This window comes from Maylandia zebra, linkage group LG12 (genome assembly GCF_041146795.1).
Source record: "Maylandia zebra isolate NMK-2024a linkage group LG12, Mzebra_GT3a, whole genome shotgun sequence".
NCBI lineage: Eukaryota > Metazoa > Chordata > Actinopteri > Cichliformes > Cichlidae > Maylandia > Maylandia zebra.
This window is the reverse complement of record NC_135178.1, coordinates 26,193,496-26,337,674: the sequence shown is the minus strand read 5'-3', so window position 1 is coordinate 26,337,674 and position 144,179 is coordinate 26,193,496. Positions and strand designations below refer to the sequence as shown.

The 144,179-nt window shown below is 41.0% G+C and overlaps 1 protein-coding gene across 2 annotated transcripts; it reads left to right on the top strand.

Annotated features, from left to right (window-relative positions):
• The first annotated feature begins 26,127 nt into the window (after positions 1-26,127).
• Positions 26,128-136,813, top strand: efna5b (ephrin-A5b). 2 transcript variants are annotated; one of them, XM_004547165.3, is made up of 5 exons: positions 26,128-27,281; positions 117,167-117,459; positions 130,267-130,332; positions 130,693-130,773; positions 132,301-136,813. In XM_004547165.3, the coding sequence occupies exons 1-5, from the start codon at positions 27,157-27,159 to the stop codon at positions 132,423-132,425; spliced, it is 690 nt and encodes a 229-aa protein (XP_004547222.1). In that variant the 5' UTR covers positions 26,128-27,156; the 3' UTR covers positions 132,426-136,813. The 2 variants fall into 2 exon arrangements, with proteins under 2 accessions (XP_004547222.1, XP_004547223.1); XM_004547166.3 differs by lacking the exon at positions 130,693-130,773.
• The last annotated feature ends 7,366 nt before the right edge of the window (positions 136,814-144,179 follow it).

Genomic DNA, 144,179 nt, shown 5'->3' with positions numbered 1-144,179 from the left:
TCTTTGAAAGACAACAAATCTTTAGAATCAGCACTGGTTTGAACAAAGAACTGTGAACTAGGAAAAGAAAATCGTTGTGATTGACAAGGAGATGAAACAGTTCATTCTAGGGCGTTAAAATGATAATATTTCAACGTGACAATCTGTTTCAAAGGAGATCATCATTGAAGAGGAATGCTAACAGCTATCACTTGAAAAGAGTGTTGTAAAGTAAAATCTTACACTTCTAATGTGCTGTCATCCACCCACAGGGAAGAGAGGAAGACGAGTGGAAAAGGTAAAGAAACATTTTTGAAGCACTGTGACCATTCTGTTGTTTCTGACTGGCAAGTGTTATCCCTCAGGGTAAGTTTTAGATTGCGTGGGTGGAAGAACCACAAAGTGGGTTTTCTTTAGCTGATTTTGAGACATTTCTATTATAGATGTGTCACACTTCTTTGAAACTGTCCGAGTCTATAGGCAGATAGCAGATAGAGAGATGAACTTTGCCCTAAAATGATTGGGTAATTTTTTAATGAGGCTCGCCACACACATCCTATTTTTTGATCAAATGTTTCTAAATAAATGCAAACTGAGAATAAAAATGGTGGTCATCTATACTTCCAAGACTTTTACCTAAAAGACAAAAAAGGTGCATTTTTCCCCCTCTGTTGGATGACTTATCAGAAATTTGGGATGTTCTTATGAGGTCAAGCTCAGTGAAGTCTTTTTAGACCTTGATGACCTGACCTCAGGTTGGCATCTTCTGTTTTGTGTCTGAGAAGGCCTCAAGGACAGTCTGACTGCTTGTTTAATTTTGGAGCTTGTGCAGAGCCTACTGTGTTGTGTAATCTGGAAGGGAGATTAGATGTAGAAGTGACCATACAAGACGCACGTCACAATGCCGCTTTTCTTCTTCCCTTGATTTCCTTGAATATTTACATAAAAAGTACAACTTATCTATTTAAAAAATGACCCTGAACCTCGTGAATCATTGTTCTTCTATTTCTACAGAGCGAATCTGTCATATCATTTAATGTAAGTGTTTAAGAATGTATACATACAACATCTGGTTATAAGTTTTTTCAATTAAATTAAATTCAATTTTATTTATATAGCGCCAAATCACAACGGCAGTTGCCTCAAGGCGCTTTGTATTGTACAGTAGATCGTACAATAATGTTTGAAATAAAGTTTGAAATATACACTGTATGGACAAAAGTATTAGGCCACGCCTCTTAATCTTTGAATTCGGGTGTTTTCCATCCCACACCAACAGGTGTATATAATCAATCACTTAGCCATGCAGTCTGTCTTTCCAAACATTTGTGAATGAAAGGGTCACTTTAAAGAACTCCATACATTTATTTTCTTCCACTTACCCAGTTCTGAAGCCTATTCCAGCTGCCATAGGGTGAGACACCGGGCACACCCTTGAAAGGTCACCAGTTTATTGCAGGGCTACCACAGACAGGCAGACAACTATTTGCACTTACATTCACACCTATGGTCAGATGAGGGTGAGATGTGCAAACCAAAAGAGGCTACAATAGGCGAATATTAATTCTCAGTCAACATAGGTCCTCTAGCCACACTTTGATGACCCCTGAGACAAACAGAGGTCACTAACTAAAAGGTTATGACGGAAAGGGTATGTCAGTGTCATGAATGCTAATGAGTAAATACACTTTTCGGATCTTAAATTGGGGTCAAAGGTTGTGACTGGGGTTAAATTTAAAAGGTCAGAAGGTTGCAGTTGTTATTTTTTTTGGTTCAGCTCACAGACATTTATCTGTTCATTGAATTATGTTCTCAAGAGACTCAAAAGAGAGGATGACTTTCAGATTCTGATATAAATCAAAGGGGTGAGGAATGTAGGCTGGGTGGCAAACCACACACCAGACAACTCTGAGTCGAGCTCAGATTTCGGTCTCATTTTGCTGACAAAAATGATGCAAATATGTAGTTTTCTTTGCCACATAGCTTTGTATTAAACACAGATGGGATAGGCTTGGAAGTAATTCTGCTCATGGCAGTCAATGATATTTTTATTGACCCGAGATAACACCCTTGTCAGTGCACTTCTCTGATTAGCTAAACTCATCACTGATAGTATGGAACACTGACTAAGAGCACTAGAGGGGTCATCATAAGCAGCATAAATGAGAGGATATGTCCCTGTGTCTCAAACACTGAGGCGCTATGATGACAAAATCCACAAAAACAGGACTGAACATTATACAGATTTAAAAGCTAAATACCTATCCCTGAATTCAGTATCACAAGAAAAAGCTTGTTGTTATTTGTATCCTGTTAGCTTTTGTTTCCTTTTTTTTCCTGTCCAAGTGCACTAATGTCACCCTAAGTGCACTCTGTCAGATTTGGCTTTTTAGCACTTTAGCTTTCCTGCCAAATGAAAATAATGTAATGTTTTGACAAGAGGGGTCCTTGCAGTTAAAGAATTAGTGGGAATCCAAGGCACTTAAATAATTTAGAAGCGGTCACTGTTTTCTTTTGAATAACAAATTAAGGAGTCCAACAGTTTTACCCTGTAAAACCCATTCTTAGATTGTCACAGTTAACAACAAAACCCGTTGTGTTTACTGTGGAACAGAATAACACTATCATACATTTATAATTGCCCATTTCAGAGGCATACAAGTAATAGGAAAAACTAATCAATTTAAGTGTAAGAATTGCTTTTAATAAGTCACTGCCTGAAGTGTAGAACCCATGGGTATGCACTTCCTCCCTTGAGATACTCTACTAGGCCTTTATGACAGCCACCTTCAGTTGCTGCTGGTTTCTGGGTCTCTCTGCCTGTCTTCAGTAGCTGAAAAGCATGCTTTACTGAGTTGAGTTCAGATGACTGACTTGGCCAGTGAAGAATATCCCATTTTTTTTTGCCTTGAGAAACATTGTCTGATCATTTTTGCAGCATTTGGCTAATTCTGAGCTAAGAGTATAGCCCTGTACACTTCAGAATTCATGCTGCTACTTCTGTCACCAGTCACAGTTTGTTGATTATTGATTTGTCCACACCTAAGATTTTTACTATGTTTTGATGGGTTTCTTTTTAGTTTTTCAGTATATTGATAGTCTCCTTCACTTGCATCGACATATTTATGGATCTTATTTTGAAAGTTCTAGTGAATAAATACCAATTGCTGCTTTCATCAGCAGTCACAATAAACAACAATGACCACCGGCAGGCATACATGCCCATGAAATAACTCTGCCTCCACCATGTTTGACAGATGTTACGGTTTGTTTTATATCATTATGGTAGTTGATGGGTTTTTTTTCAGAACTTTGAGGCTTTTTAAAAAAATGTTTACTGACACAGTCTAACCTGGCATTGCCAGTGTGACCATTGGTTTACCCTCTGCTATAAACCCTCATGAAGGTACTTCTTGATTCTAGACTTTGACAATGATATGCCTCATGGAGAGCGCTCCAGCCTTGGGTAGATGTTGTGATGTTGTTATTCTTAACCATGGAGATAATTCTGTGATCATTCACCTCAGTTTTCTTCCACAGTATTTCACACCTTTTGATGTGTCTGAGCTCGCTGGTATATTTCTTCTTTTAAAGAATGTACCCGACTATTGGTTTGGCCACACCTAGGTTTTGCTTCGTCCTTTATAAGTTTATTTAGTTTTTTCAGGTTAATGACTGCCTAATCCTCTTGCAATGACATTTATTTGGACGCCATATTGAAAGTTCTAGTGAAAAAAAGGTTTAACACTTGGACTCTATACCTTTTCATCTGTTATGTGTCATGGAAGAATGAATCCTCGTCCAATCATGTTTGGGCCTCTGAAAACGGTTGAGTGTTTATAAGTATTACTGTAATAAACAGTACAATAATTTTGTTAAACCCTTGAATTAAGTCTGCACTTCAATCACATCTTGAGTGTTTGATTTCAAAGCCACTGGAGTGGTGTACAGAGGTGAAATTACAGAGATTGTGATTATTGTTAAATTCTCTTAAATTCTTCTTGTTGTATGTATGCTACATGCTAGTAATCTCACAAACTTTATTGCAAAATAATTTTCCTCAGTCATAACTTTCATGTTAGAACGTGGAGAAGTTTTCACATCTTTACAAATACATCAAATTATAATATATTTTGAATGATGCACTTATGAGCAAATTATGCTAATATTATTTTTTCCTCAGGCTTTATTCCAGAATATTTTAATGAAGGAAAGATGATAAAATAAAAAATCGTATCAGTGGAAGTCACATTTGTTTCTAAGTATGATTTTGTTCTTTGATTGGTTTCACGTGAAATAACTTGTGATTGCTCCGGTTATTGCAGTCAAATCACATGTGCCTTAAGCAGCACAGATGCAGGAACGCAGAACAAGAGCTGATAGTTCAGCATAATGAAGATGACAAGGATGTTAACAACTACAAAATCAACTAATCTTTGTACAGAAAGCGATGTAAACTGGCAATCCACGTCCAATGGCATTAGGGTGAAAGTTAAGCCTAGGGTCAGAAAACTGCAATGAATTTGCTCTTTTGGATACTTTACAGCTGCAGGAAATGAGGTAGTCAGGATTAGACTTAAAACCTATTCCTAATCAAGTTTAGCTGAATTAAGCTCTTTCCATAGGCTATTTATTTGCATGCAACTTGCATAACTTGATACACTGTTTCTCTCAGGTCACAAAGAAGTCCCTCTTGAAGTCACTGTGTGTCAGGCTTTCTGTTTTTAATGATTAGCACTTCCATCAGCGTGGCTTCCTGCCAATGTCTCTCTTTCTTTCTCTTTGTTCAAATACAGGTTTAAATCCTCTGTATGACTGACATAAGAATGTGACTGCGCTGTATACTTCGCTGGCTTGTAATAACATGCTTTTAAACCAATCCAATATCTGAATACAGCTTGGCGCAGTTAAAGGACTCCACAGCCAGGTTGCTACATCAGCTTAGTTGAATTTAAAAAATATTTATTGTCATTTAGTTCACATCTGAATACATGCGTATGATATTTACTGGAAGGCTGTGATATTTCTTCTCCCGTGGCGTAAAATCAATATCTAGCTAAATAAACCTGAGTGGTGGCTCAGCTAAGGCGTGTATTTGTTCCAGTGTCACTCAACTGGGTGTTTAAAAGGTCTGACAGAGAGTCATTCATCTAGACGTTTTAGACAGTCACCAACTTGCTGATATGAAATAGCACCTCAGTGACTGCTTATTTACTCTTATGGTGTTTTATCATTTATTTCCATAAGTGAAATCAAATTTTGGATGCTGGCCATGCAGCTATTACCCACTAGAGTAGGCCAATGCGACTATATGCACACAGGTTTGAGTGGGTATGACTGTGTAATTCAGTGTGGAACAGATAGATGTGGTATTAATGCCCATTTGGAATTTATTTAATAGTGGATAATCAGACTAGGAGCCCACATCATAAGGTCAGTCAGGTCAGTAGTATTCCGTCTGGAACAGGACACAGAGGACAAAACCAGGCCTGGCTGAATCCTTTAAAGATGTGATTAATGGCAATGGGCAGCTGCACATACACACAAATACACACCCTGTTTGCAATGCATAACTCAGTAGTAAGCCTCTTTCTGTGTTCTGTCACAAGAGATGGGGAGCAGAGAGCAGAACAGGGTGACTTTATAATCCCCACTGTATTTATACTCCACCCTACTGACTTGTGCACTTTCCACCCTTCTTTCCCTTTTTCTTTCCATTTCTTCATGATTTCTCTTCAGCCGTCTCCTATATACACATATCTGATCTTATCTGGCTTCAAAAACCTAACCCTCTTTCTTATATTGTATTTCACAATCTTTTTCTTTTTTCATTATTCCATCAGGGTACCCTTTCGACTTTCTCATCTCCTATTTTTCCATTTCATTCTTCCAGAGGCTCTCGTTCTTATTTTTTTTTATTCTGTTGCTTCCTCCTTCATTTTTTTGCCCTTTACTTCTCCTGGAGTTGTAGGGAAAGCGGGGAGCAAGAGAGCTTGCCGGTTGGTTGGTTTCTTACTAAACACAAAGCTTTTTTTTCTTTTGATCTTGTTATGTTATGCCTCCTTACTTTTTTTTTGTTTGTTTCTTTCTTTTTATTCATTCATTTTTTAAAAATCTTTTCTCATTTTGTTCAGTTGTGGCTATTCACCAGTAACTAAAAAATAAATTAATACATATATATGGGTGACAAATTATTGGAAAGATCAATTTAAAGTTTGTCAGTGAGGTTTCACCACATGACCATGGCACGGACTAAAACCTCAGTATAACAGCTACTAGATCCTCTCATAGTAGGCACTGGGCCTTTAGGTTTTTCCTTTGATTTGTCCCAGATCTGCACATCAGCATGCATTTAATACACAGCAACACACAGAAAGTGAAAGAGGGAGGCTGGAATGAAGAATCCAAGCACACGCTATCTAAGTACTGATTGACTATGCAAATATCCTGGTCCTCAACTAGAGTTGGAATACCTGTAAAAAAGAAGCAGGGAATAATAACCGACCATTCGCCTTAAAAAAAACAAAAGTACTCTGAAATGGCATTGGCCTGACACACCAGGTGCACTTTTAAATTGTCAATATTCTTTATATATCATTCATTATATGACTCTAGACACTACACTGAAAACCTTGCTATGCATCTCCAGGGTCTAAGTTGCTCTTTATATCCAACACAAGATGACCCACCTGGAAATCAAGATGGGCCGGTGTACTTTTAATGAGTACAACACAATTTGTTTTTATAGCCCACACCACTGTACTCAGTCAAGAAAAAAACAAGTTTAACTAGTTTAACTAATTCCTTCTGGTATGAGCTTAATTACTGGCTTTAAAAGGGGCTATAAAACTACTGGAAATGTTAAAGTGCTGCAGTAGCACTGTGCTGTTGTTACAACTAGTAGAATATTAGCAAAGGTATAAACTGCTGGCGTAGCCACTACAGCTAAAACTCTCAGAACTACTTTGCGGTACAGTATAGACGCCCATGCTCTCGTGACTTCTACTGTAATACTTCAGGTATGAGTGCACACTCGTGTTTTATCACCACTCTTACAGTAGCTGTGGTTCATGGGCACATCTCAGTATACTGAATGGTACTTTGCTATCATTCAAGTAAACATGCAAGTATCCTAACTTGTCATTCATCAAAAATCATCTCAAGCCCTGCTGCTGACTGTCATTATTCATCAACAATTTAATATGCTGGCATTAACTTGAAAGTGCAATATCCATCAATGGCAGAAGACACATTGCTCTTTGTTCCTTATCATTTTTTATGATCTAATTTTCTGCCTTATTGATTTCTCCTCTTGCTTCCTCCCTTACAGACACAGTGTCTTCGTCTTCCTCCAGTGCCACACAGAAGCAGAGAGAAGTCAGACAACTTGTAAACCCGGATAAGGAGGCTGAAAGCACATCTAGCACTGACATATACGGGGTCATTTTTACAAGCAGTTTATACAATCTTCGGCCTTTGACCTCTTCTTTTTATTTCGTCTGTTCACCCGCTCGCAAATTGGATGGCAACTTTTAGATGTCCAGTCTGACAAAAAGCGGTTAAGAGAGTCAATCGCAGCAGTTTGGCATGTAAGTGTATCTGCATTTGTGTGAATGTGAAGTGTTTATGACAGCACATGCTGCTGTCATAAACATGAGAGGACTCACAAATGCCCCTTGGATTCTAAAGCACCCTATTCTGTGTGTGGATTTATAAGACACTGCTCCCTCTGGCTAACATTTTCCCATTTGGGTGTGTGAGGGAGAACAGGAGTGAGACAGTGAGTGAGAAAGAGAGGGAGGGAGATTTACACGTCTGCAGAGTAACAGGGTATCAAGCACTTAAGCTTGGGCATGGCCAGTGGAAGGGGCGAGGCCTTCACTCGTTAACTTTAATAAAACACTCCCCCCAGTCAATGCCCCACGCTGTAAAACTCCTGCATCTAACACTTTCCAGCTCCAGCTCTACTGTATATCTCCACACTTTTATTCCAAACACATATATTTACACACAGACACACACACCCTAATAATTTATACTCGCTGTGTTGTTCCACCCTTCACACAGTAATTTCCAGAATTTGGTCCAAGCATGAACCCCCTGGATTTCAGCTTGTGTTTTATTGTACCACCATGACAAGTTTGATTTAGTGTTGCATGCACTTAAATATGTGAAAAAATAAACAAACCCTGCGATGTGATTGGCACAGATCAGACACTGGCTTTTGAAAATATTTGACCCGATGTACATCTGGTAGACGGAAAAAAAGGGAAGGACAGGAAATAAAAAGTGAGGAAGGAAATCAAAAAAACAAAGAAAGAGAGGGCCCCAAGGAGGAAGTCTATAATAAAATGTGGAGGTTAAGAATGAATTGAAAAATGGTAAATGGCCTGTATTTATATAGCGCTTTACTAGTCCCTAAGGACCCCAAAGCACTTTACACATCCAGTCATCCACCCATTCACACACTGGTGATGGCAAGCTACATTGTAGCCGCAGCCACCCTGGGGCACACTGACAGAGGTGAGGCTGCCGGACACTGGCGCCACTGGGCCCTCTGACCACCACCAGTAGGCAACGGGTCAAGTGTCTTGCCCAAGGACACAACGATCGAGACTGTCGGAGCCGGGGCTCGAACCGGCAACCTTCCGATTACAAGGCGAACTCCCAACTCTTGAGCCACGATCGCCCCACTAAGTGGTGAAGAAGTAAATGAACAGGTCTGAGACAGTTTTAAAGTTTACTCCTATGTATATTTAGCAAGGTCAATTCTCAAATTATTAATTTAACTGCTTCATCACATGCATTCATTTCCAGAAATAATCAGTACACCTGTACCTTTTATGTTGAAATTGATTAATTGGGATATATAAAAACCCAGTCCCTCTCCCAGCTGCTGAAGAAATCTACATGTCCACGATCCTGGAAACAGAAAAATATATATTTTTCACGGTAATCTAATCTGAATTAAAACATTAATCTTGAGTATGTCAAGGGAGATGGTGTTCCAGTAAATCTTAATCACCCTGCCTCCATAAACATGATTGATGTGGGCATCTGAAATATTCAACTAATCAACGATGAGAACACTCGTGGTGGCTCAGGACTGCACTTATCGCATCCTAACTACTAATGAGTCAACCAACTGAAAAACACAGTTAAGGGATAAAGTCTGACGTTTTAAAAAGTATCTGAATGATATATCACCTGAAATGGTTTTTAATTGAAATTTATAATTGATGATCTTTAAAAAGTGGATGTTTATTAAATGATTAATAAATACAAACATTTTCTTAGATGTGATCTTTTATCAAAATTATCTGAAGAAAGTAAAACACATTGCAATATTTTCAGCATCCCTATTTTCTTTTTTAAAATGTGAACTACCTAAGACTACTTACTTCTTAAACAGATGTTAATCATTTAATCAGATAAGAGACTGTGCTTCATGAAGTTTAATATATGGAGATACACGCGTTCACATGCAGACGTGCTGAGTGATGTGGGGGGGATAGCTGATTAATAAGTTGGGATGCGATGCAATCTCCATCTTTATTAAGATGTTGAAAGACACTGAAGACATTGAACCACACACACTGGCAGTCACACACCTGACATGGGGGAATTTGCTGTATAAATGGCCACACACAAATGTCAGCATTAGGAAAGCTGAGAGGATTTACATTTTGTGGTATTGAGGCGAATTAATAAGAAAACAGGAACAAAATGATAATTGTGCACAAACGAGCAGTTAAAAGTACTAAAAATAACTGGAAAAGTTGATATGTACAGTAGGGAGTTGTGGAGCGTGAGGGAGAAGTTGGAGGAAAGGACTGTTTTTGGCCCGAGAATAATGAACAAAATGAGTGCAGATGGAAGAGGCAGATGGTTTCATTTGTGATGGGCAGCCCAGGGCTGCCATGGTGCTTGGTGGGTAATGGATATTACTCCATGGAGCCCATGGTCCTTCCTGAGGATTGTGGCATGATGTCAGTCACATGCTGATAAAGGACTGGTTTAGCATGTGATCTTCTAATTGTCTTGGTTAGGATTCAGTGAGAGTAATTTGATCCTTCTTCTAAGTCTGAGGAGCCCAACCTGCTTCCCTGCACTGAAGAATTCACGTCTGATTGAATAACATGCTTTTTCCTGTTTGTCTTTGAAAGTACAAAGACCTACATGTCTTTAATTTATTTCACTACCTATCTAAGCTGCCTTTAAGATCGTCAGTGTACAAATGTATTTCTTGTCACTGACTAAGAGCTGAAAAAGAGCTGAAAAATGGGTCACAGTGAGTAAACCTCTCAAGGTCTAGCGTCTTTTTAATGCAATTTAAGTCTTTTTGTGGCATAACTCTGATAAGAGAGATGGGAAAACTGCAACAATAACAGGAAACACAAGGAAATAACTGTACGTCTTAGTGCTGGCCAAGACAAACAAGCACGATCAGTACTCCAAGAAACTTGGATAAATGGGCAAAATTAGAAGACAGATGTGCACAAGATAAGGTCAGGCAGATTTTTTTTTTCTTCCTCTTGAAACAGGACTGATGTTTGTGTGAGAAAATTGTCTTGGTATCTTATTCTAGAAGTATACGTGGCATTAGACTACCCAAATCCCTTAACTGAAAGCTCCGATAAATTGTCCTTGGTACAAGAGGAAACTAAACCCATTCATCACTTTTGTAAATGGCATGACAGGACAGTGAAAACAGAGCAACAAAAAATCTCAAAAGGAGGGTGATTGTGTATTCAAGGCAAGGTTAGAATTATCTTCATCCCCAAATCGCAAGATTATCAGGCCACATCTGTTGGCTATTGACTGGCTGCATATGTTCTAATCATGATGTGAAGAGTAATTACCATTATAGAGCTTTGTGAATGTGTGAAGGAAAGACAGCAAGGTTCCACATTCCACAGGGCCAGTTGAAAGAGCTAAGAGTGACAGATCTTTGGAAATGTCCCCCCAAAAATGTCTCATGATGCCCACATAATAAGAAACAGAAGGAATGGTTTTGTGTGTTTCTGTCTTGGAGTGTTTGGAAGAGAGCTATGGACTGAGTGGAGAGTTAAGGCTGCTGAGATGTGTTGTTTACATTGTGTTTAGCGTTTTGATTGTGTGTGTGTGTGTGCAGTGTGTGTGTGGGCGCAGGTATTTGTCAATTTCAAGGTATCACATTTGAAAGCAGAGCACATAAACAAGTTTTTATGCTTTATGATTTTGCACAAATCTCCTCTCCTCTTCTTGCCTCTTAGATGGACAACCCTGCAATTTGACTTAATCCATATTGACTGCTCTTCAATGACCTCACTCCATAGGGTCCAGCACTGAGGATTTACTCTGAGAAAACCAATCTAAACAACCTGATTTCACTTCTTTTCCTCAGTATGACTGTGTGTGCAAAGCTGAGAAAGACATTGAGGTAGAAACAGTAGATGTAGAAAATGTGGCGGAGCTCCCTATTTGTACCTAAGCAAAGCTTTTTGCTGTCATGTCTTTAACATGATGAATGGGACAAAGATGTAAAGCCAGAGATAAAACAAAGCCCCAGTGACTCCGTGGGAGCCCCACAGCCAAGCCATAAAATCCTTCTCTCTTTTCATAACCAGTCGTTAGCTCCATACATGCAGGCTTGTCTATACATATATTTTAACAGCAGGTTCAACGGCGGAAGGGGTGGGTGGGTTATAATTAGAACCAATCCGATATTAGGTATTGGTATCAGTCCGATACTGACGTAAATTACTGGATCGGATATCGGAGAGGAATAAAAAATGTAATCCGATCCATTAAATATCAAAAAAGCACCTCACAAAACTTGCTACATGGCATAACTCGGCTCATAACCGTAGCACGTTGGAAGAGTGTGCCTCCTGTGATAGAGCAGCTGTGTGTATTTGTAGCCTCGCTACCAAACCTGCATTTCATCTCCGAGAAAGTTATCCCAGAGAGAAGTAAAGCAAGTGTGTAAGTTTGTAAAGCGTTCCAGCGTTAAGCTTAACAACCGATATATGGAGCGACTGCCTCTTCTCTCTCCGTCTCCTGCTACTTCAATCATGAAACTGATCAATGATCAGCTGATCGGCTTTTCTGTTGCGATTCAGTCTCTCTGCTTTGTTTTTGGCCCACTTTGCACCAGAAAGAGGAACCCAGAGGCTGAACAACAGCGGCACGTTTAACCTTGATAAGCTGTTGTTAGAATTTATTAAATATTACTTTCTACACCAGGATCCTTTTCTACGCAGCAGACGGCTGGTAACTGTGCAGGGGCGGATCTAGCAAAGTTTAGCCAGGGGGGCCGATAGGGCATTAACAGGGAAAAGGGGGCACAAAGACATACTTTTCTTTCTTATTCTCATTTAAAATGTCTAGCTTTAATAAATAATTATCTGAATCTTACACCCAAAGTTTTAATCTGATGTAAAACGTATAGAAGTCCATTAATGTATAACTAACTATAACTATAAGTAACTATTAAGTCTAACATACCCTAGTAAGCTATAGTACTTTTTTCCTTTGGGAAGGTACCATCTGTGCAGTCTGCAATTCTGTTGAAGAAAGATGTTGAATCTATTTAATTATTCTTGAAAAATAATTTATTTCTGTGCATTTTTTTCACACTGCATCAAATTAAAGTTGATTACGTCAATTAAGCATCATGAGATGGGGGTGGTTCCCTATTTTTTTTGCTGGGAGTTGGCGACCCTATTAGTTAGGTTGCTTAATATTTCTGTTAAGTACTCTTTAAAATACCAGAATAGGGAGGATGGAGTAGGTTTAAGTTTATTAGATTGATCAGATTGATTCTTCTTCCTGCTCCTTTTCACACATGGTTGCAGTGCTTTACTGATAGAAAGTGTGGTTGGTTTGTCTGAAAGAGCTAACTGTGGAAACTGTTGTACCAAGTGTGAAATAAATAAATAAATGAAAAAAAAATGAAATTAAATCAGTATTGCTGAACTATGAAATATTTTTGGGTGCAGTGTATTTTTTACATACAGGTATAACAGAATAGCTTTAGTGTTGTTGTTTATTTAAACTTGAGTATGAACTTATACAAAATGCAGCAAGATATAAAAAAAAAACAGTTTTATTGATTAAAAAACACACTATATCGGATTCATATCGGTATCGGCAGATATCCAAATTTATAATCTAGTTATAATGTCAGCTGCATACAGACAAACGACACACACAGACACACACAGACAATCACACACACACACAGAGAAAGAGAGACTTGTAAAGATAAAGTGTTACCTTGCTCACATACTATTTGTTTCTCACCCACAGACTGATTCTCCTCAGTATATATGTTGTCCGTGAGCACGTGGTGCACACACTTGCCCATTTCTGCATCAGTGTAATTTGGGATATGTACATATAAAGAAACACATCTGTGTGTGTGTGCGTGTGCTGTTTACATTTGAGTGTGCGTTCGTAGCATTTCTTGTGTATAAGTTGTACCACCAGCTGGGTCAATTTCTGTCTCTTTGCTTAATTAATGGTTTGCCTCTGGCACCACTGTGCAGAGAGCTCCGCTCTGTCTGCTCCAGCAGCCTTCTGCACAATCTGTACTGTGTACACACAAACAATATATCCCTGTGATGTGTACACATACCCCAACAGGTGCATAGGCACCATGTAGAATGACTTGAAGAACAGCAGCAGTGAATCTCTCACGTTGCTTTCCACTGTGAAAGTAAAAGAAGAAAAGAAAAAAGAAAAACATTTGACTGCAACATAAATTTATGGATTTTTTCTATGTGGGAAAGTACAGAATTGAGAAAACGTGTGATTTTTTTTCCTGTTTCATTCAAGCCTAGGTAAGAAATAGATGCCATTGTGAAAACTTTGTAAAAATTCAGAATTTAATGGCATTTTAAGGTCTTAGATCATATCCTTCCTTGTGACTGTTTTTCACAGACCCTCCCTCTTTATCTAACCTTTTGTCCTTATTTGTTGGCCTGCCAGAACAATGACCTCTCTACCCTCGTCAATCTGTCCTCTGGTATTCTCCCATAGCCCTGTGATGCGGATGCAGCCCTTGTCGGACTATTCATGCATTCTACCCTTGTAAGAAGCAGGCATCTGATTCACCACGACTGCAGAAAGCACCGGGGATCCCATTCAGGGTGGTTTGCTTTTTCCCATGCAGTGTTATTAAGATGCATATGTTTAATTTATGATCGGAAACTTTCAAAGGGGATCCGCTGTCTCAGAGTTGAGCTTTGTCCATATCTTCCATATATATTGCCTCATTCTCTGTCTCGCTCCATTTTCTTATCCCCTTTATCTTGCAAGTGTTGTCATGCCATAGCAGACTCTTGAAGAGAGGATACCCACATGCATGGCAGCACACACACAACACACACACATTCTTGTGTAACAAGTACTTGTGAGTGAAGTGAAGTGAACAGCCACACAAGGACTGCAGGACTCTCAGAGCACAGGGAGGAGAATCCACAGCTGATTCTAGTTAATACCAGAAAAACAACATTTGACGTGGCATGTCTGATGTGCCATTGTTTTACAGGCACAGAGAGCCAGTCTGAAATATATCCATTGTCAAATCTGTAATGGAACAGCCATAACTCTCTCTCAGGTTTGTCAGCCTGCAATCTGTCTGCACGGGTCTGGCCCGGGAAACAATAAGAGAAGAGCCAACAAAGTATAAAGCGAGAGATAACTGACTGTAATAGATAGAGGCAATATTGTAGCATAGGATTAGTGCTCAGCAATAATGAAAATGTATGTGTTTTAATAAAAGAAAATATCTCAGATAGGACAGAGGTCAAAGTTCTTTGTCTGCAGAACAAACCTTCCAAATTAAAAATTAAAAAAAAAATAAATAAATCAGATTCTGTGGCTTAAAGACTGTAACGTCAAATGGGTGTGAACTGAGCCTTGAGCACCTGTGACTATCCAAACTTGGGTAAAGGTTCACTCACAGGATAGCAGAACATCTTCATAATCTGCTTCACAGTAAAAAGCTCCTGTAAGAACAATGCTGGAAAACTCTAGCATGGCTGTCAAACGACCAGTAAATTGTAAAAAAAAAAAAAAAGAGGAGGATATCTGAAATCCACGCTGTCATAAAATAAATTCAGAACCATAAAGAATGAAGTTGTTCTGGACACGTGCAGAGAAACTGGTGTGAGACACAGGTTCAGTTAGAGGGTGGAGACCAACTCAGAGTCACCCTGGTTGGTCCTGCACAAAAATTACAGGTCTTTCGATTTGTGGTAAATTTGGTTTGGCATGAGATTTAACCAAAGTGCTGCCATGTTGTTTCGACATAAAAACAACTGGCCCAAGTTGTAGGAGAGACTGTGGTGAACCAAACAAATGTGGACTGGTAAATAGTGGCTGATGAGAGAAGAAAAGTGACTTGCTTCCTTTGCTTTTAATTCTTAGAGACAATAATAATATAAATTTATAGGGAAAACAAAGACAGACACTTTTTTTAGCCAACCAAATTACAAACTTTGTCCTTTCTGTGTTTTTTGGGCAAGGACACTTTCTTTATTTCAAAAATATCACGGCAGCAGTCTGAATGATTAAAGGGTTTGTGTTGTGCGTAAGCAGAGTAGAATGCATGTGGGTGAACGATGACCCCATTACAGCATCATATATGTTGTTTTAAATTACCAATTACCACACAGCGTGTACTTCTGCCACAAATGTTAAAAAGTCACTGTGTGACTTGCATAATTAATCGTCTTGTTTCCTGCGGTAGGCAGTTCATCTCTTTCTCCTGAAGCTCCGTTCTTTGGATCTGCCACTCTGCCCGCCCTCCCCTCTTCCTCACGGGGCCTCGAGGCCTGCAGTGGTGTGCAAATCCATTGGAGAGCTGTCACTGTTGCCTGTGTTCCTGCCTCACCAGTGGCAGGTGGTCCCATGTCCCGCCTGGGGCAAAGAAGTGAGAAAGGGAGGAAGAAGGAAAGACAGATGTTGAAAGAAAGGAGCGAAAGAGGCCAGTGAGCTATTGCTATAGCTATGAAAGTGTACTTTCTTAATGGGTGGCAGCTAGTGCGCAAGACACGCTTGCGCTCATTTATCTTTGAAAATGTTTCATCCATCTCCTTTCAACACAGCTTTTCCTTGAGACTTTTGACTGACTGACATAAAGGTGAGGGATCTGTTTTGTTTCACTGCTGCTTATACATAACACATGCCACAGAGATGGGCCATGGGCTCATTTACTCATCATACGTGAATGGTACTTTTTCACCTTGAGGCAAACATGATGGGATACAAAACCTCTTCTATTTCATCCTGCATAAACTTGTAAACTACATGAAAAACCTGTGAGGTGACATTTATCATCTGGATTGCTCTGTTTCCTGGTCTTTAAAATTATTACTATCATTTTCTTTCCGGATCATGAGAGGAAGGAGCAATATATGTAATTTAATGAGCCTTTGTCTCAGCCGGAGACATTACCTTGTCATCCAGATTCTTTGATGGAAACGTTAAATATCCTGTGCCCCCTGACCTCAGAAAAATGTCGCTGATGGACACCAGATGTGTCTTCAAGGAAGACCGCTCACCTTCATATGCATGCAGTATTTTGGAGTGCAATCTGTGGCTTGTAATAAAGTGCACATTTCTCCAAATGTACCCTGTTTTTCTTTAACCCTCCTCCGTGTTACTGTTACATTTTCATTGGTCGTGTTATGTACACAGCCCATACAGAGCAGCACGATCCCACAACAACAACAAGCTTGTTATCAGTCACACCAAAGTGCTCTCTTACCAGTCCACCCATGGAGATGGTGGTGTTTAATGAGCCAAGGGAGAAAGGTAAAGATTCAAAACAGAGAAAAGCAGAGTTGCATTATCATCCCTGTTCCCCCAGGGGTGGATAATTAGCAGGCACCACTACTATTGATAACTGTCTCCGGAGTTGCCAGCTGCAGCAACACTTGAATCATTGCTTTGAACTATTGTTAAAGGAATCAGAAAAGATAAAAGGGAAACAAACTTTTGGTAATAGCTATATTAAATCAAAGGGAGCATTTCTATTTTGTTTTAAAAACTTTAATTTCCTGAATCATACGAGCAGAAGCCCGCGTAAACGCTCTATATTTGAACGCTTCTCTGTTTGCATTTGCGGAAAAGTCTAAAACCCTGTGATTATAGCATAACGGTCTGAATTTTAATCATAGTTGAATCAAACTTTCATTCGTGCTAGTGTTTAACCGAACAACAAATTAATTCAAAGCACATCATAACAGACTGTTTATGATGCAAATGATTTGGTTGGAAAGTTGCTGATTGGCACAGTGGCCCCTCAGGCAACAACATCCATTTCGGGGGCGGGTGAAAGACCTCTCTTTATCTGATGGCTCTCTCTCGCTCCCTTTCTCTATGCTAAAGCATCTCAATGGAAGCCAGACCGGCTTGGCCTCTCTGTCAGCAAATGCCACTGCTAATTATGACAGAGTCCTTCTTCCCCAGCAAGTGAGCACTGGTGTTAGATCTGTTTTACTGAGCCCTACATATGAATTGGGATGCAAAAACTCCTATCCTCCTAGGGGGTGATGTATAAGGGTAGTTGCTCCAATATCCTGAGCTGCAGGGATATGTAGTGCTGACATGTTGGTATTAGTCAAATATGGTGTTTCTGTGTTCTGCTGACTGGCTGACCAGCAGGTCTGGAAGTCTGGTTGGTGGAGGAGTGACGATGATACTTATCACACAGGGATAATATTGTTTCATGTTCCATGCTGCACCTTTGAGAATGATTCTTATAAAAACCCATCAAAGGCCGTGCAAAATTTAACGGCTTGCTTTTCCAAATCAGAATATATTTTGTAGCACAAATGACAGACCCGACCACATGTTTGTGATTTAGGTGAAGTGGCCCTTAAATCTACATTTTGAACAATGCGTCAGCTTTCCTGGGTGCTCTCCTAACTTCAGCTTGCTGCCATGAAGCCCGAGGACAACAAATACATATGCTCCTCTGGTACTAATCATTCTAATTAAAGTGTCACATTGTGGTAATGTAAGGCCTATGCTGTGATTAAATCAGAATGGCAGTGACACTATTTTTTTCATGCTTAAAAAGTGCTGATCCTCTTTAAGCACAGCCGCGGCTTGGACTGCACGTAGAATTTCTGGAAGTCACTGTGATTGTGTAACTTTTGGGAGTGACCTCACATTTCCCTGCAGGGACTTTGAATGATTACATCATATTTAATGAAGAACTGAAAAGAAAATTGATGACATCACAACCCAGGTGTGATGAGTATCCCTCCTGAAACAGAAAGCCATAAGTCAAAGTGAGAGGCCAGAATTATACGCGGGTATGTTTTTATATGTAAAGAATTTAGGCTGACTGGAGTCATGTTTTCTCATCATTTCTGCATCTGCATTATTTCAAACAGTGTTAACAGCCAATATGGTTCTTCTTTCTTATCAGGTGTAATTACACAAAACATTTTTTGTCATCAAATTAAGAACAACACACACACACACTGGGTTTTTCCACCCCATAATTTCCAGAGGCTGAATTTTCTTGTTTCTGTGTCTGTGATTATGCATGTGATAATGTGTTTAGGTGTGCACAAGCATTCAAACATGAATCTGTTGGGCATGTCGTAATGGGTGCGTATGTGTGTCTGGCAGGTAATCCGATGCTGGTTTACCCCGAGCGCCTATGTATCCTTTATTCCTTCAATTATTCCCTCGATTAAAAAAGCAAAAGAAAAACAGGAGAAGGAAATGGTCTGTCTCAGTGACTGAGTGATGTCTGCGAGAATTAATGTGCTGTCAGGGGGATATGAAGCATTCTCACATTCCCACAGATAGCAAGGAAAATGCCACAATGGGGCCAAGAGTCCCTAATAAATACACATAAAATGACAATATTTCATTGAGGTTTAATGCTTGTAATAGCAATTATGGAAAGAAAATGCACTGTAAATGAAAATGGATTGCCTGTAGATGGGAATATTTTTGCATATGCAAAGTGCATAACAAGTGCCTAGTCATAAATACCACGGGGCAAATCTTGTCAATAGCTTGTCAGCGATACTGTTCGTAGCAATTGTATTTCTCATTATCAGGTATTCCTGTTGGGAGAAAATGATCTTAATTTGATCAGTGTCATAAGTCCTCTTGGATCTCAGCTTATCCTTTTATGTGTGGAATTACAAATGGCCCGATTATAAAACTTTCCACAATGGCAGGGAGAATTAGCAGGCTAAGCATACACTAATGCTATTGTACCCTCATCAATGATGTATAGCTGAGCTCGTAAGCGGTGGCCTTCTCCGCAGAGCAACACCCGCCAGAGAACGAGGCAGAAGGACAGACAGAAGCAGAGAAAGTACAGTTTGAAAAGCAGAATCAACTGGTATTAATAAGAGATTAATGTTCTTTGGCTTGAACTGACACGCTGCACTATTATTCTGCTCCTTTGCTTTGAACAAGTCTGGCTATTAGCTTTGTCCTGGGCCTATGAATCTATATTTCCTTTCAACAGAAGAGTCATAAAGGGACAGTGGAACATCAATTTCTTCCTGGGACTTCAAAGAGAGATGCGAGGCCCCATGGAGGCGAATGACTGCTGCGTTGCACACTGTAGCCAGGGATATCAAAGACTTTTTTACATTCATTGCTGTAATGAAGGAGCACAGAGAGTACAAAAGAGGACTCAATAGTTGCCCACCCTCTCTCCTCCCAGCTTTTTGGTCATGATTGTATGTAAGTATTACTCAGAGTTGAGGATAGCCTCTCCAAATTGAGACCCTTATTGCAGAAGCCAGCTGAAGCACCATTCACATTAGGGTAGGGACAATGTGCTCATAATATCTATATCAGCGGTGTCCTGTCTTAATTCACTTTTATTACATCCATTCATAATGCTCTCATAATGATGAGATGGATCCCAGCCAAGGGATTTTCACAGTGTCACCTTTATTATCACATACTGTGATTCATCATTTGTTACTCTACAGGTCCCTGTAATGAGGATAAGTTAGACTTTTCCGAATTAAATCTAAGGATAAGATGCCACCATGCTATGTATTCTTTATTATTAACTCTGGATCTCCCCTTTGGATGAAACAGTCTTAAGTATAACACATGGAAAGATTTTGGTTTAAAACAAGAAAAAAAAAAAGGAATACTATCAATTCTTATCTTTATGTTTCGCACACAGAATAGCTCACACTAGTCGACATGCTTTGAATGTATGCTGCACACGTGCACACATTTGTCAGCACATGCCATCAACAACACACTGCATTAAGAAACATAAAGAAACAAACTGCTCTGTTGTAGGCCAAATAAATATTTAAACCTGGGGATCACAGGGGACTGTTTGTGGTTTCCTTCTGTGCATGTGAGCGAGCCTTCGTTCATTTTTTTTGCAGGGAGAATGGGAGGAAAAAGAAAATGGATAGCGTTACTGTAAAGCCGCTGAAAAACTGGGAGTAGGTCAGACATAAAACAGCCGTTTTCACACTAGCGTCAGCTGATAATGTCCAGCTGAAGAGCGAAGAATGCTCTTATTAATTCTTTATCAGATGACGGTATGTCCCAAACCCCTCGAGAAACAAACCTTTCTGGACATTCTCATTCATCTAAGAAAGTGCTTTCTTGGGAATATTTACTTAAGATAAGAAACGGGACTCACAGCGAAAAACTCTCTCTGTGACATATACTTTTTGGTTATGTTTATTGGTAATGTGAGCACTTTGACAGATCTGAAGGCAAAGACATTTACTCTGAGTGGTTAGAGAAGTTGTTGAGTGGATTATCATTTCAGCTTCACCCTCTTGAAGAATTTTTAGTATGGAGATTTATACCTTTTAATAGAGTTAGTTTTACTGATTAGCATATGTTAGTTTTATATAGAGAAACATCTGGCCTGGCTACATCCAAACACATCTGCCTATCTTCAGATCTAGAAACCACATGGCCTGCAATCCCTCCCCACCAAAGAAACAAAACAATTTTTTGAGTGATTAAACAAACAGGATATAGTGTATGTGCCTACTGGTGAACTTTTCCTTACCTATAAACATAACCAGGCTCTTTGTTTCCTTTGTTTTCAATCTTTCTGCCAAGCTAAGCTTACTGGCACAGTAGCCTCATATCTACTGACTGAACTCAACATCTAACTCTTGGCAAGCAAGCGAACAGGCGAATTTCCCACAATTGTTTTCTTTTGTGAAACTTTAAACCCAAATTTCAATCCTCTCCCCTGCATTGCTTCAACATTAAATATAACTTTTTACAGATCATTTCTACATAATACACATCCACTTTAAAGCAATTACTCAGGACTCAGACCTGGCAAATTGGAGAGCTGGTTGCTTTTTGAATCCACGGTGGAGCCTTAAAACAAAGAGGGGCTGTGCTTTTACTGTTCTCGTCCTGGAACGCCCTTGATCAGCTCAGTCAATCCCTCATTTAAAAAAAGAAAAGAAAAGAAAGAAACTAAATGTTTAAACGCTGCCTGAATAAAATGGCTTTCTAAAAAAAATGCTTTTAATATTTTAGTGTTTTACTTTGTTATTAATCACATTTTATATTATGCATATTTTATGCATTTGTGTTGCATTTTGGGTAAATTCTCCGGTTTAAACGGATGCTGTAAAACAAAAGCAATATTATTATTAATATTGTTATCATGTGGACATAATTCTGCCTTGGTTTCTTTTACCCATGACCATGATCTTTCCCAAGACGTCCCATGGAAATGTGGATCAGTAACAATAACATAAATGTCTTAACAGTGGCATGGATCTATTTTCTTGTGAGATGTAATTTCTTGTCAAGTTCCCCCCAAGCCCATTGCAACACTTTCTGTCCTTGTTTGAAAAGGTGTCTTCCTAAGTATAACCCCCTCCCCCTGACATGCACACACTGTAAGTATCTATACACTCAAAACCTTTTCTTTATTCATCTCTGTTTCTTTTTCTTTGCACCAGCACAAACACAGACAAGCCATCTCTAACGCAGACTCCTGCTCTCCCTCTATGAATAGGGGGACCTTGGCTGTCTCTATTGAAAAGCTCATTCCTCATTGAAAACGAAGCCCTTGTCCTTACATTGCTCTGCCTACCGCACTGATTGAGTACTAATGGCAACATCAGTCCCCATCTGGTGTCCATCATTTGGATTCAGGGCAGGGCTCGTCCCAGCAGATACATCCGATTAGTCCATCTCATCGATTTGTGCTGGCTCGTCATGACTTAGTCAACCCAAGGTGTCTCTTCTATGACATGCTGTCTCCTTGCGATTCAGTTTGCCAACACTCTAAGTGCATTGAGTGTGACAATAAAATCTTTAATCTAATATGCATCCTAAGGAGGGAGGTGGTGGAGAATTAAGAGAGAGTGAGGCAGCGGTACAGAGGAGGGAGGTAATGCACTCGATAAGATATAATGTATCGTGTTACTGAAATGCAGGATACAGCCCTACAGATGGATAGATTTGCGATTTCAGGTGTAACACATGACATTAAACGGTTTGTCAAATATTCTTCCTTGTTATCAAATCGTGAACATACATTGCAACAGAGTGCGTATTTTTCTTTTTAAGCTCTTTGTGGAAGATATCTCGAGAAGGTGAACTGAGATTATTATCTGCTGAAATAGACTTTTTTTTTTTTCATCTATGCTCCAAAGAGGTCCAAATCCTATTTTCTCCCAGCATGTAACCCAACCCAATCTGTGTTTGCAGTTTGACGCACATGATAGCATGAATGGGGTTATAGGGCAAAAACACATGCATGGTGCTCCCAGTAATGCTAACTGACAAGGATCCCATTGCCTGGGCTTGTGAGAAAGTATCATATTTATGGATGTGTGAGCTGTATATCAATGAGATATGAAACAGCACTGTTTGAATAGATCATTACACAGATCTCCAGTACAGTGCTTGATCTACTGTATTCCAATGCTGCTCGCTATCTCTGTAAACACGCATAACATTATGGAAATGACAGACTGTAACACATAGTGATGTAGTGTAAAAGTGTGGGAATATGTTGCAAAAATTTGATTATGGGGACGTGAACACATTTAGTTTATTATTACTCCTCTTATTTTTGTGTATTGGATGAAAAGCCAACATTATAACAGAATGGTGCCACTTTGACTGTGCCTCTTTGGTGGTTTAGGTTTATATCTCTTTTGATGATAGTGCATAAATAATTAATGAAATCTACATCTAATGGAGGATGCAATAAATCCTATTCAGAAAAAGAGAGTTGATTGTGCTGACAGTTTTAACTAATGCTTTGCTAGGCTTTGTTTCTTTTTTAAAATGTATTTATTTTAAGAACCCATGCACAGAATCCTCTTTGATTTTCATGTCTATAATTGCTTGTTGGCATGGCTGACCTTCCATGTTGACACCAACGAGCCGCGTTCTCACCTCTTCCTCCCAACTTCTGCTTCTCTATAATTGTCCTGATAATAAATGAACAGTTGCATTGAAATAGGTATGATTCACCCACCCAGTCAGTCAGTCAGCCTTCCCATCTCACCCTGCAGTGACCCTGCCTGCGTGAGTGTTCAGATTACTGTATGTGAGAGGAGGAAAATCTCTGGCTTAAAGCCAGACACTTGTCATTTTGTAAGAACGACTACATATATTTATATATATACATATATATATGAAGGTATATATATATGAAGGTTTTATCATTCAATTTCATATATATATATATATATACATATATATGAAATTGAATGATAAAACCTTCAAGTAAGAAAGGGAGAATTACATGACACTGCAGTAAAATTAGAAAGTACTCTGCTCTGTAAAAATACACAATTCATAGGGGGCGTTGGAGGATAATAAGAGCGTACAATGAGATGTTAGCAGCAAGTAAAAAAAATATGAGCATGCAAACTTTCATTCATTTAAAAAGAACACACGCATCACCTGGTCACTGGTTGTTTATGATGGTATTGTTTTCCTCCGCACTAATCAATCAAATAGGAAAATAAACCCCGCTTTTTGAAAATAGAGTTCAAGCCATCTTTGCACCGCTCGGCGGGAACATGTGGATGGAGGTGAGGGAGAAAATGGGCCTGCGTGAGAAGTAATCAACGCAGCCCACTATGATGGTGGCAGCAGGTTAAGAAGGGGATGGGGAGAGATAGCTCTGTTCCTATGCCAGAGAAAATGAAAGCAGCTGGGGGTATACGCTGTGTGCGCTAGTCAGTCAAACATGCTTGTTATCAACTTTTTCCCCCCTTTTTTTTGGATGCTAGTGTGTATGTGTGCATGTGTGCGTGAGAGAGATGAGACACAGCAGGAGAGGAATGCAGTCATGGTTGTAAAGTGGGTGTGAAAACAGCCATGTTAAGTGACCTCCGGGTTGACCTACCCACCCCTCCTTCCCTAGTAGCTGATAATGTCCTCCCTTTGTGTGTGTGCGTGTTACAAAGAAAAAAAGGCTTGAAAAAAAAGTGTGTATGTCATAACATTTTTCCAGGATTGTCTGGTGCTGATGTCTGTATGTGGTTGCAGAGTGAGTGTCCTGCCAGTGTGCATGTGCGCGCTGATAGATGTAAGTGAGTGGTCCTTAGTTTACACTAGTCCAAGAGAACAGGTCAAGAGAATTATCTTAAAATATTAGCTGCCCTCTTACCCTTTCCTCCCTTCTCTTGTCTTTCCACTCTTTTTTCCTCCCCTCCTGTTTTCTGAAAGGGACACAGCACCTGTTGCACTCACATAAAGTAGACATTTTTGGAATTTAGAGTGAAATGTCTTGATTTTCTTGACTTTATAACAGAGATATTGATGCACCAGGCAACCAGGCAAGGTTTTATCTGAATTTACTATTTTTTTATCAATAGGTTTATATTAGCTATTTGCTGACAGTGATATTAGAGATGTGGAAAATGTAAAAATGAAAACAACAGAAAACGTAGCTATAAACTTTACTTACCTCTTTGTAATGATCACATTTATTGTTCATGCCTATTATAATAAATGTTATTTTCTAGATTTACATTTTAAATCCCACTTATTTAAACTTCAATGTGCTTGTTGTTTTCACTGGAACTACTTTTTCCACTTCCTCCACCTGCTCTCTCCCTTTAAAAATCATATCTGCTTTGTTTAATATCTCACTTATTTTTACATTTACACAAGATGGGCAAAGATTTTAGTCCTTAAAGTTTATAGTATGTCTTCAATATTATTACTGTTATTTAAAAATCATTCCGAATGGCCCCATCGGTGAAATTTCACCCCATAACTCTTGCCTCTATAGGCTGTTCATATTACACATTATTTTCGCTGCGGATGTCCCATCTGAGTTTAGGCCTACAGCTTATTTTCTAAAGTTTCATAAATCCTCCTTGTGAGCATTTGTCTGATTAACTCGACGACAGACGCGCTTCCCCTGGCGCACTCGAGCTTGAATTTGTCCTTGGCTGAGTCGGCGACTCGCCACTGCGGGGCGTCTGGGCGCTGGAGCAGCTCCTCGAACCGCTCCAGCAACAGGCTGCCCCGCTACATCTGCACGGGCAATGCGTGGTCATCATCTCTCAACACTGCGCTATCACACAGAAGGGCTGAGAAGTGTCGCTGCCCTCCTCCTCTAACTGTAGATTTGACCTTTGTGGAGGTAAAGTAGTTAAAATTAAATACAATATAAAAAATTATATTAAATATATTTTTTTAAATTAGATTGATGAAAAAAATAATGGGCAATGAAAGTACAAAGAAAATAACATGTTAATATTAATTATCTTTTTCCTTATAAAATCTAATATATTTATGTATAAAAGTATTGTTATGTCAACATCTTGGCCATTACCTCGTTACAGGCTTCCTCTTGTTAATAGAAAAAAACGCAACTTAAATTGAAATGAGAGTGTAACTGGAGCCCATGGTCTTCTTTGGTCCGCTGCGTCCGTTTGCATGTAATTAAATTGCGCCGAGCGCACTTATCAAGCGGAGCTGACAACGTGGTGTGGACAGAGTATCTAAAAGCGGTCACTGTCCCAGCTGTGCGCACCTCTTTCCATGTCCCCTTCCAGCTCTACCTTTCGGTAATTGAATTAGCTCGGTTTTAGGTGGGGGAGGGGCTTGGCTTTGTTCGAGAGACGCCCATTCAAATAATTTCAAACCAATGGGACTATCCCCCGCTCCGTCGTAACCAAACCCACTCTCTCACTCGGCGTCTCAAGCTGCCTGCTTGTGCCCTCACCTTCCTGCGTGTCCCGGCGTTTGAAACCCAAACATAAGAAAAAGAGGAAGACTTCATAGCGCGCTCATGGGAGAACGCAGTATTTTTTTCATGCCTGCACGTCGCACGATGGCTTATATATGAGGAGGACAGTTTGGGATGCGACCATAAACAAGCGCCTCCACGGACAGAAGCGCATGAGAAAACATAACTCTGTCCTCCCCGACACCGAGAAGGACTCCTCCCCGCATCGGTCGTGTCACACCCGGTAAATCGCCGGGAAAGGATAACATTATTTTTTTTCACGCTGGAAACGAAAGACCGTGTCCAGCTTTCCCCATTCATTTCTCAGTGACTGGCTGACTGTATGGCTTTAAAAAGTTGCCTGGAAAACATGGACATCTGACGTGCGCCTTACAGCGTCATTGGACACATTGATTCCCCCCTCTCTCTTTTTTTCTCCATCATATCTTGGGCTGGCTAATCCCCTGCGCTTTCGGTTTGGAGTAAAGAATAAGTGTTCAGCAGCTGTCATTTGCCCTGATACAGGCTACATCCAGTAGCTCCCTGCAGGAACACGATCACACCACAGAAGACACTGCCTGTTGTGCTGCGTATTGGTGCCTACATTTGCTGATCACTGTTTGTGCAGTAGATGGAGAGATATTTTGTCACCTTGATACGGATTTGTTAGAGTTGACAACCTTCACCAAATAAAGCTCATGATTCATCTGAACTTTCTCTCTGCGTCAGCGAGAAACGCGTTGCTTTTGTAACTTCACATTTCCTTCGACCCGAAGAAGTGTCATCCGAACTGTCATTAATGGTTTTTCCTTCGTTTTCTATGTTGTGCGCATTTGTATTTGTTTAGTATTCACAAACTGCGCCAGAAACACGCGGACACGTGTGAATGAGACTCATCACCTGTCCCGGTTGAAACGCCCGTGCAACTTGACTGACTAACCTACGCTGAAGAGGAATACGTGCCGAAGTTTGCTGTAGTGATGCTGCAATTGGAAATGGTTGTCTTCGTCTGCTTGGTGCTGTTGATGTGTGTATTTAGCCAGGAGCCAAGCTCCAAAGTGGTGGCCGACCGCTACGCTGTCTTCTGGAACCGAACCAACACCAAGTAAGTGGCTTCTCACCGGGCAGGTTTAACTACGGAGGGACGGCGAGGTTCCTTCTCTTATGTACGAACGACGGCTTTTCAGGTTTGCCGGACCACATCAGTATTTATTCTCCGCAGTGAGGGCATAATGCCAGCATCTGTAGGTAAATGCTACAACCAAGGACAGGAAAAACCCTCTGTCTTATTTTCAGCGCGAGGCTGCTCATAAAAAGCGTACCTGCCGAGAAACTATAGATTAAAACCGTGCGTAACAAGGCCCGGACATAACCTGTAAAGCCTAATGTTCCTTCGCTTTACCCGCTGTCAGTATCGTCCTGATAAGGAAAGTAACCATTTACCCTCTTACAGACAGAGGGACTGTGCCATACAATCAGGATCATTATCTTATGTTCTTTCTCTCCTCGGTGGACTCAAGCTGTGCTTGACACGACCCCACCGGAGCCATTAACACCTGTATCTTATTAGTCTCAGCACAAATCCAAAAAGCCCATTTACCTACAAAATATGGTAATTAATTTCCTCGCTTTTAGATTACATGTGTTTGCTTCATTCGGAAAACTCCAGTTATAGGAGTAACGCCACGAACAGGCCAAATGTCTCAGACCTGTGAACTACGGAGGAGGGCTTCTCTATGTCGCTTGTGCGTTTTGCGTTCAGGGCATTTATGGCTTCGTCACAATATAGAAACTTAAGATACTGATCGTAGGCACAGATAGCCTATATGTCAGTCAGGATTAAAGAATCAATTTTTCATATTTCAGGACAGTTACCATAATGTAATCTAGACGCATTCGGCGATATCAACACAACTAAAAATACCTAAAGGAGTGCTTCATAAGTACAGAGTAACCACAGCAAAAAAAGAAAATGACAGAAAATGTCAAACTCGCATTTGAATAATAAAAACACGCAGTAGATTAAATCCGAAGTGACGTTATCGCCAGTTTTGAGAGTTTTAATTGGTCAAGTTTTATTTTTTTCTTCTTTAAGTTGCTCCTTGTTAAATTTGTTCTCGGATCACCTTTAAGGGTTGCTGGAAAATTAAGCAAAATGTTATCAATGTTTCTTTAGTTCATACGTTTAACAGTCAATGTGAAATATAGTTTGTAAAATTACATTTGTGCAGCATTGAACTGTAGCATGTGTGGACTTATTACAGTGAAGCAGTAAATGAAGCATGTCGAAATTAAGCAGCGTTTTTCAAGCTTTTAAAGAAACTAATAACAGATGTTTTGCAAAAATTAAATACAAGAATACTAATTAACTGTGTCATCTGTGAAAGGTTTAATTTGCCTTAGTAAAGAGATGGCTGGTTAGTGTGAAAACCAATAATTTGTCTTCTTAAAATAATGTTCTCCTTTGTTATTCTGAAAGAGACAACGTTTTTCTTGAAATTTATTTATTTATTTGTTACTTTTTCCATAGATGTGAAGATAAATTGTTACTTTAGAGTTTAGAGGACATCTATCTTGTCAAAAAATGGAACAGTTAATGTAACTGTGAAAAGAGGCGCTTTTCACTTTTTATTTTAGGAAAATAAAGATACTTATGTGTTTAACATAATTAGATTCACCAAAACTCAGTTTGTAAGTGAGAACATAGGTCATTCAAACTCGGCAACTTCAGCAAAGCAAAATGAAAGTTTGTGAGAAGTGCTGCAGTCCTTGAGACTGAAACTTCAACAACGTTGAGTTAACCTCAGTGCACATTGTGGACATTCGTTGAGACAGCATTTCCCACTAAAAGTCCCTTATGGAGTTAAACTGTACAGCCTTGTCTCAGGCTTATTAAGTCTAAATGCTGCTGGTTGAGTTTACAGAGAGATTTCACTGAGCTGCCAATGGCACTTAGTATTTGTTGAATAAAATGCTTAACACAAAGCCATTAATAGCATATGCTGAATTTGTTGCACAACTATTTACGTTCAGTTTGAAATTTGGGAAAACATGATTTATTGCTTGAAACAATTAGTGGTCAGGCTTACAGACGGAGGGCTGACTGTAAGCTTTCTCCTGAAGTCGGGGCCAGTCTAGCGGGGTGTGTAGATTCTCGGCCTGATATACCGTAGACCGTGACTGCTGTGGTCTTAGTCCCTATTCCAGCTTACCCTGGCTGTTTATTTATGGAGCGCTTTCTTCAGTAGAGGCAAACACAATTTTAAGTTAAAGTTTGAGTTAAAGATTTCTGCTGTTGATAGACACACTTTCATTAGTCTGCACATTTTTTTTTCCCCAACAAAACAGTTTTGACTTGACTTGCCGCTCTGTTAACTTGATATCTTCCAGATGTGCTGACAAGTTTCAGTAAAGAAAGAAACAACAAAAAACAAAGTACGGTTTAAAGAAAAATGGAAATATAAGTACATCTACGTTTGATCTTTGATCTGACATAGGAACGCGGAAAAAAGAAACGGTGAGAGTGTAAAATACGGTTGTAGTGATCCGTGTTGCACTTTTACTGTCTTTGAGTCCGCTGTAAAATCACAGAAACGGATAGTTTCTTGCATCTCATCTGTTTCTGAGGCTCTTTGTTGCCCGAGGAAAGAAAACAGGTTTTCATGCTAACACCAGTCACTCTGTTCTACTTACCCCAAATAGAGTTTGTTTGACTCTCACCCCTGCAGGTCTGAGGCAGGAAGCCAGAAAGGTAATGTTAAAAAGCAGTGAAGAAAAGGAGAGAGGCAGAGATGGCAAACGTGTGTTATTGATGACTCTGTTAATAAATATTGAGTCCCTTTCCTCATGCATTACTGTAGAAAGCTGGTGTGGCATGGTAGTGGAACTTGTGTGCGTCTGCCTTTTGTTCTGAGGCTTCCAGTCACACTGAAAGAATTTACAGCGTCCCTGATCACAAACAGACTCATTCGCACGTTACTTTCCAATTGATTTACTGCTATCATCATGTAATTCATCAGAAATGTTATTAGAAGAGTTAATTCCATGTTTTTTCCCCCTATGTTTGAATCAGCTCATATTCTTAGTTGCTGGTATCTGACCACAATCATTCAGGGCTTGTTTTACTACCTAGAGAAAAAGCCATTTGTCGACACTCCTTTTTTGCTCCGCGTGAAACTGCAGCTTCCTCGAACTTGAAAATTGCCCAAGAGATATGATCCATCACACTAACGCTGCTCTTTGAGTTGGGTTTTGTCATAAAACCTCTTTTGCTTTTAATTCATTTAACCAAATTGGATGTTTCACTTCAGTGTGCGCAATGTGCTGTGCTCTGCTTGCTTACTTAATCACCTGAAATGCACAGAAGTAATTCTTCTAGAGAAAGCTTCTGTATGGAAATGCCAGGTGAAACAGCTTGACTCGTAAACTTTGCTACATCTGTTTCTGTCCAACATCAATCAGCCTGAAACTGTCCGCAGGAACGTAAACATGAATTTGTCTGATTTCAAGTGTCATGCCGTGCTAAATGATTTGAGAAAGTCTGAAGTCGATGTAAACGGAAAAAGTGAAAGGGCTCAAAGTTTAAACAGTGAGCTATGCTTTAGTTTCACTCGCTGATATACAAAGCACACTGCGGTAGACCTGCTTACAGACCGTCAGTAACGTAGAACCGGGAGCCTCAGATTGGAAGTTTTTGTGTTTGGAATAAAACGTTCTGCTTTTTTTCCCCGTGAAGTTTGCATTTTCTTCAAAAGTTTTCTCATTCGAAATTATAACTGAATTACACATTATTGTGAAATGCTATTTGTGCTCGCCGTGCCACAGTAATTTCTGCCGGGTGTTTGTGTTGTTCCTGATCTGGGTGCAGGCTGAGGGGGGTTTCCTTGCCGTTTTGTTGGCTTGGTTCCATCGTTGTCTCTCACGGCCGCAGCATGAGACCAAAAACTTGCTAACTGCATTGTTTTTCTGAATAGCACCTTTATCTTTTAATCTCCCTCTCTCTCTGTGAGACATCTAAACTTTCTCTTTTAGTTTTCTCTTTGATAGTTACTCAAAAGAATTTAATTTGGAATATTAGCATTTTTGAGGATGTTTGGAGAAATCCTGGATGAAACCCTACAGTTTTATCTGAAAGACTTCCATTAGTTTGAAATAACACTTCTCTCTGTGGAATCTGTCCCTCTGCTATCTCACTAACTGTCTTTGCTTGCGAGCATTTATTCCAATAAGGGACAGACAGTGACTCTAATGATGTCTCAGCTGTAATAGCGAAGAAATGGCTTTCTCTTCCATGCTCCCCCTTCGTCCTTTCTTCTTCCCCATATCCCTCCTTGCCTTGATCCCGTGCTGCCTCTCTGCTCTCCGTCTCTTTCTCTCTCTCCTTCCTTCCCTTTCTCCCTCTCTCTTTTTGTCTCTTCTTGCCAGGCGCAGAAAATGAATGAATACAATTAGATATTTTCAGAGTCCCTCCACGGTTGATGGTGGAGAAAGACGCGCAGAGGTCAGGCACACTCTGAGAGGAGCTCAGGGAGAGGTCACACACATACGGAGAGGAATAACGAAGCAGAAAGTTGGCTTGCAACAGACAAAGTAGTAACTGCAACTCTCCTTGAAGTGGAAGGTGTTATTAACATAAACAGTTTGATGCGGTTGTGGTCATGCAAATTGCTCAAGGTGATTTGTATTTTGCTGCATAATTTGTAGCTCAACCAATGAAATTTTCTAACAAGCTGCTTTAGACCTGTATATAGTAGTGTTGCTCCTAGTATTAGTCTGCTTTTGTTGCTGTCTTGATTGGCTCATCTTTGTTTGTGTGTGTGTGTGTGTGCCAAATGAGCCATAAGGTCATAAAGGGCTTGTTTCCGCTTCTTCATATTCCTGGATACTGCAATAATCACATGTTTCTGCCTCTTACTTCTCATTACCTGTCATAGACTAGTGGGTCATGAATATATGTATTATCAATCTGTGCTTGCATGTAGGTGCATTGATTTATACTAAGGCACAAATGCATAAAGTTGGAAAATCATAGTCTCTACATGCATTTGCCTTTAACAAATGGGAAAATTTTATATTACGTTATCATTCGTATGATTACAAATTCTGAATACCTGTAATTTTTAAAGTCAAGTGATATTGCCCTGTTTTAGTTGCTCCTAACCTCCTCATCGTTTTCATCCTGACTCACTCTGTGTTCTACTCTTTCCTCTCCCTCTGTCCCCCTGTCTGCAGGCTGATTAGTTCTTGTTAATGACCCCTTGCTCTGTCATTTTTTTTATGCTTGTGGCATTGGCAAGCACAGCCACCGGCAGAGCTGCAGGGACTGCGAGCGGAGGGGACACAAAGAGATCGAGGCAGAGAATAAAGACCAAAAAAGAAAAATATAGGACTTGATAGAAAACCAGCAAATTGTAATGATAGTGCTGGGCAGTATAATACTTTTATTCAGTTTAAATGTAGTATTTTTGTCACCAGACATGTAAATGCACTTTCCATTTAAATTAGATTTTTTTTCCTATTAACTAGAAAATGAGCCCAGCAGGCAGCAGTCAATGCTTAGTCAATGTGCTTGGCAGAGCAGCTGTTCTTCAGTGAGCAGTGGAAGAGGGGTAGGGCTCTTGGCCGTGACCCTTGTGAAGGAACTATGCAGCGGACAGAAGCAGCCCTGTCGTCGGGGGCGACTGGTCAGACTGTAGACTTGCATATGCTAATCCTGGTGAAAGCACCTTATGACGAAAGTACGGAAGTGTATTTTTATATAACTAAATATACTTTTATATGTTAATATTTTCATCTTTGTCTATAGATATATATATCAGAAAACTCGTGTTTTTTCATTAGTAGATATATATTAATGAGTAGCGATATCATACTGGTAAACTGTAAAATTACCACTTTTAAACGTTATTTACTCCAAAAAGGCAGGATTGCTTTAAAAATAAAACATAATTTCTGAAGCGCATAATTCCCTTGCCCGGACAACCACACATTAATGTCCAGGTAATTGTTTTCACACTAGTCACACCAAGGTCAGATGGTGTGCTGAAACACTGCTATCAGCTGAGTGATCTACTTTTCAGCCCTCATTCAATTGTTGGCATTCAACCCATGGGGGAAACAGTCTGTATAGTTGTACTTGGAAACAATAAAGTATTTACCAGCTTATGCAACTTCCACGTGTGCAAATCTTGGTGCAAGACTTATATTCTGTTATGAAAATGTAAAGACAAAAAACCTTTACCCTTTTTTTTTCTTTGTTGCCTTTGTACTAGATGCATTTGTTTTTTATTTGCAGACTGATTTATTTGTTTGTTTGTTTTTCTGCGCCACTATCGCAGGCCTCTCTGGCTAAAATTAACCAAAAAAAAAAAAAAAATCTAAGTTGTATATTTTTTTTCCTACCAACTCTAATTTTTTTCCTCTTAAAGTGAATTCATATCATCTGAATCCAAAGTGTACTCTTACTGTGAACACGGCAGGTTAATTTATGGTTTAAAAGGTTAAATAAACATAGAACAAAGAAGAAAATATGTATAATGCATTTTAGGAGATCAAAAAGAGTGGTCAACGGGAATAAATGATCACTTTAGTTCTAATGAGGGTTCAAACACCAATCCAGAAAGCTCGCGCGTTTGTTACGATTCTCATTCGCGGCTGAAAATGGCGCTTAACCATATCCATCTTCACGTCCTCTGCGCTCTTCCATAAGATGGAGGCCTACAAGCAGCTGTTATAACGCTCGGTTGGTCTATCCCCCCCTGACCAGAAAGGGGCGCTACTGAGAGAGGTGTGATACCTTCTGTGCCCTCTGATCTCAGTTGAAAGGAGTAGTGTTGAAAGAGATATATATATCTATATTGGTATAGACCAGCACTTTTTTTTCTGTGTTTGACCTTCTTAGACTCATTTACTGTAAACTTCATATTATTTTTACAGGAACTACACGGATACGTGTGTAAGGCCAAAACAGCTGATGGGTTTCTTTAAGAAAATAAATAAATAAATGTTTTCACTTATTTTGTCACCCGTCACTATTTGAACTGGAAAATGTAATGGGAGCGATTGAGACTGTTCGGGTTTTTTGCCAGGCACATTTTCCACAGATAATTCCTTTCATGGTAGACTGGCTTCGGACTGTACGCTGCCGTTTTCCTTATTTAACTTGGGGTGCTGCGGGGGAGTGACTGGATGTTTTTCTAGCTGGGCAGCAGTGTGGAGAATAGATCCCAGAAGAGAACACATCTCAAGCTTGTGAATAAAGACCTAATTGACAGGTTGTAGCCAGTTGTAAATGACTCATGAGGTAATTCATCTTCACAGACAGACTGAGAAACACACAGTTGGGTTGTAAAGTTGTGTGGTCTTCTTTCTCTTTGGTATTGACGCAATCTTATTGATATATTTGCAGACTTTTACAGCCCCGCCGCAAAAAGAAAAATTAGAAAATATAAAACACTGATTTTAGATTAGGACGGCGTTAACTCCTTCACCACCTGTGATTATTTTAAAATGGCTGACACAGCCTGTTCTGCTTTCAACGAGTTCCTTCTTGTTTACATTAACATGGCCATGAAAAAGTGGACTAAATATAGGTCAAAGCACAGAAATGTAAGCAAACAAAAACAAAGTCACACAGTGCTGTTTTTCACTTCGTTAACTCTGTGGTTCTAACAAGACATGACAATAATAAGCTAGCTGCATTAGCTTGTTTGAACTGACAGTAGAGAAAAATACTAGCAGCCAGTGCCCCCCCCCCCAGCGCTGCACTGCTAGACTGAAAGGCAGCCATTGTTCTGCTCTCTCTGTCCACTCCACATAGCCAGGGCTGAAAGTAGCGCATGCCTTTTAATCGGAGGGGGAAAAAAAGAGAGGCCAAAGGAGAGGAGTGAGGGAGAATCACATGAATGGCAAGGAGAAAGGGAGCGCGAGCAGCTGAAGTAGTAGTATGCTTTTGGACAGAAAAAGGGAGGAGAGGAAGAGCATAATGCAAGTGCCAGACACTGCTGGGGCTGCTATGTCGTAGTAGTAGCCAGGGGTGTCACAGTGTTTGGAAAAGAAAAGATGGCATTCTCTCTTATTTCCAACTGCCCTTTCCCCATCTTCTCTTATGTTCTTCCCTCAACACCATCCGGCTCATCGACCCCCCCAGTTTCCACCCCCCTCAGTTCCTTGTCTGGCTTTGCCACATTTTAAAGATGCATGCAGCTCGCCGGCTGTCTCTGTGTCCCGGGTGGCGGCTGTGGTTGGTTGGTGGTAGTTCTCCTGGGGCTAAACTCTGGGTCTTCACCCTGAGGAGATGTTGTCTTTACGGTTTGAGTTTAGTGACACTGGGGCTTTCTTCCACAGAGAAGGGATTAATCCTGCTCAGGTTTAGACCCCTGCTTTTGTTTCCTCTGACACTAAAGACTCCCACACACAGGGTTGTGTTTACTCGGGAGTTGGTGCTGTGCTACTAAGTTGCATCTTATTCTTAACTACTGTGACACATTGCACGCTGTGCCCTTGAAAGTGCATTTTCCACTGCAAAGCATGTATCACAGTCAGAATGCCAGGGTGTGTGCTATGTAGCAGCTTAATGGAAGGTTTCGTTCCAAAATGGTAGATATCTGCTGTGGCGACAAATTGGTACAATAAGAGCGAGTCGTTTTTGTCCTTAGACGTAAATGTACTTTAGAAGCAAAGACTGTGATGAATAGTGTGGATAATTACGCATGATTGTAATTCAAATAGTAGATATCTAAATGTGAAAGAAATCTCTTCATATTTGTCTCTAGCTGCGCCACCTTGGAGTTTAATAACTCTAAAAACAAATGAAAATGATCTTTTAGAGATATCATTCTGCATTTCTCAAACTTCTTGTCAAGATGAAGTGCAGTTTATCTTTTTTAAATCACTACCTTCTACTACTACTACTACTACTACTACTACTACTACTCACATTAAAAGCGTTTTTTTCCCAGTCCAGGCTTTTTATGAGGCAACAGATGCCGATGTTTGATCCAAACTTTAAGGAGAATCTAGAATCAAGCAGTTAATAAATCATACTTTAAAAATGTGTAACACTGAACCAAGTCTAGCATCCTCCGCTTTGATGGCTTTGATGCTCAGACGAGTGTGCGTTTTGTGCGTTTTGTGTCTTTTGGCGGTATCTTTCTGTTTACTCGCATGCCAGTGGCTAGTTACTTGTGCGCATGCTCGAGTTTCTGTTAGCATGCGTGGTTATCCTGAGACGACCTCTGCTTCGAAGCCTGCTTTAATGAAGCAGCAGAAACGCATACCTACTACTACGGCAGAGCGCAGCACTATTCTTGACCCAATTCTCTGAGCCTGCTCCTCTGAGAGCTGCTTGATAGTTTTCCCATTTTGTGAAGTTGCATTGTGTTGTGCATGTGCGCGCTGCTTTTTGTTTGTGTGATGGTTGGTATTTCGGTATGAAACTGTACTGAGTGTGTTTTTTTTTTTTTTTTTTTTTTTTCCCCTGAAGAGAAAGTGATCGATCCCCTGAATGTGTGATGAAACCCATCTTCTCCCTCTTCCTCTCATCTCTGCCCAGCGTTGACTGGTCTGGCTTATTCTGAACATTATCCCACAAAACCAAATATGACACCCCAAAGAACATAGACCGACGCGCACGCATGCACGTTTACCACTCCGATTTAGGCGGGTAGTTCATTATTTCTTTAGCGAGGTTCAAGTTGCAGGAGATGTGGTATTTAGTCTGCTTGTTTATTTTCTTCCTTTAAATCAGCAAGCAGTGAGGCTCAGAGTGCAGCAGCCTTTGAACCGCGGCCTATCCCATGACTGCAGCCCTGAGTATTAACCCAGAGCCACTGAGAGGCTTAAAAAGCCATCAGCTCATTGTCCGGAGACACAAAAACCCCCTTCCTCTAAAATCCCCCCACCCCATCCATCTCTTCTCTTTTCCTCCTTCCCTCCATTCTTAGGAATGCCTTGAGCTGGCCTCTGCTGGCATTCATATTAATCAGTTTTAAGGGTCTAATGAGATAAGTGAGACTTAAGGGGAGTCCCCAAAGTGGCCTAAGCCCTCCAGATAAACAGAGGTGATGAGCGCTGCCTATGGCTACATCCTCAGGAGTGTGTGTGTTTTCTTCAGGATAGTCATGCATACAAAAGTTTTTAATGTCCTTAATCTCACTGTTGAGCTTTGAGAATCAAAACAATACCAAACTGGATCAGTCATCACTTGCCTCGTAATTGTAGAGGTGATAATGGACATGGGTTTTGATGCTTTGTTGGCTGGGTTCCAGAATTTTTTTTAAGGTAACTTCTTCCTACGGGCATTTTTTTTGCCCTTAACACATAGCTGCTTTTGTCTTTCTTACCTTGCCTCGTATCTCTGAAATATAGGACAGTTGGTTTACTCCCGCTCTTTTGCTCTTTGTGCCATATTGTCCCCTCTTTCCTGTCTCTGGGATTACCAGATCTTTAACTGTACTGCACTGGGGTCTTGGGATCCCGCTGAGGTGACCCAGCATGCCCACTGTTAGCATTAGGCTCCATGTTGTGGCTGCAGCACTTGAGTGACAGTTGCGTCCACACTCCACCTCCCCCTGGTTTTTGGGGATTTTTTTTTTTTTTTTTTTAAAAAAAATCTTTTTTTCTTTTTTTAATCCGTAACCTAGCCCCTCCCACCTCTATGTCTATTGTTCGTATGTGTGTGTTTGTGTGTGTGTGTTGTTGTGACACTAGCCAGAAACATGGACGTTTATATATACAAGACCCGTCAGAATCGAGTTTTGATTTTAAAAAATGAATTCTTTAGAAAACTGTGATTACAGCTACTTGGTAAGAACAACCTTCTTAGGCAAATTAGATTATCTGTAATAATCTGCTTCAACTCCACGTGTAGAGTTCTGTTAGAGTGCTGTTAAACTTAAATATTTGATTTATGATTTTATTTATTAAATTATTTCCTTTACAGTTCAGTTCATTTTTATTTCAAACATGTGCCTTCACAATCATTACAAAAATTCATTCCACTTACATACAGACACTTATTAGTCCCTACCCCCTCAAATTTGACCTTTCATTGATTTAATTTTCTTTTAGCCTTAAATTAAACAAACAACATATGAAGAAAACGGTCTTCTTTCTTTTGCACATTTGGGTTCTTGTGTAACAGATGGCCTGGTTGAACTATACAGTAGAACTACTGGGAGGCGCGACAAGCCATCAGAGTTCAGTTTCACCTGCTGCTCTGCTCCTCAGGGCCGTAGGACCCCACGACCGGAGACATTCCAGCCAGGATTAGTGCGTTCATGGCAAACGGAAGCACAAATAGGAGGGAGTGAAGTGGCTGTTCACTCTGCTTTTCTTTTCTTTTTTTTTTTTTTTTTAAGAAGCAGAGGAGCATTTGGCCCGCCTGTTGCTTTTAAAATGCTTCTAAAATTTTATAGCATCACTGCTTTGTGTCTTTTTGTTTGTTTAAAAAAAAAAAAATCTAAATATCATTTTTGCTTCCGTTCAATACAGTTTAAACGGTTACATTTTGCACATATTTAATACAGAAAACATTCTTATTTATAAAATATTTACAACAAAAAAATTTACTGTTTGATCAAGAGAAGTAGCAGCTGCTGCTATGAAATTAAATAATTAAAATAAATAATTGTGTTAATTCCAGTATTTTTTTTTTTAAATTTCTTTAAAAATTGAAAATATATCTTATTTACATTGAATAATTGCTCCTTTATATATACGTGTGTGTTTTGGGGGTTTTTTTTGTTGCAAAGTTGCCGTCTGTTTAGGATTCCTTTCATGGAAATGCCTGAAATTTTGCAGATGTCTCAGTGGTGATATTTTTTTATGAGGTACAGAGTTGTGGTAGACCATTAGTCCGCGGGAAATGAGATGCCTCATATTTCTCCTCTATTGGATTAGAGTGCGTGCTTGGCTTTGGGTGGAGTGATGAAATATTCATTACTGTTTGTGATCTCTAAGAAGAGTAGTACTTCTAAACCTTAGCACGCGATTTCATGAAAACTCTAGTACAGGTAGCATGTTTTAAGCCTGAAGGCAATGAAAGGTTGTCTGCTTAACTAATTTCACTGACCTTTCACAAACTTTCACAATGGCTACCATGACCAGAAACCTTTGTTTGCCTGTTTTTTGTTTTTGTTTTGTTTCTTTTAAAATAAAGGCTCATCTCTATATCCATATGTTTTAATAATCCTTTGTTTGTATAAGTGCATATCATGATAACTCTGCCCCTGGATTCTGGCTTTCTCGTCAACAGGGTGACAGGTGTCATTTGCAAGGCCCGTGAAGGTATCTGGCTTGTCAATCTGTGAGCGGCATTGGGTTTGCAGCAGCTTTAATAATGCAGTACAGTCACACTTTCCATGTCCTTTCTCCGGGATGTAAAGAGCTGTACTTACATTAGGCTCAGGTCAGATTGTGTCTACAGTCGTACATTAGCGGCAAAGCTTTCCTGCCTGTATCACTGTTAAGAGGAACATGGCACGAAGATGGCTGAATTATTCACACTCATAATCGGCCTTTATGTCCCGCTGCCAAGCCTGACCCCACTGTTATTCTAGTGCATAATTGATAGTGCTCAGAAGTGGAAAAGTTAGAAAAGCAGAAGTAATGTGAAGCGAAAGTGTAGTCAGGCAGCACAAGATGGGGAAAAGGGGGATAGAGGGATGGAGGTGGGCCCCTGTAGGAGTTTTTACACTGAGCTTGTGTTAGCCTTTACGGGGCTTAGGCCCAGCTAGCATGAGGATCGCGTGTGTAGGCGAGCCAGACTAGTCTTTTGAGGCGGGGGCCAGGATGAGGAGGATGAAAGGAGGTGGGAGGGAGAAAAGATGGGGATCCTGAGTAACAAGGCCTGACGCTGAGCCGCCCCAAAATGTGGTCATTCTGCGTTAATCTAGTACTTCAGTGTGGGCAAATATATTTTATTAAACTGAATTTAATTACCAAAAAAATTATGTATTTTATTTATTTTTTTCTCCTAAATTATTTTTAAAAAAAGAGTATCCACAATAGTTTTATTATGTGTCAAGTTTCTAATCATGGGTTTGGATTTGTTTGGCCCTAATCCACCTTTTTTTTGTTTTTTTGTTTTTTTGCAATAGCTGCTTGCTCAGACAGGTAAGACAGGCATTGACATCACATTACAACCATGTGATACTATGATCAATAAACAGCAACCCCAGGAGAAGAGCAATGGCTGGCTCAATTCCAACAGTTAAGAGAGGCCATCTATTGAGAAATCGATTTAGTCAACCTCTTGAAAATGTTTAAAGACAATACTCAATAGTTAAAAACACTATTCCATATATTATTTCAATTAGCTGCAATCATCATTTTCAGTTCCCAAAATAAACTTTTGCCTGCTTTTTATTTTTATTTTTTAAAAATTAGCAATAATCAGTAATATATATTTTCCACCTCATTACACAATTGTTCTTTGTTAATCTGCTTAAATAAATTGAACTTTTTTCCATGGAAGTTTGTATGTTTCAGGTGTTAATACAGCCTCAGGTGTAGTCTGTTTAACACCTCTGTGACCCTTAACAAAGCCTGACTAACTGCTGTCTAGCTCTAACTTTTGTGTTCCATAACAAAGCCCTTTAGCTTTTAATAACAGCACAACCCTGCCAGTGTCAAGAGAAACCTGAGATAAGGTCCACATCAGAGAGTTGGTGGGAACTGTTTAATCCGCTTCTCGAAACCAAACCAATGCACAACAGGCAGGGATCATGTTTGGCAAAGTGGCCCGCTTTGATGGAGGGATCGTATGGTGTGAGTAGGAAGAGCGGGGAATAATGGAGGAAAAGAAAGACGGATAAATGCCGGTAGTCTTTTACGGAGCTGTGAAAGAAAACATCTGGAGAATAATACAGGGAGTTGTACAGGGCGTGTGCTAATGCTTACTCACACAGACATTCACACGTAATGTCATAGCAGTATTACATGTTGTAGGTTCATTCAAGTTCTTGCCTCCGATCACAGTTTTCACGTGTGCAAATAAATTGCCCAGATCGTAGTGAGTGTAATTTTCACCCCCTCAAAATAAAGAGACTTCCAGTATTCTCTTATCTCTTATTTTCCAGGACTGATAACGCTGTAGTCGTGCCACACATCTCGTTAAAAATTTAAATGAAAGCATTACGTCAAAACCCTGTTTTTGGTCAGCATCAGTTTTGCAGTATGTTAGGTAGCATCTTTCACCGGAGTCGGTACAATGTGGCCATAAAGCCGTCGAGTGGAAACATTAACAGCGATATGTCTCAGAAACTAATAAAACCAATTTATGAGTGCACTTAAGGCCCATACACCTACTGGAGCCATTCTATAAAGATGCAGACAGAGATTGTACCAAACTCTCCCCAATTACCCACATTTAAAAGTAATAAATGTGGATCGATAAGTGATAGAGGGAGGTTAATCTCTGACTTACCCAGTTATTTCCAATTTAGACACTCCTTTTCAAACTAAAATTGCAGCATTTACAAGCTTACCATTGATTTGTTTTATTGTTTTCTTCCTACAGGCTAAATGCATTGAGCTGTTTTCGCTGTAGTCTTCCAGAATTAATGTTCTTGTCTTTTGTAGTCTTTAAAAAAGTGTTTAAAAAGAGAATTGCCGATTTCTTATTATAAACGAAAATTGCAGGGAACAAAATACTTTTTGGTGTAATGATTCCTTTTATGTGCTAATGACTCGTTTATAAATTTCCCATAAGAGGAAAGAATTTTAATTAAAGGAAACTTAAGCAATCTGCATCACTGTATTTGGTAAACAACGCTGCTGCCCAAAGGCGCCGAAACGATAGTTGCAGCCCTCTGTGGTCATTCATCAATAACATATGTGAAGAGGTCAGTGTGCCCAGTTGAGCTCATATGCTTACTTATGGGCTCAGTGTGCCAGTATGGGAGTGCTATTAGCACAGGCAGGTATGGATTAGACCCCTTTCTGTCTCACTGTGATGTTCACTGAGGGAATCCTCCTCCTGCAGTAGACGGGACTCTCTCAGTTCTCTGTTCAGACTCGGCTTACAAAGCTCTACACTTTCACTTTTAATTTGAATTGACAATTTATGCCTCCAACCTGATGAGACTGCATCCCGTAAATCATTTCTCTGTGACCTTTTACACATTCTGTCCTAAATGAGCCCCGCCCCCCCAAATCCCCCATCGGCACTAGTGTGTACTGCTATTAATATGATATAATAGCTTATTATGGTGTCGCTAATTAGATTGTACAGCAGTTAGATGTGTTATCATTCTGCTGTGCCATTCGTTGCTCCAAAACTGATCTGCTTTTACATAGTTACATGTAAATGTGCAAGTATTCTATATATTTTAAGTGTGAACGGAAACTATGCAGAAGTTCCTGCATGTGATTTCTTTATATTGTACATCATGATGAACCCTGAGAGCTGCTGATGTACTGTCAAGACAAACGCCTCATCAGAAAATGCAACCGTCAGTGCCTGTAGATGGCATTTAGTTTAAATTCACACATGGCTGATGGAGGATGAACTGCAGTCTGTTTGATACGTGTTAATTAGGAGTAGACTTTTGTCTGTAGCCAATTAATTAAATGCCACGGCAAAACTCAGATTAGCCATGCATTTATCTGCTTGCAAACTATATTTTGATGTATGAGAATTTGATTTCTGATTGATGCGGAGTTCTTCGTTTGCCATTGCTTATCATTTGGAGTATTAAATCAGCACTACAGCTGTCAAAATATGAGTTGATTGTATCTCAGCTCACAGTTTTCAACCCCCACCCGTTTTCCATCCCCCCCTTGAAAACAACAAAGAGAACATTACTTTGGTACAGTACACGCTGGTATTTTACTGAGTGTGTTGTGCAAATGTTTTACTTCCACATATCTGGACACAGAATAATTCCCCTCATTCTGTCTTTGTTTTCTCTGTGTCTCTGCTGGTCTTTTAATTGTGAATTTTTCTAGCGTTTTACAGTCCAGTAATGATTTTATAGCAGGCTGTTTTATACCGGTGTCCAAACCACCAGCCTGTGGGAAGATTTAGTGTGTAGACGCTGTTGGGTAGTGAGCTCTAATTGGAAGGTCAGGGGGACGCATTTCAGAGTAGCGGGAGATCACCTGCCTACTGCAGATTTAAAGGTTATCCAAACCCACCTGCAGACATAAAGATGTAATTTTCTTGTTATTTCTAAATAGGGAATATTGAACGCTGAACTCATTTAAATAAAACAATTGTGTTGAAACTTGCTGTAAACATTCAAAAGATGCAAAGAAGCAATTATCACCTTGTGGCTGAAGTTGTATGTTTGCATATGTTTGTTACATGTTGTGCTAGTTCAAAAAGGTGCGAGCACGTATTCTTCTTAGCCGTTTTCACACTAGGACGCTTTTCCCCCCCGTTTCCTTCTTGAGAACAGCTGCCTCTGCTTCTGCGTGGCATGCCAGGAGTTAACCACAACCTAGGCTTGGCTAGAAGTCTGAGGCGTCTGTGTGCTTGACACTATGTGTGTGTCTGTGGGGCTCCTTTTCTGCATTTCGTGCCACATTTCGTGTCTATCGCCAGCCCGTCTCTCACGCTTGCCTGGTCCCGTGTCGTTGATGGGGTTTGGGTGGAGTGAAGGAGGGTGTAGGGAGGAGGGTGGCCAGTAGATAAGTGATGTCTGGCGTACATTGCTGATGTAGGCGGGGGTAATGTGGGCCACATGGTGGGCATACAAAAAGATATGTCTGGGTGATTCTTGGCACGCGATGTCTGCATAAACACAGCACCCACCTCTGACATCGGGTGACATAGAAAACTACGGTTTTTCAGCTTCCAACCTGATTGGACATGTGAGAGCTGCATTGTGCACCTGTTTATATCTATGTCTGTTAGTGTGTGCTGCGTTTTAAACTGTGCATCCAAGTGTGGCTCTGTGCTTTTCCACCCACCCTTGGTAGTAACACAGTTATTGACAACAGAAGGAAAGGTGAAGGTTCTGCAGACAAAGAGGCAGAATGTGCTGACCAGAGCATCCAGTGACAAAGGGACTGGGGAGTGTGGGCTGAGACAAGGGTGCACAGAAAGTAGATGCACCATAACAGCCTGACTCAAATGAACCAACTTGGCTTCCTGACCAACACTCCTCTTTTATTTTTTGTATTTTATCTCATCCTTTCTCCTTCACTCCCATTCTGTTTTCTTTTTTCTCCTCTTTTTTTTCAGGGGGCAAAGGGAATTGATTTTTTTTCACCCCCCCCCCTTCTTTTATTTAATACCCCTCTGCCACTGCCTGCCCCTCTCAGCTCCAATCAATACAGTATCTGCATGCTCACTGGGATAAAATACAAGCACACACTATATAACGCTGTGACAGTGGGGGGCTGATGTTTCTCAAACCAGCGTCCTTTTGTTTGTTCATCCTTTTACCTGTCTTCTATTGTGCTTCTTCTTTATTATATTCACTTTATGTGCCTCTTCTGCTTTCTCGCCTCCCTCTTTGCACAGTGAGGATATAATGCAGAAAGGTGAGAGAGTTAAGAGATTGAGAATGCATTTACAGCTCCCCTCTTGTCCTGTGTGCCTCCTTCTCCTCCGCCGCCTCCTAGGGCAGGTTTGCAATCAGAGTCCGAATGCGTGTATGTGTGCTTGTGTAAGTAATGAGTCATATTGGGGTCAGTGACAGTGAACGCGCACAACGGCGCACAACACCATTATAACCTAGTACCCTGCCTGGACATGGTCTGTGGGTGTATGCGCATTTTAAGGTTAACATGTTTGCGAGCAGGTTAAACCATACGTGCAGAGCTGACTCGATCTGCATTCGTCTCTGCTTTAACCTTCTTTGTCCCAGCTGAGCTTTGTTCCGAGAGAAACAGCCGAGCACATGTACGTCCAAGCACATGAACACTTGCTAGAAAAGCAGGCAGTGGGACAGGGTGACACACACTTGCAAACACACTGACACCTCATCCCCATCCCTGTCTCTTTGCTTCTCTTTCTTTCTGATTGCTGCTCCGCTATTTGACTATATTCAGCGATTTCGAGGAGCAGCATTGAGAGCTGTCATGCCCAGTGTGGAGCTCCCATGCTGGGCTTGCTGTTTCCTAGAGCTCCCCTCTCTGATGACAAATGACCTGTGTCTCTGGATCAGACACTGGAAGCTGCTGTGGGGGTGGGGTGTGGGAGGGATTAATAGTGTAAAGCGCTCGGTTATATGAACTGAATTTAAAAAAGGTACTTGTCGAAGGCAGTAAAGGGGGAAAAAAGACTCACAGACATGGTTTGACCCATATCTGGTGAGAAATGGAGCCTTTCATGTGACAAGGACCTCTTTCACCTTTTCTGTTTATTGAGTCACCTTTAAAATGCACAGAGTATATTTTTATCATGAATTATGTACGTAAGACATTTGTGGTAGAGCCTGTTAAACAGGCTTTAATTACACAAATATTTATCTAATAACAGAAGCAGGTAGATACACCCATATCTGTGTACAGTACAAGTACACACAACTACACAGTTGCTTATTGAACATTCCCAGTAGCCTGAATACACTATTGTAATTTCTACAAAGAACCTTGGATATTCATGAAGAAGAATACAATAGGTTCCGGTTAGACTTTTGGCTTAAAAAAAAAAAGAGTAATTTAGTCCCATTAGAATGACTGCTGATTTGAGACACTATTATTTCTGTGTAAATGGCCTCTGATTCACCACATGTCACTGGAAGGGGCAGCCCAGGAGGGGCCAGGGTGACTAACAGTTCCTCTTTGTTCACACCAAGGTTTTCAACAGGCCTTCAAGACCTCCTTTTTTTTTTTTTTTTTTTTTTAAACAGAAATGCTTAATTCATCCCACATGGTTCCCTATTCCTTCGTTCACTTTTCAGCTTTCATTGCATATATTTTCACGTTCGCGCGTACACATCACAGATTGTACCTGTGCACACTCACGCCTCGAGTAGTCGTTTACGCGTACAAACAAAAAGAGATACGTTTACTTTGATGCACAAGCAAACACCTTCAGCCTTGGCTCCTGTTTGGCTGTACCTTCCTCAGTCAGTCATTCAGTGTTAGATCGTGCTGATTCAGACACTTGCTTACAGCAGCATCAGCACTGAGGGCTACGGCAGGCAGACACCATACAGAGCCACGTAGACATTATGGTGTGTGTTTGCTGGGAGTAAATGTTGTATGTGACTAAGCATTCATCAGGTATTTGGGGTAATGCGGTATTCAACTAGGAAGTTATTTCCACGGTCTTTCTTTCAAATTATAAGGCCAACCTGTCTGCCCTTGTGAAATAAAACAAAGTGCCATAAAAGAGAAGTCACAGATGTGACAACCAGTGTACAACATCAAGAGATGAGTGCTCTTGATGTTGTACACTCACCTGCTCATTTATTGCAATTTACCTCGGATGAAAGCATCAGTTAAAATACGAAATTTTGTGACAGATGGGATATGACAGGCATTTCACCATGGATTTCCCCCCCCTATTGATTCTAAAGAAAATTGACCTCCAAAATTAACTCCGTGGCAAAGTGAATTAACCGCAGGCTCAAGGGTTCAGTTCACCCAAATTACAAAGAACACATTTCCTCACTTAACGCTGAGCTGCATCTAGTGATGCAAAAAGTTTTAATTAGAGTTGGTTTTAAATAATCTTTCTTTAAACTTCTGTTTTTATCCCCCCTAAAGAGGCAATTCTAATTTAGTTTCTTTTGCTCCCAACATTAAAAAATACTGAAAAAACAGAAGAAAAAAAGACATCTAAAAGCTCTGATAAATACAACGAGAAATATCTTCACGACTGCACACCTGTAGAAGTTGTGTCTGTATAACCACACTGTACAAAGAATAAACAAATACTTTTAAAATAAAAATTCCGTGAATATTTTCATTTGCCAGAAAGCACAACACACAAAGTGCCACCAGAAATTTCATGTAACCGCCATTTTCCTTTAAAATAGTAGAAATTCTCTTTGGTAAATGTCTGAAGTTTTCCGATTGTACTTGGTAGGTAAGTTCTTCCAAGCATTTTGGAGAAGTTACGACAGTTTCTTTGTGCTTTTAGGAAGTCTCAGTATCTCCTGTCTCTTCGTGTAATCCCAGACTGACTTAATGATGTCGAGATCAGGCCTCTGTGGGGGCCAGACCATCTGCTGCAGGACTGCTTGTTCTTTTTGTTACTTAAGATAGCTCTTTATGACTCTGGCTGTATGTTAGGAGTCGTTGTCTACTTGGTGAGGAATAAATTTGCGACTGATCACACGCTTTCTTGCTGCGAGTGCATAAAGGATAAAAATGTAAAGACCTAAAATGGCTAAAACGTTATCACATGTATGTTTCCATTTTTCATGTTTAAAGGCCTGTGTGGTGGATGTTTTTCTATGTGCTCTTTTTAGAGATGAACCCCACTGACAGTTGATAATTGTGTGAGCGCCACTTTGGATCCTTAGTTCCTGCTGTGGCCTCAGGGGTGGGGGGTGCCCTCCATAGATTAGACACCATCTGTTGGCTGGCATTTGACAAGTACATTGCCCTCTGGCGCACAAACACACAACTGTACACATAACTATGTCACTTATCTACATTTTCCACATCATACTCTTGTTTGTTGCCTTTCATCTTTTCCTACATTCACCTTTGTTTTATTGTTTTCCATTTCCATCATCTTTCCTGACTTGCCTTTTCCTTCCTGTGACTATAATTTATTACTGCCATCATTCTCCTATTTTCCTCTACTTTCATTACTTTCTCTTCTTTTTCTTAATTCACTTTATTGTTCTCCTGCACTGCTCTCTGTGTCATTTATCCTCAACTCTCAGCTTTCCTTCTTACCTAAATATCTTGCACGTCTGGTGGGAGTGTTTGGGTGTGAAAGACTGTCATTAAAGAGATGCCCCCTCTCTCCTGCTGGGTGTAATCATCTATGAAAGAGGACAAATTAATGTTACCACAGCTAACACTGTTGGCTTTGTGTGTGTGTGTGTGTGCGTGTGTGTGTCACAGTTTGAGTGGGCCAAGATACCAACATGGCCCACTTTTGTTTCACCCAGCACTCCCTTCTCAAATACTCAACAAATCCTCCTTCAAGGTCACAGCTACTCGGACCAGACTCATTCTCTCTGTCGTGAGTGTGTGTGCGCGCGTGTGTGTGTTGAAAATCACATGACTCTTGAGTTCTTGTGCCTTTATGAATAGCGCTCATTCTCTGCTCAAACACAGACATTTTTTTAATTCTATTTTTCAAACAAGCAAATAAACCACAGACTAATTTCACAGGAATTAATGCATTACTTAAACACGTGCCAGCTTGTATGTGAAGAAGTGAATTTGTGTCAGCAATGTGTTTATTTTTTTTACTCTGTTGCTGTATAAGCTCTCTTTTTGTCGGCATTGTTTGTGTTTTTCCTGTGTATGTGTGTGTGGCATCTCTGTTTCATCTTGTCTCCTGAGGTTCAATGCTCCCTGGCTATTCTGAAGGTCAGAGATGACACCATGGGAGAGGGGTCAGTCATCACTGCCACCCCTCCATCTCCTCCTCTTTCCATCTTTCCATCTCTCCATCTTTCCTTTCATGTATTCTTTCCTCTCTCTTGGTATGTGGACTTTATTAAATTTTCCTCTGGGTGGGTGACGGAAAAGACAGGAGGGGATCAGGGGAGTCATCCCCTCTGCTGCTTTCATCTATCTCTCTGCTTTCATTCCAGCATGGGGACTGTGGTTGTTGGGTCCTTGTGCCTGAAAAGGTAACCGAGGAACTTCTGCCCTCATTGGGCACTGCACGTCATGACAGCTCCCTGATTCCATCTGGAGGTCAGAGAGTAGAAAAGAGATTTTTAAAAAGCTTTCTCTCCCCGTTCATATAGTACAAATGCTGCATCCTCTTAAGTCTGACAGAAATGTGAAAACTGTTCAGCATCCTCCTCAATCTTCCTCAATCAATAGAAAGTAAAAATGTGCTTTGCAGCAGCAAAATAAGGTCCAGCCCGGAATTGCTTTGCAAATTCAGTCAGTAAGCTCTTCTTTTAATGACGGCGTCAACACATCTAGTTCTGCAAGTGCACGCACAGTTTTAAATACATGGCAGATTAGAAGCAAGAATACATGAGAATGAGAACTTGTGTGTGACACATGCATTTATAAAACCATGCGTCTCATTTGGACTCATGTACTTATAGAGCAATAAGTACATTAAAGAGCATATAGAGCAACTACTGCATTAGTTTGTAAGCTAACGGGATTTAAAACGGGATTTCTGTTTTGGCTTGCATGAGTACGAATATACGCAAGAGACTCTTGGTGGATTAAAGAGAGTAAGCAGTATGGTAGAGTGTGTTTAGAATATTATAAGTAAAGAAAATAAAAAATATAAGCATGTAGCTAGTCTTTGTGCATCTTGTTACTACTCATTTTCAGTGGTGTATCAGTGGATTCATCTAAGATGCAGCAGGAGTAAACTACTGTATAAGTGTAAAATGTTGCTGGTTTTTCAGTGATTCAGCTCTTATTAGAAACTATTCTGCCCCGTGTTTTTTTTTTTTTTTTTTTTTTTTTTTTTTTTTTGTTTTTTTCCTCCTCCCTTTTTAAAAATGGTATGAATCACACCATAGTCTACCCTGGGGCTTCCTGGCTCACACTGTCTTTGTTATTTCCAGGGAATCAAATGAAGTCATTGATTGCGCCAAATGATACTTTCCCCCTTTGCCTGCTGCCTACAGTGTTTGTGCATTAAAGCGTAAGCATGTTTATTTACATTTTGACCCATAAAATAGGAAAATGGAAAGATAATAAAAAAAGGCCAGCTTATATTCCCCCATTGCTCACACCATAATGGCAGCATGCACAGCCATTCATTTGAAAGGAAAAGACAGTCAGTCAAACATGCAGTATTGATATGTGGCGTTTTTGTATAATATTCTGTAACTAATTGCAAAAAAGACCTACCCTGTATTTGCCTAATATAATCATGTGGAGGTCACATTCACTAGAACAAATATCAGTTCCAGTGTGGAGAACCTGTCACAGCAGACACTGTGATTGCAATTATCTGCCAGTTTGTTCAAAAAGGATTATGACAGGGAAATTATTGCTTTTACTTCTGTTTTACTTTAAACTCGCCAACAGAGTTGGATTAATAATTTGTGTTAACAAGAGGCATGTCAGCCTCTTTTCATTCATCCTCAAACAGTGCCCTTCTCGGCTTTCACACATCACCCTGCTGATTATACCTGACAGCTCCTCCTTCTCATCGTCGGAGATGACAAAGTGTTTCTACTGCGTTCCCAGAGTCTCATTCCTCACCCACGGATGGCCCAGATCACAGTAGGAGCAGATATGAGACCAGGGAGGAGATCTGTCATGACTCCCCTTTGTACCTGGAACTCATTTTTCAGCTCTTGGATAGGCAACTGTGTGACATCTCTTAGTGGTAAATGTGATTTATCCACTAAGCTGTTGCTTGGTGGTGGCCAACGTGGCTATAGGAGCCGCCAGACTCACAATTAACGCTGATTTATCGGCTACCTCTACAGTTAAACTCTGAATCAGCAGTGATTATAATGAAGATGCTTCTTTTCAAACCTGAGTAGTGTTTTTTTTTTAAGTGCTAAAGTTGATTGAGAAGACGTTTTGTGCTTATGTCGTGAAAATGAAGAACAGCCAGTCTGTAAAATGTGCTAAAATTTATGACTGCACAACTGGAAAAATGGAAGACTGAGGAAAAAGATAAAAATGAAATAATAAAATCATACTCTCCAGTACACCTTATATCCTTGATGGTTTATTATTAAATGTAATCAGGCTCTATTTGTATTCGTACCACTGCACTCCTTTTCTTTGGAACTGTAATGAAAGGAAGCGCTCAGGCACATATTTTAACACAACACTCTAAGACTTTGTGGGTAGGACAGATAGCCATTTAGCAGTACAGTATTAAACAGGATTAGGATGACTCAATGTGGAAAGGAGGCGCTGGAGATGACAGCTTTAGCCACACATTTCACGAGGTGTCATTTAATACAGCTCCACTGCTGAGCCAAAATTAATTCACTCGTGATGACTTCTGCTCTTTTCATTTTACTTTATTTATATATTTAGCTTTGTTTCATTTTTTCCCCTGTCTCTTTCTGCATTCATCACAGCGAACTTTATTTAATTCCAGTTTTAAATGTGACAGCAATCAGAATACCACCAAATTGCAGGAAAATTAGTCTGTTTCATTTTTCATAATTCTTGACACAAGGGGTAGAGCATAGGTTTCAACCACTCACATATGCCCATTCCTCGTTTTCTTTCAAGACTTCAGAAGCTTAGTTGCACTGTCAACAGGTTTGCAAAAAAAACTGTACATGCACATGGGGTAAAATGGTGATTGCATTTACGAGGCATTAAGAAAACATACGGATGATGAATTTGGAAGTTTTGCATCATCTCCCCCCAAATATTGCAACATAGCATTCATCCACAGTCTACACTCTTACAGAAAACACGGTTTGTTTACTTCACCCTCTCTTCTGGTAAACTCGGAAAGTGGAAATGTAATTTTTGTGGTCAGAACCTAAGAAAGGGATGGTAGCAGTGCCTGAGAAAGATGAAAGGGTTCATGTCTTTACCATCTACCTCCAGTGTGACATAGTGAAGAAATACTGAGATCCGTCTAGGTCACGGCTGAACGTCTGGTCAAGTCTCGAATGTAACGCCATCACATTCTTGGAGCTCTGTTGCTGTTGTACGTTTGGGACTTCTGCAATCTGTGTGGGTGCGTGCATGAACGTGTGCATTTTCACACTTCTGCCATATCAACTTATATTTCCACTGTGTGGTGTAGCATGGGGAGCAGTGGTCTCTGAGGGCTCAGGGTTTATGCTTGTGGACAATTGTGTGAGAATGTGTTAATGTATGTCTGCATGGGGCGCCGACAGGGCTGTCTCTCGGGGTGGGTTTTAATTCCAAACGGACGTGTGAGGACTGGCAGAGTAAAAAAAGTGCATCTATGTGTGGGTGGACGGGGTCCATAGATGCAGTGCGTAAAATGGTTATTGTAGCATAATCAGCATGGTGACCTGAGCTAGAGTTAATATTGAGGAGTTTGACCTTTTCTGTTGGCGGGAGATCAGTAGTGCCCTCCATTCCCTGTGGCTTTTTATGTTAGCATACACTTTACACTGTTGTGCTTCACACACACACACACACACACACACACATGCACGCATATATGCAGACGTGTTTTCTCAAATGTCAAATGCACGGCAAGATCAGTAAAAGACACACAAAACTGACAATGTTCAGAGGTGCTACTCATGCATTTGCATCCATTTATGATGCAAATAGATTCAAACCTATAATATTATCCGCTGTTGATGAAAACAGAAACAGGCTGGACAGGTCTATAAACTTCAACGATAAGATGTGGGGCCAAGCTGGAAGGTACACGGTGTCAGAAGTAAATCTTGAAAATACAGGCTTTATATACCGGTAAATTGAAAAACCAGTTTACTGTCACATTCATAAAGATCTGGTCCATAAAGGAGGTCAAGTACGCCGAACTACAGCTATAATAACAAAGTAAGTTTATAAAGTAATTGCTCAAGTGCAACTCAATTTTCCACAGATAGCAAGCACATTAGCTAAATATAAACAAAAAATGTTATTTTGTTGGTTCATATAAAATCCCCAAATATTTAAATTCCTATTTTAAGTTTAAATGCATAAATATTCCCAAACCTCATGTGGAGAATGCTTGGTACATCCTTATTGGTATTTATGGTATTTAGGACAACTGCTTCCCAGGAACCATGGACTGCAACGAAGAATAACAGTCATACTAATAAAATAATAAACAGCTATGCTAAGCAATACATGCCAAAACTATGACGTGTACGTGATCGGAGTTAGCAACTTCTTTCATAGTTGTGTGGCATCAAGTGCACTCATCACACCCTCTTGAAAGAAAAGAAAGGGAAAAAAAAACTCGTTCACCTTTTGTTCCATTTGCATTTGGGAAATCTGCCCAGTCTTACCTGCCCATGCCCAAGGGAAATAACTACATACTTTACTATGCCTGCAGCTTCGCTTATCCTTTATTCATACCAGCTTTTCTCTACTTTTTTGAATCACTTATTCTCCGAGTCCCTCTGCTTTCATAACATCTCTTGCCCTCTCCATTACTCTCACCTCTTAAATTCTCCCAGCAGTATTAAATTTGTGTTTATCCCTCTAGCCTACCTCCCCCATGTCTTCAGGTCCCCAAGGAGACATCAACAGCACAGAGCCCCAGGTAGGGAGCCCCAGGCTGGGCTCGTAGCTGCTGTGAGAGCGCTCCCAGGGATTTGCGAGCTCTAGAGACCCTGTAGTATCTGCTAAAGGTCTTGTGTTTCGCCACAGAGAGATGAAGAGGGAAAGCAGAAACAGACTGTAAGACAGAGAGGTGAAAAGAGAAAAGGAATTCGGGGAATCTTGTGTAAATTTTAAGATCGTAAAAGGGGTTATATGTTGTTGTAAATTGCTATTTTTGAAATGGAAAGATAAAGCCCCCCCCCCCAGCATCTATGCCATTTAAAGCCACCCTATATGTGAACGCCAGCCTGTCATTTGCCTGACAGAGACAGAACAATTGGTCGCAGTGGTTTCAGAGACCCTGTCTCAATCTCTGCTTTGCACAGGGATGATGTCCCACGCTAAGAAAAAAGCTGGATAATTAACCCCCTTCAGCAATTGTGCTAGCACGTTTCATGTGACCTGCTGAACAGATGCATCTGTGCACACATATGTGCACAAAGGGATATACTGACAAGCATAATCAAGCTCACACACGGGCATTAAAACAGTCAGAAATGCAAACAAAGTGTTAGACCGTTTCAGGCATGGTTCACTTTCACTGAACTTAAAACGGCATGCCAGTAAATGTGAGCTAATTTCAGTATCTTTGCACACAGTGTGGCTTCTCTGCTGAGTGTCTTTGAGTAAATCACACACATACCCTGTAATCTACTCTTCTTTGTTATACAGCCTAGGTGTAAACTTTTTAGCTGTGATGGACAACATTATAATAGGCGCTTTTTTTCACTCATCCGTGTGAATGGAGTCTTCTTGGTATTTAATGATAGAGCACAGCTAAACGAGGGGACAATGAGAAATTTTAAACTGATTGTTTGGAGCTGAGTATTTGTTTAGAGTATTTATCCCTTAAGGACCGGTGTGTTCTTCATTCTCTCTTTCAGTCAGTCATATACTGCAAGTAAACAGTGATTTTTAAACATTTGCTTTCACTAATGAAATAAAGGGAAGAAAACCCTCATCTGATATTAACTACTAGGCATACAGACGTATAGGGCTCTTATTTAGTATTCTAATTAGCTTTAAAAGTACCCATAAGTGCTTTTAACCGCCTATCTTACAAATGCTATTGACTTGTTTGTGTGACAAATAACAGAGCAGAAAGGTTTCCAATATGATTTGCTTGACTCTGTGGCAAACGTCTCTCCCTGCCTTTATTACTGAGCCTGTGCTTAGTGCAGGTCAGTTACATCAGTCATTCTCAGATGGCCTGAGTTGCAATATACTGTATGCTAATTGTTTGCAGCTTAATATGCTACATCAATCAAGACTAATTATGACACTGTTTCGGCACTCTGCTTTGTTTCAACAAACGAGACAGTGAGAGAGGGAGACAGACGGGAACCAAGGATGGCAAAAGGCTCCATAAGCAGAGCAGAACACAAATACGAATGCAAGACAGGATGTGCAGTGCTTTAAAAAAATAGTGTGATCTACTCTTTGTGCAATTCTTTAAGCCTCGGAGGATGTATGTAATGTTTGAACTACACTTTCTCCTCCTCCTGCTTTCGTTCTGGGGTGAGAATTAACATTAAATCAACAACCAATGCAGTGCGCAAATATTAAAATTGGCTTAACAAGTGCTTTTGTGATCCAAATATGGAAGATAATTCTAATGGCTGCCGCATTAAATGTCTTTCATGACTGATTACCTCAGGAATTCCTTTTAATGGGTTCCTATCACACAGTAGAAGCACTTCTAGTTACACTAAATTATTGTCAGGTATTGTGATGCGCTAAGCTTTTAAAATATTATTTCTCCTGTTAGAGAAATGTACACACATACAGAATGCTGTGGAGACTCTCTCTCCCACACACACACACCTTTTAAAACTTCTTGACTGCAGAAGGTGACTCATTGCCAAGTGCCTGGGATGGGGGCCTTCGGCTTGGGAGTCTTTTTAATGGACTCCTAGACAGTCCATTTCTATTGTGTGTGGAGAACAACCCTGGTGAATGCAGCAAATTAATCACATTTGGACTTGGACTAGCTGCCACTCTTTAATATGAGCCCCCTTGCTTAGGTGCAACTACAAGAACTAGAAGGGTCAGACAAGCAGAGAATGGAGGGCTGGGAGAAGAACGGGGGGGTAAGGCTTTAGTTTAACTCTGTTGAAAGCGGAACAAGACTGTCATTTTGTATTCCTGTTCGGCCTCTTTCGTGCTCCTGCTGGCATTCCTGCTGCATTTGTAGTTGTGTGTGTGTGTGTGTGTGTGTGTGTGTGTGTGTGTGTGTGTGTGTGTGTGTGTGTGTGTGTGTGTGTGTGTGTGTGTGTGTGTGTGTGTGTGTGTGTGTGTGTTATACATGTAGGGAGACAGAGAGTGTTCTGGATGTTTTGTTGTGGCAAAGGTCAGCTTGTAGTGCCAGCTGGAGAGAAGCCTGTGAGGCCCCCTGGAAGGGAAGATGTGTTTAAAAAAAGTGGCAAGAGGATGAATGAAAGGTGAAGAGGAAGATGTTGGTGAAAGTTTAGAGTAGGGTGTATAACATGATGTGGAGTAGGTTAGCTTTCATTACAGATTTACTATTTGTTTGTGTCATATTTATTTGTCATGCCACAGAAAAGCAGGTGATGCTTTAGAAGACAAAAACATTTTTTTTTAGTTTGTGTCAGTCTGTAAAACAAGCTGAGGCAGAATGAGGATATATAACGTGGAAAGGAGGAGGGGTGGTTAAAGGAGATGGAGGGTGGAGAGTTTAATGGGCAAAGGGATATGAATGCAAGGAACAGAGGAGAAAACAGGCCAAGCAGTGAGAGGAACCCCTTGGCTTGCCGTGGCCCCTGTTCAGTATGCATCCCCACTGTTGGGATGATATTGGGGGCAGAAGAAGGCCATTGTTCCTCTTGGATCTTCCTCTCTATTGAAAAGGGAGATGGATGGAAGAAAGGAGGAAAAGAAGGACAGAGACAGAAAAAGGGTTAGGCTGTGGGGGCTGACCCATGACCCACCATGACCTGCAGACACCCGCCACAACTGGGGCTTTTGTCTGAGGATCCAGCTCTCTGTGACCTCCTCCGTGTAAAATCGAACCCCCAGAATCCCCTCTCCCCCTCAGAACCACTCAAATGTGACAAGGTCAGGGTGCAAACACTACCGGGGGCCCGGGGCAGTCAAACAGAACTAGGAAGCTTCTTTTTGTGTGTGTGTGTGTGTGTGTGTGTGTGTGTGTGTGTGTGTGTGTGTGTGTGTGTGTGGCCAAAGATGTGTTTATATGCTTGTGGTCATGTAATGTAATAAGGAGTGGATTGAATAGAAGGGATGGCCCACAGTTTGAGTGTGGTTTAACTAATCCTTGGTTTTATGTACATTTCAACACTCTTTCAGTCCTTTTTTTTTGTGATTGTGAATGCAATCAGTGCGGTGCCAGATTGCTGCAGGGACTCACTTGTTTTCAAACTAGCTTAAAATGTAAGTTAAGAAGACAGACAACTTATTTTATATATATATAAATAAAAATATATAAAATCCACTTAATTCTCTATTTAGTCTTTCACCATTGTTATATCATACAATATATTCATTGGAGAGCCCTTACACTACTGCAAAAATCACAGGAGCCTGACTGTTTCCATGTGTCGGGTTTTATTGCTGGTTTCCTGCCTTGCTAATGTGGATTTTATCAACAGAGCATGTGGATATTGATGTTTGAGAAAAAAGTAATAGTTTTTTGAAATTTCAGACTAAAGTCTTTATGGTGCAGTTTTAGTAAAGAGTTCTTACACATACAGAAGTCCTATATAGCTCTCTCATACACACTCACTCACTCACTCTCTCTCTCTCTCTCTCTCTCTCTCTCTCTCTCTCTCTCTCTCTATATATATATATATATATATATATATATATATATATATATATATATATATATATATATATATATATATATATATATATATATATAATATTCACACTTCAAAACAATACGTTTTTGGGATAAAATAAATCACCACAAGATCACACACACCCGCCGTCAAATTGTTGGAACAGCATCCACCAATATAAATGAATTTCATAGACCTGGCCAGTGACTAGAAAACATATATTAACATTTTCCTCTATATTTCAAGCTTGTCAAATGAAGGGGAGTAGACGGGATATACAGCTAGTAAAACTTTTTGACTGATGCTCGTTGACTGGAGTGGAGCATTTAAAGCTGTAGCGAGTGGGAGGGAGAAGAGGGAAAAGAGAGTGAGAAGAGCTAAATGTGGAAAACATGATGCTGGCAGAAAAAAAGCAGGCAGTCAAGCAGTGGGGGATCAAGAAAGGGATGGTTTGACATGGCTCTGTCAAACCAGTGTAATTACTAAACAACCCAAATTACATACCCTCATTTATTTGTACCCTATCATTTACCAGTATCCACATAGCACTCTTTTTACTCCTTCTCTCTGGCCTGTTCATTTATGCTCCTTTTTTCTCCTCTAACATATTTCCCTTTTTTCCTGTTTACAGTACTGTGCAAAAGTCTCGAGTCACCCCTCATTTCTCTATATTTTCCCTCCAAGGAGCCAGACTTTCTCATAACTTTTTAAAGTGGTCCTGAGCAACAGTTCTCCAGGCTTTCTAAAGGTCTTTCAAAGTCTGTCTTTTTTTTTTCCATGTTTGATGTTTCACTCATTTTCAGTCCAGTCCTTGTACCTGACCACTTATTTAGAGAGAAATGTTTTTTTTAGTTTGTTAATCCACTTAACACTGACATATGAATCAGTCATCCACTGAAAAGTCACCTGACCTATGAGATGAAACAGTGTTGTGCCAACACATAATTTTAAACTGTATCTTTAGGCACTTGTTACTAGCAGTGTGTTGCATAAACACCTTTTCTTCCTATTTCTTTAGCTCAACCCAAAGAAAAATGCGAAAGACAACACAGTTTGACAGGCATAAAATAGTATTTTTGATTCCCAAGGAGCTATTAGCCAAAAATTTGGCATATCTCAGCACTGTGTGCATTTTGTCCTTTGAGATTTAAGGAAATTGGACAAGTTGAGGACAAGAAAAAGAAGTGGCAGGCTGAGGAAAAACTGTTCACAGCAGATGAACTGTATCTGAAAGTCATGTGCTTATGAAATAGGAACAAATGTAGGAACAAAGACCTGACAGAGAGCCTGAGAGATGCATCTGGCCCTTCAGTTGATTCATCTGTGTCATCAAGTGTCGTGATCTGAACTGAATGGTGAGTGTCGAGAAACCATTTTAAGAAGGGGAAACTAGGGAAAAAAGCTTAAAATTACAGAGTAATTTTGGTAATTTTGTAATTGCCAAATTATACAAGAACTGGACTGAAAATCATTGACAACGGGTCTTATGGAGTGATGAATCCACATTTGAAATTTCTGGTTTAAACTGTCTGGGTAAGGTCAGCAAAGAGGTACAGCAGTGAGTGTCTGCAACAATCTGTAAAATAGAGTGAAGGCTCTATCCTGGTTTTGGGCCATGTCCAAATGGTCCAACTCATCTAAATTGGTGGAGTTTTGTACACAGACAAGTATGGTCAGATTTTGATCCACCATGCAATACCATCTGGAAAGTGTCTGATTGGCAACAGCTTCATTTTTCAGCATGACGATATCCTAAACACACTATTAGTGCTGTAAAAGCATACCTGGATAGAAAAACACACAATGGAATACAATCAGTCATGACCTGTCCTCCCCAGAGCCTGGACCTCAACAGTATTAAAGCAGTGTGGGATCATCTTGATAGAGAACAGAACAAGAGGCAGCCAACCACTAAAGAAGAGCTTTGAATGTCCTTCAAGAAGCCTGGAGAACTATTCCTGAAGACTACTTAAGGAAATTACAAGAAGCTTGCCAAAGAGAGTTCTGGCTATGTTGAAGAACAAAGATGGTCATGGCAAATGTTGGCTTGTTAGAATTGTAGAAACTCTGTTTTGACCACTCTATTTCCATTTATGTTTGCACATGTTTCAATGAATCACACAACCTCTTTCCCATTTTCTTAGCAAAAAAGAAATATGGGCTAGCTCAAGACCTTTTTACAGTGTTGCACATTTTCTGTCATGAGCTCTTCTTCTTCTGTCTTCTGTTCCATCCTTTTAAGCTTCTGGGGTGTAATAACATTTTCGTTTAATTACTTGTCAAGGGTAATGCTAGTGAGGAAAATCATATACAGCTCTTACAAAGATACACCCAACAGATGCTTCTTTGTTAAGACAACTGAATTAAAAAGAAGTTGGCACTTGGATTTTTAGCACTAATGACAAAGTAGTCTCAAATTTTAGGGTGTAGGCCTTGAATGGCACCCAGCATTACTTGTCTGTCCAAGATACAGTGAAAAGTGATACTTTGTTAATTTCAAGCTCACTGCGGGTGTGAAACGTTATTGTGAGAACATGTATTTACATTAATCCACTGACAGCGAATAAAACATAATTTTAAACAGCTTGGCCTCTTACATTACCAACGGCACAATACAGGCAACCATATATTTAGAAATCAGAAGCTTTACTCAGGGTTAGAGTGCCTACATCTGTGGGTTCCTTTGCGAGTATGTACTTGCATATTTTGAAGTGTCTCAGTGTGGATATGTGGCAAATGGTGCATGCTAGTATTAATCCCTTGTGATTGTCTTGTTGTGATTACAGTCTCACAAGTTTGCTTAGGTTGGCACCAAAAGTGGCACAGGCAGACACCAGACAAGTAGCAAAACCCCTGCCACAGACTAAATACCAGGCTAAAAGGTCCATATCCAGTGTCCTTCTGTCTTACCCACAACACACTCACAGGTTTCCTGTTTGGCTTATAGTGTGTACCTTTTTGATTGAGTTGAAACCGCTCTTTATGCTGCCGCCCTGTCTGAAGTGTCTCATTCTGTTTGGGAAAGAATGAAGCACTTAGAGATGTGTCCTATTCCAGCACTTTGTGACTGTTTGCACAACGTGAGACCTTGTGGAAAAATCAGACCATCAGGACTCTCGCTGCAATATCTCTGCTGTGGCAGCACACTGATGATGTCATAAACCTGCTCCAGCCCCTCTAGATCACTGCTGACATTTTCATGGCTGACGGGCCGTCGAATGGGCCCAGCACCTCACATCAAGGAAGGGATTCCATTATTGCTCTTGTAACCCATAACTCTCTCTCTTTGTCTGTGTGTGTGTGTGTGTTTGTGAGAGAGTGAAAGAGGGAGAGAGAGAGAGAAAGACTCTTCCACCTACTCAGAAAATGTAAACTTGAGCTAGAGGACATCCATTGTGCATGTCTGAGTAGGTGTGTATTGTTTCCAATGAGGACATTTGGGGTTTTCAGGGACGAGAAGCGTGCTCTAAGTTGGTCTCTTTGGTGATAATCGCTAGGTGCGGCTGCTGATTTATAGTCCCATCAACGGCCACGGAAACCATCAGCAGAGCGATGCAGATGAGCGGAGAGGTAACGAGATGAAAAACGACAAGAGCAGCGAAGAAGTGAAAGAGAAGGGGGCTGTGATCAATAGAAGAGAGTGGTGTCCATTTGGGTAATGGGCAGCAGATCATAAGTGGACGGGGTCAGAAGCAGTTTCATTATCCACTCCAACCTGATCTCCGTCTTGTGGCTATGCGCATCTGTCTGTGCGCATACAGGTTTACGCATGGGTGGCTGAGCATCTCTGAATGAGCGGTCGTGCTGTTGTCTGTGTGTGGGCCTCTCGTACACAGTAGTTGGTATAGACAAGTTGTGAGTCAGCTCCATTATCTCGCCCATCAGCTCTTTTTTTCTCATTTAGTAATGTTAAGTGAATTAGAACTGAAAGAGAAGAGGCTGATTACAACAGCCAGTGCGAGAAGCTGACACAACTTTTAAGGGAGCATTAAGATGGTGTTTATCGAATGTTTTACTAAATAACGACAATAATACACTTGATCCACGTGTCCGATTTGATTACCTTGCTCGAACCCAAGCAACTTCATCTTACACAGGGAGCGTATGCGCACTTGCATGAGCTTTCTTTCTCCGAGAACTTCTGAATCCAATTTCTTTTCTCTTTTCTTTTTATTTTCCGTGCGCTCGAGGGTCGTTCAAGTGCACAGCGGTGTCTGTGTGCTTGATTTAAAGATGCATGTAAAGTTTCCAAGTAACCTACTAGAACTCAATTTTTTTGCAGCATGCACTCTGTGATCCTACCTTTTGCAGTAATGCTTTGAAGTCCATCTGCATTGTCACCGACTGCCAGCTCCTTTCAGCTTCCTCCTCTCTTCTTCCTTCTCTTCACCGTTTTCTCTCCCCTTTGTTCCCTCTGCATTCTTCTGACTCTTTCTTCTTGTATCTCTGTCTCTCTCGCTTTACCTTTTCAGTCTATTTCTCTTCCTTTAGTTTACTGAGGTTTTTTTCAGTTCTTCTATTCACTCCCTGCTCTCTTTCTTTTTTTTTTTTTTGCCTCTAAGCCGAAAATGGACTTAAATGGATGAGGTCATGGATAGCTGTCAACACCATGATCATATGGCTGCTACCAGCTCTGCTCACAGCTGAGGATGCACTTCCAATGGCAAATCTGTGTTTCATAATTTCAGGAGACTCACAGGGTCAATGGAAAATTGAGAGATGAATTTGTTAAAAAAAAATGACAGACTACTGGACAGGCATACACCAGACGTACAAATCAAATAATTAGATGCGCTGTATTCCGAATATCCATTTCATAGAGTCAAAAAACAAAAATGCCTAATTGATCTTATATAAAACATCCCATAGCCCGCTCCATGTGGCGTTATGTGTGTGTGGTCACAGTTTTTTTTGTTTCTTACCAGGGTGGCATATGTTTTCAACACATACAGACACATCAGAAAGAATCTGTGAGGAGGTGTTGATTTGATCCAATGCAAACACCTTCGGCACACACAGTCTCACACACTCTGAGGGACGGGGATTTTCCCTTCAGCCCAAGAGGGATATAGTTAAGGATTTTTAGACGTTTCTACTCTCACATTAAGCAAGCAGGTAAGACGTGATTATAGGATATCCTCTGTGTGTTTGTGTTTTTATTCATACCGCTCTTCTCTTTGTATTCAAAATGTCAAAAATGTCAGACTTTTATTTTGGAATTCAGAACAGGCAACACATTTTTGTCTTTAAAAACAATCACTCAGACTTTTAAAAGTTTGAGTTTTTAATAAGCAGCTGAATGAATACTAGGAGGACCTCCATGAACATCCTTTGCTGAAATTAACTGCAAAAAGTTCAAGTTCATATCTATCTAAAATTATTTAAAAACACCATGTAGATTTGAACTCAATACTCAAGTCAGGCAAACTCAGTCAGTTCTCATTTCCAGGGCATCAAAGTCACTGGTGTTAGATAAACATAATGCCTTTTAGCACTGGTGTCTTTATGCACTGATCGTAGCGGTATTGGATGTTGGCAAATGTTCTAGTTTGAAAAAGCAACAAAGTCCATGTAAGGAGGCAGGAGGGGTTGAAGTGGCTTAAATCACAAGCCTGTCAACCAAGAGTTCATTCATCCCAGTTGGGAGCTTTGGTTTTTGTGCCTAGTTATTTTTAAACCCTGCTTTTTAGTACTTGTTTAGATTCAGAAAAGGTGGTTTGGGTAAGATAGTGTGCATGTGACCTAGTCAAGTGTTCATTTGTGACCACTTTACATGAGGTGGCCTCACAGCTTATATGTGGTTCTTAGATGACAGAGCGTTATCTATGAAATTCTGAAGAGTTCTTGTTCATTTGCTAATGACAGACTACTTATCCTGGCTAAGTTTGTCTCTGAAAGTTTTGTAGTGCATATCCAGTAACAAGTGTTTGCTGTGTTGTCTTCTTGCAAGTTAAATCTTTAACAAGCTGCTGGATTAATTCAGTCAGTTCTGACTGCACCTCCTGCTCTGTCAAACATAATAAACAATCACCTTGACTAAACTGTAAATGTCAATGCCAACCTTTCTACTGAAGTAGAAGAAGTGGGAGCTGTTTAACATCCCTTCTCAAACTCTGCTTTCTTATGTACAGGTAAGCATTTATGTTAACAACCAGCAATGAAAAATCAGACTGTATGTTGCCATCTTAGTTTTCTTGCATCTCTGTGTGAGTTATATGTGGAGGAAGAAGGAAAGCTAGAGCTGTATTGTGAATTTCATGGAAAAATAGCCTGTAGGTATTTAGACAAAATAGCCTTTTCTAATGACTTTCACACAACATGTGGCCAGAATGGTTCCTAGTAAGATGTTGAAAGTCTTTATGTCACCTCCGGGTACACGTAGAGCCGCCTTAGGCTACTGTTGTTTACACAGGGACCGTGTAGGCTGATGGCTAACAGCATGTGTGTGTTTCTGCGTGCAATGTGGATGAGGTGCATCTGCTATATAATGTCCCCCTGTCTTTTAAACACCCCACATACACACCCAGTCTCTCTGTCTAGATGGTTATAAATGGCTGGGTGTGTGGTGCCTGCAAGCTGTCATTAGGAAGCCATTAGGAGCATGCAGGGGAAGGACAAAACGAAACGGAACAGAACAGTGGAGGAAACATGCAACGGAGATCATCTTGGATCAGCCGCTACATCCTTCTCCTTTTTCCTCCTTCATCTTCCTCCTTCATCCTCCCACCATGTAGCAGATTGTAGCAGAGGTGCTTAGCTAATGGCTACCACACCTCCCTTCAAATGCCCCACGCCCCACCCGGCACTGCTGTCAGAGAGAAAAAAATATATACTGGGAGGAGGGGCTGTAGGTGACAAGAGGGGAGGGCAGTGAAGACAGATGAGGATAGAAATCTGGCAGGGCAAAGGGATACTGACACTGGATAGTGGAGAACAAGAGGAAAAGCAGGTAAGAACAATGAATTGGGGTCAAGGTAGTAGAAGTGGAAAATGGGAATTAAATGAGACCTTCTCATTTTAGAGCGTCCACTTGTGTGACACAAATCAAGGAGAACAATAAAAAAGAGAAAATCAATAGCTTTTACTTTCTTCTTCACTTCTTCATGTTTCCCTCCATCTTTCTGAACAAACAGGAGAAACGAGCTGTGTTTTTCCGTATTACAGGCCTCTTCTCGTTTAGTTAATCTGTTCATTTTGGCCCTGTCCTCTCTCTTAGTTTGCCAAATAGTGGGAGATAAAATAATAAGACAATAAACAGATAAAGTAAATCGGCGTAAAGCTGAAAGAGGAAGAAAAGAAGGGAATGGAAGGGAAAGAGAGAGAAAGAGGGTGTAAATAGAAGCTTGTAAATAGCTGCTTGAAGCGTGGACCCATGGTCTCCTAGCAACCAGGACCAGCGATGCACTTTTTCCTCTGTTTGATTTCCTTTAAAGGACTGAAAGAGGAAAATACACTTTGATTAGGTTGCTGTGGTTTTGTTTTCTATAGACAAGTAAAGGCACAACAGAGATTTAGTATGCATCTTAGAAGACTGTGCTATAGGGGAAATTAGATGAGAGGAAGAGAGCGCTGGAAGCGGACGGTATAGGCTAAAGGAAAGAGATTAACAAAGGACAAAAAATGGTGAAGTGAAGAAAAGGGTTGGCCCGAAACCAGGACAAGAAGACACACCCTGTTATGAGAGAGAAGTTGGACCTGTCGTGGGATGATGTTAAGGCTGAGGCAGAGCAAAGGAATGTGGGCCAAACATTTAAACTGGAACAGACATTTTGGAATAAAAAGTGTAAAGAGAAAAGAGTGGAAGTGGCAGGATGAGACTGAGAATGGTTTGCTGATTATCTTTGTGCTTTTTTTGTGATTCAGTAGTTTTCACTTGTAGCACACAGAGTATTTTAAAGGAAGATGTAGCATCATTGATTTCACCCATTGGTCTGCATCTGGTATCTTAATTTATTTTCATGTAACGCAGATATCACGAGCAAAGGTTGGACCTGACTGACAAGGACACTGTAATTCATGTGGTAGCAACTTTTAAATACTCTGCTTTATCATCTAAGTGTTTACTTTTTTACGTAATGGACTTCTTGCTATGTTAAATGAGACTTATAACTAAACTCATCGGTAAAATGTTTACTGCTATATGAGCTTTAAGGTAAGTGTCCCATAGACTTGGACCTGTTTTCTCACCTTGACTCGCCACCTATTAATGATTAGATGTATTACCAAAGAATGTAGGTTTAAGGCATGTGTCCACCTTTTACAGCCCTAGAAGATTTATCCCTCAAGTACAGTCCATGGTAGCACAAAATACTTCCAAGAAAAAGAGGTGGACAGAGTGTAGAAATAAGGCAAGAACCATGATCAGTCTGTTAACAGGTAGAAAAATGTTTGGGTTTCTGCCAAGGTAACTTAAACCATCGTGTGTACAGGAAGGAAAGGAAAGATTTTATGTCTGCAGTTTTGTTTTTGTTGCATGCCTTTGCATGCGCAGTGTTTGCAATGTGATTTTGGCTTTTGTTACACTAGCAGTCTCTGCAATACAAACTGTGGAAATGAGGGAACTCATCTGGGACACCGTGAGCTTAGAGATCAGAGGAAAACCATCTGTATATATGAGTAAGCTTGTGTGTAATCGCTTTCTCTGTTTAAGTATTCATCTCATCTGACATGAGGGAATAGTGCAGATAAGTGGAGGACTGTTTCCTGAAAGAACAATAGATAATGGGATCAGAAATGTACAGTAAACAGCAGTTAATAAACACAGGATGGCTTTTAGATGAATTACAGAGTCAAAAATTACATGGCAAATGCGGCTCATTTTAAATAACATTTATCAATGACAGCCAAACCATTGTTTAACAACAGCATGCCATATGTTAGTGAAGATGGTGAGTGCAGCTGGGGTGGAACAGAAGTAGACAGGAAGAGACTGAGTGGGATCAAAGGGGGAGAGATTATATCAGATCTCAAAATTGACTTTGTGGTGCCACCTTTGACTTAAGAAAATTAACATACTTGCAGACAGATGGATCTGAGGAAGCCAAATAAATGAAAGACTGGTAGGCACGCAGAAACCCTCTGATTCAGAGTCAGATTAAATGTTCCGACCTTGTATAAACTCCTTCAAGATTAGTAATCACCCCTCACTAACTTTCCCCTCCTAATTAAAGATATCCTGTATCAGTCGTGCCACCACACACACAGTCGTGGCCAGCGCTCGTCAAGAGTGAAAACATGCTGCTGTGTCGGTGTTTTGGGGGGTGGCTATAGCAAGTCAAAAACACACAGAAAAAAGCATAAAGATGAGAGAAGGGTGCATTCCTGCATAATAACCAGACAGTGCTGGTTAGTGTTTACGGTAAACAGCCTTATGCCAATCATTCTCTCCTGCTTTCCCACTCAGTGCTGCGACTCCAAGGCAGCAAGTTGCCCTGGGCAAGTTTTAAAGTTTCTGTTGACTTGCTCTCACACGCAGGGACATTTGTTGATGCATGCAGGCAGGTCTCACTTGCATTTTCATAAACATGAGCATGTAGACAATGTTCTTTTTACTCCCAGGCAAACATCCTTTTTTTTGTTTTTGTACTTGTGTCATAAAGAAGGAACAAGGAATGACTTATGATATGAAGAGCTCCACATATACCTGCAGTATGTGCTGCAATCCTTGCCAGCAGTAAGTCACCTAATCAGTGACCCCAAGTACATAACGGTCTATCTACCTGTCCTACCATGCAACAAGACATCAGCCATAAAACAAACAAAAACAAAAAATGCCCGACCACCTCTATTGTGTGTAATTCGATATATTCGAGGTGTTGGTGTGTTGTCTTGGAAGTGTCAGACAGTTTCCTGACAGCCAGACCAAGCATGCTGGAGGGCATGGCAATGAAGGGATGCATTGTTTGATCAGATGTAGAGCTGTAAGTGAGCAAGAAAAATAAAGCAGGAGACTGTGAGAGAGAGAGAAGAGAAACAAATGTGACAGATTTGTCTGTGATGCATGCTGCTCTTCAGGCATGAGGATCCAGCATAATGATGCACCATGATGGCTCAACACAGGGCCCAGTGGCCCCCTTGGGGCTGCTCTCACCAGACCTGAGTGAAGGGTGAGGAAACAACCCCGGGCCGTGAGCTGACACGGAGCCAAGATGCAAAGAGGAGCATTTGTTTATTTATTTCCTCCCATATGTTGTATCCTCTGCAGTGCTACAGTGAGTCAGCTCAATGAGGCATAAGGTGAATGCTCCATCAGTTCTTTGAGGATGGGCGGGCGTTTCTGCCTCAGGAGCAGCTTAGTCAAACTTCCTGTGTAAAAAGTGTTCCTTCGGAAGAGTTCGGATGTGAACGGAGATTTCTGGCCAGTGGGACTTACCTGTTGCATGCTACCTCGAGCTCTGCTATGGCTGAATAACATAAAACAAAAAACAAACAACATGGATTACATCTTAACAGATAATTAAGTTGGCAACATGCTCCAGTCCTTGTGAAATAAAGCCAAACATCTTTTATGTAAATGCGTGCCTCTCAGAGGCTACATGTGAGAGAATTTTTTTTCATCTCCATGCATTCACACGAGTCTCTCCCTGAAAGAGAGAGTCCCCTAATGCACATAACTTCAGAAACTGTAACAATGCCATCTCATTACCAAATGTCCTTCCTTGTGTTTGTTTACGCCATATGGAGAGTTTGGAGCCAGAAGGGTAAAAGAAGGTTTCTGACTCATTTTACATTCCAAATGGTTTTGACCTTGCCACTGAAATTTGATTTAAAATCTTAACTCTTATTTATGTTGGTAGGTTCACTAACACATTAGCATGTGCAGCAAAGGGAGAAAGGACCGGACACACGAATACTCATGCACCTGGAAACTGACCATTATGACTGTTTACCTATACATTGTGCTCAAGGACAAGGGCCAGAGTCGTCTCTGTCCATCTGTGTTGCTTTGAAGTGAAATATTTTGCATTCATTTGTTTACCTACTTATTTTAATTGGCCACTGATTTGATCGCTTTAAAGGGTTGCTCTAAATACTTTGCATGTCTTACACAATTATACAAATCACGCAAATTTTGTGCCTCTATAGATTTCCCAGTGGAGGCTATGTCTGAGGGATGCAGCAGTAATAAGGGTTGTTTTGACTTGTCTGTATATGCTCAATTGGAAACTGACATCCAGAATTCTACTTCTAAACAGCAATTTTCGCTGCCTGACAGAGGACTAAATTTTCATTATCCGTCTCACATCACCCATGTATGTTTTTCTCTGGAATCGATTTTCTGACAACATAGCTAATAAAGATGTTGCTTTTTTGGCAGCTGACTCTTGAAACTTGGACGTTAAAGTCTGCAAGAGAATGTGCCAAATCCATCAAGTAACCAATGTGTTTTGCTTAATGTATGAAAGCTTTGATGCCTCAATGCAAAGTTTGTGTTTTCTGGAAGTTTTTTTTAAATTTCACACTCGTGGGGTTCGGGGAGCTTTGCCTCCGTGCTAGGGCTCTGGCTGGGCCTTGGGGGCTTAGGTCCTTGTTGGTGTGTCGCCAAGGTTGTGGGCGGGTGGGTGCACGGGGCAGGGGGCCTCTGGTGCATCGGCCTAACTAGGGGGCTCTTCAACTGACAGGGAGTTTGTTCCATCCTTGCAGGAGTCCACTCTGCAGGTGGGGGAGAGTCATAGGAGAGGTGGAGAATAAACTTAACCTGGGTGTCTACTTGTGCAGTCTGGGAGATGATTGAATGTTAGGGTGGGTACAGTTTCCTCTGCGGTGGGGTCGGGTGGGCTGCCCCGGGTCCTGTGGGGCCGGGTGGTCCTGCTGCCGTAGGCCCCGATCTGGATGGGCCTGGGCTCCCTTGCCTTGGTGGGTGCCGAAGGACGGGGGTGCCTACTGGGGTCAGTGGGAGGCTGGCCCCAGGGAGGGGCATCTTGCTCCTCCCTTCTTTTCCTCCCCATCCCCGGCTGCCTCCCTCTTCCCGCTCCAACACAACAACCCACACAAGTAGGGCCTTGGGGTGCGGGTGTGTCACCAGGGTGCAGGAGAGGTCCTCAGCTCTTCCCAGGAGGATGGCACGATGCCCCTCCGGTGGTACTCCTTGGGCTCTTGCACTCTGGGGCCTCTGGATGTCTGGATCTCCTCCATGCCTGCTTCATGCCCTGGGGGACAGGGCTATGGCTCTCTAGATCCTCTAGCAGACCATTACATGGGGAAACCTTTTGAATTCAAGCGCGCTGATCCACACAGGTGTGCACACGGGTGTTCGCTGTTCATAGACATAAACTACACCTTTATTGGCTTCTATTTCCAAGCACATTGTGTGCTGTCGGTCCTGCTTGCTACACAACAACATTCAATATTTAGTATTTACTGCTGTTTACACTTAGCTTGATTAACGTGATGGTGTTGTGTTTAGTATGTTGCTCTTTTTTTGCTTGTTTTCTCTTCTTTTTCTCTCAACAGATGATCCAGGAGATTTTTTTTTCTCTTCTTTCTCTTTTTAAGTGCCCTTTCTCACTGTCCTTCTTCCCTTCTGTTTTTCTTTTCCTTCATCTTTCTTTCTCCCTTTCCTTTCCCTCAGTCATGTCTGTCCTGTCTGTAACAACTGAAACTAAAATAAAATAAATAATAACAACAAAGGATAGATCAAATGAAGCAATACGGCAAGGCCGTGATGCTCTATTTGGCAAAGTAAATCCATTGGGTATCCTTGTTGGTCTTCAGACAACAATTGTGACAGCTAAAGAACCAAATGGCACAGGCAGAAAAAAAAAAAAAAAAAAATTCACACTCGTTTTTAAGCTTCATTTAAGTGTCACCAGGTAAATTTGCACTGTAGCTAGGTCGTAACCACAAACACAGTCCACAACTATTGTTATTGGCTTGTTCAGTACTGTTGATTCCCTATGTATTTCCAGTTACTTTTTAACAGCAGTTTTTGAATTTATCTTCGAGAAAATAACAGTCCTCATCTCAATGTAAGAAAAAATAATCACAGCCTTAATGTTAGGGACTCACAAATCAGAAAATTCCTGGAGGGCGATTGCTGAAACTGTCAGAACTGACGTGAGGAAATGTACAACAAAGTGGAAAAACTTGAGGGACAGATGTTTGCCCCCGAGAAAAAACTGAACACAGCAGTGAGTGACAATGCTATGCCATCTTATATAGTATACTATTCACACCAGCCTAATCCCCCCATCAATGTAAGACAATAGCCATCATCTTTTCCTAAGAAATGAGACGGGGACCCAAATTCTATAGGCAATCCTCACTTGTGATCACAGAAATAAAGGAGTATCTCAAAGGCAAGATTTTTATTTATTTTTTGTCAATTCATGAGGCAGCCAGCTTAAATGGTGTAAAGCTTGTGAAGTGTCATCTCTAACAAGAGTTGCAGCAACAGAGAATGAATTCCCAAAGCCCAATCAAATTAGTCTATGTCCAGTCACGATTGAAATACACACCAGTGTGAAGAGAAAGACACTCGGTAATAAGAAATGGAAAATGGAGGAGTAGATTCGTTGCCAGTGTGATACAGAAGAGACGGCGCACAGCCACCTCTTGTCTGCTCCTTTCATGTGTGCACATACTGCCTGTGTATGTATGTGTGATAGAGTGTGTGTCCTTTTATGAGGGACAGTGTGCTTATAAGTGTGAGCGTTTACATATGTGCATCTAATGAACACTAATTTCATTTAGAAAACAGTTAGCTGGGTGGTGCAGTCAGGCATCCCATTTCAAAACTCAATTCCCCTCTGGTCAGACACACACACACACACACACACACTGATTCTAAACAGATACCCAGCAAATTTCTCCTGGCTGCTATTTAACTATCTAATTATTCCCTTTTTCATTAAATGAGTAAATCAGATTCTAATTAGCTAAACTGTCATTCAGTAGCCAGGGAGCAAAAGATTGTGATACATATTGGTAAGTCTTACTGTGTGTGTTTGTGTGTGTGTGTGTGTGTGTGTGTGTGTGTGTGTGTGTGTGTGTGTGGCGATGGGTATGTGTCCATGTGTGAGTCTGACAGCATATGCTCCCCTCTTTGTCCCTAGGGTGAGGTAGAGGTCTCTAGTAATTACTTTTGTTGGACCAGGAAAGAATGCTGGTGGAGAGCAGGAAGGAAGCCAGCAAGAACCAATCAGGTGTTGGACCTTTGATTAAAGCTTCCTTAGACACATAATAATGAGCAGCTTGGTAGGTAAAGACCGCTATTCCCAGAATACACGATAAGTATTTTAAGTTTTTATGTTTATTCAGACAAACGTTGGGCAGTTGTTAACATCCACAAACTAGGTATTAAACATGTACAACAAAGCGGGGCAAATTGGGATATATGTCAGTTCATAAGTAGCCAATCAAAAATTTCATATTCAGCAATTCTGATCCAGATTCGGTTTAAAGGAGCCATCAATGGAAATAAAGTGAAGAAGAGGGTTGTGTAACGTTGACCATGGTTTCTCTAATTGGCCCTCAAGAGACTCAGTGCTGAAGGGGGACACTTTCTTCTCATTCCTGTCCTGCAGCAGGCTCACCCTCATTGTTCTGACTGCATCTCAGGATTGGGAACACAGTTTATAAGCATTGACTATTACGGGCATTGGGTTGCGTGCGTGCGAGTGCCTTTGCGTGTGTAGGGTTATGCATGGCAGCATATCCTGCCTGATTGGATGCAGCACTCCTGTTTATCCACGTCCTGTTTGAATTAGTTGAATTGATGTAAAACACTTTAAAAATTGCTATCTCTCCCAGATAAGATAAACATCGACTCATCAGGAATTCCAGCCACAGCCAAACAAGCCTGCCAAAGTTTCCCATCAGTACGCCACCTCCAGAATGTCAATGTCCCTTAATACTGATTCTAATCCCAACCCGGGCCCCTTCGCTCTGGGGTCTTACTAAAGATTTGTTTGGAAGGCTTTTGAAATTTTCAGGACTTTGCATTTGGCTCCTTGTTTTGTGTGTGCTTGTCATTTCAATTGTAATTGCAACGCAGGAAGAAGGAGACCGAGTACTGTTCAAGTGTGCGGTTATGCCCCCGTTTCCTTTGGAAGCTTTGAAGTGAAAAAATTTCAAGGTGAAAATACCGAGTGCAAAAAATAAACAAATAGAAAAAAAAATGAACCACTTAGAATTTTGCCATTTGCAGCCTTTTCCAAATTTGAACAGCGTAGCTTAGAAATTGTCTCTGTCATCCAACGACTTTTGTCATGCAAAATTAACAATTGTGAATAGACTGAATGATGTTTTGCCATTATACAGAATGCAATGATTTCAATTTGCCAGATTTGCACTGAATTTCTTCTAGCTGAAAACAGTTCAGGCCTTAACACATGAAATTATAGTGATAGCAATTTCTACTGACAGCAGGAAGTTCGCCCATATGTGACAAACATTATTCAATTTATTTAATACTCACATGGAGAAGGCTACACATCCAGCAACATTTAATTAGTGGATGTTCAATAATGCCACATAGAAGACATAGAAAGTTACTCCTTTGTGCGATACGAAGAAATGTTTGCTGGAAATAAACCCCCCTGATAATGTGCAAAGAACCCATCGTTGCCACTTACAGCATTAATGAAACATCAATTCTGTTGCCGACAGCAAAAACAACAAAGACGCAATGGGGAAAAAAAAAAGGGAAAACTTCACATTTGAGTTGTGCTTTAAAGTGTGTCCTTTTTGACAAGCTGCTTTTCTTTTTGTTTTCCTTTCCTTGTTGATATAACCCTAAAAAACTCTTCAGGACTTAAAATAGCATACATGTACTTCTGCACCTTTTGTCTCCTTCGCTTTGAGTCAATCTACTAACAAATAAGTTACTGTCAGATTTCCATTGGAGCAGACCTTTAAAGAAGTGAAATGACCTAAACAGATTGTGTTCATATGGCAACGCCTACATCCAACACACCACTGTATAAACTTTGCTTGATTAGGGGAGTCAATATCTGTGCAGCCCAGTGGTTGACCGCAAAACGGCACACAGTGTGGTTGTGATTCAAAGCCTCCAGGGAAGAGAAGAATTAATAAGAAAAACAAACTTTTCAAAGTAAGGTATGAGTCAATGTAAACAGTTAAAGGCTTATATTTAGATATTTGTTCACTTGTTCAAACTCCTCTTTAAGCTTAAAGTGTGGTCCCTTTAGCATATTTTGGGATGAGATTTATCTTTAATAAACATTAGGTTAAATGCAGGCAAAGAATACCAAGAAATATTTGGTATAAAGTTATATCTCATGTATAATTTGAATAACAATGAGACTGTAGAAAACTAATGGAGAATGTGATTATGAGGATATTTTATTCCTTATTTTTTAGATATTATTTAAAATGTTACTGACATGACAAAATGTTGTTGTTGTTTTTTCTCTTTTTCCTTCTGTGTTTATTTCTGTGTCGCTCTACTGTCAGTTCAGTGTGGGTGTTCTGTACCAGCCAGCTCACCACATCTGGGCCCTCTTTGAAAGTGTACTGTTATTTCGGCAATTAGGCTTAAAAACAAATAGAGTACTTTTAGTTTACGCATGCCAATCTCCAGATATAACGCAAACATGCTCGAACTCTTGCTCACACACGCTGGTCCTGCACACGCTTAATGACATAATGACAGTCACTGTTTATGTCTGTCATCCATTTTTCATGGCCAATTAGGTGAAATGGAAAGCGCATCTCAGTGAAACCTCAGCTAAGGCTCTCAGGCTGTACAGGATGAGCACAGGAGCCCAGGGAACATGTGTGATTCTCTGCAATCATGTGCAGCAGGCGTCCTCAGAAACGGTGTGAGGTGGCATGCATGTGCATGTGGACATGGGTACATATAGATGTGTGTGTGCCTTCGAGGTGTATAGTAAAGTTTCATCAGTTTTGGATCGCACATCAATCATGGCAGATTAGCTGACACCTCTCCTACCCACACTGCTCTACTCCCCGCCTGCAGGCCCTGACTGATAGGTGGGTGCTAGAAAAACAACACACACTCACCCGATAGCAAACAGAAATACAAGGTCTCACTCCCTCTTTCCCGCATACACACAAAACCCTGCACATATTTGTCCTCCTCCCTTGACTATTTTCTTTTTCACTGTCTTCCTTTTTCTCTCTCACTAACTCAATATTTTTTTTCTGCCCACTCACTGGATCAGTCTGCTTTCATGTATACGATTTCTTGTGGCTTGTGTATTTGTGTGCCTGTATGTGCAAATATGCTAGTTGCTCTGGTCTTGTTGTGTACATATTTCACTGATTGTTCTGTCTGTCCACAATGGCTCATTGCCCATTGGACTGTGTATCAGACTCATCCAGTTTTCAACACTTAGATGAGCAGATCCCTGATGGATAAATAAAGGGATTGGCAACATTGTAAAATTTGGGTAGCACCATTATATGGATTAGCCGAAACATTCACCCGGCTTGGTATTATAGATGTTTTTTGTGTAGTCACTGGTAAAGGATTAGTCATCAGTACCATGCACTACAAAATCAGACTGTACTAGTTTTTTGGATACATGTGGGAGGAGAAAAGGAATGACTGATCATAATGAAGGACAAAAAAAGAACAAACAGGATAATTAAGCATTGTTGACCTGCGAAATGAAAGAGCTATGGCTTCAGGTGTCTGTGAACATTTAAGCACTTGTGCTTCTCAAAGAGTGTTCTCATTCTCTGATGTGCTTAAGATATTGGGAGCTTAACAGAGCTATAAATATTTGGATTTTAACCTGATAATTGCACAGTTTTCAAGTTTATTGACAGGAAAAAGAATGTAAGATGTGAAACTGTTCTCTATCAAAAGGTTTCAGTCGGATGCATAGGCTCTTTTTCACAACATGAAATCAAATCAAGCAAACAAAATGAGTGCATTCAGACTTTTTTCTTTCTTTCTTGGCTGCAGGAGAAAATTCCTAAGAAAATCTGAGCTTTGATGTTGCTAAAACATGTGTCGTGTTGCGTGCCGACGATACTTTGTTAAACTTTTGAAAAGCTGTTAAGCAAGCCTGGCCCGATAGCGTCTGATTTTACTCTGTGACAACGGCACCTTTGGAAGAGAGACAAACTATGTTAATGCTCTGTCTTATCAGTTTATCTGATATGCTCCTCTTCTTCACCTCTCTAGTAGCTCTTCTTGTATCTCATCTGTCCGCTGCACTCCTCATCTCCTCTCTTCAGTTGTTGTCATGAAAAGGATGCAATCAGCAGGGTTTTTGCCAGGGTACTGCAAACCCAGCAGTCCACTGACTCTAAGTTGACCCCCTGCCTTCAGACATTAGCATCGATCATTAGGTTGGCTAATGTATGCTAGTGTTTTAGACTAATGTTCATGGTGACTGTTTTTACTTGTTTAAACAACTTTAAAAGAAAACCAAACGTCAAAAATGAACTAGAAGGAAATACAAAGTTTTGTTATTAAAACTCGGGTAATGTAAGAATTAATATAGATATGATTTTTCTATTTATTACCGTAGATTAAATGATTCATCGTGTGAGCAAGGTTACCTGTGATTCAGTGCTGTCCTGCCGCTATGGTCTATGCTAGCTTTTATTCTGTCCTCTCATTTGCCACAGAATAGAGAAGTAAGAGCTGCACATATACAGTTCCACCTGTGCCACATAAACTGTGTACACATAGTGTGTGCGTTATAGTGCATACTGCGTCACTACCAAATCGGTACTTAAAATTGTTTTTTGTTTTTTTTAACATGTTAATAAAAAGGAAGCAACACAGTGATGCGATGGTTAGCACTGTCAACTCAGGCTAAGAAATCCAGTTTGGGGAATTTCTGTGTGGACTTTCCATGTTCTCCTTGTGTCTGCATGGGTTTTCTGTGGGTACTCCAGCTTCCTACCACAGTCCAAAGACACATGCATGGAGTTTCTAACCGGTGATTCTAAATTAACTGTAGCTGTGAATGTCTGTCTGTATGTGTTAAGCCTAGATTATATTCTGTTGCGGACATGGACAGCTGGAGACCCGATTGTCGAATAATCATTCCTGTTACGTTTCTTTGACATCCGCTTAAAGTCCACCACCTGAGCACATGTGTAGTTAGTGAATTATAATGTAAATTCTCAGCGAATGACTCTGTGCAGTCACAAAAACAGGCAGACACGTTGGTGTCTCGTGATGAAGTGTATGTCACTGGGATCCTTAGCAGACTTGCAGACTCTTCTTTCTACCCTACAATAGATTAATAGGATAGAATAATAGAATAATAGGCAGGGCAACTGACATGAATGACGGGTAGAGACAATCACCGTGCCATCATAAAAATGACCTGTTCTGGACATGGACACGTGTGCAATCAAAAGCAATTATACAATCAAAATTTTCTTTCATTAAAACTTTTAATACAGCTGACTAATCATCTCTGTAGGAAATGGGATTAAAAACACAATTGAATAAATGTCGATAAATATTAATAACAAAATAATGAGAACCACCTGCTAAGCTTTGCTAGGCCCTGTGGCGCAAATAAGGCCAATCCCATTGTAATAACACGGCACAGTGTGTTGTCTTCAGTAGCTCAACTCGTATTCTTTTGAGAAGATATGTGCCTACACACAAATATACCTGTAGCATGCGCATGCTGTGTCTGACTTTGCTCACCAGACCAGTAATATCAGCCTATGGGACCAGCTAAAATTTGCAGACCACACAGTGTGAGGGTATGTGTCAGCACTGTATTTCTGTGTGTGTGTGTTTGTGCACTTTTGTGAAACTACACCCTGCCTTTTCTTGTTTAATGGAGTGTGAAGGGATTATGCTGATTCAGTTCATAACTGGGGCACAGTGACACAGTCATTACACAGGTGAGTGTGAGTGTGTGTTCTTATGTCTGTGTGCGTCCTTGCATGGCTGTTTTCCACACACGGCCAGGTGAATGGAGATGGTGGAGCAGTGTAAACGTCCCAGTCCTTTTGTCCTCTGCGCCAAAGGCAAACATAGCAGAGAGCTTTCACTAATCCCTTCCGCTAGCCTTATCTAAACCACACCTGAGGGCAAAGGGGAGGTTGGAAAGAAGGGAGGTGAGAAGGAGGATGAAAGAGGTGTGAACACAAAATGAAGGAGTTATGAGAAAATTGATAATAGAAGACTGCGTATAGGAAAGATGGAGGGAAGAGAGAAGTGACTTGTTTGTAAAGATTAGAGATTTAAGAGGTGTCAAGAGAAACACCCAATGGGGAGCGAGCATGCAAAACACAGTGAAAGAAGAATTACTGAAATCATAAAAATAGTTTTAGTGTATGCTATGTGAGATAAAACAAAACCTATCCTTAAATTAAAGCAAAGCACCCCACTGATGTCATCCAATCTTATGGCTGAAGTTGGCTTTTACCATCAGGTCCAAACAATGTGTTATAAGTAGCAGAATAGACCACATGTGAGGTATAATGTTTATCTTATATAATATATTTATGTTTGAGCTTGAGTTAAAGAACCTAAAATCTTCATTTAGAATCTTAAAGATTTATATAAGTATACACAAGTAATAGCAAAATAATAATACTAATAATAATAATGAAAAAAACAAATCCCAGGTAGAAGTTAAGAAGTTAAACTGGATGCTCTGTCATATATACTACTACAATGATGAATGCTCACATTAATCATACCCTAAATTCAGCTCAGGTTTCAGACAGTTTATTTTTCTACTGTTACATATATGTGATATCAGCAAGAGAGGATACCCTAATATCATGTATACACGTGACACGTGACTCAGAATTTGAGTGCTGCAGCCCCGCCCACCTGCTGTTCAAACCCTCTGCTCATGACTGTCAGCCAATTGGCTTGAAAGAGAAAACAGTTTGTGTCAGACACATGATGAACAGAGGGGCTGGGCAAAAGTCCAGTTTAAAAAAATTATAATAATTTGAACTGTGAACCATGCGATGTGAACTCTAGCATAGTCCAAGAATAAAAATAATATGGAAAGCGTAACAGATCCTTTAACACTCAAAAACTCAGTTTATCGCTTCCATCAGTACTTCATGGTTGTGCTTGGCTAGATTTAATTGACTCTGGCCTTTCAACAAAAGCAAACATTCCAGCAACTGTCACTAGAATTTGATTTTTGATTTCATCAAGATAAATGAGTACTTTCTCTTAGAAAAATGTGACTCCACTGCCAACTTTGGAGATTTATATTACTGTACAAAGTTGTAAATAGTAATACAAAGTATAGCAGGCTTTATTACTGCATGTCAACTAAATATAAAAAGTCAATCAGCAAGAAGAGCAAGATAACTAGAAAAAAACCTCTGTAAACACTGCCAGATTTCTTATCAAATTCTAAACCAGTTACGCATAACATTTTCTGTTACTTGCTCCATGATTTGGGATTGTGTGAGAGTTGCCATCTAAACTTCTGAAGGTTTGGTGGGGAAATCTTTGACAACACTATTGATGTTTTCAGCCTGATCTTAATGACTGTTTAAAGCTTTTCTAGAGTCTCGTGTTGTATTACTTGCCTCTTGTCACAGACAAAGCAAACTAATGGATTATCACATTGCGTTTGTGAGGCTGCTGGAGGCTAAAGAGGAGCAGAGGATAAATAGGATGGCAGAAAAGCATGAGATTAGATAGATGATGCAGATGGTTGTGCTGAAAAGGACAAAAAAAATAGTCTCCCTCGCTGTCCTTTCTCTGCTTTCCCCACTGTCATCTTCTTCCACTCACCCCTGTGTACACGTGTGGGTTCACTCAGAGTTGAATGCCAGTTGCATGTGTTGAAAACAGGAGCTGGATCACGAGCGTTTTTGCACAGATCAACACCTTGAGTCACTGGATACACCATGTGGAGCACAAATGCCAATTCTTTCACACATTGGAAATGTTTATGTGGAATCCAGTAAAGATTGTACTAGCTGTGCTGTTACTACTGGGTGCAGTAGCTCCATCACCCCACTAGGGGGAGGAAGTGGGCTTGTTTAACCAAGTTTCTACAGTAAAAATTAAGTTTAGTCAGACTAGTTCCAAAGTTGTTTCTACTAGAGATGGCACGATACCACTTTTTTATGTCCGATACCGATACCGATATCATAAATTTGGATATCTGCCGATACCGATATGAATCCGATATAGTGTTTTTTAATCAACAAAACTGTTTTTTTAAATATCTTGCTGCATTTTGTATAAGTTCATACTCAAGTTTAAAACAACAACTACACTAAAGCAATTCTGTTATACCTGTATGCAAAAAAAATATTTCATAGTTCAGCAATACTGATCAATCTAATAAACTTAAACCTACAGCATCCTCCCTATTCTGGTATTTTAAAGAGTACTTAGCGTAAATATTAAGCAACCTAACTAATAGGGTTCCAACTCCCAGCAACAACAAAAATAAATAAATAAAAAAAGGGAACCACCCCTCACGCTCCACCTCATGATGCTTAATCGACGTAATCAACCTTAATTTGATGCAGTGTGAAAAAAAAAATGCACAGAAATCAATTATTTTTCAACAAATATTAAATAGATTCAACATCTTTCTTCAACAAAATTGCAGACTGCACAGATGGTACCTTCCCAAAGGAAAAAGTACTATAGCTTACTAGGGTATATATATTAGACTTAATAGTTAGTATATACAGTAATTGACTTCTATTCATTTTACATCAAATTTAAACTTTGGGTGTCAGATAATTATTTATTAAAAGCTCGACATTTTAAATGAGAGTAAGAAAGAAAAGTATGTCTTTGTGCCCCCTTTTCCCTGTTAATGCCCTATCGGCCCCCCTGGCTAAACTTTGCTAGATCCGCCCCTGCACAGTTACCAGCGTCAGCTACGTAGAAAAAGATCCTGGTGTAGAAAGTAATATTAAATACATTCTAACAACAGCTTATCAAGCTTAAACGTGCTGCTGTTGTTCAGCTGCTGGTTTCCTCTTTCTGGTGCAAAGTGGGCCAAAAGCAAACAAGAGACACGGACTCGCGACAGAAAAGCTGATCAGCTGATCATTAAGCAGTTTCATGATTGAAGTAGCAGCAAGAAGAGGCAGTCGCTCCATATATCGCTTGTTAAGCTTAACGCAGGAATGCTTTACAAACATTCAGAGATGGACTTACACACTTGCTTTACTTCTCTCGGGATAACTTTGTCGGAGATGAAATGCCGGGTTGCTAGCGAAGCTCCAAATGCTATCCAGACCACCACAGGTCCCGCATGCCACAGCCGCTCTATCACGTGATGCATACTGCTTCGACGTGCTAACGTTCTGAGGCGAGTTACGGCGTGTTGCAAGTTTTGTGAGGTGCTTTCGTGATATTTAATGGATCGGATTACATTTTTTATTTTTCTCCGATATCCGATCCAGTAATTTAGATCAGTATCGGACCGATACCGATACGCAATATCGGATCGGTCCATCTCTAGTTTCTACTAGAGCATGGGAAAATATGCCTCTAAGTATCAGTATATTCTGAGTTTATGTCGAATAAGTGATGTGAAATAGTTCTGACCCTTATATTTGAAGCTAGCATGTAGTCGCACTGTTTGCTAGCGCTATATGTTAGCATTGAGTTAACAAGAGGGACACTAAATATTTTTTCACGTATTTCTCTTGATTAGACAAGTTGTAATTTGAGTTAGTAAGGCTTTAGTAAGGCTTTCATGCTTTCAGGCTATTTCATGTATTATAAGAAATATATTATGTTATTATGTTTGGGGAACAGGATTTCATTATTTTTATCTACATTGCTGCCTGCAAAGTGACACCCTGATATAGTTCTGTGATCTGTGAAACAGTTCTGTGAATCACTGAGGCACTGTGTGTTTGTGCGTTCTTTGTCCTCAGAATTTTCAAATAACTTGAGATGTTTTATGATTAATAGCTATGTTGTGCCTGTACTATTTTGAACATACTGTCCACAGGCTCTAGCTTTATTTTTATGTTGATCGTATTAAAACAAAGAAAACAATCTGAAGTTGTTGTTTTTAAGTTATATATACAATGATTTTACCAGTCCGGCCCACTTGAGAATAGACTTTTCACCATGTGGCCCCTGAACTAAAATGAGTTTGACACCCCTGTTCCAATAGAACTTTGTGCTGCCAAAACAAGCGGTCAGCTTCCAGGCCTTTCATACCCTGACACGGCCCACAGAGTAAATCCGATTCTCACACTCAGAGTGTATCCTGCTGGACATCCAATAAAAGCAGTCAAGATCTATGCTGTTCTAGACAAACACAGCAATCACTCCTTGGCTAAAACATACTTTTTGACATTTTTAAGTCTGAAGGACAGTTTGAACCATATACATCGAAACCATGCTTTTGCTCGTCTCCTTGCTATCTCTACAATATCAGCCACTTCATTTTAGAGTCTTTTGATGGTACCACTCAGCTTTCCCTGCCCACCATTATTGAGTCTGATATGATACCTGATGATAGGACAGAAATCCCATCACCAGAAGTTACTCACTACTGCCCACATCTGAAGCCAGTCAAAGGTAAAATTCCAGAAATTGATCCAGATGCCGACATCCTGCTCCTCCTTGGGAGAGACATTCTGTGTGTGCACAAAATCAGAAAAAAGCCTAACAGTCTCCATAACAAGCCATATGCTCAGTGCTCAACCTTGGTTGGGTGATTGTGGGAGAAGGGTGTCTGGAGGAGGTGCAAAAGACAGCTAACATTAGTGTATACAAGCCCAACATTCTACCAAATGGACAAGCTTCAATCTTGAGTGCATGCCCAAACAATATGCAAGTCAAAGAAAAGCTTGGTTGTCACACATCGAATCTAAGTCTCTAAAGCTCTGCACAACACCTGGAAAGTAAGAGAAGTGATTTTGCCAGTAAGGTGTTTCAAAGGACACAACGTGACAAAATGTCTGCTATGTCAAGTGCCATGACAAGAGGGTTTTTTTTTTGAAAAGGCTAGAAAAACAAGTCTATAAAGATGGTTGCAACACTTGGGTTGCCCCATTGCATTTTGAGTCATCATGAAACAGCCTTCCCAATAACCGACCTTAAGCCTTAAAGTCTTTCATCTCTTTGGAAAACTAGAGAAAAAAATCAGAAATGAAACACTTCATCGATTTCATGCAAAGAGTGTTGGATGAAAAACATGCAGAGCCAGCACCGCCATCAAAAGAAGGTGAGGAAACGTGGTATCTACCAATATTTGGGGTTTACCATCTACAAAAACCTGGCCAGATAAGGGTAGTGTTCAATTCAAGTGTCAAACATAAAGGAATTTCCCTCAGTGATATACTCATGAGTGGACCCGACTTGAACAACACTCTTCTTGGAGTTCTGATCTGCTTCTGCAGAGAACCAATAGCAGTTACAGCAGATGTGCAGAGATGTTCTACTTCTTCAAAGTCTGTGAAGAACATCGAAACTTTCTGATGTTCTTATGGTATGAAAACAGCAATCTACAAAAACCTGTGAAAGAGTTTCGAATGACAATTCATGTATTGGGCAACAGTCCATTACCAGCATTTGTCATTTACTAACTCAGGCGAGCTACTCGGGAAGCAGATGACTCCACTACCAGTGCAAGAGTTCATCACACGCAATTTTTATGTGAACGACAAATTTGAATATTTTCCTAGTGAAGCGGAAGCCATTTGTGTCCTGCGGCCTTCCCAAGCGATAAGTGGTCTGTTGAGCAGTTTAGCTGGGACAGACCATTGCCAGCATCAAACCGGGAAAATTGAAAACCTGGAGAATCTCTATGAAAGACTTAGGTCTTGGAATCGGGAGTTGTTCTAACGTTCCAGTTTCTGTGTCCACACAGACTCGCCACAGAGAGTTGTGTGTTTTTCAGATCCGTCAGTCATTCCCATTCCCATAGCTGCTGTGGCTTACTTGACGACAATTTCTACAACAGGACAGATCCATGTGGGATTTGTTATGGCAAGACAAAACTGGCCCCACACCCAGCGCATATAGCGCCCCGCCTTAAGCTTTGCACAGCTGTCTGAGATGGCAGACATCATCCAAGATGAAATGGATATTGATAGTCATTCTTTGACGTACTACAGTGATAGTAAAATAGTACTGGGTTACATATATAACAACTCACACAGATTTTATGTCTGTTACTATCAAATATGTTCTATGAATAAAGAAAGTTTGCTTGGAGTTCAAAGATTTATTACTTTTTCCACTTAGAGATCTTTGACTGATGCAGTGTCCACACTAATCAATAAAGCAAGAAGTGTTGCAAACACACATGGTGGCAGTAACAGTAATCTTTGAACTGAACAGCTTTCACAAGGGAGTTTGAGTGTCTTGTCAAAGTGGACTAAATCCCAAAACAAAGCTCTCTTCAAAAGTTGACACCGTTTCTGGACAAAGATGGGCTACTGAGAGCTGGTGGCTGTATGTCCTAAACTAATTGCTACCTAGCTGGTCAGAAAACATCATGAACAGTCTGCACACCCAGGACGCCACTTCACAGAAGGAGCTATTAGATTGGCAGGGAGGGCAAAACGCCAGCTGTCTGTTGATTTTCTGTGAATGACCTCCAGCATGCCTTAAATGTATTTTAAAAATGCTCTCAAATGAATCCATTTATCCATCTTCCTTCCTTCTTAACCACTCATGCAATTCAGGATATCTTTCTACTTTTGCTTTGTTTGATCAAGAAAAACTATTTTAAAGTAGCGTGTCACAAACTTTTAGTCTTTTAGTCTCATCTGTTATTCCTACGACAAAAATGTAAAATATGTTCCAATAACAGGATTTGGCTATAGGCATATTGCAGCCTCCTGCATGTATGCATTTACTGTTTTCCTTTTCTTTCTTTGTGTGTGTGTGTGCGTGCGTGCATGATGGAGTGCCAGGCAATGAGTTGATTGGCCATATGTCTGCACAAATGAGCTCTTTATTTAATAAGGCTGATGATCTAAATTGTCATTACTGTCAACATTTAACTATGGTCCTCCCTACCAGATGGTATTTGGTTATATATCACAGTGATGAGCTCTTTCAGATTACTCATTACATGATAAAGCCATCCGAGATTGGAAAATGCTTCGGCTTTCAGTTGGATTATCTTGAAGTGCTCTTTAGATTTGATTTTCCCCTTGAATCCAGTTTGTCCTATGTTATAGTAATAGTGCCAAGTTTAATTTGCTTTAAACAAGTTCAGATTGCTTTGTGTGAAGCTTATAGTCTTTATAATTATGTCATTGTGCACTTTAAGCCCTTTACATTATGCTACAACCACAACAGTAAACTGGATCAGAATTTTGTTTAAACTGGGTTTTGGTTTGAACTAAGTAGAGTTGGAAAGCCTGACCTTTGAAAACACCCATTTCATGCTTTTCTGCTATGTAATGGAAGTTTAAAAGAAACTGTTTTCTTTTAATATACAAAGGATTGATATCTTTAGACAGAGGCTTTCTCCAGTGCAGCTCCTGTTTCTGTTGATAATACCTTCCAGAAATCTAACAAATGAACCCATTGTGCCTGCACTACCAGAATATCTTGATATATGACAAAGGATAATGTTTAGTAAACCATAACACTTGTGCTTTAGTTATTGTGGTCATCTTGTTATTTTAATTCAGCTTCATGATTTTCTCTAAACATTATCTCACTGTACTGAGAAGAAATGCTGCATCGTTTTATATATTTTCCTTTGATAGGTCAAAATTGAATTGTATCAGTCAATGCATGCTTTTGTTGTGAGCAGTTGCCTTACATATTACTCAAAGGTTTTGCTTGTGCTGGAAAGTACCTACCCTGACGTAACAGCTTCAGTTTAGATCACTGCAAAACTTTGATAGTTCCTAGTTTGTGCAGTTTGGACACGGCAAAAAATAGGGAACTTCCTCCAAAAGTTATAAGGTTCAAGGTTCTTTATTTGTCACATGCATAGTTATACAAGTATAACACACAGTGAAATGTAGCCTGACACGCTCCTCGACATGTGCAAAAAATGGGGGGGGGGGGGGGGGGGGGGGGTAGAGGAAGAACATTATATATATATATATATATATATATATATATATATATATATATATATATATATATAAAAACACCCAGCACGCCCCTGTGGGCGGTTTATCCTTCAAGCTCGGGTCCTCTACCAGAGGCCTGGGAGCTTGAGGGTCCTGCGCAGTATCTTAGCTGTTCCCAGGACTGCGCTCTTCTGGACAGAGATCTCCGATGTTATTCCCGGGATCTGCTGGAGCCACTCGCCTAGCTTGGGAGTCACCGCACCTAGTGCTCCGATTACCACGGGGACCACCGTTACCTTCACCCTCCACATCCTCTCGAGCTCTTCTCTGAGCCCTTGGTATTTCTCCAGCTTCTCGTGTTCCTTCTTCCTGATATTGCTGTCATTCGGAACCGCTACATCGATCACTACGGCCGTCTTCTTCTGTTTGTCTACCACCACTATGTCCGGTTGGTTAGCCACCACCATTTTGTCCGTCTGTATCTGGAAGTCCCACAGGATCTTAGCTCGGTCATTCTCCACCACCCTTGGGGGCATCTCCCATTTTGACCTCGGGACTTCCAGGTTATACTCGGCACAGATGTTCCTGTACACTATGCCGGCCACTTGGTTATGGCGTTCCATGTATGCCTTGCCTGCTAGCATCTTGCACCCTGCTGTTATGTGCTGGATTGTCTCTGGGGCATCTTTACACAGCCTGCACCTGGGGTCTTGCCTGGTGTGATAGACCCCAGCCTCTATGGATCTTGTACTCAGAGCTTGTTCTTGTGCTGCCATGATTAGTGCCTCTGTGCTGTCTTTCAGTCCAGCTTTGTCCAGCCACTGGTAGGATTTCTGGATATCAGCCACCTCCTCTATCTGCCGGTGGTACATACCGTGCAGGGGCCTGTCCTTCCATGATGGTTCCTCGTCTCCCTCCTCTTTCTTGGGTTTCTGCTGCCTGAGGTATTCACTGAGCACTCGGTCAGTTGGGGCCATCTTCCCAATGTATTCTTGGATGTTCGTTGTCTCATCCTGGACTGTGGTGCTGACACTCACCAGTCCCCGGCCCCCTTCCTTCCGCTTAGCGTACAGCCTCCGGGTGCTGGACTTGGGGTGAAACCCTCCATGCATGGTAAGGAGCTTTCTTGTCTTTATGTCAGTGGCTTCTATCTCCTCCTTTGGCCAGCCTATTACCCCAGCAGGGTACCTGATCACGGGCAGGGCGTACGTGTTGATGGCCCGGATCTTGTTCTTACCATTCAGCTGACTCCTCAGGACTTGCCTGACCCTCTGCAGGTACTTGGTGGTTGCAGCCTTTCTAGCGGCCTCTTCATGGTTCCCATTTGCCTGCGGGATCCCCAGGTACTTGTAACTGTCCTCTATGTCTGCAATGTTGCCTTCTGGTAGTTCAATCCCCTCAGTTCTGACTACCTTCCCTCTCTTTGTTACCATCCGACTACACTTCTCCAGTCCGAACGACATTCCAATGTCATTGCTGTATAGCCTGGTAGTGTGGATCAGTGAATCGATGTCTCGTTCACTCTTGGCATACAGCTTGATGTCATCCATGTACAGGAGGTGGCTGACAACTGCTCCGTTCCGTAGTCGGTATCCGTAGCCAGTCTTGTTAATGATCTCACTGAGGGGGTTCAGGCCTATGCAGAACAGCAGTGGGGACAGAGCATCTCCTTGGTAGATCCCGCACTTGATGGTGACTTGTGCTATGGGCTTGGAGTTGGCCTCTAGTGTTGTACGCCACATCCCCATTGAGTTCCTGATGAAGGCTCTTAGGGTCCCATTGATCTTGTACAATTCTAGGCATTCCAGTATCCAGCTGTGGGGCATTGAGTCATAGGCCTTCTTGTAATCAATCCAGGCAGTGCACAGGTTGGTCAGTCTGGTCTTGCAGTCTCGGCTGACTGTTCTGTCTACCAGTAGCTGGTGTTTTGCGCCTCTGGTATTCTTGCCAATTCCTTTCTGTGTCCCACTCATGTATTGACCCATGTGCCTGTTCATCTTAGCCGATATGATGCCTGACAGGAGCTTCCATGTAGTACTGAGGCAGGTTATTGGTCGGTAGTTGGAGGGGACCGGTCCCTTCTTGGGGTCCTTGGGGATCAGGACCGTCCGACCTTCGGTTAGCCATTCCGGGTGTCAAAGAAGGTGCATATATATATATATATATATATATATATATATATATATATATATGTATTCTCCACAGAACCAGCAAAGGTGTACTCTCAGTGGCAAGGGAACAATAAGAGAACAGCACCACCAAGGCTGGAGACGGAGCAATACTGGAAGAGCATATGGGAGAAGGATGCAACCCATAACGGCAATGCTCAGTGGCTAGAGGATCTGAGGGCAGACCACAGCGACCTCCCTGAACAGGGTCCAGTAACCATCACAGTGGCAGATATCCAAGAAAGGGTCTCCAGTATGAAGAATTGGACAGCACCAGGGCCCGACATGGTTCACGCCTACTGGCTGAAGAAGCTAACTGCACTCCACGAGCGTCTGGCAGCACAAATGAACCAGCTGCTAGTTAACGAGATACACCCGGAATGGCTAACTGAAGGCCGGACGGTCCTGATCCCCAAGGACCCCAAGAAGGGACCGGTCCCCTCCAACTACCGACCAATAACCTGCCTCAGTACTACATGGAAGCTCCTGTCAGGCATCATATCGGCTAAGATGAACAGGCACATGGGTCAATACATGAGCGGGACACAGAAAGGAATTGGCAAGAATACCAGAGGCGCAAAACACCAGCTACTGGTAGACAGAACAATCAGCCGAGACTGCAAGACCAGACTGACCAACCTGTGCACTGCCTGGATTGATTACAAGAAGGCCTATGACTCAATGCCCCACAGCTGGATACTGGAATGCCTAGAATTGTACAAGATCAATGGGACCCTAAGAGCCTTCATCAGGAACTCAATGGGGATGTGGCGTACAACACTAGAGGCCAACTCCAAGCCCATAGCACAAGTCACCATCAAGTGCGGGATCTACCAAGGAGATGCTCTGTCCCCACTGCTGTTCTGCATAGGCCTGAACCCCCTCAGTGAGATCATTAACAAGACTGGCTACGGATACCGACTACGGAACGGAGCAGTTGTCAGCCACCTCCTGTACATGGATGACATCAAGCTGTATGCCAAGAGTGAACGAGACATCGATTCACTGATCCACACTACCAGGCTATACAGCAATGACATTGGAATGTCGTTCGGACTGGAGAAGTGTAGTCGGATGGTAACAAAGAGAGGGAAGGTAGTCAGAACTGAGGGGATTGAACTACCAGAAGGCAACATTGCAGACATAGAGGACAGTTACAAGTACTTGGGGATCCCGCAGGCGAATGGGAACCATGAAGAGGCCGCTAGAAAGGCTGCAACCACCAAGTACCTGCAGAGGGTCAGGCAAGTCCTGAGGAGTCAGCTGAATGGTAAGAACAAGATCCGGGCCATCAACACGTACGCCCTGCCCGTGATCAGGTACCCTGCTGGGGTAATAGGCTGGCCAAAGGAGGAGATAGAAGCCACTGACATAAAGACAAGAAAGCTCCTTACCATGCATGGAGGGTTTCACCCCAAGTCCAGCACCCTGAGGCTGTACGCTAAGCGGAAGGAAGGGGGCCGGGGACTGGTGAGTGTCAGCACCGCAGTCCAGGATGAGACAACGAACATCCAAGAATACATTGGGAAGATGGCCCCAACTGACCGAGTGCTCAGTGAATACCTCAGGCAGCAGAAACCCAAGAAAGAGGAGGGAGACGAGGAACCATCATGGAAGGACAGGCCCCTGCACGGTATGTACCACCGGCAGATAGAGGAGGTGGCTGATATCCAGAAATCCTACCAGTGGCTGGACAAAGCTGGACTGAAAGACAGCACAGAGGCACTAATCATGGCAGCACAAGAACAAGCTCTGAGCACAAGATCCATAGAGGCTGGGGTCTATCACACCAGGCAAGACCCCAGGTGCAGGCTGTGTAAAGATGCCCCAGAGACAATCCAGCACATAACAGCAGGGTGCAAGATGCTAGCAGGCAAGGCATACATGGAACGCCATAACCAAGTGGCCGGCATAGTGTACAGGAACATCTGTGCCGAGTATAACCTGGAAGTCCCGAGGTCAAAATGGGAGATGCCCCCAAGGGTGGTGGAGAATGACCGAGCTAAGATCCTGTGGGACTTCCAGATACAGACGGACAAAATGGTGGTGGCTAACCAACTGGACATAGTGGTGGTAGACAAACAGAAGAAGACGGCCGTAGTGATCGATGTAGCGGTTCCGAATGACAGCAATATCAGGAAGAAGGAACACGAGAAGCTGGAGAAATACCAAGGGCTCAGAGAAGAGCTCGAGAGGATGTGGAGGGTGAAGGTAACGGTGGTCCCCGTGGTAATCGGAGCACTAGGTGCGGTGACTCCCAAGATAGGCGAGTGGCTCCAGCAGATCCCGGGAACAACATCGGAGATCTCTGTCCAGAAGAGCGCAGTCCTGGGAACAGCTAAGATACTGCGCAGGACCCTCAAGCTCCCAGGCCTCTGGTAGAGGACCCGAGCTTGAAGGATAAACCGCCCGCAGGGGCGTGCTGGGTGTATATATATATATTAGGGGTGCAACGATATTCGTATCGATATTGAACCGTTCGATACAGTGCTTTCGGTTCGGTACGCATATGTATCGAACAATACAACATTTGTAATTTATTTTATCAACTTTCCTCCTGACTATGCTGTCTGTGTTGAGCGCTCAGTGAATCTGCGTTCGACTACTCCGCCTAGGCTGCACTGTCGAGCGCAGATCCACTGAGCGCTCAACACAGACAGCATAGTCAGGAGGAAGAGCGCAGGGCAAGCTAGCGAGACAGAAGTTAAGCTCTCCTTGCAAGATGGACCTCCCCCACCCTCATTCAGATCTGGCGTTTGGAATTATTTTGGTTTTCATGTGACGTATGACCCTGAAGGTAAGCGAGTCATGGACTAAAGTAAAACAGTATGTTGGATGTGCCATGCAATGCTTAATTACATTGGTGTGAACTAGTGTGTTAGCGCAGTTAGCTCGTTAACGTGTTGGCCGTCTAGCCCCATGCACGGGGCGATCGGCGGTAGCTCGTTAATGGAGATTTGCCGTGTTGTGGCGTTAAGGTCATTTCAACGAGATTAACCTGAAAGCACTAGTGGGAACACAACGAATATGACTGCACATTTACGCCGACATCATCCTAGTGCAAAGACAAAAACAACAAGCATGCTACTAACTTTAGCCAAGTCATTTAGACAGCTGTTAGCACGTGTTTCTCCTTATGCTGCTGAGAATATAGCCCAGAAGAAGCGGATAGTATAGCTTTTATTTTGGAAAGAGACATTTCTCTGTAATAAACTCTCTTTTCCAAAGATGAGTGATTCCTCAATCAGATACAGGGCTTGCAAAATCGCTAGCCCGACGTCCCGGAGCTAGTGATCTTTCCAGTCGGGCTACAAAAATCTCTCTGCCCTGCCCGTCGGGCTATTGTAGGAAGGAAAAATATATGTCAATGCTTTTGCATTCTTTCAGAAATGTAGCTGGGTAATTATGTCATTGGCATCGGTGAGCCACTGTCAATATGTGACATATTGAAATCGCGTTTGAATTTGCGCTTGTTTTTTTGCTTTCACTTTGCAATGACAGCACTGATCTGTGAGTGATGATAATTTGTGCACCAATTCCTCTGACATCGTCTTATTAATCGTTAGCTTACTATGCAAACATGACAAGTGAAATCTCCCGCAGCAAGCTTAAACATGTGAGAGGTTGATTGCGCAGAGAATCGCTGAGCTTATGTGAGTCCGTGTGTAAAAGTAGCAGTATATATATTTTAGTTCTGCTGAGCCAAATAAGACAGGTCGGGGTGAAGAAGTGACAGCCAAAGAAAAGCTTACCACAAAACGGAGAAGTTATGACAAATGAGACTATAAGGCAAAAAGAAAGTGCAGCTTTATGGTTTCATGGACAAAAGAATTTCTGTGGCTGCAATATGACGAGCTAAATAACCAGGGGTGCACATAAGTGGTCCGCAGGTGCGCATTCGCTGTCAAAATAAAAAACGCGCACAAGGGTTAGGGTTAAATTTAAAAACTGTACTTTTGAGTTAAAATATATATTTATAATTTTAATAAATGACAAATTAAAAAGGCATGAACATTTTTTTGTATCGAAAAAATATCGAACCGTGACACCAAAGTATCGAACCGAACCGAACCGTGAATTTTGTGTATCGTTGCACCCCTAATATATATATATATATATATATATATGTATGTGTATGTGTGTGTGTGTGTGTGTGTGTGTGTGTGTATGTATATATATATATATATATATATATATATATATATTATATGTATGTATATATATGTGTGTGTGTGTGTGTGTGTGTGTGTGTGTGTATATATATGTATATATATATACCGAACCCCTCTTTAGTGAAATTTTTTTTTTTTTTTTCAAATTCAAGACATAGATATGTTTTTTTACTGGTGCACAAAATGAGCCGTACATGAACATCACCTTGTTCAAAGAACAAAACCAACACAATGCATGAACTTACAACAAATTACATACCTGCAAATCAGTGTGACTTCTGCTGTTGCCTTTGAGAGACCAGTTCAGATATGCGTGGCTTCACCTTGGCAAGTGCCAGTCTCATGTCATTTTCACAGAAAAGTCTGTTCCTTTTCTTCGTTTTTATGTCCAGCATCGTCGAAAAGGATTGCTCGCAAAGATATGTTGTAACAAATGGTATAAAAAAATCCACGGCTTTCTTAGCAATAACTGGATACTCGTCCATTTGTCGACACCAAAACGTTGAGAGTGTTGTTGTTCTGAAGAGTTGCTGTTGAACCTGGCTCTGCTGAATTTCAATGATTTCGTCAAGGTATTCATCATTGACATCTGCTGTCTCAACAGCAAACGTGAACGGCTGTCTCACCCATGCTGGATATGACTCTCTTGTAGGGAAATATCTGTCGAGAGACTTTGCAAGCTCATCTAAGTGCGTTGCAATTGTTTGCTTCAGTTCCGTGGATACAGAAACATCTCCGATTCCAGACACATCTTCGACCTTACTTACACAGTTGTCCAGAAGGGGGAAGTTTGCAAAGTTGTTGTTCTCTGTTCGTCGTTTCCATAACGTTAGCTTTTTTTGAAAAGCCTTCAGGTGTTCTTCCGCTTCTATGATATTGACTCCACCACCCTGCATCTGCTGATTGAGATGATTGAGAGCTGCGAATATATCAGCCATGTACGCTAAAATGAGAATGAACTCAGGATTTGCATGACAGTGTTGGTGCTCTTGCAAAAACAGGGCTAATTCCACACGCATGGCAAAAACACGATTCAGCACCTGTCCCCGGGATAACCACCGAACATTAGAATGGTACAGAAGTACCTCGAATTCAGAGCCCATTTCTTTACACAGCTCACTGAAGATGCGGTGCCTCAGAGCACTATTTCACACATAGTTCACACATTCCACCACTGTTTTTAATACTTCTGCCATTTTTGGAGGCAAGGTTTTTGTTGCCAATGCATGCCTGTGCAAAATACAATGAGTCACAATGATGTGTGGTGCATCGGCTTTTACTAGCGCACCAAAACCAGAGTTTCTTCCCAGCATGTCTGTACAAACTGCAGAAACCATGTCCCATGAAAGATTGTTGTCTCCGAAGAAGTCATCCACAAGCTTCTTCACATCGGCTGCCTTAGTTGTTGTTGTAAGAGGCTTACAAAATAAAAAATCTTCTTTTATCATGTCATCTTTCACATAGCGCACAAAAACAGTAAGCTGGCTTAGATTAGCAACGTCTGTGCTCTCATCGAGCTGAAGGCTGAATTTTGCCGGGCTTGAAATCAGATCGGCGATGTCTTTACTCATGTCTTCTATTCTGTCGCTGACGGTGTCATTTGAAAGAGGAATTTGTGATAATTTACCTTCGGCCGCTGTTCCGAGTATCAGATTTGCCATCTTTAACGCGGCTGGTTTCACAAGTGTTTCACCAATGGTGTGTGGCTTGCCCTGCTTTGCGATCAGGTAAGCAACTTCGTACGATGCTGTGAGGATCGGTTTGTTAACGGGTACAAATCCAAGAGCAGGCAGAGTGGGCCTTTCATCGAATCTGGCTCTCTTCACCTTGAATTCAGCAAGTGTTGTGTTCTTGTATTCCCGTCTCCATGCAGCTTCAAGAAGTGTTCCTTTAGTTTTGCCGGTGCGAGACTAGAGTTGCTCAACTTGGCGTTGCAAATCATGCAGATAGGACGCTCACTCCCATCACGTTCCGTGATACATGTAAATCCATATTGTACATATTCGTCCAACCACTTTCTTTTTTTGCCCGACATAGTTAGTATGGATTAAAATGTTAAAAAAAAAATCACGCGAAGTACTACCACGACATTCACATGTTCACTACTGCGCGCGCTACATTCCCCGCAGCCCTGATTGGCCAAGCAGTGTAGCATGATCGTCTGCAGCCAGTGATGGCCAGAAGGGGGCGTGTCATCACAAATTTACACGATAATTCGGGCGTGGCTGGACCTCTGCGACCTCCGCAGTGGAGGCTCTGCCGAACCCCTGAGACCGACTCACCGAACCCCTAGGGTTCGATCGAACCCAGGTTAAGAACCACTGATATTGAGATATATATATATATATATATATATATATATATATATATATATATATATATATACATATACACTGGGTGAATGTGCAGTTGTAGCAGCAAGCAGGTGAATTCTGTACATTAATATGAATAGACATCTGACTATTTTACAGGATAGACAATATAAACATATTTAAAATTAAAGGAATTGAAATGTACATTGTGCCTTGGTTTAGAGTGTCTGGAAGAGAGTCCTGTCTCAGTCAATTATAGATGATGTGAGAGGGCGGGTGTGTGTGTTTAGGGCACGGATGGCTTGGGGATAGAAGCTCCTCTTGAGTCTCTCTGTCCTTGCCCGGAAGATGCGGAACCTTCTACCAGATTGCAGAAGTTGGAACAGTTTGTTGCCAGGATGGGACGGGTCCTTCAGTATCTGCGCTGCTCTAGTCCGGCATCTCCTGGTGTAGGTGTCCTGAAGCGGGGGGAGAGCAATCCTGCAGCAGCGTTCTGCTGTACGGATCACTCTCTGGAGAGCTTTTTGGTCCTTCACACAGCTGTTCCCGAACCACGATGTCATGTTCTGTGTGAGGATGCTCTCCACAGCGCCTGTATAGAAAATCCTGAGGATCTTTGGAGAGACCCTGAACTTCCTCAGTTGTCGTAGGTGATACAGGCGCTGCCTAGCCTTTTTGGTCTGGACCTGAATGTGGGCAGCCCATGTCAGGTCTGAGGAGATGTGGACACCAAGATACTTGAAGGACTGCACCCTCTCCACTGGAGCTCCATTGATGATAATGGGCTTGTAGTCTCTGTGCTGACCCCTTCTGAAGTCCACCACCAGCTCTTTGGTCTTGCTGACGTTCAGCTGGAGGTGGTTGTCCTGGCACCACGATGCCAGATTCTTCACTTCATCCATGTAGGCCGCCTCATCGTTGTTGGAGATGGCACCCAACACCACTGTGTCGTCAGCAAACTTCACAATGGTGTTGGAGCCATGGGTGGCCACACAGTCTGAAGTGTAGAGGGAGTAGAGCAGTGGCGAGAGGACACATCCCTGAGGTGCTCCTGTGTTGATGGTGATGCTGTTGGAGAAGCACCTGCCCACCCTCACCACCTGAGTTCTGCCAGTGAGGAAGTCCAACACCCATGCACACAGACGGCTGTTAAGTCCCAGATCCCTCAGCTTTGTGAACAGTCTGCAGGGCACTATTGTGTTAAACGCTGAACTGTAATCAACAAACAGCATTCGCACATAGTTACCCTGTTTCTTGTCCACGTGGCTGAGAGTGGTGTGTAGGACGTGGGCGATGGCATCCTCTGTGGATCTGTTGGATCTGTAGGCGAACTGCAGCGGATCTGTGGTGTCTGGGATGGAGGAGGAGATGATGTTCTTCAGCAGCCTCTCAAACACCTTCATTACTACCGAGGTCAGTGCAACTGGCCGGTAATCGTTCAGGGATGAGGGTTTGCTGTTCTTGGGCACAGGGATGATGGTGGATCTTTTGAAGCATGTGGGGACCACAGACTTCGCCAGGGACTCGTTGAAGATGTAAGTGAACACACCTGCTAGCTGGTCAGCACAGCAGCGCAGCAGACGGCCGGTGATGCCGTCTGTCCCCGCCGCTTTCCTTGTGTTCACTCTCCTCAGTGCCGCTCGGACGTCATGCTCCGCGATGCTGGTCACCGGTCTCTCGCTGATGACGTCACTGTCCTCGGTAGTCAGGCGGTAGATAGCATTAGCCGCCTGGCTAACCTCGAAACGGGCGTAGAACCGATTCAGCTCGTTGGTGAATGCAGAGTCGGCGTTGATCGGCGCAGTGTCCCTGGCTTTGTAGTCCGTAATGGTGCGTAGTCCGTGCCACATACTCCGTGTGTCGCCCTGGTGGAAGCGGGACTCCACACGTTCCCGGTACCGGCGTTTGGCATCTCTCACCACGCGCCGCACGCCGTATGAGGCCGCTTTGTAGGCGCTCATATCGCCAGTGGCGAGACCCGCGTTGTAGGAGGCGGTCCTGGCGTTTACTGCAGTGCGGATCGATCTGTCCATCCACGGTTTCTGGTTTGGGAATGTGGTGACTCTCGCAGTGGGGATAATCTCCTCCGCTAGCATATTGACGAAGCATACTGCTACTTCCGTAAACTCGTTGATGTCGACTGCGCATGCTCTGAACATGTCCCAGTCTACGTCGTTGAGTGCGTCCTGTAGCGTAGCTTCTGATTGGGCAGTCCACCGTTTTACTTCCCTCTTGGTCACGTCTTCCCTCCGTATGCTTTTTTATACTGGGGAATGAGGAAGATGGCGTTGTGGTCAGACTTCCCAAAAGCCGGGTGTGAGACAGCTTTATAGCCCTGCTTGTATGGCGTGTAGCAGTGATCCAAAATCCGATCCCCTCTCGTTGGACACGAGACATGCTGGTAAAAGTTTGGCATGACTTGTCTGAGGTTCGCTTTGTTAAAGTCTCCTGCTACAATGAGGGCTGCGCCCGGGTCCTTGTTTTGAAGCGAGCTCAGCACAGAGTTATAATAACTCTGAAGAGGTTCCTCTGGTCTGAAAGGGCCTGTTGCCACATGATATTAGCACTATACACTCAGGATATATAGTACTTAATCAAAATACTTTTAATGAATGTAGCCCTGTGATGGACTGGCGACTTGTCCATGGTGTACGCTGCCTGTCACCTAATGACAGTTGGGATAGCCTGCAGCCATCCTGTGACCCTGAATTAGATAAGCGGAAGAAATTGTATGGCTTAATGGATGGAAAGAACCGGTAATTGCCGTTTCTGTGTACTGCATGTGCATGAATTTCGTTATTAAGTTACACTTAATGTTAAATGGAACCACCTCCAGAAGGAAGCAAATGTCTTGATCCAGGATTTTTTTTTCTCCCCGCCCCCCTATAGCTGGAAGATATTTCATATTGCCCAGCATAATTTTCAACATAATGTTGGCTGGCAGCAAGTTCAACTGCTGACAATACAAGACCAGTGATGAAAATGTCAGATGTAGTTTGTTAATTATCGGGTTATCCAAGATGAGCTCAGTATCATGGGAAGGCAATTAAACAGGGGCACGTCTGTCAGCAAAGTCTAACATTTGCTTGAACAAGAGGAGAAATTTAGTGGACACTAAGGTTAAAATAAACTTTGCCAGACGTTTGTCTGGATCGTGAGAGCGGCAGAATAGTAGGAGGACATGTAGCCTGATACAACGACAGGCAGAAACTGTGATGGAGTGGTAAGGCAGAGCGGGAATAAAGGCGGTCTATGAGGAGAGAGGAACATTGTAAGAGGGACAAAAGAAAAATGTATGTGTTATTTTGTGTGGTGAGCTGTTAAAGTAGAACACAAGGCTTTGCTCTTAGCTGTGGTTACGTTCCTGTTTGTCTGCACGCATGCATGCGTTCATATGCGATTGTCGTACGCTGTGCACACGCGCGCAACAACACTTTCGTTGTTTTTCTTTTAAATCTCCCGACATCAGACATTACACTCTCCGTCGTCTATGTTTATTTTTCCTTTGTACATCTTCATCCTGTTTGTGCTCCCCTGTGCCATCCATTTTAGAAATACTTTTAATCAGTGGTCATGCCATTAAAGCTTCACTCAGTGGAATACGAGAGAACTTCCTTCCTCGCCATTCGGGTAATGCTTTAGCTGCTTATCATGCTACCAAAAGAGTTTATTCTGTTTTTTTGTTGTTGTTTTTTAATTGGATCAATGTGAGGATTTAAAAAGAGATTTTAAAAAACAAAACAAATCCTCGCTGCTAGAGGAAAAGTGGATAAACCGTGCCAGAACAAACCACAGAGTGGAAAGGAGTCGTTTCTGAAGTGGAGACATGCTGTGGATTCGGCACATGGCATAGCGTCCTTGTTAATGTAGCATGTTGAAGAAAACACGGTAGAATGGAAAGTGTGTGTTTGCTAAATGTAAGTTCTATAGTTTTACAATTCAGTTTATCTACTTCTTTTAATTGGATGATCAATTTGTGGGTGTTTTTGTCTGTACAAATTTTCCCTTCAGTCTCTGAATTTCAGGCTACAGGCTGAACTTTTTACTTAGTCTCAATTCTTTGACTGTCTTCCTCTCTCCCTGCCTCCATCCCTGAGTTAGTCTCTCTCCTAATGGGGGTTAAGTGTTCAGGGTAATTGCACCCCTAAATGGAGCCCTCACTACAGCTAGGAGGAAATTTTCACACCATCGTTAATGTCCTTTAGTCCTTAACTCACACCGTCGTCTGTCCTCTATTGTTTCAAAGCGAGCCTGTGGGAAATACAGAGGGCTACTTCACATCTCTGTCTTCACTCACGCACTCTCCCGTAACTTGAAGTTACGGGCACACTCGCTTGGATTTCCTGTATATCACTTTTCTGAAGCTGATGAGTATTTGTGAAATATTCAAAATCACATAAAGAGCTTTTTCATTATCGTTGTTTATAGTCCTTTGAGTGTGACCACGGGAGAGCAAATCTTCATAGCTGTAAGGTGTTCAAGGTGCAACATCAAACAACAGCCCATTCTTTCTGTCCTCTGTGTCTCTGTCTCCTGTTTCTTCGCTCTCATCTGTCATCCCTCCTGTGCTGCCAAAAGACAGCCAGAAGGCAGGGAATAGGAGCAGGGTAATAACAGGGAGGGAAGGAAGGAAGGGAAGATGGAAAGGGACACAGAAAGGGAAGCAGTGTGTAAAAATTGTGCAATAGATGGGAGCTCAGAAAAAAACACGTGAGGGTTTTTCATCTGCTGCACTGCTGTTTCCACAAATGCCGAATTATAGTAAACAGAACTTGATATATGATTAATATCAGTGATTTTCTTTCAGGTTGATTTAAGTTGTGGTCTGATCCAGAATTATAGCTCCCCTGTAGGTGTATGTGCAGCTTTTAGATGCTATAGGTATGTGTTATTTCTGTCCTCTCTTCTGTAGGTCTCTTATGAGTTTCTATTCACTACACTGCTTTTATACTGTGAAGTCATATAACGATTCTCAGGCAGAAGGCAGATTAAAAACTCTGCATGCTGTTTTGGAGGTTACAACTTGCATTTAAGAAGTTGTAACCATGGCTACTGTGTCCAGTGCTTGATGTAGAGTTTGTCATTTGCCAAAGTTTAACATGAAACTCTGCAAACATCTGCGACTTTTGAGGATATGCAGAACTGTACACCGTACAAGTGGAGCGCTCCCCAAGTGCTAGATACTAAACTGTATAAGGGTCTGTAGGAAGTTTTTCTACAATATATCCTGTAGGATTCTTTCATTTTTTGTAAGGTTACACACGAATGTCTTTGCAAAATAGCTCGAACCAAATGCCTGGTTGTGCTTTTAGTGTTTTTATTTAGTCTTTTTGTTTTTGTTCACATACCTGAAGTGTGTTGCACCCCTGTAAAGAGATGCTGCAGTTATTGTTAGGCACGGGATCTCTTCCATCATTTACCCGCTGTTTCTTTTTCACTTGGTGCTTACTGCCATTCTGCTTTACTTTCTGTTGGTCTTCATTTGCCTTTGTTTTTTACTTCATCTCCTTCTTTCTCCACTCTAATTCTATTCATGAGAGGTGCACACTCCATCATTCTGTCTCCTTATATCTCTTTCTGTCCTCCTTTTTCTCTATACCTTTCTGCACCGGAGCAAGATGGAGGAAGAAGGGAAGAGAGACGGGTGTGGGTTGGAGAGATGGACAGATTAGGTGAGAGTGATAAGCGATCGATCTCCAGGCCGAGCAGCCCAGGGAGAACCACTCCCATTGACCCCCCCATATCTCTGTTTCCCCTCACCTCCATATTCTTCTTTTATTCCGCGCTCCACTCATCTGCCCCTCTTCCCTCTCTTCTTTTCTTCCCAACCTTTGTTGCCTTCAAACCTGACAAGGGTTCATTAAGGATCCACTTTGTGTGTATAAGTGCATGTAAGTGTTTGCCTCCTTGTGTGTATGTGTGTGCACACTTATGCCTGTCTGCCTAGTTGATAAGTCATGAAGGATAGCTCCCTAAGGTGCCCCTAAAGAGCTTTTAGTGGCTTTCGATCACACGCGCACACATGCACACAAGTGAACGCAAACACAAACGGAGGCCTCAAAAGAGTTTTTCTTTTTCTCCAGCAAAAAGCACTTTGTTAGTGATTGTTGGACAGTGTGTCATACGTGTTGGTCCATATCTGCGTATTCATTTAGCTTTTGTTTCTCTTCTGCTAAAACACCACAGAGAAGGTCTCCTATCAACCCCCTTTCCCTTGTCACATCCGCCTCCCATCATCCCCATGTGCCTTTAGAATCTGCCCGCCACAGCATATTGCCCTAACGAGGTTGTCTATTGATCAAGTGATGCTCTTTGTTGTAGACACCTAAATGGACCTTCAGCCACTCTCGCCAGGCCTTTATGGGAGTTGTTATGGCTTTGGACTGATTACAATAGAAGCACTTAAGATGCTCAATGCCTGATGTTTTATGCAAGAGAAGGCTCAGCTTCAGAAGTATACATCTGCTACGTTACATCGTTCCCTGAGTGTATTTCAGCACGTTTTTTTTCTTCCTCTTACTGCCTGCTGGTGGCTGGCAATCACCTTTTTTTATATTCCCTTTGTGTGAATGTTGATGATTAAAATCTAAAGAGTTCAATCGAATATCCAAGCAATTTCTATTAGTCCTGTCAATCACTGGCTTATATGTACATTTTAAAGTTACTGTGTATGCGGTTTATTTTTAATTTTCATGCTTGCGTGGTTGTGTACACGTATAGAAATTCAAATGTGTTGCCGTGCCCACCTGTGTGCTGCTTTAATTTGAGGCCAGCCAAGTGTGACTTGGAAGCATGTGGAAAATATTACACGCAATCCTTTTCACTCAATTCAGGTTTCACTCCCCTTACCGCCCCCTTTCACCCCTCCACCCATGCTTCAGCCTCCCGATAAATAAGCTTTTGAAGGCAATCATTTCCTCTGCTGTTTATTCATGATGCATCCATGTCAGACATTCCACAATTTTTCAGGAAATACTGTTCATTGTGTCAAGGCTGCTAATTTATGAAAGTGTCTGGGATGTTACATATGGGTCTGTCAGTATGCATCGGAAATGCCATCTGTAATATCACCCAGTGATTTTAACATCAGCCTTAAATTTTTTCTTATTTTGTGAAACACTGCTTGTGGTGCTACTCTGATCCAGTCACCCAGTGTGCTTAAATGAAATGTGCAAGTGCTTGCTGTAGTTTAACAGAAACCTCTCTCTCACACACACACACACACACACACACACACACACACACACACACACACACACACACACACACACACACACACACACACACACAATATTAAACCCACCCCTGTCTACGCCTCAAGCTGCATGCTGATGGGCTGAACTGCAGAGATGGTCAATTAGATACTAACATATGATTTTCATTGTAATACCTCGATAATCTCCTTCCCTTTTCTTCTTTTGCCCAGTACCTTAAGACATCATCCCTCTTTTATGATCAGCATATTTCCTTTGCTAACACCCTTAATAATCTGTGAAATATTTTGTTCATTTTTCTTGATGGCAGTAAAGTTTTTCTTGGATCTTGAATCTTTTCTTTCATTTTCTTTATCTTGATCTGTCTTCTTCTCACTCCCAAAATATCTGCCAAATGCTTTGTTTCTTTCTGGAAAAAGAAGCAAAAGGTCAGCAGTATTTATGGGAATTCATGTTTTTATCTCATTCCACGAACACGCCTGACTTTTGAGTTGTGCTACAAGGAGAGGGACACAGTTACATCTGTTAACAGTTGTGTAACGTCAGAAACGGTAAAATATGTAGGTGAGGGCGTTGGTAAGGACTAGTATTTGAAATTATTAGTCTACGAACTGATCTTTAGCACCTGTGAGGGGATTCAGCCAACCATGCAAAGGCTACACTGCTGACTTCATATGGACCATTTCTTTGCACATACAGTATAAACACACTTGACTAATGCCTCAACTGGGACACCTCAGCCAGGCATGTGTGTGCCTGTGATGAAGGGGCCCCTGCTGTGCCATGATGGGTACATCAATACCAGACGGTTTAGGCTTTCGACACGCTAGTGTCAGAGTGTGGAGAGAGAGCAGCAGGTGAAGTGAGACAGAGAACATGGAGGTCAGGCAGAAGTGATAGTGCTGGACCATCTGCATGAATATTTCTGGCAAATGTATACCGCAATGTACTTTGAGAAGGTTGAAAAGTACGATTGAAGAGAGAGTTATGTGAAAGAATACTAAAACAAAAATGCTAATTGTAAATAATCCAACATATGTACCAAATGCAGTACAACATATGGTCTTGCTTGTGGTTATTGTTAAATGATAATTGGACCCTCTTTATAATACTGATTGATAGTAATCTTATTTTATGAGGTCTTGCTGTAGTCAGCCGCAGCATGTGGTGGGTGTGCAGTATGGTGTGTTGAAGCAGGAGGCCCTGACAGCAGCTCAGGTCAGGGGATGAGATGGAGACAGCTGGAGAGGAGGGTACGCTCCGGGATGGATGGACGCAAAGATGGAAGGCATTCTCCAACTGCGCTAACTTTAGACCACACATGTCGCTAAACCTCTCGAAACCTGTCCACAGCATGTCACCACTTGCTTCCATAAACCCCCCTTTGTGTGTGTGTGTGTGTGTGTGTGTGTGTGTATGAGAGTGCCTATTTGTGGGACCATATACTGCGGACCATTTCTGTGTTTGCCTACGCCAACTAGAGTGCATAAATAAACAATACAAAGAGCACAAATGATTTCCTAGTACAGCCAATTCTGTGACTGTGTTGAAATTTCATTTTCTTCGCAAAAGCTTTATTGTTTCAATTTCCAGCTCTGAGGCGGGTTCAAAAGTTCATGAACTCGTGGCTGCGAGTGTGAAGAAGAAAGCAGCATGTGCCCACCAAGACATGACCTACAGACCTTGCTTTAGTGCTAAAACCTTCTGTCTTCTTCCAGAGGGGAAACTTGAGTAGCCCAATTACTTCAAATTAAGACCTAGATATGGTTTGGCAAAAATCAATCAGAATCTCTATTATCAGAAGACAGATTTGGGAAGAGTGTGTGTGTGTGTCTGCATATATGCGGTTGGGGATATAGAATGCTTTTGGCTGTATATGAATTAAGGTAAAGCTTAATTGCTTTTCCTCTTTCTCCTAAGTGGTTTGGATAAGGATTGTTCTTCCCTTATTTTGAAGCTGATCCAAATTTGAAACTGAAAAGCAAACAGAGGTTTTTATTACCACAGATATAACCAAAGAATTCACAGACACACGTACTGTGTGCATGCATACAGTAAGACCCCCGCCAATCATACGCAGTGCGCTTGTGTGCACAGTGTTTGCCTGGGCCCAGAATAAAGGCATAGTAAACATCTCTCAGCTTGTTCAACATGACACAAACTCTGTTAAACTGACAAAGTTCCTGGTCTTTTAAACGGAGCTAAGCTGGGATGTTGCTGTTCTTTCCAAAAAGAGGGAACACACTTGTTTTGTTCATTCAGGTCATTAGTGATACTTTCTAATTTCCTTAGTATATGGTGAAGTCACTTTAAGATATGAAATATTAACTTGCTAAAAAAGCACAAACTGGAATGTGAAGCAAGACTGTGATAAATGTGATCATTACAGCAACGTAATCAACCGGACATAAAGATAGTTTTTACTAAAGCAATTCAAACATTTATTTCCGATTAAACTAGTTTTCTGCCAGATACGCCAAATATGCAATTGATCTGTGTGTGATGAAGTTAAATAGAAACCTAACCTGATCAAGGGCATAATGTAAGCCATTTATAAAGACAGCAATACAAAGGTAAACAAACTGGCTCTGAAAAATACAGTTTAAGGGAGTTATTTGTGCACACAGATTTCACGTACATGCTTGCATTCGCTTCTGTGTGTGTGAACGTCACGTCTATATTGCAAAGTGACCTTTGGTGCCCTATATAACACAGGCATTGCCCGCAATAAGACGTAGAGCCCAAGTACCCAACACACCACTTAACCCCCTGCCTGGGACCTTGACAGCTTCTCCGTGGGAGTCTGACCCTGAAGGTCCTACAAAATGCTTTGTTCACACCGAACACACACACACACACACACACACACACACACACACACACACACACACACTGGTGCATTATACAGACTTACACTCTGCACATGCATGCACAGACATGTAGGAGCTAAAGAACCATATAGCTTTTAAACGGGCATGAGGAATTAGCGGAGAGGCCCATGTGTCAGCTCCCCACTGGCAAAAATCATTTGATGCCCCTGGAGTTACAGCTACAGTGTTGCTCAGAGCCTCGCTGTTATCTCTCTGCTTCTGTTAATGTCACCCTAAGTAAATGTTAGACATTAAAATATTTATTTGAATGTAAAAAATATGTGCTCCTCCATATTACTGAGCAGGATTTTTTTTAAATACCTAGCAATTTTTATATTAAATTGTCAGCATTTCTATAGATAGATTGTTTTAGGGTTTATACATATCTGTCAAACAGCAATCCAACATGCAACGAGAAGACAGCACCTAAGTCTCTTTGAAATATTAGCAATTTTCACCCCTTTTGCCGACTTTATACGCTCATACAATATATTCATGCATTCTTGTTTTCCAGCTGTTTAAAAAGAAAAATCCCTCTCATTTCTAGAAACAACAGCCCCTTGTTAGAAAACATGGCAGTGGTTGTTTTGTGCCGAGGCTGGTTATAAAGTACTTCCATCATCTCTCCATAACCATCTGCTCTTAAAACATTCTGCCTTTTTCAATCAGCAGATGTTCTGTAAATTACCTCCTCTAAACCATGCGCTGCCACATCAGCCACGTCTCCTGTCTGCCGGCTCTCCGGTTCAGTAATAGAGCCATAACACTTAGAATGTTGGTGAATTTCGATTGTTCTTAAAAGTTATAATTGAACTTGAAAGTTATCTGTCTGGGGAGAACGTAGCGCTGTGCAGTTCCTTATAATCTGATTGTGATCATTGCGATAGGCTTTCGCTGTTGAGATGAAAGTTTTGATTAACCCTTTGCGGACCCTGTATTCAAATTTTCAAACCTGATTTGGGCAGCCGTCAGGGGTGATAGCAATCGGAGAATATTGCTGTTTTCTTTTATCTGATTGATGTGTCAACACTTGGTGCCGAAGCTTTATTATGTAGAATACACTGTTACTCAGACAGGCGTTCACCGTCTAGACTGATGCAGATGATATTGGGGGCAAAACATGATACGATGTGACAAAACATGTCATCACATAACACAAGATGTTAGCACTGGTATTTATTCAGAGGATCCTTTATTACAGTGAAATAATACACTTTTTATTATGAGTCTCCCCGGGGGGGGAATGAATCAGAAACCTTGGCGGAGTTCAAACCTTCCTCTGTCTGCTGAGCAACAGCTGGGTACTGTTTAGACCTGGTACTGATTCTTGTATCGTAAGATTCCAGTGTTATACTACATTTCACTTCACAGACCTCTTGTATTGCCTCAAGACAGTAATTAGTGTAAAAATGAATGAATGGTTGATATATGCTCTCATTAAGTGAACAAGTTAATTCCATTCCATGTAATAGACCGCAGTATTTACAGTGAGTTCAAGTATGCAGAAGCTGGAGGGCAGAGATATAGATACTTAAAAAGAAAAGTGTGCGAGTGCAAACATTGTTTTCACAAATCCCAAAAAGCTTTGGTCATATAGTTTTAACTTGGCATGATCAGGGGCTTTGTGCTGAACAAAACACATTCAAGCGTGATTTTATCAGAACTAGTCTGCTCAGTGTAATATTATATGAAACTATCTGGGAGGTACCAAGACTGAAATCAAGAAATGATGAAGATCACTATTGATGGAAATGGAGTAAAGTAGTACCATGCCAGGGTACGTCCAAATGAAGTATGCACTTTAAAAACGTAATAATTTTGACTGTAATCTTTGCTTGGAATACAGTTGTTTATCTCTTTAAAGATAAAGCTACAATTTCATGGTACAAATCTAATTTATTTTGTAAACTTTTACATCAGTGACTAGTAGGTTTGAGATTTCTTTTTACTCGAGAAACAAAGTACTGTGTGATAGATTTCCTCAGGTAGCGTGACATTCATCTTCAACCATTTCTCATTAACCACTTGTCAATAGGGCAGCAAATGAACATTTATTTTCTGAATACTCTGGTTACAATTTAAATTTGAACCAAGCTGCTTTCTTTGAGCACGGATGAAGTAAATGTGGCTTTTTAGTAACTCGACGAATATAGTTTTGACTGTTTTTGGAATTAAAATGAAACACTTATGCATTCTGATTAATTTATTAGTTATGTCGCTAGTACCGTGTTGGACTTCCTATCACATTCAAAACTTCCTTAATTCCTTGTGGCGTAGATTCAACAAGGTCCTGGAAACATTCCTCAGAGATTCTGGTCTACATTAACATAATAGCATTACACTGCTGTAGTGCATCTGTTTAAAGTTTTGATGTGCTGTTTATTCTGCATAGCTCAGTTATAATGAGTGGTTATCTGAGCTGCTGTTGCCTTCCTATCGGCTCGAAACAGTCTGGCCATTCTCCTCTGACCTCTGATATCAACAACACATTTTTGCCCAGATAACTGCCTCTCACTAGATATTTTCTCTCTCCAGACATTTCTGAACATAACCCTGAAACCCTGAACATGCAGGAAAATCCCAGAAGATCTCCCGTTTCTGAAATACTTAACATACAACCATATCACATTCAAAGCCACTTAAAGTCAAGTTTCTTTTCCATTCTGATGTTAGGTTTGAACTTTAGGTCATCTTGATTGTGACATGTCTAAGTGCACTGAGTTGCTGCCGTGGGATTTGCTGATTAGGTAGTTAGATTAATGAGAGGTTGAACAGGTGTACCTAATGTAGCGGCTTGTGAATGTGTATTTGCTAGAGTCCTCTCGTTAAGTATGAGGAATCCCCAAAGGAAGGGATCAACAAGGTTTTCACATGACATCAATGATGTATAGACGGGCACAACTATAGCTACAGTCTGTCAGTAAAGCAATTACATAGCTCAGATAAACACAAGAGTTCACATTTGGCTTCCCATAGCTCCGTTTTTAAGTGTTACATACCTAACTTATCCTAATCACAGAAGGCTTGGCACACACTCTTTCCGTGCATGTACCCACTCTATCTCTCACACACACAAACAGTATATTGTTAGTGGTTTGTGAACTGCAAAAGAGGTGCAGGTTTTATGAAAGTGGTGACATTATAACATACGGTCAGAGCTCCATGGCAACCTACTGTGAAGGTCAGCCTCTGTGTGTGCATTTAGTGCATAGATATACAGTATATGGGGATGTCAGTGGGTGTGTGTGTACATGATCAGTCCTACAGGTGAAAATATTGTCGAACAAGCATGAAGCAGCACACACTCGACGATTCTTCTTTTTTTAATCCGTGATTCTGATTTCATCTGTCCACATATTTATCTCCTTTTCTTTTCATCCCTCCCTTCCCTCTATCTTTTGGAGCTTTCAAACCTTAATACATGCCTTTCTTCTTTTTCCTTCCTCCCACTCTGAATCTCTTCTACTTATCACTCAATGTGATTCCATGATTTTTCTTTTTTGTCCATCTTTGCCCTTTCTGCCAGTTTTCCCACTCACTCCACTCCTCCATCTATCTGCTGATCATTTGTCCTGAGAAACAGAGTAAGGAGGGCTTATAGAACAAGTACTGGAGTGGGCTGATATTCTGCTTTTCCAATGTGCCATAAAAAGGTGGATGAAAGTCAAAAGAAAGGTGGGGGAGAACAGATGTACTTGCCTTTTTAGACAGGAGAAATCTACTGAACAAAAGCCCTCTCTGTTCTCCATTACTCCCTCTCTAGCTTGTTTAATGGGTTTTTTTTTAATTGTTGTTTTTTTTTTTTTTTTAACACAAAACAGGAAATAGTTTCCCCTCCTTAAATGTCAATGAGAACTAATTTTAATCAATAACAGAAATATCTGTTTAAAAAACAGAGCAGGGCCATTACTAAAGTCATTGTCTCTAAGTCTCTTGTTCCCATAACATTTGCAGAAACCTTTAGTGGCATTGCAGCAAACATGAGGAGACCAATCTTAATTCTCTATGTAAGTCTTGCAGCATTTTCTACATGAATTATTGTGGACTGTAATTATGAAGTTCAAATAGACAAGGTTTTTGTCTTACTGTACAAAAGGTCATATACAAAAGCTGAGCCCAGTGCAGGCAAACAGTCCCAGTTATGTCCAAGCTATTATCTCAAACCAGTGAAACAAGGTGGAGGCAAACCCTAAGAGAAAATGCTAGTTTGCTACCATCAACCACAAGCATTTACAGGTTTCACAGATGGCTTTACTCAACATGATGTTGTTCACTGAAATAAATATATAACATTTTTCTTCTCAGGTTTGTACTTGATAACATGCTACAGTACAAGTACTCTTGTACACAATATTTAATGAATCAAAGCTAACTGTATTCTTATCAAGGAACTCATTTCTAACCTAATAGACCTAATCAACATGTCTGATAAAGACTGACATTGGCTATGTGCTTGTTTACTTAACAACCAGGGTGCTAAGCATATTGTGTGATGTGATGGTGCATAATACACCATACTCCTATTTTTTTTTAAGCCTACGCTGATGTTCTGATCTGTCTGTTTTTCCACCAAAACCCCATTCGCCTTGTTGGAGTAATCTCAACACTTATGTGACTGATTTTATTTGATGGCACTCTCTTTTCATCTGACCCAATAAGCTGACAACCTGGCATGGCTTTTAGCTGAGTGGAGCTAGTGTTGCACACACGGGTGTAAAATTTCTCTTACTACTGTTTTGCAAGTTCTGCTGTATTGTTTCTGTTGTGTTACTGTAACGTTCCCGGAAGATTCTGTAATGTAATGAAAAGTGAAAAATGAACCACATGGGAATATCCCCTTTATGCTGTGTTCCTGGATGTTAAAGGAGGATTAATTAAGGTAACTTTTTTCCCTTTTAAGAAATAAAGGGTACGCTAACTCATGATCTAGAGGATAAACATTTGGGAATATTTTCTTTATATCCCCAAAGTCTGCTCTCTGGTTCACTCCAACTTATGCTGTCCCAGATGAAACAACATCTATAAGCAAGGAAACATATGGCAGCATTCTCTTAAAGTCCCAAATGTTCTCAGTGTGAACATAAAATAACCAAAATAGGAGATCCTCCCCACCCAAAGTGATACTGGGAACTATTTCATCACTAAAACAGCAGTTTTTTTTCTAGGCGTGTTCTGTGGCAGTTTGGGATATTTGTCACCTTTAGATCATATAATGTCCCCAATATCCCCCCTGTGTTATTTCCTACAATTATGAGAATAGGTAAAGTAGATACATAAAGAAATTTTAAATAAAGAAGCAACTTCTTTTCTTTTAATTTAACCACATTTTGCCTCATTCAAAGAGACGTTTTAGATACGTTCGTGACCTACACAGGAGACATTACTCAAGCACCCGAGCAGTGTATTGTGAGTACAGCGCTCCTTTGTTAGCATTATCATTTTCAGTCCAGCGACTGTTTCATCTGCATTGATGAGACCATTTTAGTTCCATTTAAGGTTTGTACCAGTGACATTATGCAATGTCGACTACTGTACACAAATGAAAGCATGCACCTGGGAATGTTTTCTGTGTTTACACGTGCATAATAGCCTACCTATCAAACTGTTTAGTTATGTCACTTACAAAGCATTAATTGCTGCAGACACATGGCGACTTTAAGTGTTTGTGTTTATCTAGCCTCTTAGAACCTATCGAGAGCGAGCTAGCCAGACTGCCTGACCAAGTTTTTATCTCCATCCCTATTTGTACAGGATGCCCTTCTCTCCCTCGCTCCTTCTCTCACTCACATCAGGAAGATGGGTTACACGGCTCAAAGCCGTTTCATTGCCACTGTTCTGTCTCAGCTGCCAAATACCCTGTCACTATAAAACAATGACCAATGATTAATGGCCAACACATTTCACCACTCAATGATACATGGCCATTAATTGATAGCAACTGCCCATGTGTGACCATGAATAAGCCCACATGCATCTACAGGCAAGCACACACTCCACTCTGGACCCAGTAAACATGTCAAAGTATACAGTATTTACAAAGGGATTGAAGTGGGCTTGGGGCAGCAGTGATTCAGAAAAATGACCCCAGGGTCTGACAGGATGTTGGGGGATGTGCCATTTTTCCCTGACTCCCTTGGTGATGAGGAGAGACATAAAGAAATCCTTTTACACACAGACAGATATACACAGGCCCACATAGACATATTCAGCCATTCGCTCACACATATCGCTTTTACACATCAGTGTTACACATCCATAAAAACGGCTGTTTGGCAGAGGAGTGAGTAGATGAGCTCAGAGGAAGTATCTGTCTGTCTTTTTTTTCTTCTTCTCCCCCCTCTGTTTTGGACTCAAGCAGCAGCATGCTGATGCAGACTACATCAAACACTTACTGGAGCCCTACATCTTGCTGTTTCACTCAGCACCAAGAGCAGAACAAGAACTTGTCTGTCACTGCTCTTAATTCATTGTCTCCCTGGGGCAAAATGACTGCTGACAGACATAAATGGCAGAAATGAATATTGTAAGATCACAGTCAAGGGGTGGTAGGGGTTGAGGTGGGTGGGAGGGGAAAAAGAGTGAGGAAGTAAAGGACAGGGAGATGAAGAGGGAGAAAAGACTCGGAGAGGCGAACGAATGAAACTACGTGGGAGTGGGAAAGGTGACGAAAAGCATGGGCACGTCCCTCACTGCTGACAGTCGGTATATTATATTGGGCTGACCACCTGCTCTGAGCCTGAAGTACACCGTCCATAAAGCTCCAGCAGATGGACACAATAAAATGCACCATGACCAGCAGCTATGCACTTCTGTGTGTGTGGATGTGTTTGCACATTATAGTCGATATCTAGCATGAACACATAAAAACATGCCTGCATTCATAGACACCTGTCCCGCAGGCATACCAGTAATATATGATATTCTATAGGTCTGATGACACTGTGTCTCATCCTCTAACCCCTCCCAGCGTTGTAAACCTATCGACCAGTTAGTGAGCGAGGAATGCGGCTGTCAGCTCATGCAACAAGTTGACATTTCTCGCATGTTCTGACTTCACTGCGCCCCTCTCCAACTTCATAGCCATCTCTGTACTTCTTCAGTAGTATTTTGGGATTTGAATCTCTCATCAATGTGCCCTTTTTATAGCTGTGGTCATTTCTCTAAGGAAAATGACAACTTTGCTGCAAAGTTGTCAAATGGGGCAAAAAAAACCCATAACTGCCAGAAAATGCAGGGCGATGTGTAATTATTGTATTGTATATCGTCCAAATGTCCATGTATTCCTAGGTTTTTGCTCGGCAACATTATTGTATTTTGCATATAATACATTCTTACTAAATAACACTGTTTTTTAAGCGTCCCATATTCCATTATAATGTGACAAAATGATTCGTTGAAGCCTCCAATCCCAATTCTGGCTTGGTATAACCAGTTACAGAGGGTTGTCAATGCCCAGTTTATGTGTTAACCTGCTGGAGAAATAATTTTAGGACTTGTAAAATGTGCAACCAAGAAAGCTGCATTGTCATCCTTTGCCAGTTTCTCAGACACAAAGAAAAATGCTTTCCATCTCAAGGTCCCAAACTGCTAACATAGCAGTCAAGATGACTGTCGAGCACAGATACTGGATTCAGTTATCAGTTCTTCACCCCTCTCCCCATTACACTGCTTTGCCATCAGTAATAAGAAGGTGAATATCTGGCTGGAAAGGCTAAATCCCTTTCTAACAGCTGTTATCAACAAGAATGATGAGCAGCAGCCGCTTTCCTCTTTCCCTTTACGTCTTTCTGTCTGCCAGTACTGCCTTTCTTCTCCTCCTTTCATCTTCAGACCCAAACCAAACATCTGCAATTAGACAAGTGTGAAAACTATATCTTGAAGTGTTTGTTTTGTGTGTTTGGAACATATGTGTTGAATGGCCCTCCAAAGGCTTTTGCATGTATTCCCTAGCCGGGTTCAGTCAGAGTTCATCTTCTCTTGGCTAAACAGATTCTCCCTCTGGATCAAAATCAACAAATTATATTTCACTTTAGGAGGACATACATAACCCCACCCGCACCCTCACGCACACACACTAATACATGTAAGCACACACACACACACACGGTCAACGGGATGCAGAGAAAAGTTGAGGGAAAAACAATAAAAGACTTGCCTTTTAAGGTCCCAGTGCATTTCTAGTTTCTAGGTTACTGTGATTTGATTTATCAAGCAACGGAACATTGCCTGAGGATATTGAATTGAAAATATATCAGATGTTTGAATTTCAACAGGGAGTGTTGAAATAATGTAAATAGATCTGATTTGGGGTCATGAGCAGGACTGGGCAAAGCGAGAAACTCAGGCAGGCGGAAAAAATCAAGAAAGAAGGGGATGTGAGCGAGAAAATACATTTCAAAACTGGGGGAAGAGAAGAAGAGACAAACAGAGATGATCTTTTGTACTGAGGTAGATGGGGCTTTGGCTTTGTAATACATGCAGCTGTCAGCAGTGTCTAATCTTAGCATTTCTTGTTAAAGTCTGTGCAGGTAAAAAAAAAAAAGAAAAGAAAAGAAAGATGAAGCAGAATTGTTCCAGGGATTTCTTTCTACATAAAATGTTAACACTATTTTTGCCTCCTTGTGTTCATCGGTGTTGTCATGATCATTTTTACGTGACACCAGTGGCAGTCTCTCTTTGTCAGCACACGTTGGGATGCACGTTATTGCTGCGTCTTCACCCTTTACGTCTTGGAAAAAAACAAAAAGAAAAGAAAAGCGAAGAGCACGTTTTAGAGCATATTTTCTCATAATACAGAAGCAAAGCATTAACATAGAATGATCGTACCTCTCTGATACGCTGTGTTAGTCATGAAGCAGCCTCTGCTTTCGGGTCACACCTCTGAGCAGTAGTATTTAGAGTACTGCTCTGCCATGCAGTCTCCTCTTTCTACTGGATCTCACTTATTCAACTGGTTAGATGGTTTGGATTACTCTCACTCTGCCTGCCACTGAGCTCTTGCTCTCCTCCTCTGCCTTTCTCTTTCGCTCAGGTTATCTATCTCTCCCTGTCCTTCTTGCTTTCTGTCTGCAGCTACCGATGCACAGCTCAGAGAAGTGCCTCACGAGAGCGCATAGGCCTACAGCATGCGCAGGACCTGTGTGTGTGTGTGTGTGTGTGTGTGTACGTATTTGTGTGTATGTTTGTCTCTCTGCGAGTGTGAATGCGCCCGAGTGTATGCACAGCAATGTCACTGGGCTGTGTAATTGAAATGGAAATGAGCCAATCAGCAACTGCAGTGGTTTGCCACCTTACCCTGAATTCACTTCACTGTTCCAGCTCTCCCAAACTTGCTCTGTTTGTGACTCTGCGTGTGTGTGTGTGTGTGTGTGTGTGTGTGTGTGTGTGTGTGTGTGTGTGTGTGTGTGTGTGTGTGTGTGTGTGTGTGTGTGTGTGTGTGTGTGTGTGCTGACAATACTTGCCCCTTCAGTTTTAACCCAAAGGGCCTGAGGAGGCGGTGTGAAAATGTAATCAGTTGGCAATAAAGATTATCCCTCACACTCTCTCTCTCTCTCCCTCTCACACTCACACACACACACGGACACACACACACAGACACACACACTCATGCTCTGTGTCCAGCTGATTTTCCTCGCTTTGTGTTGTGACCCACAGCTCGCTGGGACAGCTGTGGCATAACAAAGACATGTAATTATCACCATTTGACAATTAGCCTGCTATCCAAATTTGCTCCTTAATTACCTAGCCAGCGGAAGGCTTCCGCTGCCGTTCTGTGCCGCTACAGTTTCTCAGAAGAACGGAAAAGATTACAGCTCATGACGCTGCCAGAAGTTTGTTCTAAAATACAGGGAAGCGTCTCTGGTGGCTGGGTGGAGTAAATGTTTAGCATTAATAAACGGTCATCAAAGTGCTTTTCGGTGCGTTTCCCATTCACACGCTCACACACAAATGACAGCAGAGTGTTTACCTGCAACTGGAAACAACTCAGGGTTTAGATTCTTGTGAATGTGGAGGAGCTGGAGATTGAACCAAAACACCACTCTTTCAATTTCAGAGTACTTGCTGAATACTTTACAAGATGCACGTTTATCTTACATTTAAAGACAAAATCATGCATTTTAATTGGATCATTTAATGATCCTTTTGCACATTCTTTTTTATATTTGAGTGTAGCAGAACTGGTTTTTATCATTGATAAATCTCTTAATTTGTTATGACAGATGGCTGAAAAATTCTATACCCTCCACACATTATATCCCTGACTTACATATGCAGAAAAACCTGTAAATTAGTTGGCTTGCCCTTCTGCTCATATTTTGCTCTTCTTGATTTTTTTCTTTTTGGTTATGCCTGTCACTCTTCTGGAATCTAATGAAGCACTGCTTTAAATTTACATTACATTTGAGCAACATCTTGGCGCTTCTTCATCCAACATACAGACCGATGTACGCTTGGGGAAAACGTCCAAAACATTGCATGATAATGAACAAAGCAGAACTGACTTTTCTAAAAGTTCGTAAGGAAAATGAACACTTTTTACAAAAAATCCATGAAGCTACATCTTGATGAGTCCTTCCCTGAATGGTGATGGAGGTTTTAGAGATTTGACTGCTCACACAATCATGCCATGCACATGCAGCTTTTGTAAAATCTCCTTTAATGATGAATGCATGCTTGAGTAACTCCTGCAAAGATGTGGATTCACCAGGAGCCTGGCAGTGCTATCTGCTGCGTTCAGTCTTGCTGTCTCTTCTTTGTATTCTCTCACCCTCTTTTGGAACCAGGTCCTTTCTGTCTCTGCCTCCCTGTCTGTTTCTCACCCTCGGTCTCTTTCTCACTCGGTGCCATTAGCAGCTTCTGGCTGTCTCACTGCTGTTCCTTTGCCAATGTGCCAGGGTGCTCGCTCATCTGATAACACACACCTAATGTATGTGTGTGCCTGTTTCTAATGGGTGTGCATGTGTGTGAGGGTTTGTACTAGTTTTGTGCTTGTTTCATATACGTGTGTGTGTGTGTGGGTGTGTGGGTGTGTGTGGGTGTATATGTGGGTGGGTGGGTGTGTGACTGAGTAGGTTACATGTTACAAATGCCTGTCCTGTCCCTTTTTATGTGCTCACTCACCCAAACATCCTCTGCTTCATTTGCAGTCAGGGCCACAAGCCACTATTCTGACTGCTGAGGCAGGGAGAGAAGGGCAGCTGAAACATCACACACACACACAGGCACACGCACGCATACAGGCTCCCTCTCTAACACTCTTTCTCGCTCCTGCTCACACACTCGCAGAATGTACACATACACATAAGCTGGGAGGAGCGACCGGGAGAATTTGACCATTAACGCAGTGACATTTTAAAGCAGCGCGAGAGATGCATGGCTCTTCCTGGACCTCCACAGACATGTTTTAAATGAAATGTTACAGATGAGTTGCTCTATGCCTTGGTTGTAAACACCCTCATGCTGATATTTACCCTACTCGGGTAAACACAGAAGAACAGCATTTCAGCTAGCTCATGCTCAAATATACACACGTGCACACAAATATTCCGCGCAGAGCCAGAGGACACACATGATCGCGGTAATGAGAAATGGCTTGGTTCAGTTTTGTTGCTCAATCGTAGCAATAATTGTTCCATTACACCAACATGAAGAAAGTAACAACTAAAAGGCCCCAAAACCAGATTTTTTGCTAAAATGGCTATTTGATCTTCAGTATCAGGCGCCTGGTTTTCATTGTGATTGTTATTCTCTGCAGAGTGACCAGATAAACTGCAGACTGATGCGAGCCAAGCAGGATTTCAATACATGTGTTTGATTATAGGAGCTTCAATCTTTAGAGGCAGAACAATAGAGCTGGAGTTTTCGAAATGAGAAATCAAATAAGTGGTAGGAAAGAGAGTGAAAGCACGGTTTCAGCATCCTTTAAAGGCAGTATTATGGTATTTTACACCATGAGTTAGAATTTTTTTTGTCATTAATTTGACCTTGTTCTTTCTAACTGCCTATTCGCCATATACAAAGAGACATGCAGTTTTTGTTTCTTTAGAAATACACAATACTTAATGGACATGAAAAGAAAATACTGAATGAGAAAAGGTCACTATGCTGCTTTGGTGCCTTAAATCTAAGCCTAAAAATTCTTATATAAAATGAATTTGTCCTGTCGTACGCTTCTTGCCTGTTGTGGGGGTTGAAGAGTTCTTCCCATAGACAGCAGATGCGATTTTTTTAATTATAAGTTTAATTATAAGATCCAAACTCTTGTAAGGTTGTGCTCCCACGACATTTAACCAGGGCCTCGCCTCACGCCACCTGGTTTCTCTGTGAAGCGAGTCAGTCACGCCAGCTGCGTAGGAATTGTCAACTCTGCGGTTCACATTATCACTCTTGTTCTGCTTCAAGTGTGTGCGTGTGCCTAATTGGGGCATCCCTAGCAAGCTTACAGGTGTTTGGCATTTTCTCTCCAAACCCCCTCGTGACCCAGAGGTTAGGGTCACTCCACCCTGGGTCAACGAGAGCACTCGCAATGCAGAAAATGCTCTCTGATTTTGGAGGATGTAAAAATTCCACAGATAAGAGGGCTGCGTGTTGGGCAGCAGAGACTGTGGTGAGATTGTGTGCATGTTAGTGCTAGCCTGTGACAATGTGTGGCCTTTTGATGAATCTCCCTGTATGTATTGAAGCCCTCTGACCCTGCGTGGCCTGTTCTAGATCATTGCTGCTATAAAAATGCCTCACTGCACAGCCCTCAGAGACAGTCTGGCCCTGTATTTTTCCAATCACTGACATTTACTGGCTGAACCATCCTGCCATCCTATATCTCTGTGACCATTTCTACTCTACTTTTTTTTTTACTGTACAAAAATCCTCAAGCAAATGTATTTTTTTTTTGTTCCAACTCTGAGGAAAACTGTTTGAGGAAAGATGTTTACAGGGAGAGTTGGATACTTCATTTTGCTACCATTCAGAAGGCATATGCACAAGTAAATATTTGTTACAGAGAGAGATTTATAGATAAACCAACCCACTTAGATTTATTGATGCTAGAGGATGAGAGTGTTGGTGCATGCAAATTTTCACCAAATACTGAAAGAGTGCTGCGAGATGTAGCGTGTTCACATAAATCATTCAAAACTAGGTTTGCATTGAAAATAATTTTGAAGGTTAACCCTTTTCTGCCTCCTTCTTTTTTTTCCCAACCAGGTTCCACCGTGGGGATTACCACATCGATGTGTGCATAAACGACTACCTTGACGTCTACTGTCCTCACTATGAAGACACAGTGCCTGAGGAACGGACAGAGCGCTACGTCCTCTACATGGTCAACTATGATGGCTATAGCACGTGTGACCACACCTCCAAAGGCTTTAAACGCTGGGAATGCAACAGGCCGCACTCTCCGAACGGGCCACTTAAGTTTTCAGAGAAGTTCCAGCTCTTCACTCCCTTCTCCTTGGGCTTTGAGTTCAGACCGGGCAGAGAATACTATTACATCTGTGAGTACCTGCTCTGAATGAGTATATGCTGTGCATTACATCTACAATACACTGTAGAAGAAACAGCAGTGAAATAACAAGAACTGGCACTACTAATACAAGATTTAGGCTGTTTTACATATTAATGTCGCATTAATAATAATACTGTGCTGTCGTGTGATACTTCCAAAAGCTGTTATTTTCAAAAAACAAAAAAACCAACCCAAGCATCCACAGAAAAAATACGAATCCCAAAAAATGTAATTCAACAGGAATAACATACCTGGAAGGCCCTTTCCTGACCCACTGTTTATCTACTACTACAACAGCACGAGAGAGCCGCTATTTCCCAACTATGTTTTCTCAATTTTGCTGCAGAGCTTTGAGGGTGGCATTACAGTGATCCGAGTAGATGCTTTCATGCTCTGCTTTCAGCTAAGCTTTTCACACTGCTCTCGTCAACCACAGAAAACTCTTCCCTAAAATGGCAATGGAATTCATAGGGGAGTTAAATTGAGACAGTCTGAAAGTTATAGCTCTCTTCTCCTGCTTCACAATACTGTATCTTTCAAAAAGGAGTGCCCTGCTCTCTGTATTATATTATTCTTCTGTGTAGCTTGTGTTCGATGTTAAGTTCTCTGCTTCTTGGCATAAGAACTGAGCCTAACTGACTTCATCTGAAGTTGAGGCCCCTGGGAAATGAGCTTTTATCAAAGTAAGGTAATAGGGGAACTGAATGGCACGAGTCCTTCCTCTACAGTAATATATGCACATGGACAGAACATGAGTTATATACTCGTATAGTCACTTTTCTTGGTTAAAGAAAGGTTAAAAAAGAGGTTTCTGTAATTGTCAGCCTGCGGCTTAAATGGAGCTCAGCGCAGCTGTCACAATCCCATGTCCTTTTGTTTTCATCTCCCAAAGATGACTCAGGAGCACAGCTGAACTCTACCTATACACCGCGATCTGTTTTCTAAATTGGCAGGCTTTTATGAAGCAGTTAACCCGACAGCTAACCGACACTTGTGTGCTTTATTCCTTTCACGTGTTTCCTCTTAGGGACTGGAGTAAAAAGAAAAGAAGAAAGGGAGGGAGGGGGAAAAACAACATAACTGTATCTCACTAATGTTTGCTATTGTTTTCGTGCTAAATAGGTGCTGTCAATCTCAAGCTTGTCTATGAAATAATCTTTCCCCGAAGCCTTTCAACAATCAGGTTTTTGGCCATTTATCTGTTAAAAGTAACCAGATTTTCCTTTTCTTTTATAGCCAGTTCACACTGACACATACTAAATCAGGAGGGAGGGGGGGGGTCTCCAGACTTGGGAGAGTTGATAGGGGTTAGTGTAGGGTTATAAAATTCATCCACTCCCTCAAGTCTCTTTTTGCAATTTTTTTCCCCATTTCTGTTGAGAGATGCTTGTCCTAAGGGCTGGATTAAATTACACTGCAACCGACAGGGCTTCCATGGAACACATCTATTCTGCTATAGCACGCCATATTTTGTTTAGTGGCCCGCGGCTTCATTGGCTATTGAATGATTTCAGCGTATATACTCACTGGCTAGTGTGGCGGATATTAAAGTCATCTACCATGAAGTCATCTGACATGTGATTTCCCACTGTCATTGTGTTCAGCCTGAATGTCCACAGGAAGCAGGGGAGATGGCTGCTAATGGATTGGACAGTCTCTTTAGGAGACGGGATGTAAAGCTGAAGAAGGGATATGGAGAGAGGGAGAGCTAGTCACATTTTTACATCTTTACAATTCATCTGTGGCAGCTTCTGTCATCATCATCATCATCATCATCATCAGTGTGATCACCGAATCTTCTTAATACACCAGCGCGACAAAAAATGCAACCTTTTCAGATATTCAATTGTAGTAAAAAAAATACAAATTTCTAACGCAGGAAAAACTAAAGTGGCAAAATTAAATCGTAACAGTATAACTTAATCGCTGCAATGTTCCCAGGGATTGCATTTTTACCTTAACATACAGTTTTTCCCTTTCTAATACTGAATAAAATACTAAATGCTGCAGTAACTGGGAGTCTCTTTTCTTGTTTGCACATCAGCACCAGGGCATCAGCTGCAATATTTTACAGGCACCTTGAAGTGAAGTCAGCTTTTCAGGCAGATTTCCCTCATGTGCTGTATGCTCGCAAGCCGAGTCTTTATTCAAAAACACTGAACTTTGTCCAGATGCTGGCTGGGTTTTGCCTGCCGTGTGTTTTACAGATAATCCTCTAACTCCATTCAAACGTATGGAGAAAATATTTATTTTCACTTTAACCCTCTGTGTCTAATATTTGGCAAAGTGACACAAATAAGCAATAAAAATAAGCAGGTTTTTTTTAGCTTCAATTCCCTGTGTTACAAACATACCTATCAGCTTATTGGCTGTTTAGACTAATGTGTTTACAAAACCTTTTTGCAATCTAAACAGGAAGAAACACATCCATCCTCCTTAAACCAATCTTGCTTGCAGATGGAGTGTTTGCTCACATTTCGGGAACTACATTGCAAAAATATCCAGTGAATGTGCACTTAAATCTAATAAATAAACCTGGTTTTCTTGGGTTTGTTGTGTTTTAAGTAAACACCTGAAAACATGCATATTCTCAACCATCTTTCCTTCTCACCTTTTCATGAATGGGAATCTTTGAGCACATTCAGTGTGCCTGCCATTTTCACATGAAATCACAAATACTCTTGTATGGTGTGCAGATAAATTCTAGCGCTAGTGTGGATATAACATAACATTTCAGTTTTACAGCTGTTGTTTATTATCATTTATTAATCTCAGTTAGGGCTTACTATATTGCGCTAAACCCTAGAATGGAAAAAATGGGTTAGTGGACCATGAGCCTGACAAGATGGCATTATTTCTGTAGCAAAGATTGAGTTGGCCAAGAAAGTTGGAGTTTTAATAGCGTTTAGTGCAGCGTTTTCTCTTGGTTTCATTGTTCCAGTGTGTTACTAAGCCTTCTGCAGGAATATTTTCAGTGTTACAGTTGCAGCACTTTGTCAATGTCTAATGCCATCATTCTTATTTAATGAAGTGAATACACGGTTTAGCTCTTTTTAATGATAATGATGATATTACGTCCTATAGTTTCTGAGATGTGAATGCTTATTCAGCTATGAAACTATCTTGCTGATATTTAACTTGACTGTTATTATGATAGGATTTAGCCAACTACCTTGTGACAATATCCAGTCTCATTATTGTTGCTAATGATGAAAAAGAAAGAAAAAGACTGCTGTCAAATTCTGTGCAACCGCGAGTAAACACTAATTAAACTCTGGCTCGTGCTGCATCTTGTTAGGAACACCTAAGTACTGGCTGTGCCAAAATTTTGTGATTTATTTGAAGCATGAAAAAGTTGATTCCTGTGGGGTTCATGTGGAACGTGAACACGCAGTACATCTGGCTTTTTTAGCTAGCTGTTAGTTATCACACTATGGGGAAAATTGGCACAGTTTAATTAAAAAAACAAAAAAAACCCAAAACAAAACATCCAAAATTCAAACATGATTTCACTCATTTACTTATATATTTATTCAAATAAATATATATATTTGCCATTTAAAGTGAAAAAACCTGTTATTCTCCATAGTTAGACTGTTGTGTAAATGTATAGTGTGGCATAGCCAACAGAGAAAATCTTAGGCATCATTACCCACTGAAGCTGGCTATGCTGCATAACCGCTCTCAACTGAAATGTCAGTGTGTCCCAAGGCAAAGGTCACTATCCATGAACACACAAGCTGAGGTAAGCAATACTGTGAAAGCGCTCATGTACTTGAGACGTAATAGTTTATCATGCATCCTAGATTTAAAAAAAAAAATCTGTTCACAATCAATATTCCTCAGATTTGTACTCATTTTGAGTAAGCACAGTCTGTCTCCATACACAACAGAGGCCTTTTATGTAAACGGTGCTGACATACAGTATCAGAATATTAATCTTTTCCTTTCTCTATTAACTTTCTGTAGCCAAATGACCGGAGGGACTAGGGGATGAAAAATTTCCCCTCAGCAACGTGATTGATTTGCTATCTTGTTTGTAGATGAAAATTAAGATGTCAAATCATATTCCTGCAGAGAAAACGCCCCTTAATGGTGTTTTCGCCCTGTGAGTTTGATGCAGGTCGAAGGTTGATTTGTTGCATCTCTGATAAAATTAGAGAGAGGAGACAGGGTTCTGCTGTCATCTGCTTCGAGAACAGAAAGCGCTTAATCAACGCTAGCAGGATGGAGGAAATTCACTAAAATAGAGGTCATAATTCTTCATTGTAGTTTGCGTCATCCTGTTTTTCTCCATTTGAGGCAGTTAATTAAAGATGTAAGAAAACAAGAGTCGGTCAGGAGCCTTATCTTGGTGTACAAGTCAACGCAAAACAGAGTTAACAAAGTAAATAATGGTGAACACATTCAGATGCAGGAGGGGGATTATCTCAATGTTGGTCACATAAGCAGTTCAGCAAAATGCAGTATTCTGCAAGTGTCTGCCTCCATGAATGACAGCTGGGATAAGCCTGGACAGCGGGAGCCCTTCTTGGGTCACAGTTCACAGAGCAGTCTTGGTTTAAGTGGAGCCCATCTCGCTGAATGCTGATGCAAGCACAATTTTCTAATATGGACACAATCCACAATCGTGTATCAGAGTGATTTTAATCAAAAAGGGCAGGTATCCAATATCAGCGGCACCTCACCGCAAGCAACGAGCGAGCAGAGTTATGATGTTTATTAGGCAAGATTTGTGAGAAAAAGGAAACTACTTGGAGTAACAATGCAGTGGCAGACCGGTGGTTAAAAAGACATTTTCTTGCTGTTTGACTTGCTTGCCTTCATAGACTGGAACTGCTTCTCACAGAACGCACAATCAATAATATCTTTGTGTCTTATCTTGTGGTTATTACAGAAACGAACAGTCCTTTGGAAAGTCTGTGCATGATATCAAATGAACACTTGTTTAATGCGTTATCAAAACCCAGACTGCGGTGGCGATTATATCCATGCTGTATTACAAAATGAAAAACATTTAGCAAAGTTTCAATCAGTCTCCAGATGCCCGTAGGCTAAAATGCAAAATGCTAATGCAACACAAAGCCAAGACTGATCATAAATAGCGAGCTTAAAAAAACAAGAGAAAACATTTGATATTTATAAGGCTTTTTTACAAAATCTCATAAGACATATTTCAGCTTTTCTGGACTGCTACATGCACACAAAGCTTTAACAGATTCTTCAAGACGTGGACTGTAGCTGTCTCGCGATTGACCATAAATCCCGTGATGCGCCATGATCCTTCAAGCCACTCTGGAGAGGAGAGAGAAGCAGAGACAGAGCAGGAAATGGCAGCCACAGAAAAATGGCATTAATGGCAAAAATGAAATAAAGGCGGGGGTGGCGTATGTGCTCTGTGTTTTTCCGGGGCTATGGAAGACTTGCTAATAATGATAAAGAGTCAACTCAGTTCCATTTGTGGTACAAGGAGGTATCCTGCATATGGACGGGCATCATCCATTCAAATGAAAAATCAGGGCTGTCATTGGCATTCAGAAATAATCTGACAACATGGAGTAACACGACACTTGCACAAATGTATACACACTCATCCACATTTTGCATAAATAAACATGGACAGATACACATAACAGGCACCCGGATCCACACTGTCTGGAATGCATTATTATAATCCTGATAGATGGATATACATTCCACCACTATCTCCCCTGGTTACTATATCATTTATTGTCTCTCTCTTATATCTAATCCTCTCCTTTGGGTTTAATACAGTACTCCCCACTATAGACACAGACATATAAACGTGGACATGGGAAGGTGTGCTGTCACTAAGCTTTGTGCATTTCAGCCTGTTAGAAGCATAATAGAGTCATATGTTATTAGTTTGAAGCCAGGGCCTTCCACCGAGGGTCTTGTTAGAATACCTGCCCAAGTACAAACTCAGTGGGACTGCACGTTTAACAAACTTTACGTAAGAACAGGAGGCAAATCATCGTTCAATAACCTCAGTGAAAAAAATAAATTAAAAAAAGCCACAAATCGCACAACATTTGTCCTATAATCCTTTAAATCTTAATAACAGAGCCACGATTTCCACAATGACCACCAGAACATTTATTAGAAGTCCCAGATTTACAAAGAAGACAGAAGTCGACGGCTTTTCTGCAGGAGTCAGTTCAGATTCAGGGATTTTTTTTTTTTGGGGAGCTTGTACTTAGCAGCTGCCAATGGCACTGCTTTTTTAATTAAGTGTCCTCCCTGTGCCTCTTTGGCACTAGATAAGCTCAGTGTTTTTGCCTCCCAGAATGCATGCCACAGATACAAATGCATAGGTTTGATTATTTGTTCTAAGTGATTAATACATATTTTGAGTATTCAAAAACTAAATTACTACTAATAAGAGACTGTGGAATGATTTGCTCTCCAAAAACATGGTTAACAGTAAAGGGACTGGTTCTTATATGGCACTTTTGCACTCTACTTGAGCACAGGGAGCACTTTATCGAACATGCCTTATTCACACCAGAATTTCCCCCCCACTACACTCTAAGCCTTTTGTACCCAATATTCACACTTTGAATAGAGCAAATAGGGTTCAGTGTCTTACCCAAGATATTTCTGTCAAAGAACTAATTTTAACATTCAACCTGGAGCAGCCAGGAATTGAACAATCAACATTCCAATAAGTAGATTACCCGCTTTACCTCCTGAGCTACAGCCACCCCGAAAACATACATAAATAAATGCTTTTTCTATCTTCTTGTCTACAGTATTTCATGACCGAAGTCCTTCTGGGTGTTCTTGGTGCCTTAATGAAGATACAGATTTCTCAAATATGTTACCTATCTCTATCTGTATATCAAACACATTGGTACATGTGTCAATTCAATGTGCTGGGTTCTATGGGAAAAAGAATGCCAGGCAGAGCTGAGCTGAAGTTTTGGATTACTATCTCAAAGGCTTAACTCAGTCAAAAAAATATTTTGAAATACCCAATTTAAATTTTTGACAGAATAATGACACATTTTGACTTACAGATGGCTTCTTTTTTTATTTTTTTCCCCAGTCGTGGAAACAAGCCTGCACATGTTTTGGATGAGATCCAATAACGCAAAAATAAACTGGTTTTGGTCATGACAAGCTCACTGGAACTTCAGGCATCCATTTTTTTTAAAAAATAAATTGAAAACAGTCAATCAGTTAGCTAGCCTGTTGGCCAGACTTGGTTAATAATAGACCATGAGTGAACTCATGGCATACTTGTTGACAGCCCAGAGAAAGCAAGGCGAGATAGAAAAGTCTCTAATCAAGTTATCCGAGTTTGACCGCCCCTAAAGTAGTCATCACAACGCCTGCCAGAAAACAGAGTGGCTGTGAAAAGCCAAGAGATCAGTGGAAAAATAGGGCAGGCGAGGGCTGTGAATCAAAGTGCACACGGCTCCTCTCAACCTATTATGATTCATGCACCTAACAGCCATCTTCAGGAACTGATTATGATTCACAATCCCAAAGTCAAGGACATTCTATCCCTGGCCATTAAACCATTAACAGATATAGTACTGTGCAAAGGTTTTGCTAAAAGCAAATTGGGTTTGCTTAACTCCCACTAAGGCTGCCTCCCTTGCTTCTGTTTCCTCACGTAATCCTAGACTGAAATGATAATGTTGAGCTGAGGGCTCTTTATCGCCACGGTATCTACTGCAGGACTCGTTGCTCAGGATAGTTTTTAACTGCGTGATGCATAAAAACCTAAACATCTATAACCATTGTGTAGCACAGTACAGTGTTAATCTGCAAGCGACTGTGTTTAATTGGTTAATTCTTGTATATTTTTCTCCTTTATTCTTCCGTTGTTACAGTGCACACATTACTGTACTGTACACTCGCGCGCACACACACAGAGCCTCACAATTTTGCTCGTTTATTCAGTGGGTGGGTACTTGGCCATAACAATAATATTATGATCCTACGTGAGACACTAAGTGTAGTAATGAACCATTATTATGCACAGACTTATTATTCTGTAACTGCCTTAAAACGCCGAACTCCACCATAGATTAATAAATCATCCATTTTATTGTAATTTGAGTGCAAAGACATGAATCGGTTGATGAAATTGAAGGGTTTTCAGACTTTCAATCACTCGCTTTTCATTTTCAAGACGACAAGAGTAATTTGTAAGAGCGTCATTATGTGGTCTTCCACAAAATTATGATGCTGGATGCACTTTGACAAGGAAATAATTGTATCCTTACACAAGTGCTCTGACATTCAGTAGTGTGAGGAAAGTGTTGCACTGTATAATTAGGCGTTATTGATTGCATCTAACTTCCCTTTCTCAACTTATATTTCTCTCAGTGTTTTCCTCATGGCTTGTGACCTTGTCCCAATTGCACAAGTGGCAAAAGCAATGACTTTGGTGCACTTTTGCCAACGATTGAAATATACAAGGAAGGAGCAAAAGGCCAGCTATCACCAGGGGGAGAAGTTTATGTTCCCTCTGATGCATGAATCCAAACCCTCCTCTTTTACTGCTCCTCAGCTCCCTCATTCCCTCCCATTGTGTGTTCGCTGTAGTAGCATCTGGTTAATGGGCCTCTTCAGTCGATAGTCTCTTCCATCTTCTTACACACACATACAGATTCTGTGTATAAAGGCAAACACACATACGCATTCACATTTTTTTTTTAAAGCCTGTAAATAGATACATTTTTGTCCTTTTAAGTCTGCTGCTTTATAAGATGTGGGAGAATAATTTCTGAGGAACATTTAGCCATTATGTGTATGTCAGTGCATATGGACACTTTATTGAACACGTGTTTCATACAGTCAAGTGTGCGCTGTTGTTTGCAACGAAGAGATTATTCTGAACAATGAAACAGTTCATATTTCTTATTAGAGGGGTCATGCAAGCATTCTCTCTCTAAAAAATTAAATAAATAAAGCAAGTCTCTTGAATTAAAAGTTTTCTTTTGTTTATTTAGTCCAACATTGTTCTTTTTTCAGTGAAAGCTAATAGATGCCACAAGTAATTTCTGGTCTCGGAATAGCAGATTCCTGGGAAGGAGGCTGTATAAAAGAAACATATAGATGCTGGCATATAGTTTTTAGAAAGTGAAGCTTTTCGTTTCTTCTCCCCTGTACACAATTTTATGTAAATTCAGAATCCTGAACTTTTGGACATACACTCTAAGCTTGCATGGGGTAATTCACATGGGTAATCCTACTAAATGAAAGACAAAGCCAACGGGCTGTTTTTCTCCGAGCTTGAAGAATTAGCTAACGAGGAATGCTCGGAGCTGGACACAACATTAGACTTTCCAGTTTAACCCCTCCCATCTAACAAATAAGCAGTGATCTAAGGAATGGAGCGCCATTATTAAAACCAGCTGGAGACTTGACACAGGCTACAGGCACGCTAACATCATGCTATTCATGTTACACGTTCACATGATCCTGTACAAGTCTGTGCAAGGTTTGACTTTTGTAACTGAAACCGAAGGAATGCCTTTCTGCGTAACGCTGTTCTATAAAATGCTGACAGTTTGTTGTGACAGTATGATTAGCTTTGGTGGACATCTGGGCTAAGTATGTTCAGTGGATTTTTGTGTGTGTGTGTGTGTGTGTGTGTGTGTGTGTGTGTGTGTGTGTGTGTGTGTGTGTGTGTGTGTGTGTGTGTGTGTGTGTGTGTGTGTGTGTGGAATTGACCACTACAAACACAGCAAACTTAAACATACGGGTGAAAAGAGGAAACTTTTTCATTAGAAATTAGTTAAAGACTGCCCGACTGCATTAGGCTTTGTGGTTGTGCTGATACTGGCAAACACTCAAATGTTTAAAATGTTCAGTGGTTATGAGAAAAGCTCAGATGACACAGATTTGATGTTTACAAAATGACAAACAAAACTCACCCTGCATTGTTCCCCCTCCCCCCATTTCACCTGCTAGATGATGGATAACCCATATGCTATGTCAATTTTAGCTTCTGTATTTAGACATCTTTGCTTTTAGCTTTCTTTCAAGATATTTATTGGTTATTCGTCATGTCTGGAATGTAATCTTCCAGTGAAAGACATAGGAAATGTGTTTTGTAGATAAAATTTCAGTTACAATAAAGCTTGGCTTGGGCTGTGATTGAAACAATACTGCTCCTAAGCTGCACTGAGCCCACCTGTTTGTTCTTCTGTAATTGGATTCTGCTTCATTCCATTTGCCTTAATGCTGATGCATAATGCAGTGTACTGAGGGAACCGGCCATTACCAGCTAGGGGACAGGGCACGGTGGAGGTAACCCGACCTCCCTCTCACCAATCCCATCTTGGGACATCTAGGGCCTCTGTCCTTCAAAGCAGCCACTTGCTTAGGCTGGATGGATTGATAGTTGGATTGTGGGCCTGAAGGGAGCCAGAATAGCAGGTGTTGATGTTACAGCCTACAAGAACAATAAGCTGGCCCTCAGCAGCTTGTTAATCTAAAATAAGCAGGCACTGGTGTGGACAGTTTGTGCCCAGGTGGCAGAATCCTCATCAAATAGCGAGCATTACGAGCTGCTACTGAAAAGAGAATGCAAAGCCAAAGCTCAGTCTTTACGATGTAGACAAAAATGTACATTTACATGCAGTGCACCCATGATCGGTGCACTCATTTAATCAACTCTTGAAATAATCTAGATGGTCATATTCTATATTCATAATATTAGTCAAGATAACATAAAAATTAATTACTCATGCATTATTTCTATTGCGTAAGAGGCAGATATCATGTTCTAGCCAAGTCGATGAACATCCCAACAGCATGACAGAGATGCCCACATGCGCTTTGCTGTTTTCATCAGGGCCATACTTCTCTCATGATCAGCTGCCTTTGTTAAGTGGCTAGTGTCGATGGCTGTGACTGAACTCTGCCCACAACAGTGATGAAGATAAAACATCTGGAGATGGTGTGCGGCTGTTTGGGCGCATATGTGCGCACACTGAGAATGAGAGGATAAAGAAGTGCAGCAATAAGAAGAGTGACATAAATTGCGTGGGCGCTGGTGTGTGTATGTGACTGAGTGGGTGAGCGACGTCGGCCAAGGTTCATTAGCGTTCATCGGCTGCCTCCACACCGAAATAATAAGGTCCTCTCTTTCTCTTTCTCTCTCTTCCCTTCTGCATCTGCTGAATATGAACTGAGCTGTGAAAAATAGTGTCTGATCTCAGGTCACCTCTCCTGTACAGTGATATATGACGGAGATGCGGGTAACAGTTGATGAAGTGACAACATTAAATTGGTAACGCTGAGGTTAAAAATCAAAAGGGAGCGAGAAATCCTGATGAGCTGCACAGAAGGCGGATGAGTATGCGGCGTGTTTTTGATAAGAAAACTGTCGTCGGGATTTTAGGGTGACTCAGGAGACGAGAGCGTGCAAATGCAAGAAAAGAACGGGTCAGATGAGATGGAAAGTCATTAGAAATAATTCTCTTAATGAAAACATTTCCCGGCTTCAGGGACGGCTCACGGCTTTTTTTTCCACCACCTTCAGAAAAAATGGATGCTAGCGCATTCATTGGAGCAATGTGTACAGAGACTGTTTTTTTTTTTTCAATGAAAAATATTCTTCAGATACGGCGGTTTATAGAATAATAAAAAAAAGTTATTTAAGAGGATATGCAGAAGAGGCAGTGAAAGTGCTGGAAAGGGGGAAAAGGAGGAAAGCGATTTTGAAATTGAATCCTGACTTCACTGCATCAGACTGATCCACAGAAAACATAAAATAATGCGAAAAGACACCTTAGTGGACAATATGGTCTCACTGGAGCTGAAGGGGATAATAGAAAGAAGAACTAGTAAATAGCATGAATGTATCGCAATAGTGGCAAAAGCCGACTCTTCTTTTTTCTGCTCTGACCCCAGACAATAAAATTTATTGCTAAACTACTACATGTTATCTTACCATGATGGATGCAGGCAGAACTCACCCACTAGACTTCAGCTGACATGTGTTTGACCCCTATCCTCGTCTACAGGAGACAGCACCTGGTGCCTCAACACAACGCCATTAGTGGTCAACCACACACACACACACACGTTTGCACACGCTCCCTTTGAGATATTTTTAGGGGATGTGATACAACCACCATGGTAGCTAATGCTGAGAGATTCACACCCCGTGGACTTGACAGGAAGGGATCCATTTCCTGACAGGAACCGCAAACCATCCACACATGTAGCACATACTGTACATCCTCGCTGTGTGAACTTTGCGCTCCTGAAAGAAGATTGATGTGTTTCTATAGGAATACATAGAAATGTGTACATTTAAAGTATCTGCATGAGAGTCTTTAACCAGGTTAAATGATGAGAATTATGTTGATCCCACATTGAGCTAGTGCCAGTTTTTGAATCTCAAAATGGTACAATTAAACTGCGAGCAAAGCACTCCACTTTCCCTAGAGTGATTTCTTCAGCACATCTGTAAATACTTTCCAGCTGTAATCCCACAAGAACCGCAGCTAATGCCATAAAATCCACTTACGAGTCAAAACGAACTATTAAGGTTTGTGTTTTTCTTAATAAATTACCTCACTTCTAGTTGTTGTCTACGGGAAAATAAATATATTCATAACACAATCATTACATTATTATAAGACATGCATGGGGTTAGGTTAATTGGTGATTCTAAATTGGCTGCGGGTGTGAGTGTGAATAGATAAAATACACAGTTGCATTGTTTGTTCATTGTTTACTGTATATATCTGATGCTATATAGTATTGAAAGCACCATCTTTTTACCTGTGTCTATTTTCTCCAGCCTCCACTGTTGCTGAAAATGGGAAAAAAACCTGCTTGAAGCTCAAAGTTTTCGTCCGACCAGCAAGTAAGTGCAACACAGGGCTTTGTAACCGAGCTTCTTGAAGTAGCCGGTTGGAGTGAAAATCAAAGCACTTTATGTCCACTTGTCTGGTTACCTCACTACCTTGAGCTCACTGTTGAACATAGCTCTTTCACTTATCACAGCACTGGTTGATTTGCCAAAAAATAAATAAATTTGAAAACATGAAAATGATGATAGACATTCACGTCAAATAAAATAATCTGAATATCTGAATGTTGCCATGAGCTTTGTTGCTTGAGATGTTTATTTTGAGGGCTTGGGGGTGTTGGGGGCTACAAATGTCACTAACCTATTTGGCACATACCTCTAATGATTTCTCATTCTCCCTATTTTCTGTTATAGACAGCTGTGTGAAAACTATAGGTGTACATGACCGCGTTTTTGATGTAAACGACAAAGTAGACAATACATTAGAACCACGAGGTTAGTATGGCTTCCTGCTTTTTTGATTCACTTCTGTATGAGTTCCAGCTATCTGTATATGTGTACCTTTTTCTGTGCCTCTTTCTTTTATGATGCTGATCTGCCCTTGCCTATCTGTCTGTATAATGCTTCTTTTAAGCTGCTTTTTCTCCAGAATATCAAAGTGGTGTCACGTTACTGCTGCTGCATACATGATGTAAAATGCTGCTCATGTAATATTCCCAGCTGCATGTTGTGGTCAATGCCACAACATGCAATCTTTATGCTTACTAAAATTCTTCTGCCTGTATTTTAACTAAGAACGTCAGTTTTAAAAACCATTAAATAATATGAATGCAGTAGGCACAGCCACACAGTAGCTATACATTTGGCAAATTTTAATCTTTTTCTTTACTCTTGACTGACTTGCTGTTGGCTCTGTAGCACAGCATTGATTATTTTCTGTGCTCAGAACGCACAGCAGTTTTATGTCTTCATATATCAGCCTAACCCAGTCTCTGAACTGAAACACTCCACATCACCCACATGCTGTTGTCTCATTCCCAGCACCAGCTCACCGCAAGGTCTGAAATAACAAAAAGACTACCCCACTGTCTATATTTTTTATTTATATATAGATATATACAGTGATATGATCATTGATCACAAAAAAAGGATTCTGTCATTTGAAAATGAGATCTGCTGCATTCTGAAATGTCTTCACCGTGAAGATAAGATATTATGATACCTAAATGGGACACAAATACACAAGTCCAGGCAGAGCAATACTACATCCTAGGGCATGTTTGATACCCATCTGCTTCTCCCCCCTTTGCCCGTCTTAAAACCCTGCCTGCATCCTCAATGGCTGGCTCTCATCTTGCAAGCTTCTTTTGGCTCATTTCCCTGTTATGCCTTCCAAAGGAGAAACATGAAAACATTAATTCGTCATCTGTTGTCGCCCTGTCTCTGCCCAATTTCTACCGCACACACACAGACACACAAACACAACTTTGTATAGTTATGTAACTGTCCAGTCCTCTGTTCTGTCTATCTGTCCTTTGCTGTGCATGGTTCAGCTCCTTTCCCATGGTGCGGTGGGCACATGGCTGCTCACAGATACTGATGCCACTGCCAGAAAAACACAGGGGGCAGCTCACCTGGGAGATGAATTCAAAAATGTTTCTGACATTGAGAGTAGAAACATTATATAGCAACTGAAGTTCATATGGCAACTCAGACTTTATGGCACAAACCCAAACATCTATGCTTTTCACTAACTGGTGAAAAGTATTATTGGTAAATAAGAAATATTCTCACACTACAAATGTGAATGCACTGCCCAGGACACACACAAAAAAGTCACAGACTCTTGATATTTTCTTGGACCACCTGATGATTGTGACTTTTTTCTGGCCTGGGAGTGTATTTGAGAATATGTTCACTGAATAAGCTTTTGTGTGTATGATGCACTGTTAAGAGAAATCTGCATGTACCATAGAATTCACTTCTATTTCTTCTTCTTCTTCCTTTCTTTAAATCCTTTAGACGATACCAGCCATGAACCGGCTGAGCCTTCACGAAGTGAAACAAATGATGTGCCACGCCTCCAGAAAACAAGTCCGCTTCTGGCTTCGATGCTGATCTGCTTAGCAGCACTCTCCACTTTATAGCGCCTCCCTCTGTCCCGGAGGTCATTTACACCTAGCGTGGCCTGAACCTGCCCAAGGCTGCAGGGTAGGGGGTGGGATTTGGGTGGATTGCATTTGCTTGTTTGGGCATAAAAGCAGGCTTCTCAAGGAACCCTCTATTTTTTTCAGAAAAAAAAATATTTAAGTGGTCTTTCTCCGTCTGTGAGTGAAAAAAAAAAAAGTTGATGTTAGAAGCGGGAGAAACAGTTCCCCCCCTTAAACCTTCAACTAAGATGCCAAATCCTGTTTGACACATAGTGATTCTTACTTTCCCGTGACTTTTGACATCCCTTTACATTATGTTTCTGTCATGGCAGCGCTGTTTAGACATACACATATACACACACTTTACACAACACACGACATTACAGTGCCGCAGAGTCAAATACAAAAAATATTGACATCAGCATTGAGCAGGAGTAGAGTTGTTATACAGTAGCCAGTTTTACATAGTAGGACAGTGAAGATGCTAGGTCTTAGAAATGACTGTACATACGCAAACAAATAATCCTGAGACCTCTCAAGGAGCCTTTCAGAATATATTTTGATTGTTCTGTTGGGTCATTAAAAGAAAAAAAAAAGATTTTTGCATCTCCGTTCGTCTAGAGTTTTTTTCAATTAAGTAAGAAAAGCTAAGAGTTAAAGACGTAAGAAAAGAAGTGTGAAGTTTCAAGCAGAAGCAAGACGATAAACCTGAGCACTGAAAATTAAATGCCCGGTATGCACCTTAGCCCAACAGGTCTTCAGACTATGTTGGTTCAAAGACGGTCTGAAGATTATTTGTCATTCAATCTCAGATTTCCCTTGAAAATAGAGTGTTTGTATATTTTGGATAAGCTACTTAAAAGGTTTAGCGAATCTTTGAGTTAATAAAGGTAAAAACCATGAAAGTCTGCTCAACAAAGCATTGCTCTGGCTAACAAAGCAACTAAATTGAAACTTTCTCACCAGACATTTTTTTTTGTTTCGGCGGATATCAGGATCAAAAATCAATACCTTCTCAAAGTTGATCGTGCAATTTCACAGCAGCGGTCACAGTCATTTTATACAATGTTTACTGAGCTAGGCAGCAATTTGTTCTCTCTATTCAGTTTGAGAATTAGTCAATATTAACACTCCCATAAACATTTGCATCCACAGCCCCCCCACCCCTCTATTGACTGTTAAAAGAATTGTTTGAAAATGATTTGCAGCTTTATTTTTTACATCTCTATAATAATACAGGTTCTAAAACTGTAGGACTTTTGTACTGTGTGACATCAAGCTAAATAAGAAATATGAAAGAAATCGTGGGAAACTGTTTGAAAAGACATTTCCATTATTAGTGCCATATTTTTCCTTGGATCCCTGTCCCATAAGTGTAACCACAGCCTTGACTCATACAGTAGATTTACGTAAAAGTGAGATTTTTTTTAGAGCCAGCTCGTTGCATTAGCTAATGCATAGCTTGTGTTTGCCGTGTGAATAACAACAACAAAATCCATTAAATTCTAGGCAACGCACTGCTTTATTTAGTCTGGCCAGGTTTGTGTTAGCACTTAAATTTAAAGGAATTCGCTGTGACATAATGATATTCAGCTTCCTTCAACTCCCGCTGATGCACATGGTGAGTTAGCATAAAAAGCTTTTATGTTTTTTTTTTTCCTTTTTCTTTTCAGATTGACTTATTTCTTAGTTTTAAAAGAAGTCTGAACACACAGAAAACGTGCGGCAACTGACTTCCCTTCAGAGCCGGGTTCTTGCACGAGAAACAGGGCACCAATTGGTCTTGAAATATGGATTCAGAAATGTAGAAAAATAGCAAGAAAAGGAGCAAAGGAGCAATTGCATGTCCACCTTCAGCTTCTTGTGTTACTGGCTTAAGTGACTCTTTAATGAGGTTCAAAATGACAGGCATGTGGACCCCATGTTGTGGCAAGGGGAGTTATTTCTGGTATTAAAAATAGATGCTGGAAGGCCTGGGGGGTCTCGGGGGGAGGTAGATTTCCGCCGTGGGGGGTTTTAAAGCACCAATGACCTTGCAGTTTGAGAGAATTGGTGAGTGAAGGAGACAGAAAGAATTAAAGTGAGAGAAACACACACACACACAGATGGAAAGACATGAGAAGTAGCTGAAGGTAGTGTGACTAGAGTGCCTAAAAAGTAAAAAATAAAAATCCAAACAAAGTGACAAAAAATAAAAGAATCCATTCAACACTACTGGAACAAACACCTTCTCTGACAAACGTACGTTCAGTAACATTCAGTCTCAAAGGCACATGGTAATGGTTTTGCTTTGTGGCTGCCTTTTTCTGTCTTTATTACTAGAAAGACTGCCTTTGCCTTTTGCCATTAGTTTTTTGGGGGGGTTTTGGTAACAATGCTATTACAGTGGAATAGCAGCTCGGCTGTGAGGGGTGACAGGAGACATGCCATTTAATGAGGTACTAATTTTCAGGATAACACCACAGGGAATGAGCACTGCATATGATTCGAAATGGATGCTTGCGAGCAGATTAACAATAGACTTTTATCGGAAACCAGCTTCAATTGTACTCTTATTAATTACTTAATTACCAATGGTATTTGTCATTATTGCTATCATTGTCATGATTTATTCTGTACACACCTTAACCTGGGAAATGAGGATCAACTTATATACTGGATACTGTGTATCCTGAGGTAGTCAACCATAAAACATGTAGTGTTAGGTTAGTATCCGTTTTGTACCTTTCTGGAGGACAAAAGAAAAAAATGAGATACATCATTGTTAAATCTGTATAATTATTATTGTTATGATGATGATGATTATGACTATTATTATTAGGAAAACTTCTTGATGTAAATAGTGTTTGATATTAAAGTATTAATTTGGTTCTTATGTCTTTTCTAAAAAACAAACAAACAAACAAATACCATATTATCTCGGGGTTTTGCGGAGTGTGTACTGTCTTCAAACGATGCATTGTGTGTTTTGATACTCAATGCCTAATGAAACTTTGAGCTAATACACAGTGGAAACCTGTGGGCGCTGAACACGTATCGGTGAACAGCAGGCTGGACTTTAGCCAACAGGAGGCTCATCTCTTACATGTTTCAAACCAGTCACCAACCACCACGTCTTCATGTCAGGATCCTGCCTTGATAAGAAACATTTGGGACTTAATGGGTGGCCTATTTGTACTTTTTTTTGCCTTCAGTGTTTGAAAGCATGTTGGTCAGCTCAAAAATCAGCCATAACTGGACTGTTGGCTTTTTAAAAAGAAGGATCTCACCAGTTTCATTATGTGGCATGCGCATGAACTTGATGACATGTTTAAAAAAAAAATCATTTGGAAAAAAAAAAAGTTTTCTTCTGCTGTTATTTTCTTTTCCTTTATGATGTATTAGATTTTCATGTTCATGTTGTGCGATTTCTTTTTTGGTTTTTTTGCATCCCCATTTGAGTGCTGTCATTAAACTGTGTAGTTACGCAAATGTACATAACAAATATCATTTTTGTGAGGTTACAGTGGGGTCAGTCATTTTGTAGTTCAAAAGCAACTTTAAGTTTTTTTTTAATAAGAATGACTCTCTGTATCCATCTACTGAAGTCATCCCATGTAGCTGCACTCTGTCTTCTCTGACTAGTCATTCACTTTCTGCTCTCCCAAGAGGAGGTGTTTGGGAGTGTATACATCGTGTGGATGTTTTTCAGTAAAAAAAAAAAAGAAAAGAAAAAAGAAAAGGAAAAAAAAATGTGTGTGACCTGTAAGTTTGGTGTGTGCATGTCTCATTTGCTGTTGCTGCAGTGAATGGGAAGCGGCAACCCTCTTTGGCAGCAAAGAGTGTTTCCCATGCCTTAGCCCTTCAGCCTCTGCCCTGGCAGCCCGGTCTGTGTACAAGACGCTTTCTGCCATTGTGCTTTTACACGGAACAGCTGCTGGCGTCGAAGAGACTACGACGGGGCCCTTCACTTTCTCTCCCTTTTTAACAACCCTAAATCACTTGTCACTACGGTAGACATTGGTCCCGGGCACAGTTCAAGGATTAGCGCACCCCCTTCTACCAATCCAAAACCGGATTGTTAGCGGGGTAAAGCCCATCATCGATCCAGGTTCCGTGGGTTCTCAGCTCGCCTCTTGCTGATGAGCCACTTCTTCATTTTATGTCTCATTCTTCTTGTACTTGTATAACCCCACCCCCCACCGCACCGCACCACCTGCTATCTTTCTTCCTTCACCTCTGAACTCAGCTCCCACTTTGCCATCAGTGGGGAAAGTTTCCAACCTGCTCTTTTACATTATATAAACAAAAATTAAAAATGGACAAAAAATGATCTGTATTTGTATATACACATGTCTGAGCTACTATGAGTACTACAATAAAACACAAATCCATTGCTTTGCTGACTGTGCTACTGTTTTTCTTTTTTTTTTTTGTAACTCATTTTACAAAGGTGTGGAAACTTAATTTAAACGTACGTGACCATGGTGTATTAAGAAGTACTGTATTAGGGTTGTTTATTGCAGTAAACATTCCTACTGTAACTAATAGAGAAAATGAACATACTCCTCTGACACTCGGGCAAAATCATGTCTCATTATGTGCCAAATTGAATGTCATCAGCGTGCGCACACACACTTCTCTTTAGGTTTCTCCCTATCTGTGCCCCTGCCTAACTGTCTGTGCAGTAAAATCACACTCTGTAAAGACAGGCAAAGAGGAACACCATCCATCAGGATCAGAATAAGACCTTAAACCTCCTTTCACTGCAGTCGGGCACTAATGAGGACACCTAATAACCTTCTGCTGGACCCCATCAGCGCTATTTAGCTTCACCTTCCATTATCTCTGTTAATTAGACTGAGAGTCGGCAAGCCCTGAGGACCAAACGAGGGGAAAGGCCCTCTCATATGCCAGTTGGATTTCAGCAATGTTATGAAGTTCGATGAAATCTGACTTTATAGACTATAAATATAGGTTAAACATCAGCAGAGAACTAGATAAAAAAAAAAAATAATAGGATGAAAAGTTGTGCTGCCAGTTTGTTGTCAGTATTTAAAAGCACCTTTAGCATAAAATGCATTGCTACAAAAGATCGGATGCAGTTCTGTGGAAGATAATCTTCTCACAAATTTGGTACTTTTTTTTTTTTTTAAAGCATCAGTAGAAAAAAAATATGTTATGCATGAACACACTTGACATGATGAGCCAATTAGTGTCAAGTTGTTCTTCCTGCTGTTATTACCAAAGAAGGCTCTAGAGATGCAGGTGTGTGTCTCTAGGAAGACCAATAAAGGCAAATCACTGAGCCTGATCATTAAATTTGGGAAAATGATTGCTTTATGTGAAGATGCATCCCACATGTACTATTAAGCTGTGAACATACTCAACATCTGTGACCAGCAGTGAATGAGTGGCGAGCAGTGGGAAGAGACGGTCTTCAATAGAAACCATGCCACCCTTGAGATAGCCACATGAATGCAAGAAGGCACACCGATCTACCTGCACCTTTGATCTCATTTTTCTTTTCACCAGTGTAGCTTTCTGATACAAGTTTTAGCTTAACACAATAACAGCTCGAGTGACAGTCTTGAAGAGGCCACTTCAATGAAAGGCTTTTGAAGGCATCATTCTCAAGTCAGCTGGCTCACTTATTGGCTGCATGGTGTTTCGTTTCCATGTGAACAATCCGTTTGACTGACAGCTCTGAATGATGTCTTCAGTTAATCGCTTCAGTGGTGTGAAAAGGTCATAAATCACCCAATTACGTCGCCCCGCTTTATGAATAGATATTTTTGGGGGGGAATATTTAAAATGCCTCCAAGGCATATCAACTTAGTCAACCCCATATTTATTGAGAGGGAGTTTGGGGGGGGGGGGCTGCTTGTGCCAGAAATAACTGATAAGCAGAATACATTTCAGAGTCTCAGTCACACTGTGGAATGTCACAGTGTTATTTAGAAAGTTGGAGAAGAATTCAAGGTCAGAAGTTATGACTTATGACAGCTTTGACTGGTTTTAAGAATATATTTAGGAATATATAAAAACAGAACGAGAAATCAAAAATAAAGTGGAAAAAATATCTTTCAGTAGGTTGTTTTGCAGAAGATCAATCGTAACAGCACAAAATGTTTCCAAAAGGGCTGAAAGATCTTATCTGTGTTTGATCATACCCATCAAATTGTGTTTTTTTACGTACTTAAAGAGTCAGTTCCTCAAAGAAATATGAATTTCTCACACTTCTTCTATTTAAGAAACTTTTTTTAGCTTAAGATTGATTTCTTCTTCTCTTGGGATAAATACTAGAAAAGAACATCCTGTTAACAATCAGGTAAAACTGCTTTGTTACAAAGAGCATGTAGCTTCTAAAGATGACCTATCTGCCTATCTTTCTACAGGGGTATCCCCCACCTCAGATAGGAGTCACTGCATTGTGTTTGATGCAGGTCATTTTCTTTTGCTTATGCCTCTCACATGTTGACCTTCAGGGCTAAGAGATGAGGGGCTACAGCCTATCCAGAGGAGGATTACGGGAAGATGTGATGCTAGTAGAAAATGTCAACTTAAAGGGAGATAAAACAGAGAAAAAGGCAATGTTAGAAGGTGAGTACTTGCATCAGGGATCACATGTTTGACTGGCTATATGTTTAAGGGATCAGGTTTCTATCTATGCACGTATCTGCATTTTCAAATGTTGGAAGCCAAATGTTATTCCTCTGTGAAACTCAGATTGTTTTCAATGCTGTCTTTAGACAGCCAGATGCTATGAAGAGCTATGAAAACAGCAAGTGTTCACACAGTGTTTCACACCATGTCTAATGTGTTACAGTAAGTGATCGCACATGTAGATATTAAGATTATTTCTCTTTTGAAATGACAGCTAATTTCACACAGGGCTGTGGAAAAAAATGCAACCCAGATGTATGAACAGTGTGCTCTAACTAACAAAACACTTGAAGTAGCATGACCAGTGGGCGGCTTTAATTGCTGTGAAACAAACGGATGCACTAAACTTGTCACAGCAAAACAAATTAGTTTGTCAAGTGTCAAACGGTTTCACTAAAGAAAAAAAAATGCATATTCTGTCATCACAAAGTGCAGATTTTTCAGTGACATCTATTAAAAGTGTTGTTTTTCCATTAGTGACAGTGAGGTTTAAAAGTACTGTTACCTCCATAAACTCTAGTGATTATTTTGTTATTTTCCCGGTTGCAGGATTTAACCATCACAGCCAATTTGGGTTGTAGAAATCAAATATAAAAAAAATCTTCTGTTCACATATTGCACACATATAGTTATCCATAGTGATATTTGTAGGATTCTGCTGTGAGATTTCCCAAAGTGGAGGTTTTTGTCTTCTGATCAGCCCTTTCTGCTCAGTGTGAGAGTATGAAATGAGAGTATTTCCTCTGTGCAGACTGAATGAATGAGGAAAAAGTGACAGGGATATTACACTGACAAGTCAATACTAGAATCATAGAAGTCTTTGCCCCAGGGTCATAAATTTGATTCTAATGATTTTGTCATCCTGTTAAAACAATAACTTTCAAACCCAATCTCCTTTTTTTGCCTCTATAACCTTTGATTTATGCTTTTAATTTTTTGATGGCTAGAAATAGTCTGACACTTGCACAATTATGATGTTGATGGGATGAAATATCGTCACAATTCATTTTCCTTTTCGGGTTTAATTAGTTTACTTTAAATTGCCATCCATCATTACTGATGTGGATGAAATGTAGAGAGTACAGAGAGCAGAGAGACTTGGCAAGAAGACTATGTTTTACAGTTGACTTCCTGGGAAATAAATGCTGGCTGCATTATTCATAAAGCTTGCCATAACTTTAATCTGATTCTTAATTCAAGTCTTTCCCTCTTGGACAATATATCATGTTACGCATTCAAAATGTCTTTGAGGCCTCTATTTCAGCAAATGCGACTTGAGGTGGATTATCACTCCTGCTGCTGATAGCATCATATTGTTTTTCAAAGAAGAATGCAGCATGTGTGAGATCAGGTTACCACTCTGTGTGCTGTAATAGTCCAGATTTTCATTAATCCAAGCATAAAATGAAGGTTCAAGTTTGAAACAATATATCAATTTAATATCTAAGAAATAACCAACGCTCAGTATTTTAGTCAAACGTCATGTTTGTCCATATTTATAAATGCTAACCTTATTTTTAACTAGGGAGCTTATAGTACTGTCCAAAGGTCTTGAGCCATCCCTCATTTTTTATATTCTGCTCATGTGCATAGATTTATCGAAACGAGTACATGGAAGTACAGCATTTAAGGCAAAAACAGTTTGTGCAATTCTATTTAGCTTGAAAGTCAATATGACCTCCTTTTTTTCTCCAACATAGCCTGAACAGACAAGCTTTATTATCATTTGTTTAAGTAGTCTTCAGGAATAGTTCTCCAGCCTTCCTGAAGGCCACTCAACTTTTGTTTTGTTTTCTGTCAAGATGACGGCACACTTCGTCAACCTCAGCCTCAATGTTGAGGTTCAGATACTTTCCAGGTGGATGAAAATCTGACAATACATAATACCACCAATTTTGACATGGTCCCCAACACTGGGTAAAATACAACCTCAAACCATGGTAGAGTCTCCACTGTGTAGATGGCTGTGGACCCTCACTGTTACCAGATCCATCTCTCAGGTCCCGTATCCGATCTTTGGTGGATTTTTCTTGTTTGTTTGAGGACATGAATTTCCGACACCGTTCATCTGTTGCAGATTGTTTTTTGGCCAGTCATTTCTTCTTTTGTGGTCCTCTTATCCAGTTTCCTCAGATTTCTTTAGGACCCACTGGACACCATGCTGAGATATGCCAGGTTTTTAGCTAATAGCTCTTTGAGATTAACATTTTGATGAGTTATTTTTCATAGAATCAGCTAAAGAAATTGTAACAAATTAGGCTACTAGTAACAAAATGCCTAAACAAACACTTTTAAAATTCATTATTCTGTAAGTTGTCCGTTATGTGTAGACACAAAACTGTTTTCATCCCTTGAGTGCCTTTCTATGCTTGAATGATTCAAATTCAGCACTGACTTAACTCACTCATACCTTCTACTTCTCTGACTTGATTAGCAATAATAGGCACAATTCAAGGTTCATGTTAAATATTATCAAAAGACTCCTGAATGCCATTCAGTGTACTTTTCCTGCCATGTCATCAGCTTAATGTGAAATATTTCTTACATGCTAGTGCATTACATTACATTTCAAGCCTGGATTGTATAAACCTGTCCAAGCTTCCGGTGAAATTCAGAATTCATTGAAAAATTTTATTAATCACATATAAAACCTTACTTTGGCAGGCTAGCAGTCAGCTGAATAACCATTAAAATAACCATTAAAAGACTCTGACCACCCTATCAGAGTCTTTTAATGGTTATTTTAAAACCAGAGGCAACCAGATTGGTAACTCTGGTTGTAACTCCTAAATTTTGGAAATGTTTAGTCTTTAGACGTACTATTGATTGTTGTTCTTCTACTGTGGATATAAAGTCCAGTGCTGATTGTCTGTTATATGTCATATGTAGCACCATGGTCTTGAAGGAACGTTTTCTTATTACGCTGTGTACTGTACCACTGCACATGCTTGGAATGAGAATAAAGCCACGTGATTTGACTTGACTTGAAAGTGTGTATGGAGCAATGAATGTAAGACACCATGTTTGTAATTTTAGACATGTAGCCTCATCAATCATGTATTCTTTTTTTCCCCAATCCTTGAAATATTTTGTAACTGTGTGTTTTATAACATGCTATGCAAATAAAGTCATTAATATTATTAACAAATAACATGACGGGACTCAAAATGAATAAAAAAAAAGCCCTTCAGACAGCTTAGAGAACTGTTGTGCAAGACCCCTTTGAAGAAACTCTGGCTACTTTAAAGCTTTTGCATACATATTACATATCCATACATGGAAAAAGTAAATTGAGAGAAGATTGTTCGTCCTTATGAATTCAAACTGTGCTTACACATAATACTAGAATTTCAAAATTGACACAGATACCCAAGAAAATACTCAACCATCATAATCATCATAGTGGTCAAAGGAGCTTGCAAAGAAAAGCGTCTGGACTTCTTTAAGTTGCTTGAAGACGTTTCACCTCTCATCCGAGAAGCTTCTTCAGTTCTAAGGTCAAATGGTGGAGAGTCCCAGATATAAACCTAGTGGGAGTAACCCCCCACAGAGGGACAAAAGGACCCCTGATGATCCTCTAATCGCCTGAGCCAAGGTGTGAAACTGGGTGTGGGTCCCAATCAGCCAGAGTTTCGGGTGAGTTCATTGTGAAACCTGGCCCTGCCTTATCATGGGAATTCCTGGGATCAGATGACCCAGGATGTGAGTGGGCGTTAAGGCGTCTGGGAAGGGATCTCAAAAACTGGATTATTTCCCTTTCATACTCCCGCACCAGTTGAAGGGTGTTCCTCCCAAAATTTAAGGCAATATGTCTGTGAAGGTTCTCAGTCATCCAGGTCATCGTAGTCAAAGGAGCTTGCAAAGAAAAGCGTCTGGACTTCTTTAAGTTACTTGAAGACGTTTCACCTCTCATCCGAGAAGCTTCTTCAGTTCTAAGGTCAAATGGTGGAGAGTCCCAGATATAAACCTAGTGGGAGTAACCCCCCACAGAGGGACAAAAGGACCCCCTGATGATCCTCTAATCGCCTGAGCCAAGGTGTGAAACTGGGCGTGGGTCCCAATCAGCCAGAGTTTCGGGTGTGTTCATTGTGAAACCTGGCCCCACCTTATCATGCGAATTCCTGAGGTCAGATGGCCCAGGATGTGAGTGGGCGTTAAGGCGTCTGGGAAGGGATCTCAAAACTGGATTATAGATGGCAGAGAGTTGGTGTCGTAAACCCCCGCCTCTGTTCAAAGATGGTCGCTCACAGTGGACATAGATGGCTTCTTTCACTCCTCTTTCAAACCATCTGTCCTCTCTGTCCAAAATGTGAACATTGGCATCCTCGAAAGAGTGTCCTTTATCCTTGAGATGCAGGTGGACTGCTGAGTCTTGTCCTGTGGAGGTGGCTCTTCTGTGTTGTGCCATGCGCTTGTGAAGTGGCTGTTTGGTCTCTCCAATGTAGAGGTCTGGGCATTCCTCGCTGCACTGTACAGCATACACCACATTGTTAAGTTTGTGTTTTGGCGTTTTGTCTTTCGGGTGAACCAGTTTTTGTCTGAGCGTGTTGCTGGGTCTGAAATACACTGGGATGTCATGCTTGGAGAAAACTCTCCTGAGTTTCTCTGATACACCGGCTACATAGGGGATGACAATGTTGTTGCGTCTGTCCTTCTTATCCTCCCTCGCTGGTGTCTGGTCTTCTTTTCTGTGCCTCTTTGCTGACTTTACGAACGCCCATTTAGGATAGCTGCACGTTTTGAGTGCTTCCTTTACATGTGTGTGTTCCTTCTTTTTTCCTTCAGGCTTAGAGGGAACATGTTCTGCCCGGTGGTGTAGGGTCCTAATTACTCCAAGTTTGTGTTCCAAAGGGTGATGGGAGTCAAAGAGGAGGTACTGGTCCGTGTGTGTGGGCTTCCGGTAAACTTCGATGTTGGGTTTGCCGTTCTCTTCAATGTGCACGGCGCAGTCCAGGAAAGGCAAACAGTTGTTCTGTTCAAACAGTCCATCTTTGAACAGAGGTGGGGGTTTACGACACCAACTCTCTGCCATCTATAATCCAGTTTTGAGATCCCTTCCCAGACGCCTTAACGCCCACTCACATCCTGGGCCATCTGACCTCAGGA

Coding starts and splice junctions, on each gene's coding strand:
- efna5b (XM_004547165.3), top strand. CDS start 27,157: ATGCTGCAATTGGAAATGGTTGTCTTCGTCTGCTTGGTGCTGTTGATG. Junction 117,460..130,266: donor CAGAGAATACTATTACATCT/GTGAGTACCTGC, acceptor TATTTTCTCCAG/CCTCCACTGTTGCTGAAAAT. Junction 130,774..132,300: donor CAATACATTAGAACCACGAG/GTTAGTATGGCT, acceptor TAAATCCTTTAG/ACGATACCAGCCATGAACCG.